The sequence below is a fragment of the Patella vulgata genome, chromosome 8, assembly GCF_932274485.2.
Source record: "Patella vulgata chromosome 8, xgPatVulg1.2, whole genome shotgun sequence".
Lineage (NCBI taxonomy): Eukaryota > Metazoa > Mollusca > Gastropoda > Patellidae > Patella > Patella vulgata.
This window is the reverse complement of record NC_065886.2, coordinates 34,429,153-34,531,192: the sequence shown is the minus strand read 5'-3', so window position 1 is coordinate 34,531,192 and position 102,040 is coordinate 34,429,153. Positions and strand designations below refer to the sequence as shown.

At 37.2% G+C, this 102,040-nt stretch overlaps 3 protein-coding genes across 5 annotated transcripts; all 3 read left to right on the top strand.

Annotated features, from left to right (window-relative positions):
• The first annotated feature begins 237 nt into the window (after nt 1-237).
• On the top strand, nt 238-10,689 carry LOC126830457 (proteoglycan 4). Its single transcript, XM_056102877.1, has 8 exons — nt 238-262; nt 1,042-1,161; nt 3,374-3,542; nt 4,843-4,946; nt 6,772-8,181; nt 8,793-9,043; nt 9,369-9,467; nt 10,465-10,689. Exons 1-8 carry the CDS (start codon nt 238-240, stop codon nt 10,687-10,689), a joined length of 2,403 nt encoding a protein of 800 aa, XP_055958852.1.
• A 24,906-nt stretch (nt 10,690-35,595) lies between these two features.
• Nucleotides 35,596-38,445, top strand: LOC126829366 (dextranase). Its single transcript, XM_050559180.2, has 2 exons — nt 35,596-36,558; nt 37,807-38,445. Exons 1-2 carry the CDS (start codon nt 35,641-35,643, stop codon nt 38,329-38,331), a joined length of 1,443 nt encoding a protein of 480 aa, XP_050415137.2. The 5' UTR covers nt 35,596-35,640; the 3' UTR covers nt 38,332-38,445.
• Nucleotides 38,446-40,769: 2,324 nt separating this feature from the next.
• LOC126829362 (alkaline phosphatase) lies at nt 40,770-65,892 on the top strand. Of its 3 annotated transcripts, XM_050559175.2 has the most exons (12): nt 42,135-42,269; nt 52,144-52,199; nt 53,941-54,024; nt 54,792-55,012; nt 58,573-58,747; nt 59,760-59,929; nt 60,421-60,498; nt 61,001-61,100; nt 62,117-62,260; nt 62,565-62,756; nt 63,525-63,668; nt 64,241-65,892. In XM_050559175.2, exons 3-12 carry the CDS (start codon nt 53,970-53,972, stop codon nt 64,522-64,524), a joined length of 1,563 nt encoding a protein of 520 aa, XP_050415132.1. In that variant the 5' UTR covers nt 42,135-42,269; nt 52,144-52,199; nt 53,941-53,969; the 3' UTR covers nt 64,525-65,892. The 3 variants fall into 3 exon arrangements, with proteins under 3 accessions (XP_050415133.1, XP_050415131.1, XP_050415132.1); XM_050559176.2 differs by lacking the exons at nt 42,135-42,269; nt 52,144-52,199 and adding an exon at nt 40,770-40,790; XM_050559174.2 differs by lacking the exon at nt 52,144-52,199 and having other exon boundaries at nt 42,115-42,269.
• The last annotated feature ends 36,148 nt before the right edge of the window (nt 65,893-102,040 follow it).

Here is a 102,040-nt window from a genome sequence, read left to right as displayed (position 1 = left end):
AGTATGGCGGTTGTATTTGAGATAACCGATACAATAATAATCCTAAGCTTTTTGTATCTACAGGACATCATCTATTCGGAAGCCATTCGGACGAGAAATCCAAAACGAAGGCAAAATCAAAAGCAAAGGGATCCAAAGGTGTCAAACTTGGTGTAAAGCTTGGAATTGGTTCTGATTTAAAAACTGGAGGTGTGAGTCGTGGATCTAAAGGAAAGGCGTCACTGGGTTTAAAATGGAATGGCAAAGGTAAATCTAAGGGAAAGTCAGCTACGAAATCGAAGGTTAAATCCAAGACAAAGGGATCCAAAGGTGTCAAGCGTGGAGGGAAAGTTGGAATTGACGCTGGTTTAGACATTGGTGGTGTAAGTCTTGGGGCCAAAGGAAAAGCTTCACTCGGTTTAAAATCGAAAACCAGGGGAAAATCTACAAAAGGGTCAAAGGATACATCTATAAAGTCACCCAAGGCTAAATCTAAAAAAGGGTCAAAGGGAAAGTCTAAAGAGGTATCCAAGGTTAAATCTAAGAAAAATAAATCTAGAAGACGAAAGCGGAAGAAGGCTGCTGAATCAACTCAGATTAAAGTTGAGGAAGGTCAAGTTGTTGTGGATCAAGTGAAGAAAGCTAACGAAGGTAGATTGATATTTTAACTCTTTTGTACTTTATGCTAGTATTTTTCACACCTCGATTGTTCACTAAATGAAATATAAAATTGTTTATAACATGCAATAATAAAACGGGTATCATTAACCTAAGAAATTAAGAATTAAGAGCAATGTAACAGAAACAGATTAGTGTACCAAACTGACTCATTGAGAACAAATTTCACCTTTTTCGCTAAATACCAGTGTAAGATACCACATATAAATGGCCATACTATATACACAAAGTTTGCACTCGAACCGGTGATATAGTAGGCCCACAAAAGTTCGACTTTGCGATATTTTTGAACCCACTTGCTACTTTGGTCTACTTAAATGTCTACTACCTACTTAACCCGAAAAAAACAGTTTAATTGGTTGAGATGTTTGGATAATTTTACAGATTTATGCCAATGTAAGGCCAATGGTGATCCACATTTCCACACATTTGATGGACAAAAGATCGATTTTATGGGTAAATGTCGATATACTCTGTCCAGATCATTGATAGCTGATGACGTGTGTTCCTTTGATGTAGAAGTCCAAAATGAAGTTCGATATAATAAACCCAAAGTATCCTGGGTTAGAAGTGTCTTCTTTAAAATATATGACGTCAAGGTGAAACTTCATCTCAGGAATAAACTGTTTGTAAGTTTAACCATAATCTTTTTGTAAGTCTATCCATAATCGTTTGGTAAGTCTATCCATAATCGTTTGGTAAGTCTATCCATAATCGTTTTGTAAGTCTAAACATAATCGTTTTGTAAGTCTAACCATAATCATATTGTAATCATAACCCTAATCTTTATGTACTTCTAACCATAACCCCTTTGAAAGTATAATTCTATTTGCAAAGAATGCCACGATCTTTGTGTAAGTTTGATTATATTTGCATAGAATACCATGATCTTTTTGTAAGTATTTGTACTTTGACTTGTGTAGATATACGATCATATAATCACAAAATAATTGCCAAGGAATGGCCGATTTCACATTGGTCACTTTGTAAAGGTTCCACACGTCAGCATGCTTTCATAAAGGCCATTTCGCGTAAATTTTTAACACGTGTATCATGCTCATATGGGAATATTTCAGTTAACGGGTAGCGGGCACAGGTGAAACCCGTCATGACTGCATCGTAGTTACAGTTTTCGATTGTTTCCGAGCTGTTTCTAAACCCCTTTTTTTTGCAAAATAAATGCCGGGTATTTTAATATTCCTCACAGTTCATTGGATCATAGATATTCATAGTATTGCAATCCTACCAAAATGTTCCCCAGAGAACATTTATTGGACAATAACGGTGATGAATATTTTATTTTATGATTTAGGCTCACAGGATTTGTTTCAGATATTTTAACTTGAATAATTGATTATTGTTATCTACAATTTATTATTTCAAGATGAAAATTACGCGAGATGTCAATGAATGTATATCAAACTATTATGTAGTTATTTCAAGAAAAAAAAATAATTACGATATTATACAAATTCAACAAAAAACGGGATAGCCTACGCATTAAATACTTCCGTAAAATTCGCTTTAAAGGAGGGACATCTACAAAACCAGAAAAGGCCAAAATTATATAACAGGAACCATCCACGGACACAAATACCGTATTCTCAATTACATAACCTTGATTGAAAAAATGAAATGAAGTGATGTTTAATGGCACGTTAGCATCAACCGGTCGATAATGCGCCAGACATATTTTTTATGGTCTTTGATTAATTAAGACGTGTCTATGTAATGATATTATATAAAAATAGCTTTACTTTTGTTGAAGGCTTCATGAGACATTAGGTTACATATACAATTAGTTTGATCATCACTCTAAACTCTAGGCAACGTCTTAAGCAAATGAATAACTATGCCTCCCGCTATGATTTTTGCATATTATCGACCAGTTATTATTGTGTACGCCTATGGGTCAGTTCAGAATAAATTTGTATGTAGTTTATCAAAACGTTACAGTCCTAGGGGCCAATTAAATATTCAAGTCAGTTGGATAAACATCTGTGGTCTTGGATCCCGTAAAAATAAAACTTATATTCTACGGAGTCGAAACAACCCCCTTAGGCCGAAACGACTCAAAGCCAAACCAGCGACCACGGCCCTCTTCGACTATTCCAGATAATTAGGTCAAACATAGCTGATGTTCAGTAGCGCGATGAAAACAAACCACGATTTTTCAAAAGAGAGAAGTTATATTTGATCTGAATTTGACCCCCCCGTGTATATAAGAAAGTAATAGGATGGCCATCCCAGGTATGTCACTAAGTTTTTACCGTTTCAATTAAAAATTGAAGAAATGACAAGCAATTCTCGTGTCGTAATTTCGTTGTATTTTCTAAACAATATTTATTCACAGAAACTGGATTGGAGAACAGGCAGAAGCCTATAGACCACCCCCTCCATTTAATTATATTCAGGTCATTCGGATGGTACGACAAACCATGGTCCTGTGCATGCATTGGCGTGCTCGTAAAAGAACTTTGACAGTTGGAATTCGACATTCCATCAGTCGGTGCAGTAAAGTAGGACGTTAAACCCCATTTCAATTCATTTCTTAGCCTAACCAAATTTGATTATATTCAGGTAAATGGTAAACGAGCTTATCCGCCTGTCAGTGTCGCTGGTGGACGACTAAACGTCATCCAGAGTGGCAAATCTTTAGAAGCAACCACTGATTGTGGTATCAGGGTTAAGTTTGATGGAAATCATCTGGTTAAAGTTAAAGTACCAAAGAAATACGCTGGTCGATTGACAGGTCTGTGTGGTGATTGTAACAAAGAAAAAGATGACTTCCGGTTAGCTAACGGAACTGACGTAACGGAAGTTAAAGAAAGATTTGCGTTGATAGGCAACAGCTATCTCATACCATCACAAAAAGCAAAACCCGAGTGAGTATTCAAATTATCTTTCCCTTTCTTTAAGTACTAGATTTAACTCCAATTAGGTAATATATTTATCGAAAACATTGCAAGGCGTTCTACGCCATGATAAAAAGATTACAATTTTGGTTTCAAAGATTTAGCGGAAGTCGATTTATTGACTAAGTTTAATATCATTTGGCTTACAAGTTCGAGATAAATATAACATTTGTTTTATAAGTGGACATATTATTAATTTATACATTCGCTTTTATTTCAACCAGGTGTGTCTCAGTTCAACCAACTTTAGAATGTAGTAAGAAAGTTTCAAAATTAGTTAGTACCGATGATTCATGTGGGATGATTAAGAACACAGATGGTCCCTTCGCCCAGTGTATCAAAGCACTTGGTGATGATGTCATGGACTATTTTGATGGTTGTACCTATGATGCTTGCTCGTATGAATACCAGCCTGCAGAACTGCAGTCATCTGTGTGCAAATCTTTAGAAGCATTTGCTGCTGATTGTGAGGATATTGGTATTATCGTTGTATGGAGAAGAGCTGGTTTATGCCGTGAGTACTCTGTTGTTTCTTGTTCATCGTGTAGATATTAAAGCACCGGTAGTGCACGGCTTTCGGAGATGAGTTGAATTCGCTGATTCGTTTTTAGAGTGTCGTATTTTTGGAGAATTCTCTAAAAAAAACATAATGGACGTTGTTGAAATGGAAAAAGTCAGCTGTAGACGATATTTTAAAATATAATTGTATTAAGGGCGAAATTGTTGCTTGAAGACCCGCGACAGGAATCCAATACGCATGTGCTATCTACAAGTACACCAGTATCAGAACACCCGTTCAATACCACACCGTCAACTTTCAAACGTCAGTTACATTTAAAAAAAAACCAACTTAAATCAGACCATATATTAAATAATTATACCAGTAGTTCAATACCCCTCCCAGCTCACAAACATCAGTCACATTTCACAAACACTTAGATCTAGTATTAGATTATTACGATGATCAATGGGAGATATTTACTTTGAATTCATCCATTAACACTCACCCCTCCTCTCTCCCCCCACTCGCTCACAAACTTCAGTTACATTTTTAAAAAAGGTTCAAATGACACTGCGTATTTTATTATTATTCAGAAGGCCATTAATTATACATTTTTACATCCTAATGTTTAAATATATCAGCCACGTGTGTTTTATATCTATAGAGGCTAATAACTCATCTTCGATTCTATTTTTCAGCTCTGACGTGTAGTGAGAACATGCACTATAGTCCATCTATATCAGGTTGTCAGGAGACATGTTCAGGTCTTCCACCTCTTGACCAATGTCCAGTAGATCTCAGTGAAGGATGTAAATGTGATGAAGGGTTTGTGTTAAGTGGTGAAACCTGTGTTGAAGTAGAACAATGTGGTTGTACAGATACTGAGGGCTTTTATTTCCCGGTAAATATTATTAGATAACGTACTTGATGTGTCAACTATGGGCGGAAACCAGAACACCAGGCGTTGTGCGGGGGATAATACTCCTTGACACATATAAAACAGGATAGAATTTTCCAATGGCAGGCCCTCGACTGTATAAAGTCAGGGTCGAGTCAATGTATATGTCTGTCTTGAAATGTTATCTTTTGAGATATAGAGTTACGATGGCTCTGTGAGTACAGCTATAACTGATTTAGCACGAGTTTCCGAGTTCGATCACAGTGTTGGCAGAGAAATTTCATCGGTGATGCAGGATAAACGGCCTGGCAAGTATGGATGGGACGAACACTGAAGCACAACAGTGTACTCGTTCGCATGCGCGTGATACAACCTGTGGCATTCGATGGCTTAGAACAATTGCACGCATAACACACTGCATGCTGTATGTCCGTCCGCCTTCATTAGCTCAGTTGATGCAGTAGCTTGGGCCGTTTTAATCACTTGATACGCCTTATTCATTTTATTTTTTATATGTCATAAAGATTGGAGCTGGGTATATATCTGATGACTGTTCAGTGACGTACACCTGTACCAACACGGAGACTGGGCCACAAATACAGTCTGTGTCCAGAGATGTCGACTGTGCTGATCATTCAACCTGTTCTCTAGACAATGGCGAACCTATTTGTACATGTAATGAAGGCTATACCAATCTTCCAAACGGGGGATGCTTCAAAGGTTAATTTCTAATACTTAATTCTATTAAAGGCACAACGAATCAGATCGTTCTCAAACGTCACTAATATATACTATATTATTTTGAAAACTAGTGAAAACTGTATACTTCAAATGGTCATACATTACGTTATACTTGATTGATTTGTTTTTGATTGTGTACATTTTATCTGAAACTTTTGTCTTTTTAGTTGTACCAATAAAAGAGAATATCGTAGAAATTCCTATCAAACAAGAACAACAAGTAATAGAGGAACCAGAACTTTTACCAATTTTTAAAAAACCAGAAGTGAAAGAAACACCAGAAATAGTGGAACCAACTGAAGAAAAACCTAAAGCTAAATTAACTAAAACTCGATCGATGATATTCAATCCAGTTCCACTTGTGCCGGAACCACAAGTCATTGCTGAACCAGCACCGGAACCAGATTTAGAACCACAAGTTCTTGTTGAACAGAAACCTGAACCTGAACCAGTCGAACAGAAGCCCGAACAAGAACTACCAGAACCCCCGATTGTTGTTGCACAGAAAGTGGAACCAAAGACACAGGTTGTTGCTGAACCGGAGCCACAAGTTGTTGCTGAACCAGAGCCACAACTTGTTCAAAACCCAATAGCTGTTGAACAGAAACCAGAACCGCTAGTTGAACAGAAATCCGAAGAGCCCGAGGAGCCGATCGTCGAAGGACAACAAATCTCAACTGTACCAACACTACCAGCTGTTACAGAGGAAGAAATTATTCAAGCACCACCAGTTGTTGTTGAACCAGCATCATCAGTGACTGCTAAACCAGAAACACCAGTGGTTGCTGAACCAGAAGCACCAATTGACGCTGGACCAGAAGCACCAGTGGTTGCTGAGCCAGAAGCACCAGTGGTTGCTGAGCCAGAAGCACCAGTGGTTGCTGAGCCAGAAGCACCAGTGGTTGCTGAACCAGAAACACCAGTGATTGCTGAACCAGAAATACCAGTTATTGCTGAGACAGAACCACCAGTGGCTGTTAAACCGGAAAAGCCAGTTGCTGCTGAACCAGAACCGCCAGTTGTTGCTGAACCAGAACCGCCAGTTGTTGCTGTACCAGCTACGTCCGTAGGTGTGGAACAGAAACCAGAACCGCCAGTGGTTGCTGAACCAGAATCCCCAGTAGAACAAAAACCAACAGAAGCACCAGTTGTTGCTGAACCAGAAAATCCCATAGCTGTCAAACAGAAACCCGAAGAACAAAAATCCGAAGAACCCGAAGAGCCGACCGTCGAAGGAGACCAAACCTCACCTGTACCTCCACTACCAACTGAACCAGAGGAAGAAATTATTCAAGCACCACCAGTTATTGATAAACCAGAGCCACCAGTCATTGCAGAACCTGAGCCCCCAGTCGTTGCTGAACCAGAACCCTCAGTGGTTGCTGCACCAGAACAAACAGTGGTTTCTGAGCCAGAGGTACCAGTGGTTGCTGTGCCAGAAGTACCAATGGTTGCTGAGCCAGAAGTACCAATGGTTGCTGAGCCAGAAACACCAGTCGTTGCTGAAACAGAACCACCAGTCGTTGTGGAACCGCCAGCTGAACCAGAACCACCAGTGGTCGCTGAACCAGAACCACCAATAGTCATTGAACCAGAACCACCAGTGATCGCTGAACCAGAAGCACCAGTGGTCGCTGAACCAGAGACACCGGTGGTTGCTGAACCAGAAGCACCAGTTGTTGCTGAACCAGAAAATCCGATAGCTGTTGAACAGAAACCAGAGTCCGTTGTAGATCAAAAACCCGAAGAGCCCGAAGAACCAACGGTCGAAGGAGAGCAAACCTCACCTGTACCTCCACTACCAACCGAACCAGAGGAAGAAATTACTCAGGCACCACCAGTTATTGATAAACCCGAGCCCCCAATCGTTGCTGAACCAGAACCCACAGTGGTTGCTGCACCAGAACAAACAGTGGTTGCTGAGCCAGAAGTACCAGTGGTTGCTGAGCCAGAAGTACCAATGGTTGCTGAGCCAGAAGTACCAATGGTTGCTGAGCCAGAAACACCAGTCGTTGCTGAACCAGAACCACCAGTCGTTGTGGAACCGCCAGCTGAACCAGAACCACCTGTGGTCGCTGAACCAGAACCACCAGTAGTCACTGAACCAGAAGCACCAGTGGTCGCTAAACCAGAAGCACCAGTGGTCGCTGAACCAGAAACACCAGTGATTGCTGCACCAGAAGTACCAGTTGTTGCTGAACCAGAAAATCCCATAGCTGTTGAACAGAAGCCAGAAGTACCAGTGGTTGCTGAGCCAGAAGTACCATTGGTTGCTGAACCAGAAACACCAGTCGTTGCTGAACCAGAACCGCCAGTTGAACCAGAACCACCAGTTGTCGCTGAACCAGAACCATCAGTAGTCACTGAACCAGAACCACCGGTGGTCGCTGAACCAGAACCATCAGTGATCGCTGAACCTGAACCACCAGTTGTTGAACAGAAGCTTGAAACAAAACCTATAAAATTTGGTAATTTTTTCTACAATATTAGATAATTCCACATCAGTGTCAAAGACTAGAATAGTGTTCGTTGGAGTAGCTAATTAGTTAATTAACCTTCTAATTTAATATGGCACGATCTTTTAGATCGAAGACAGTTGCTTGCTGTGAACCAGAATTACCAGTGGTTGCTGAGCCAACAGCACCAGTGGTTGCTGTGCCAAAAGCACCAGTGGCTGCTGTGCCAAACGCACCAGTGGTTGCGTTGCCAGAATCACCAGTGGTTGCTGTGCCAGAGGCATTAGTGGCTGTTGAGCTAGAGGAGGCACCAGTGATTTCTGTTCTGTGTCAGAAGCATTAAGGGTTGCTACCCAAATGCTAGTTCAATGGATACAGCCAATGGTGTGATATAATTGATTGTATTTTCATGTGACGAGACAGCAGCCAATGTTGAAACTAAAATCAACAACAGTCGACAATCGCTTAATCTACCAAAACAAAATTTTTTTGGACCTAATTCAAAGAGATTTAGTAAATTTTTAAGGTGAATACAAAACTGTTAGCATATCGAGTCCTTAAGATTTAGCAAGAATCAATCATGTTAATTGTTTGTCATCTATTTGAAAAAATCTTTCTTCTAGTACCGTGCGAATGTGAAGGAAGAGGGGATCCCCATTATACCACATACGATGAAGCTTTTCTAGAATTGTACGCCGACTGTAAGTACACAATGAGTAAAGGGGAGTTGAATGATGGAAAATGTGGATTTGATGTGGAAGTCAAGAACGAGAAACACCCGTCGACAGATCATCCTAACAGAGCCTTTACACAATTTGTTGATGTGAAAGTTAGCGGAGAGAAGATACGGCTGCTTCATGGTGGACGTGTTTTGGTACATGCTTTCATTAGTCTTTTTATTATTCATTTTATTACCCTGATTTGTTTCTTATGATTCGTGGTATGGTGGGACAGCTAGATCTACCAATCTAGATTATTCCTGATCTGCATATGGCGAAGCGGGCTTTCGGCAAGGTTACTAAACTTGAGTCGTTGTATACAACGTATATGGAGATTAACGCCAGCAGATATAGCTATACAAATGTATGTTGAATCGTTAGGGTAAGATCGCGTTGACAGTTAGTGGAGAACATGCCACTCCCACCCAACGCTTAACAAAACATGAACCACTATCATTTAAGTTTTATTTTTTGTTTCAGCTTAATGGTATCGTTACCTCACTACCGTTTATAACACCACAAGTCAATGTTACACAAGCTGGTAAATTTGTTAAATTAACTACACGATGTGGCGTTCAGGTTAGTTTAAAAGTTACTCGAGATTGTAAGTGAAAGTATGTCTAATATTCCGGGTTGGACGAAAAACCAAATGGTAATATTTGTAAAGCACCTCTTAACAGGGAGACATTTTTACCGGTTTGTTGTCAATTAAACATGCATTATGCAAGAGCTAAATATGCCTGTTGCAGGTCTTTCATTAGGCCTGAAATGCTATCTAAATTATTAATAAGACTTTAATTAACTTATCCAGACCCTAATCAACTCTCGATGTCATCGCTAGCCTGCGATATTTACTGGATTAGGATCCGATTTGCTGCTCAACTTTCATTCATGATTAAATCATGAAATGGATAATCGAGACTATGTTTTTTATCGTACCGACCTTAGTAATGATCATCGTTAAATTCAATCGTTAAATTCTCGGTTCAGAGTGGATCAATTTGACTGAAACTTTCAGCAAATTCCCTTTACATTATCTAGTTTTTAACTATTATAGTGAGAACTCCCAACTCTTTATCTAATCTCCCATAATGTATCATTAATAAATTGAAAAGTTATTATTAAGCGATAATAATTATGTTTCTGGCTTTGCAACTAGTTTTGATGGACGTGTGTTTACATACAATACATAAGAAGTGGTATCAGGTGGCATCACTAACCAGGATGTCCGATGTTCGATGCTGATGCTGACCGAGAATGATTACCTGTTTGGTTTCCCCTTACTATCAATGGCACAGGACGAGGGACTTCGTCTTGTCGTTTCGATAGGAACGAACATGGGATTAAACGTCCTTCTGTTCTGCCCCGACTGGGCTAGTGAAGACTGGTAGAGCAGCACAAACAAAGGAACCTCTGACAGTTGGAATTTGATAATGAGTAGGCGTATGCCCTTCTTCATTAACGCGGTTGTAGCAGAAAAGTAGGACTTTTCATTTCCTTCTTAACATATCATATTTTAGGTTTGTTTTGATAGTTGTATATACATTAAAATGATAAGTGGTATACTATATTTTAGGTGAGTTTTGATGGGCGCATGATTGTACGAGTAAAGACTCCTCCGGGTTATAGAAATAGATTAACTGGGTTATGTGGTAACTGTAACGATGACCGCCATGATGATATACAGGTTGATGGTAGAAGTGTCAACAGCTTCCCAACATTAACTCAAGGTTATCAAACTCTGGCGAACCAATATGTCGTTAAAGATGATTCTAATAAGCCAAGTACTAATCCAGTGTAAGTATATTTAACAAGTACGATACCATAGCGAGCATGATATCATAGTCGCCATCTTAAAATCCGTCAATCTATGCGCAACTGTCCACTGAACAAGCATGCCAAGTGCCGCTTACGACTGGCCCCAGATCCATTGACTTCATCTGATATATACGTGTACGGTTGTTGTTTATTGCTTGTAATGTTTTGTGTTTCAGTGTCCGCAGGTTTGGTTTTGTTTGCGACTAGTGTGGTCCTCCTGCTCTAACTATTAGAATCGATTTGCCGTCCTTTTAATCATGCTTGAATTATTCATTATCGCGTCTCATGTTCTAATGATTCAAACCTGGTTAAATAAACAGTAAACCCATTCTAAATCCAATATATAACGACTGTTATTATTATGAAATTAAGCACGTGTATTAAAGATACCTTCCCGCGTACAAACTGAGTGATTTGATGATGCATTTGGACTAAAAACATATTCAAACTAATTAATCTATCAAAAATCTGCTTCAAATCCCTCTCAAAATTTTGTATTCGCGCGAAGATACCCCAAGCTATAACAAAACCTAACTTGATTGAGGGAGGGCCCATTTTCAGAATGTATTTGTCAATACTTAATGTTCATTTACCATAAATATTAAGTAAATTCTTGAATTATTTTCTCCCAACTTCCTTTCCGCCATTTAATTCCAGAGTCTGGTATACGATTAAACCCCTCAATGTTTCCAATACCGCCTAACAATTCGATCAAGAAATAACAACCGCTCCCTAAGTCGGGTTGCCAGTATGTTTCTTGTCCGATTGGGCGTCTATACTTTACATATACCAAATTTACCATACTTTTATTGGAAATAACCACCAGACAATTACGTTCGTGAGAATGTATCTTTAAGAATGTGCTAACTTTTGCGAACAATATTGCAGATTTAGTATTACTTTATTTGTCTAAAATAGATAACGATTACGGTATGAAACCATTGTAAGCTTTAAATAGCCATGAACCGATTTGAATAAGTTGTGGAAGTTAAAGGGGTTCTGTAATATATATTATATTTTCAGATGTCAACTGCAGTGAAGTATGGAAGGAACTAACTGAAAGTAGAAAAAGCAATTCGTTAAAACATATGACAATATAATCAGAATAAATATATCATGCATTCATTACTTTAGTTCGTATCAACAAGACTGGGCGATATTTTCACAACAGAGAGAGAGAGAGAGAGAGAGAGAGATAACCCATAGAACCGTTTGTTGAATAATCATTTTGGTTATAACTACTACTCAGTATTTTTTAGAGGCGGTATAGTCAGTCCCGTTAGGGGTCGTTAGCAGTGGGATGATAACGGAGGATCCGGATGGGGAATGAGGGGTATGATGGTATAGGTTAGAGCAATTTTGTTGCATTTTTGTATTCGAACAACTCTCCAAGAAAACCCACACTACGCAGGTACATTCTCAGGATATTATTTAAGGAGGGGTGGGGGCTGGTCTGAGGTGGTCACGTGTAGTGGGTGGAGGGTGGTGGGAGTCCACGGTGTCAATGGTGAATTTTGAGGCATTCCTGGCCCTGTAAAAAATAACACTAATGCGGGCACAACTTTATGTGTACAACATAGTGTTTTAGGGGACATCATATCTCAGAGAGGCGGGGCAGCGCAGTAACACCCCGTCCCTCCCCGTCTGGTAACGTGTTTGGAAGCACAACCCGATCAGAAAAAACGCGTTGATTCTATTAATATTGAACAAGGTATGTTTAACTGTGTTTGTTGGTAACCATAACATTAGTATTATATGAAACTATAAACGGTATTGAAATACCAGGAAGTGTTGAACGTTACAAATTACTTTTAGTTTCTATACATTCAGGAAGAATTATAGTTATTGTAATACAATATACATGTAAGTTATACAAACAGTCTCTATATAGTTGTCACAATTACCATAATATATTCAGTTATTCTTATTTAAAGTGAGATTTCATACAGTTTGTATATTGTCGGTTCTCACACTCCCTTGAACTTTCTTCGCGTAGATGTAAAAACTATTTATAGTGTGGGGTGATAAATCGCTGTTCACTCCTAGTCACATTCGCGTGCGCATTAAGGAAACCTTGTCAGACGGATTCGAAGATGATTAGGCAGAAACACTGCTGTCCAAGCAAATTCTCCTAGCTCGCATTGCACAGGTAACCTAAGAAAAAAAAGAAAGCCACGCAAAGTATTGAATACGTCTACAATGTAGCTAAGTCTCAACATCACAATTTGATACGCAAAGGTGGGTAACTCTGTGATGGATGGCTGGGGAATACTGGATATCGATATGCTTTGTACTCTGATGACCAAATTCGAAAACACCTTTTAAAAATTACAGCAGTTATCGTATTTACAAGATTTCCTCAACGGAGTGTTACGGAACGCTGAATATCGATAGGGTTCGTCCTTTCGTGATCTCTATGCTTCACACCGTTTTCACAAAGTTTTCGGCACAGGGGGGATGACTCATAAAATAAGGTATGCAAAGCTGAATGTGGATAGGGCTCGTCCTCGCATGCATTACCCCGGTGTGTCACACTAAATTTAAAGATACAGTCTCTATTGCTTTCACACAGTAACTCTGTGTCCTCTTATGACCCCAATACTTCCAAACAAATTTGAAAAGGATGTAACAACAACTATAGCCTATCGCCTTCACAAGGTTTTCGGCAAATGGGTGGGGCCGTAACTCGGGAAGGGAAAGTCCTCATTTTTTCCTGCATTCAAAATGTTTTCTGCAAAAGTAGCGGAATGTTGAATATCGACAGGGTCTGTAGTCGCATGTCCACAATGACCGACATCAAATTTTAAAAATATCCGTCAAAAACTGTAGCATCTTTCGCGTTCACAAGCCAATTATTGACGGACGGACGAACAGTGTGACGACTATATATATATATATATATATATATATACGTATGGGCGTTTTAAAAATTACCATATTTAATTTATGTTTGTTTTGTGTTGACGAGACCTTGCGAACCATAGCATTTTGTTAACCAAAAGAGTCTATAAATAATTAGCTGAATAATGTGACTTTGTTTAACCTTGGTTGTGTTTATAAAATAACCGTAATCCTATCCCAGTGCAGTCTATCAACAGACATCAACAAACAGATATCTTTTGTCTTTTTATATCGCCTGTAAATAATAACTCTATTGATAAAAGTCAATGATCGATAGATCGATATATAAATCTATTGATTGGGATCAATTGAGAGATTATATAGCAATAGGTGAAAATGTTGCATATTAACAGGTATTAGGACAGGTGATAAAGGTAGTCTTCTTTTATTTATGCGACGAGCCGCGATAAAATCTACGAGGCTGGACATGCGATCCTACTCTCATACAAGCGTAGAATAGAAACGACGCCACTTGACACAATGTTAGAGCTTATAATTTTTAGACCATTCGGCCACCATGGAAACGCTTATAATTATATGATGAAATCCAATTTTGTCTTAAGTGGGGTGAGAGTGGGTGGGTTCCCCAATTGGTAACGCGTGTGCGTTGCTTCATAAGATCTGTCATTGAGTCGAGTGGCGTGGTTTCGATTCCCCGCTAGTATGTGACAAAGAGTAGGGTCGCCTGTCCAGCCTCTTGGGTTTTTTCCGGGACTTCCGGTTTCATCCCACTGCTAAAGACCTTACGCGCAAGAGAATTAATGAAATAAAATTGAACCATATGTTAGTCCCGAAATGATCTAGTTTGTGTCGAGTGGATATTAACCCCTCCCTCTCTCTCTATCTCTCTCTCTCTCTCTCTCTCTCCCCTCTCTCTCTCTCACACACACACACACTTTTTGATTTTGTTTGAAAGAATATGTCCCTTTAAATATAAACAGATATTGTTTATGACTTACCAGTTATAAACAAGTATATTGGCGCTGATTGATATCGATTATCTATTAATATACAATAATTATCGAGAAAAATAGTCGATGTTAGGAAAATCACAAAAGCCTATCCACCAGTTAAAATGATTTATTAATCGTGTAATATATAGCTTGGGATTATTAGTGTACAGAAGAAAATGTCAAAACGTGGAATATTGTTGTACAGTAAGCGGGGTGTCTGTAGAATTGTAAAGAAAGATTTATTGCGATCTATATGAACTAATCCGGGTTTGATATATATAGGACATCATACTGCATTATGTTATTTCTACGCTTACTCTACAGTAGATTGGGTATCGATTTAATTAAGTGTAATGCATAATAAGTGGTATCGGGTGTTCTAGATGTAGATAAAGCATTCGAACCCGTGTTCGTTACAGCAGACTGATTATTGATGTAGTTAAAACAACATACATGTGCAATGCGATCGGCTTTTCTTAATCTAGTTAAAGTACTCGGCGCCCTATTCGAAACATCAGATTGATTATCGGTGTAGTTGACACAACATACACGAGAAGTGTTATCTGGTGTTCTAGAGGTAGTTAAAATACTCAACTCTGTGTTTGGTTATTAATATAATTAAGCGTATACAGCGTACACGAGGAGTGATATTGGATGTTCTTGATGACAGTACCCAAACCCGTGTCCGATACAGTTGATTTATCATTGATTTAGTTAACACAAACGTACAGCCTAAATAGTTGAATATAAATATATGATAAGTGATACAGGGTGTTCTAGATGTAGTTAAAGTTTCTGACTCCGTGCACGACACAAATTACTGTGGACTTGGATTTGGGAAGATCTAGGGAGGCATTACTGCATAGAATAGCATACAATTCTTTAAAGTTAAAACTGACACACCAATGGCAAGGTATAGTATCGATAGACAATTTTTTTGATAATATACCGATTCAGAGGTTTGAGTGGCTGAATGGTTTAACGCGTGCGCTTTAAATCACAAGGTCTGTCCTTGAGTCGTAGCTTCAATTCTTAGCTTGTACGTGTCAACGATCAGGGCCTCATGCCTAATCCTAAATGTTCTCTAATAGTAATATACTGATTCTTCAATGATCAGATACCATCCTGATTTATGTCAAAATACGACATATCAATCTCTATCAATTATACCCAGATCGGTCAAGGGGCGTTTATAAAGATCAATATTATGATGAGAACCATCACTATTCACGGTCAAGATGGTATTATACTGCTGCAAGCTGATTATACAGAATGATAGCTTAAAGTACATCCTAGCCAATCATGAGATAGAATATTTGAACTAAATCAGCTTGTTTGAGATAGTTATTGACCTGAACAACACTCTAAGAACTGACAACATTGTGGTACAAAATATAACAACATATTATAATTATTAGCAGATCAACTTTCTGAGGGAAGCTATCGTGTGGAATAAACATTCTGAGGGGAACTATTTTGTGGAAAAGGCATAACTTTGAATCGTTAAGACTCAAGACGCATTCTGAGAAGAGTCATATTGTGGAAGAAACATATCTTTGCATCGTTAGGACCCAAGACGCATTCTGAAGGGAGCTGTATTGTGGGAGAAGGTATACTATTGGATCGTTATAAATCCATATCGCATTCTCGGAGACGCTGTATTGTGGAATAGGCATATCTTGAGATCGTTCAGACTCTGAGGGGAGTTGTATTGTGGAATAGACATATCGTGAGATCGTTATAAACCCAAGACGCATTCTGAGGGCGCTATATTGTGGAATAGCACATAGGTAGATCGTTAGAACCCAATAAGCATTCGTAAGTAATAAATGTTATCTTCATTGTATGTTCTAGTGGTTTGAATATTGACCCGGTTATCACTTGTCAGGGTTGGTACCCGCAGTAATGAATCGGGAAATATCTGCCTAGTCATTCAGATGGGACGCAAAAAATGTGATCCACCTGTGAAGATATCGGCGTGTACGTAAAGGGAGAAAGAGAGAGAAATGGGGTTTAACGTCCACTCGACACAAATTAGGTCATTTCGGGACTAACATAATCAATTTTATTTCCATAATTCGCTTGCGCATAGGGGTCTTTAGCAGTGGAAGGACACCTGGGGACCCGGAGAAAACCCACGACTCTACTCCTTGTCTCGTACAAGCGGGGACTCGAAACCGCGGAACTTTACTCCATGGCAGACCTTGTGGCTTTACGCGTATCGCACGCGTTAAATTTCTAGACCACCCACACATCAAACTCCCAAACAGAGTTGTCTTCCCTTGCAGTTCACACTGGAAAGCGAGACTTGTGTGGAGAATTCCCAACCCCCTGTACATAAAAGAACTGTTTGCAGTTGCAAATTGATGGAGAGCAGGTGGGCGCTGTTTTCTCCTTTGCATTGCCCAAGATCTGCTTACTCGGCATCTTCCTGTCTTACACGCTTTCCCGCTAACTTACATCATTCATTACTATTATTAAACTTAATTACCATAATAAACAGAGTTACCTCTCGTTAACCGTTAATATCACTAAAACAGTTCGGCTGCCGACTTCGCCCGGGGCCCAAGACCTTCCGCCCCGGTATCTTCCTGTCTTGCACGCTTTCCCGCTAGCTTACAACATCCGTTACTATTACTAAACTTAATTACGATAAGAAACAGGGTTACCTCTCGTTAACCGTTAATTGCAATAATTGATCCTGACCTTCATAAATCATGGCCCAAAACATTCATGGGGTGATGCTGGTTAATTTGAAACCACTGGGGGTGGATCGAGGCGACGAAGTGTAATGGGCGAACATACATACACACATCTTTGAGTTTATATATATATAGATACAACAATAGAAATGAAATTTTATCATACATTAGTCTCCAAATGACTCAATAACGTATGGAATAGGCATTAAACCCCATTCCATTCCATTCCATTCAAATTGAACGAACTCTGACCTGCATGATTTATATTTTATTTGAAGACGGTAGAAATTAATTGACCAACAGTAAGCCTCATATTTGTTAATTCGGTGTACAAATAAAAATCAACAGAACGGGAATTTGGGTGATTTACTCTGGTCTGGTCGAGTGTAACAGACTTCATACGTAATTACGGAAGTACGCTGTTAGTTTAATTTAGCAGAGGTGGTCAGTGAAGATAGCGCCTTCAATAATCTTTATACCTCATCGACAATGATCAGTGTAGTGTAGTATTGTCTTTACGATATATATATATCATAAATCATCAACTTGTTTATATTTATTTAAAAATATGATTTACGATGTATGTATTATGACTTTTATTATAGTGTTTACCAGCTCCTAAATGTCACGATAGGCCTACATCGTTTAAAATAATAGTCTAATTATGAGTGAAAACTTGTTTAGATATCGCTGAATTAAAGTCCCGATGGACCATTTTAAGTAAAATTTAATGATAGGTTGATGTAAATCCGACTTAATCCGAACCAGAACATTATCTAGCTTTAATATGTAAGCCGAATGAATACTTCTCAAAATTTTCGAAGTATACTTTGTGTTTTCGACTAAACTCGGTCCACTAGCTTAGTGTCTATTCTCCAACGGAGCTAACTGTAGACCGACAGCCCAAGTTTAGTATGATTAGTAACTGTTTGGACGATTTTAACTCTCAACTAATGAAATATCTGCATCATTAAAATATTTTGGTTTAAGTTTTCGTGAATAAGGCCCCTGGATCATATCACCCAATATGGGAGCGGACGTGAAACCCTACGAACGAACGATCGCCTGGATCGTATCTTTTAGATCTCGTCAATCAAAATGGACAGTTATTAATAATATATAGATTTAACACAGCTTATCTCTATAATTTATCAACTAAAACACGTGGAGAGATATAGATAGCTATATAGTTTAAATAATTAACACGGTAGTACATTAACGTTGTAGTTCATCGGTATTTTCTGGCGTGGTACCCGCTTGTCAGTGTTGTAGGACAGGAGGCTGGAAAGAGACAACGTATAGTCGTTTAGATGAGACGAAAACCCGAGGTTCCGTGTACACATTGGTCTGCGCATACAAGAATCCTTTACAGTTGGAGTTCGAAATAAGAGTATGGCATATGCCTGTCTTCATTAGCCCAGTCGGAGTAGAAAATAGGGACGTTAAACCCATTTTATGTCATTTTCACAATAAGCGAACTTATCATATTTATGCAGCACACTCGGTCCAAGTCAAATATAAACAAGTGGGGGAATTGAATAAAATTGAGAAATGTGGATCGTCGAAATAGAAAACAAATAATATTTGATAAATAATACCACATATTTCTACGAGAGTAAATAAAATAAAACCAAGTACGAATACAAACTATTAGACAAAATTCGAAATCCTAAAAAACGGTATCGGCAAGAGAGTAAATTAAATAAAACCAAGTACGAATCCAAACCATTAGACAAAATTCGAAATCATAAAAAACGGTATCGGCAAATAGTGTAATCAGCAAATGGACTGTTTACCATGTACATCATACATGATGAACAGTGGTAACAGGTGTCTGAAAGAATAAGCTTACCCTGCCTGACACCACACCCGCCATAACTGCATTCAAGCAATTAGAATCCCAGTAAAATAGTGTAATCAGCAAATGGACCGCCCATATGCATAATGCACGTGATGAAGAGTGTAACGGGTGTCGTAGACATAATCGGGAAAATAGTATAAGCGTCAATTATACTGTGTCGTGTAGGGCGTATCCCGTATCGTACAAGGCGTATTCTGTGTCGTGTATGGCGTTTATAGGGCGTATCTGTTGTCGTTTAGGATGTAGCCTGTGTCGTATAGGGGCGTATCCGATGTCGTGTAGGGGCGTATCCAGGGTGGGGGTTAGGTATCCGAATTCGTATATCGTATCGCGTTTGTTATAGAGCGTAGCATGTGTCGTATAGGGCGTATCCTATGTCGTGTAAGATGTATCATGTGTCGTGTAGATTGATCCTAATTGTCAGATTCATCGTCTGTGACTTAATTTGTATACCAATGATTAAATACAGTAGAGAACACGCAACCCATTATTATAAATCTAAGCTATAAATCAATTGCTACATAAAACTAATCTTTGTCCTAGTAAATCACAGTCACGGATCAACCACGTGCGTTTTATTTGAAACATGTACTAGTCGAGTCTCCGTGTTGGGTGTACACCTTCAAGTTTTAGATGCTGGATATACACTGTTGATCTTTTTTTTTGCTGGGTGCACACCGTTGTGTATTCGTGATGACTGCACACTGTCCAGTTTTATATGCTTGGTACAAACCGTTGTGTTTTCGTGCTGGATGCACACCGTTGCGTTTTGTATGATGGGTGCACACCATTGTATTTTCGTGCTGTTTGTACACCGTTGCGTTTTCTTGCTGGGTATACACCGTTGAGTTTTCGTGCTGGGTGTACACTGTTGAGTTTTCGTGCTGGGTGTCAAATTGATCCACTATGAACCGAGAATTAGGCGATTGAAATTTCGACCTAGCCTCTATCGTCATTACTAAAGTCGGTACGATAAAAAACATAGACTCGATTATCCATTTCATGATTAAATCATGAAGGAAAGTTGAGCAGCAAATCGGTTCAAAATCCAATAAATGTCGCAGGCTAGCGTTGACATCGGAGTTGATTATGGTCTGGATAAGTAATTAATAATTTAGATACCATATCAGGCCTAAAGATAGACCCGCAATAGGCAAATTTAGCTCTTGCATAATGTATGTTTAAATAAACGAACTGGTCGATGTACCTATCCACTGTGTCAATATCAATACAGTAACATAATGACTTCAGTGTAACGTATATTTTAGTGTAACATATATATATATATGTTTGTTTAGTTAAAGCCTTGTCATGAATAAACTATGAAATATGATCTGATTGACAGAAGTCAATGTTCCATACATGGAGTATTGTTAGATTAAGACGAGTAGGTGTGTTTGTGGGGGGCTGAACGGGGTTTAATAACATGTATATTTTAAGAGGGCGCTTGTTTAAAATTAAGTGCAGTGTAAACCCTACAGAATACAGGTAGTTATAATATACTAGTTTATATATCTATGGCGTAAGTCATGACGTTTGTACATGTATAATATTGAATGTGGGTATAACAAAGAAGTAGAATATTAATTGTCTATGGTCTATGGTAAGTTCACGTTTAGTATTAATAATAATAATAATAATAATAATAATAATAGTTTATTTTTATATAGCGTTCTACACAATTCGTTTCAGAAACGCTTTGACAAGAGTTAAAAGTTAAGTGATAGACATAATCACAAAAATCAGATAAAAATATAATGTATAAGATACCTATATAAATGATTAAAAAAAATGAGATATAAGTTAAAACATTAAATGAAAATGATGAGAGATAAAGTGAGATATTTAAGATAAAACATTAATTATTATAAAAGCCATACAATTATTATAAGTTACAAAGTAAAAATTTTAGGGTAAAAGCTTAAATGAAGCTGACGAAGATGTTGTGGGTGGTTATTCCATAGGTATGGCGCTATGATTGAAAAGGCTCGCCATCCGTAATTTTTATTGGTATGTTTAGTGTCTGTTCTTATGAGAGTGTAGTATTAAAGAACTCGTGTGTCTACTGAATGAAATGAATTGAACCTGGGTTTAACGCCCTACTGTTCAGCACCGACTGGGCTATTGAAGACCGGCGTACTGGAATCCGTTTCAGACAATATAAAAAAAGCCAGCGCCGTCTACAACTCAACCTATACAATACAATTCTTTGATTAGCCGTGTTTTAATCCGATTGAAATCACGACGGGGAGATTATCTACTTCAGATATTCTGTCTGTGATATCTTAATCAAATGATAATAATAAATTTTGAGAGGATATCTGACAATTAAAAAAAGTAATTAAATGTCATTAGATAAGAGAACACAGAAAAATAGAAATAGTCCGTGCATTCCCTTGTTTTTATTCAATCTATACTTAATAAAAACATGGTAATGCACGGAATTGTTCTATTTTTCTTTCGTGTTCTCTTATCTAGTGACAGTCAATTCTTTTTGTGAATTGTCATATATACTCTCGCAGACTTACTCAACAACTTTTGGTCTTCGAAAGAATTATTAGTGAGCAGAAATTCGCCCATGTATCTGTTATCACTCGCCACTTCAGTCAGTTATATAGAGGGATAACTCGTGTTTTCCTTTTGCGTTCGTCACTTCCGATTGTTAAAAAAACCTTCATTACGCATATATCGTAGCATTGATCACTGTGTAAAAATTGTATTTGGAGCGCGTTTAACCAATTCTATCACATATGTGATAATGACTGACACCAATACTATCCTTTAATGGTCAATTTCAATCAACATTGATGTTGAAAAGATAGGCTTCTGATATCCAATATTTAAGACAAAATGAAAATGTTAAAATTGGCACACGAATCGCCCGCCGGAATGATTTCGTGTGCCATTTGTAATAAAGTGACTCGATGAACAAGGCTACAGGAGAATAGTACTGGTGTTGACTGGGATGCCAAAGACTGACATTCAATTTGCACACTTCGCGTATTTGGCCGAACATAACATTATAAATTACAGTAAAAACAGAAACGATTGAATGTAAATCAGTTTATATACATCCATATTACATTATTATACGCGTTGCGACCCATTTGTGTCCATTTCTAGTTGCCAAATTATAGAGATTTAGCTCCTTTAATATATTTATTTAGCCTGTGTAATTTCACTTGTATCGGTGTTTAGAGCACTTTGCATGAGGTATATTCCATTAGCAAATATTTGTGTTACCATATATCACTTAAAATAAGTTATGTAAATGTATACTTTAATTTGTGTATTGTTCCCGACCACACATGCGTATAATACGACAGTTATAGTCTACATGCATTTATTACTTAAAGATTAACTGATAACTATATAGATCAACAAAAACGCTTTTATTCAAACTTATTACTATATATTGAAATAACCAGGATATTATTATATAGATATACAGGTCAATATATAAATATGTGTAAAGAATAGGTGTCGAGTGGTCTAACGTGTGCGCTATAGATTATCATCATCGAATCAAGAGGCGTGATTTCGTTCCCAAGCTTGTACGGGACACGGAGTAGGTTCGGTTGTCCAATCTCGTGGGTTTTCTCAACGCTGTTAAAACGTGCTTGGTCTAAGGCGTGCGCGCTAGATCATAAGGTCTATCATTGAGTCAAGTAGTGTGGTTTAGATTCCCCGCTTGTACGTGACAAGGAGCAGGGTCGCTTGTGGATTTTCTCCAGGTCCTCCGTTTTCCCACCACTACTTAAGACCCCTATAGTTACCCACAGGCGTAGTATTGAGATCAAATTGTACCATATGTTACAGTAGGACGTTAAACCCCATTTCATTTCATTTTTATTTCATTTCAACCCCAATTTGTTTTCATTTCGGTATTTTAAGATGTCCACTAGCTATTAGAAGAAAATATTTAATGAAGCTAAAATCAATGATCACCTACCATATTTCTCTAAAGTTGTTACAACAGGATATAAATGATTAAACATACATTATGCAAGATCTAAATCTGTCTATTGCAGGTCTTTCTTTAGGCCTGGAATGTTATCTAAATTATTAATTAGACATCAATTAACTTATCCAGACCATAATCAACTCTCGATGTCATTGCTAGCCTGCGATATTTACTGGATTAGAATTCTATCTGCTGCTCAACGCTCATTTATGATTAAATCAAAAATGGATAATCTAGACTACCGACTTTAGTAATGATGATCGATTCAACGGCCAAAATTCTCGGTTCAGAGTTTTTAACTATTATAGTGAAAACTGCCAGCTCTTTATCTAATCTCTCATAATGTATCTTTAACAAATGAGGTACATTTCGGACAATAAATGTATTTTGTAATACTATTTCGTTTATTGGATACTTTAAAACAAGGATGTAGCGACAAAATAGGCTACGTGAATCATAAAATTGTCGTAAATGTCTAATGTTTTTTTTTCAAATGCATATAATGTTTTGAGCGCTGTCTGTGCTTATGTCTCATTTCTGTCAACTGAATAGTTATAATATAAAACGCTTTCGTCAGTGTGCTGACATTGAAACGTCGCGTAAACACATAGACGATTTATGGCTGACATTCTAATGATGTAGACAGACAAGTAATTAATCTCTCTCAATCGTAAATCCACAAAGAGGGATTACTTTCATAGCTATTACTAGTCTTAAACGGGTCTTATCCAATGGTTGAAACACATTCTGGACTAAGACTAGTAATTATTTCCCTTTATAAATAGATTATAAATAGACAATTTTTCCCTTAATTTTTTTCTCCCCTCTTCCTGCATTTTTGGGTTGAGTTTTTGGTCTAGAATTTGAAGAAAAGGGATCAAATTTGCAATTTCATAGCAGTTTTGGGTAATACTGATGATATTACAGCGGAGGGATAGGGGGTGTAAAGTGTCTTTCTGCAGAGCAATCATTGTGTCGGAAGTGAGATTTTCACCCCAGTCAACTTCAAATCCGTGTAGCAAAAAATCTAAATGGTCAACCCCCTACAAAATTATGATGAGGAGATTGCCAAATGTTGTCCCCATTGTGCCTATAAAGATTGGAACCAACGGAATGATGAGAAAAAAGCTACAGCCTGTGATGTTACAGCCATTTAACATTGAAGTCAATGGGCAAATAATTGCTAGTCTGAGTCCTTCTCATTCTTGTGGATTGTCTTCCTTGCTATAGGGTTCGTTTTTATTTTGCGAGAAGCAACGCACCATTACATGCCCAGGAATAAACAACACGGTGGCCGCTTACGACTAGCCATCCCCCGTATCCATTCATTTGATTTTATATAATTTATGCGTTTGTTGTTTATTACTTACACTGTATGTGATCTGGTCGTCGGGTTTTTTTTTAGTTAATATTTGTTTATGAGTAGTTGGATTCTTCTGCACTTATTATTATTATTATTATATACAAGTATATTCAACGTTCACTCAACACAAATTAGTTCATTTCTGGACTAACATATGGTTCAATTTCAATAATTCCCTTGCGCGTAGGGGTCTTTAACAGTGGGAGGAAACCGGAGAAAACCCGCCAGGTTGGACAGTCGAGCTTACACCGTGTCACGTACAAGCTTGGGATAGAAACCACGCCACTTGACTCAATGACAGACCTAATGATCTAAAACACTCCTCTTAGACCATTCAGCCCCCCCCCCCCGCGCACTAACAAGAATAAGACATTTTGGTCACAATGTAAAGCCTGGACATATTTGATACGACACGTGAAATATAGACTATTTATACAATGTAAAGGACGAGTATCATATAATTCTTATTTGTCACATGGGACCTTTGCTCTCGCTAACTGGAGATCCCGTGTTTGATCACTGCGTTGGCCGAGAAAGTTGACCGATATTTTCCGGTGTGATTCCCTCTTGTCAGTGGTGTAGGACGGGGGACTCTGACAAGGGACAATGTATAGTCGCTCGGATGGGACGAAAAACCGAGGTCCCATGTACACATTGGCGTGCACGTAAACCCATCCTTGACATTAATCTTTAAGAGGCATTTAGTAACTGGATAGAGCAATAAACTATAACACATACTTATGGAAAAATAGCTACTTATTTATTTGAGAGACGTTATCAAGCTTGACTGTAATTGGAATTCGAAATAGAGAGAGAGAAATGGGGTTTAACGTCCACTCGACACAAACTAGGTCATTTCGGGACTAACACAATATGGTTTAATTTTATTTCAACAATTCGCTTGCGCATAGGGGTCTTTAGCAGTGGGAGGAAACCGGAGGACCCGGAGAAAACCCACGAGGTTGGACAGGCGACCCTACTCCTTGTCACGTACAACCGGGGATTCGAAACCACGCTAACCATTCAGCCATCCAACCCCCCGGAATTCGAAATAAGAGTAGGCCATAGCGCCGCTGTCCAAGCAAAATTTCTCTCGTAACACAGTGCATGGTGTTTGTCCGTCTTCATTATCCTAGTAGAAACAGAACAATAGGACGTTAAACCCCATTTCATTTCATTTCATTTTGTTTGTCACAGAATAGTAGATCTAAAAAACAATATAACTACAATAAAACTAAATTTCACAATTAGAAAATCATGGTCGGTATTTCAAACCAATAAGTGAGGATTTTGTTATCTATATTTGTTCAGATGTTAACATACTGTCCAGGGGAAAATACGGGTATGACACAGGCATTTTGCCTCTTCTCCGATCTCTTGGTCATATATAGTGAATAAAAACCTCTATAACAAATACTATTCTTGTATATTGTGTAAATATTATTTGTTACTGTAATGTTTATTTAATTGTACCTGTGTGTTTTACCACACAGGTCTTTGACCTCAATGAATAAAAATAACAAGGTGAACTTGACACGGTCAGATTACTTAGATTAAAGGACCGTTCTCGCTGACTTGACTATAGAATCAGTAATGAAATGGGGTTCAACGCCCTAATGTTCTTAAATTGGAAAAATGAAGTCGGACATACGTCATGCACTGTGGCATCGGGGACATTTTGCCCGGACAGCGGATTCGCCTACTCTTTATCGTCTTCATACTGTCAAGGTTCTTTTCAATACACGCCAAGATGTACACGTATTTTTCTTCCATCAGAAAGACTAGAACCTTTTCCGTGACAGCCCAAGAGCATTCGGCAAATCTCGCCAGATTCCGGTACCCTACACCTAACCTCGGCTGTATGACGGTAAGTGATGGGTAGCTACACCCATACAATTGTGATGCGGCTACCGGTTTACTTATTAGGAAAACTTACCGCGTCGTTGGAAGAGTGCGTAGAGTTTTCATTGCAAGGGTGTCCTTTGTTTAAAGAAAATCGGATAAACTTGAAAGAAAAACATCTTCAGATAAAACACTATTGACAGGCGTCTTCAAGGGTGCGGCCATTTTTAATTCGGGAACTTGAAAGTATTTCCAGTGGCGGAATTCATCTTACATCCGAGGTTAGATGTAGGGTACCGAAGTCTGCCGAATGCTGCCCAACAGATGCGATCCATGAATCGGGCTTGTCAGATACTACTACGCCAGGATACTGACCCGGGTCATTCTAGGCGAGAGTACAGTGCCCCTTTCACTCGACTGACGCGCGCCCACCCCACTCCCACTTTGCTTTCCAGATTAAGTACTAAACGACATTGAAAAAGGTTATGTTTTCTATTTTAAGGTACAGCAAACCCAGAGACCAATACCCTAGTGATTGTCGGAATCAGAGTCTTGCTAAGCTGTTTTATTAACTCTACATGCAGGCTAATGATAAATCAAATAACATGATTAAAATGAATGGAATACTTACATCAAAAAATTCTAAAAGTGTTAAAACAACAACTTTCTCAGATGTTCCCACAATCCACACATGCGAAGATATTTCAAAATACTTGAATAAAAAGGACTCAAAAGTTAAATTTTCTGAAGGACTGTCCCCTGAGGGGAAACTAGCGATGGAGATGGCTTTAGAGGAGACTAAAGAATCAAAAAGAAAAGTTGTGTTCAGTTTACCCGAGAAAGCTAAAGCTTCGGAACCATCTGAAAAACTCTCGCAGCTAGATCTGGATCCTCAACAAAATGTGACAAGACAAAAAAGCTTTAGTGATGCTTATGAGAAGTCGTCTTCTTTTCGCCTGGAGGATGATATCACCAGTGAGAATTATTTCTCGCGGATAAATAAACCGAAACGTGCTCTAGGAGGAGGGCGATTGTATAATGCTATGGAGACTGTTGAAATAGTGAAACATGGTGAACCACCAAGTGATACCAAGGATGCTGATGATGCCATGGAAGAAACGGCTAAAAGAAATTCGGTGGAGAAATGTCTAGTATGGATGGAAGTGACTGGATTAGCAGCTGATGGCCACGTTGATGATCCATGAAGTTAAACACGAATAAAAGAAAGGAACACCCAAAAGCGTGTGTAGGTCTATTAATTAATGCTAGTGACCATTGAATGGATCTTAAAAGTACTTGCATTGGTCCGTCGTAAATCGAGGAATATAATAACAAAAGAATATTAAAAAACAAGCGGAATATCGGCGAATATGTAAACAAAGCACCAAAAACTGTGTATTTTACTGTTGTGGTGTAGATTCGGGAGTTTCTGTTTCATTGCGTGTACGATTCGTGGCCTCCAATAGTTCGAAAGGACGAACATCAATATTTATTTATTTTAGGTCATGTTATCTATCAATGACAATAAACATATGCCTAAATTCCATTTTTATCTACGAATCTACTGGAATTCAAATTCAAAATACAATAAATTTTAATAGTACATACACACTAGCCCCAAACCTTTCATCAGTTTCTGACATAATAATAATAGTCAAACACATTGACACCTTTTACCACTGTTCATCATTGATGTTGTACATGGTGAACAGTTCATTTGCTGGTTACGTTTCCTTTTTTTAGGATTTCGAATTTTGTCTATTGGTTTGGATTGTTCGTGCTTAGTTTTATTTTTGTTCTAATATTAATACTATATGGAACACGCACAGTGTCAATCAACCCATTAATATGTTTCTTACATAATAATAATAATAATAATAACTAGAACTGCGATGCAGTAATGACGGGTTTCACCGGTGTCACATTACCCTTGAAATGTCACTTCCGGTGCCAGTTACCCAGCAATATTAATTTCATTTATACATTTGTTACCATGTGTTACATATGTCAAAAAAAGTGATCCTTACAAAATTTGTTACTAACTTACCGAGGGGGGTTGGATGGCCGAATGGTTAGCACGTGCGTGCTGCATCATAAGGCCTGTCATTGAGTCAACTGGCGTGGTTTCGAATCCACGGTTGTACGTGACAAGGAGTAGGGTCGCCTGTCCAATCTCGTGGGTTTTCTCCGGTTCCTCCCACTGCTAAAGACCCCTACGCGCAAGCGAAATGTTGAAATAAAATTAAACCATATGTTAGTCCCGAAATGACCTAGTTTGTGTCGAGTGGACGTTAAACCCCATTTCTCTCTCTCTCTCTCTCTCTCTCTCTCTCACTCACTAACTTACCGCTAAGTAAGCTGACTTTTTAATGGGAAATTTCTCGAATAGGGAAGATGCTAAAAGCAATTTTTGGACATCTATATGATCGTATTGATCCAATCTATATGTCTATTGGAATCAAATATCATAATGTTAAACGAATGATAAATATAACTCACTTCAAAACAATTTGAAGGCTAATAATACAGTTTTTGTCAAAATTACACTACTTCCGGTGATAATAAAAATTTTACATTAATTCTATGAAAATATAAATGGCATAAGGCCTCACATGGTGAAAATTTTATGATAATCGAATAATAATTGACATTTTTATAGACCAAAACCTATATCTCTGCAACCGAACAAATTAGAAACCATTTTGTGATATCTGTATGGTCATATGGGTTTTTGCCCAAATGTCGTCATTTTCAGTGACAGTGAAAATGTTAATTTGGATTGACCTAGTCAAAGGTGGCATGAGGCATCACATGGTAACAAAAATTGAAAATCGAACGATAATTGACTCTTTTACATGCAAAATAACGTGAAAAGTAACGCATGCAAAATTTCCTATTTCTCGGCAACTGCGCATATTACAATCTAATTTTGACATACATTGTCCTCGTATGGATTAATGCTACAAAATTATGAAAGTTGCGTAGAAATAATTTAAAATATGAAGACGATGAATGGGTTGTAAATAGCTGATTTTTACTCCTTTTTTCAACCTTAAATCCAAATGGCGCAAATACAAAACTGATATAAAAAAAAAAAATCTAAGCCCGACATATTTTGCGCCTGTAGTAGGAGCATTCATCTTCATTGATAAGATTGGTAGAAATTAAGTTTTTTCCTTAGGAAAAGACCTCCCGACCCGTCAAAATTTAAATTTTAGGCAAAATTACGTCACTTCCGGTGCCGACAGAAAACTTAATAGGTAGAAACAAGCTGAGAATTTGCACCAAGGAGTATATGAGCTTTTGTTTTATACAAATCAGGCAATAAATAATTAATTTAGAACCCATAAACTGTAATAAAAATGCGAAAAGTCTTAAAAAGTGATCCTAACGAAATTGGTTATTTCTTTGCAAGAGAAGATGCTAGAAGCTATTTTTTGACATATTTCTGATCGTATTGATCAAATCTATATTTCCATTGGAATAAAATATCATAATGGTAAACGAATACTAAATATAACTCACTTCAAAAAAATATTTGTTTTGAAGGCTAAAAATACAGTTTTTGCTAAAATGACATTACTTCCGGTGAGAAAGAAAATGTTAAATTAGTTTTATGAAATCAGAAATGGCATAAGGCAGCTCATGGTGAAAATTTTATGAAAATCGAATAATATTTGACACTGTTATAGACCAAAACCTTGAAAAGTGACTATAGTAGAAAATCGTCTATTTCTCTGAAACCTGAAAAGTTAGAACCCATTTTGTGGTATCTTTATGGTCGTATGGATTCATTCTATTTGTTGATTGAAATTAAATATCATACTTTTAAACAAATAACATATACGACTCATTTGAAAAAAAATATCGGTTTTGAAGGCTAAAATTCAGTTTTTGCCCAAATGACGTCACTTCCGGTGACAGTAAAGGTGTTAAAATGGTTTAATCTATTCAAACGTGGCATTCGGCATCAAATGGTGAAAGAAAATTGAAAATTGAATAATAATTGATTCTTGTACAGGCAAAATAGCACGAAATGTGACTCATGCAAAATTGCGTATTTCTCGACAACTGCTGATATGACAAACTAATTTTGACATTCATTCTCTTTGTATGGGTTATTGCTACGAGGTTATGAAAGTTACGATGAATATTATGAAATATGAAGACTGTGGATGGGTTGTAAATAGCTTAATTTTACACCTTTTTTCACATTTTAATCGAAATAGCCCGAAAACGAAATCGAAATTAAAAAAATTGAGTCCAATGATTTGTGCGCCTTTGCATGTCGTATACTTTTGGTAATATCAAATTTTGAAAAAATAATATTTGCTTTCAAAAAGTTGTACCGAACTGTCAAAATCTCTCAAAATTGTAGTTTTTGCTGATTTTACTTCACTTCCGGTGCCGACACGAATCTTTACCGGTAACAAAAAAAATGACATTTTGGACCACGCAGCATATTAACTTTCTTTTGTACAAATCGAATAATAAATAATTAATCTAGGACTGAAAAACTGAATTAGCCAATGGCGGCCAAGGAAAATTACGGACACAAAAAATGTTGACATTTTTAGTCAAATCGGATAACACTTCAACCCTGGTTAAAATGCCATTTAAAAAATTCATAAATAAAAAAGTTTTTTGTAAAATTTTAAATTTTCGAAATTTGGAGCTTAATATCTACGAAGATTCGTCGACAATCAAAAATCAAAAGTAGCACAGCTATGTGCCTGGTCTCTGGCTATGTTAAAATGCATATGTTAAAATTCGATGATTATTGTTAATACTACGTCATTTTTTTAAAAAAACGACAACTTCGGTGATTTCGGACATTTCGCATTATCACAGAATGCCCAAAATAGCTTTAATCTCTAAGTCACACCCACTTTCCCATTCAAACCGAAGAACTCGTATCGATCTGACATTTAGTTTCTGAGATACAATCAAATTGGAAAAAAAAAAAATAATAATAGGAATAATCTTAACAAAAACAATGGCTACGCAGTGTGAAACCCTAATAATCTTAACAAAAACAAACCTTAAATCAAACCTTCAAGCCGTGTCTCTCATAATAATAATAGAGAGGTTCAGATGCGTTCCGAAAACGAGAACGAGGAGAAGTCGTCGTCGTTCTGGGAAGACATGACGCACGGTTCAGAAAAAAATCCACATTCTTGACAAAACGCGATGGTCAGTTCAGTTGAACAGACCAAAAAGTGCACTGATTGAATATGTCGAATCGTTCTATCATTTCGCTTTTATTCGACCAATCAAACAGTGCCTAACAAAGGCTGGTATATTTGAAAGGATGTGTTTGGGTATGATTATGAAAAAGATTATTTAGACCACCACGGAGGTCACTTACGATTTCAGAGTGTCCAAGACGTTTTCACGAGCGAATTCCTCTGCCGCCATCGGAAAAGCAGTTAAAAGATGCTGGATTTCGTCGGTAATCTACTGTGTAGATACTATTATCATAGGTAGGGTGACCCATGACCCTACAGAAATACAGTCACCCGCTGATAGTTCGAGACTACCACTGAAGCGTGCACATTCGCCGTGTCGAGGCCAACTTTCTGACAGTATGATACTATAAATAGCCATGGCACGTGCAATTCTCTACAAATCTATCAACTATACTATTCAAAAAAAGTAGGGGATATTTGATTTTTAAGTGTTATTAAAGTCACCTAATGAAACTGACGAAGAAACAAATGACAAAATGAAATGAAGTTCACATTCATCGATTTATTCCAAATGATCGTTAGACTAAGTAAGGCACAGACTGACCATTATAAGGGTAAAATGATACCCGGGGTCAAACAGCAAAGTTACCACAGCATCACAACCAAGTCAGTAACGGGTAAATCCTCCTCTGTTTGCCAAACAAGCATTGATCCGACGTGGCATACTCCTAATGAGACGTCTAAGGTCATTTTGGTCCAGATTGTCCCATTCCTGTTGCAACGCAGCAGCAAGTTCTTGGACATTGGCAGGACGTTGTTGACGTTGACGTAACCTCTGTCCAAGCATGTCCCAGACATGCTCGATGGGGGAGAGGTCGGGACTCAGTGCTGGCCAAGGTAATGTGGTGATGTTCTGTTGTTGGAGGTAACCTGTAACGATCCTGGCCCTGTGACATCTTGCGTTGTCATCCTGGAAGATGAAACGGCGGCCATGACGTCGTGCCAACGGCACAACATGGACTGCCAAGATGTTGTCCCGGTAGTACTGGCCTGTAACACGCCCTGCAACAACATGTAAAGCCGTTCTTCCAGCAACAGTGATGCCTCCCCACACCATAACAGAACCACCCCCAAATCGATCATGTCTGATGACGTTAACGTCTTGGAAGCGCTCGTTTCGACGACGCCACACCCTCCTACGTCTGTCCAAAAAATCAACAGTGAACCTTGACTCATCTGAAAACATCACATTGCTCCAGCGTCGATTATCCCAGTGTTGACGATCCCTACACCAACGACGTCTTGCCTGAATGTGATGATCTCTCAAACAAGGGATCACGCGAGGACGTCGGGCGCGAAGGTGACCCCTATGCAGTCGATTCCGAATCGTCTGGCCACTCACTCTCACACCAGTGTCTGTTTGAAGACGAGCGCTGATCTGATTTGCTGTGATGACACGATTTCTCAAGGCCAAGGTACGGATAAATCGATCCTGGGCTTGAGTTGTCGCCCTTGGTCGACCTGAGCGTGGTCTGTCCTGTACAGATTGTGTATCACGGTATCTGGACCATAGCCTGCTTATGACAGACTGAGAAACATTCATCGTCCGCGCCACAACCGCCTGTGTTGTGCCGATCTGTAGCATGCCAAGGGCACGTAACCTTTCATTTTGGGTAAGCCGACGCATATCAAAATTTGTTTTCTGGTCACTAAAACAATTAAACTGATGTTTCCACCCTGGAATTCAATGCCACAATGACTGTAACATTCAAAGTCAGAGTCGTGCAAATCTTGGGTTGGACCCCCATGATGATCCCAAGCATCACCTGCATTCCATGCGGTAGCTATTGGTGCGTTTGGGCGTCACATGTAACTGGAAATGTTTCTTCTGTTAGGTTCTATAGTGACTTTTTTCGTAGTCATTTGCATATTTTAGTATTATGCCCCCAAAATCAAATATCCCCTACTTTTTTTGAATAGTATATTACAGCCGTAAAAAATTTATTGTTGACGATTTTGAATAGCAGTAAAATTAAGCTTCTTGGTTATTACAGCAGATTTAGAAATTACGTTCGTTTCATTTTTTAAATCGCTTTATCATTAACTGTACCGTTAAGAGCGGCATCTTTTGGTTTAGTACAAATAATATCTCTGAAACACTCGGGTTAGACAGGAACATGATACTAGCAGTAGTTTCATTTTACTTTTACAAGCTTCTTAAAACAATTGTTGAGCTAGCTAACGTGCTCATTTCTAAATTCAATTTCTTGTTCTAGCTTTCTGTTATGTTTCGTAAAAGAGTAGTCTTGATTATCCCGACCTGTCAATCAGCCCTAGAATGGTCGATAGACTGGTTAAGCCAGACTAATTTCAAAACAAGGGCACGTAACCTATCTTTTACTCAAAAGTGTCTGGATGTTAACAGAACACAGTTTTTATGGGATACAATCACTAGTCTGGATGTTATGGACGACACGTGGAACCAGTTTTCAGTCTATTATTTATAGATGATTAATGGTCATAGCTTATTAAGTACAACATGATCGTTTATTTAGTGACTATAATGGTGTGAAACTGATTTGAGGCTTGGCATATATATAAATATTGTGGCGAAATTGTCGAGATATATGGAGATATTTATTTATGGTGGGTCACCTAATCATAGGTGAGCCACAATAACGGCATGCTAGTCAGTTAGTTATTCATGGGTGCAGAACGTAGGTTTACAAACCTGCTCCACGTGTGTGCGGGATCTGGCCTATCCTTGCAACGTATTTACAAACTTGTGACATGTGGCCTATCCCTGCAACGTATTTACAAATTTGTGACACGTGTGTGCGGGATCTATATTAGGGACTTTTGGCAAAGGAAGTTTTTCACATCCGCATCATGTATCCGTATCGACGATGTTATACGAACCTTTTCCGTGTGAAAGTAATGTTGTTCAATACGTGCTGCCGTATCCGTGTGCCACACCACGTATGAGAAATACACACACATTGATGACGTCACACGCAAAGTCTATACGGATACGCGATACGGAGCAGGAATTTACGCTTGCCAAAAGTCTCTATTTACAAACCTGATACACGTGTGTGTGTGTGTGTGTGGGGGGGGGGGATCTTTCATCATTGTTGTACGTGTATAATAAATGTGTTTAATGTGTAGCTATGCGAGTGAGAATTTGTAATTAAAGGGATCTTCCCACTTTTCCCAATTGGATAACAATATGATATAAAAAAATCGATTCAGGAACGCCACTTCATTCATTACGCTCTCTATTTGTAGATGTTAATATCAAAGCCCTAATAACGATGCTTGTATGGAAACAGATGAACTTCATCAGCTTTTAGAGACTGACGGGCAATCTGACTTTTCGGGCAAATGGGTGAAGTGAAAATAAAAATTATTTCATCTAGTTGGCAACAAGAGTGTCCGAAATCTAATAAAACACTAATTGTACTTTTCTTCTAATTAAATACCACAAATTTGTACTGAATTCACTATGGATTAAAACATTTTGTCTGGAGCCACTCTTCTTTGAGCGACATTTTTCGGGCATCGATTATTATTTGTGAATGCAGCTGCATCAGACTGATTGGATGGTTGGAATTCAGGTCGGCATAGAGTTGGATTTCTATTGCTCAATTCACGGGCCAGGATAGCAGAAAAACTCATTTGCCCGTTCCTTCGCCTCTCGCAGAATTTTTTTTAGGGCATTTCAGGATCTGCCCCCCACCCCTCAACATTAATCGAGCTCGTACGCCTATGGTAAGAAGAGACGGTATGGGATCTAATTTTAATAAACCAGACCAAACTGTACTTTTATTTTAATAACCGAAACAAAATATATTAGAAACAAAACTTTAATTGTAAAAATAAACGATACAAAATAAAATGTGAACCAATTGCTAAACGGAGATTTTCAGTTGCAGTTGAGAGTATTATATTCTAGCTACCTAAAATTTGACCAGTCCACCTGTATGGCGATCTACTTATCCATACACTCACTATTGTGTTATCTATTTGCATGTTTGTTATGTAAAGTCAGTACATATGTTTGTCACATGATATTCTTCTTATCTGTATTCCGACCTTCAAGACAGCCGGGGTAGGTATTTAATTCTCAGGAAAACCTGAAGAAACTCATTTAATCAACATGGCACCAACAGCACCTTGTTTGGTTTTAATAATCTTGGTGCTAGCTTTTCAGCCCATTTACGGTAATGTTATTATTTATCCGTCACCCCAGGGTGTTAATCCATCGAACAAATTTCAAGTGTTCGTAAGCCAAGGCAATCACCGACAGGCAAGTGTCACGTACATAGCTACGTCCGATATTCGTGCTAAACAAGCACCTCATGTTACAGCCGGGCGATCTGTTTCGTGGACATCCTTTGCGTTTACTGGTGGACCAGTAACCGTTGAGATTCACGCACCAACTGATTTCAAGAACTGCATCGTAAGACCTAAAAGTTATGGATACGCTTGTAAAAGGATGGGACCTAAAAAGGCCCAAATTACCGTTAGTGAAACGAGTCGGATGATGTCCATAGAATTTGACAATGATTATGGAACGACAAATGATGATGATATTAAGGATAAACTTTTAGTGTTTGCCGACCCCCCAGAAACAAATGTACCCGATGAGCACGATAGTTCTGTGTTGTATTACAAAGCTGGTGTCCACAACTTGAATGGTCAGCTTCATCTTGATAGTAAGATTAAGACTGTTTACTTGGCTCCTGGTGCATGGGTAGAAGGTGGTTTTATAACCAGTGGACAACATCCTGTTACCATTCGAGGCCGCGGTATTTTATCCACGCAAACCTACAAATGGCACGATCATCGATTCGCCTACGGGATGGTGACCATGGATAAAGGCAATCATCACGTGCTAGAAGGTATAACAATGGTGGATCCCGAGGAGTTTTATTTTCAGGGCTTGGGTGATCACAACACTGTCCGTAACGTGAAGATGATCGCTCCCTGGGCGTTCAACTCTGATGGTGTTGGTATGGGGCATGATGGTGTTGTGTTAGATACGTTTATTTGGGCTAATGACGATGCCTTTAAGGTGATCTCTATTTAAACTTATATTTATAGTATTGTTAGGTTAGGTTTATATTTTCCCCCTTTTATGTTTCACCTTTTTTTTATGTTTTACCGGTTTTTTTATGTTTTTACCCTTTTTATGTTTTAACCTATTTATGTTTTACCCAGTTTTGATTTTACCCATTTTATATTTAACCCTTTTCATGTTTGACCGTTTTTATGTATCACCACTTTTATGTTTTAACCTGTTTATGTTTTACCTAGTTTAGATTTTACCCGTTTTATGTTTAACCCTTTTCATGTTTTACCCTTTTTATGTTTTACCCTGTTTATGCCTGCTTCATATGTAAATAATGTTAATTAAAATCCACCCGTCTATAGTAACACAAAAAAATGACTGGATGAAATGGTGTTTAAGGTCAATTGAAGACGAGCATGAATAATGTATTGCGCGTTAAACAACAAGGCGTGGTGTTGTACAATATACGCTATAATACGGGCACATGAAAACTTAATATATAGTCGTCCGCCTCATGTCTTGGATTTGATTTAGGGTAAGAATATTACGTTTGTCAGTGATGATGGCCAGTTTAAGGCGAGGTGCATTTATTTAAAGGATCCCCATTAACTATTTAAACACCACCACTTCTCCATAACGACCATTGTCGTCCGCCTTATGCGTTGAATTTAGGGTAAGACTATTACGTTTGTCAGTGATGATGGTCTATTTAAGGCGCGGTGCATTTATTTAATGAATCGCCATTAAATAAACACCACCCCCTCTCCACAACGACCATTGACGAATATATATCTATGAGATGCATTAAAAACCTGCATTATCAAAGAAACACAAGGGGGTCGTTTGATGGCAGCGTCTATTCTCGGAAAATGTTGCAGTGCTGTCAATATCAATGCTAACCTTATCGTATTACGCTTCTTTTCACCGATTTTAGAAGCAGCTTTTCCTTGTCTGGACGTCCTCCTTGCTACCCCACACTCGGGCCCAATACCGGAACCGTATCCCGGACCTCCTGGTTAGCGAGCCAGCACCTTTCTTAATGAGATACAGCGGTTCTCGACTGGATCTCTAAATTCCCCAAGTAGTTATTTCAGAGTCTAATAATAACAGTGTCTGGTAGATGTCACGACAAAAAGAATGCCACAGTATAACCCTTTACAGCCGTAAGAACGCATTAAATCTCAGGGGTTTATTAGACCATCGAATAAATGTAATAATCTGCATGAGTTTATTATAGTTGGTTTTATACAGGTATACACGAGTCGTATGGTGGTGGAACGGTGTGTGGTATGGTTGGCTCAAAATGGTGCTGTTTTCCAGATGGGCTGGACGCACACACGTGATGTGCATAACGTTTCGATCAAAAACGTTGACGTCATCCACGTGGATCTGTGTAACTTCCACGGTAGTAACTGTAAACTAGCTGCTAATGCCGCAGTTTTTAATATCGGCGGCCATGTTCGACAATTTAAAGTAAGTGACATCGTAATGTCGAACATCCGGGTTGAAGGTTCGTGTCCCAGGTTAATTTACTACACCATGAAGGATGACGTAACTGGAAGTGTTTCTAATATCCATTTTGACAACTGGACCGTCGATTCGCAACCGATGCATGATAGTCTTCATAATGAGATAAATGGGTCAGCGCATGGTGGCATGATGTCTAATTGGACCTTTACCAATCTAAAGGTCGGAGGTCATTGTATTACGGGCCCTAAACAAGCGGACTTCTTGGTCGGATCCCACACTAGTAATATTAAATTCATCTGTCATTAAATTCTGGATCGTTCTGATTATCATTTATTATTTACGTGGAGGAATGAAATGGGGTTTTATGTCCTATTGTTCTGCCCCGGCTGGGTTAATGAAGATGGGCATACACCATACACTGTGTTGTGATGGAAACGATGCCCGGGCAGCTGTATTCCGACCTACTCTTATTTCAAATTCCAATTTTCTTGCATATAAGTGCAGTTTCTAATTTTCCCCAATTTTGGCAGCCCTGTAGCCACGCGTTGCAGGATAGCCTGGTCGGGCGCTAGGTATTGGAATACGTCAGCACACTAACATATGATTCAATTTATTTTTCAATAATTCGCTTGCGCGTAGGGGTCTTTAGCAGTAGTAGGAAACCGGAGGACCGGGAGAAAACTCACTAAGTTGGAAGGCGACCCTACTATATTGTGAACACTTCAAAGCCTGATAAATTCGCCCAGAAACGAGATAATTTGAATGAACTCTACATTATATCCATTTTCATTATCTATTTTCGAACTATACCTATACCAAGACCGACCATCCCTATATCTGATCTTTAAATTCACACGACTCTCGTGAATGAAGTTATTCCTGATATAATGAGCTCAGGGCCCGGTTCCTAGAAAATTCTTAAAGTAAGCACAATGTCATGCTTCACTTTTTCTTACGTAAGAAACTTACAAAAATACCGTCCCTAGAAAATTCTCCAGACCATTCTTACGAAAGCACAAGTCAAGTATAAGTCTAAGCACATTGTGACTGGTAAAGTTTACCATAAACTGAGACTACGATGCTCTTTAACGTCATAAAAACAACTTTGGTATGCGAATTACGTCTTAAATTTGTCGTCTGCTTCATTGACGTCATATATATATATATATGGTTCATTTCGATGCATGTGCCACAAGATAAAAAAACGCAGACACATACAAACTAACTGAATAATTGTGAGAGCGCCTGATCTTAAAGTAGCCTGTGTATTTGTAGCCTATTGTTTACTAATTGCCAAGTCGCCTGTCCAACCTCGTGGGTTTTCTCCGGGTCCTCCGGTTTCCTCCCACTGCTAAAGACCCCTACGCGCAAGCGAATTATGTAAATAAAATTAAACCAAATGTTAGTCCCGAAATGACCTAGTTTGTGTCGAGTGGACGTTAAACCCCATTTCTCTCTCTCTCTCTCTCTCTCTCTCTCACACTCTCTCTCTCTCTCACTAATTGGCAAATAGGCCTAAATAAAATGGTTTCAGGGTAGGCCTAGAAGCGAAATTTTCTATAGCATTCTTAATTTGAAATTTCTTCTGGAGAAGGTTTTTCTCTGTCTTGTAATTGTCTCTTTGGTATAAAAAGGTGTCGGAAATGCCGTCGAATAACTCTACGGTCAGCCATCTTTTTGAAGCAGAAACAGACTTACGGTTGGTAAGCCAGCCGTATACCTTGCTTGGGACTTGTGCTTAGATTATCTATGTTTAAGAACGAAGTTGTGCTTAAGTTTTTTCTTGGAACGCATAATAGCGTTCTTGTGCTTACAATGAAGTCTACTTAAAATCTAAGCACAAGAACGTTCTTAAGAATTTTCTGGGAACACAAAATAAGGTAAGTTTACTTAAATGCAAAGTCTACTTAAATCTAAGCACAAGAACGTGCTTAAGAATTTTCTAGGAACCGGGCCCTGCAAACAGAATTGTTATTCCCTTCTCCATTTACACATAAACAACTAGAAGGCACGGTAGCTAGTGAGAAGGCGCTGGTTCGCTAGCCTGGAGGTCCCGGGATCAGTCCGGTGTTGGCCGAAAAAGTTCATCGATATTTTTCCAGCATTATTTCCCCCTGGCAGTGGTGCAGGAAGGAGGGCCTGACAAGGATAGCTGTCTAGTCGTTCGGATGGGACGAAAAACTGGGGTTCCTTGTACACATTAGCGTGCACGTAAAAGATCCCTTTGGGTCGGAATTCGATATAAGAGTAGTGCCAATGTCCGGGAAAAATTTCCCTCATATTGAACACTGTATGGCGTATACAGTCAGAGCAGAACAGTAGAGCGTTAAACCCCATTCCATTTCATTTCACTTCATAAACAACTAAAAAAACAACAGATCTGTTGTTTGGCTTTCAAGCGGACAAACATTACATATTTTACATAATATTCAATCCTTATCTAGCTCGCAATTTGTTTTGTTCATTAGTGTGATGTTTGATAGTATAGTCTAGTCATAAATGACATCTATTTCAAAAACATTATCTCTACAGTTGATGTTATATAGCCTAGTCATGCAATCTGATTGGCATAGAATTTAAAACACCCACTGTAAATGTGCAAATTCATATATATTCTGTCGAGATTGTTATATAAACATAGATATATTGAGCGTGATATCAACCTAATCACTACAATAACATATAAACATTCCTTCTTACTGTTAAACCTGTGTATTCCTGTGTCCAGTAACCAAACGACTACTATCTACTACAAGACGTTCTGGGTAAGATTAATTTGCTTTTACTTCAGAATTACCGGTAATGAAACCGGAGAGTCATGGTGTATCTGAAATGTGATATGACCGACACATGTTTTGGATTAGGCTGCATAGGGTGTTTATAGCACGTGTCTACTAGGAAAGATAAGGACTTGAATCCTATCATAGTTCTACTAAGAGAGCTAATATCATTTCATTGATATCGTAGTAAATCCTATCATAGTTATACTTAGAGAGCTAATATGTCATTGATATCCGAGTAATAGTTCAGCAGAAGTTCAGCAATCCAAAATCAGATGTTTTCATTGTTTAATACCGTGTTAAAAAGAGTTAATTGGAATAAATTCCCCATTGAGGTAAGTGTACGGGGCCCGTGGTAGCTCGGGAAGCCAGACGTTGGCTAACTAAACCCGAGGACGGCACCGTGTTCACAAAGCATTCTCAGACTTAAGTTAAGAATTTACTCAATTTTCAATCACTGTTTATGAGATATATATTTTATCCAGAAAGACAAAACTTTGCACATAGTTTCTTATTGATGTATTTGATACATTAAAACAACAACAGTTTTATAAAGGGCTATAGTTTAGTTAAAATAAGGCGAACAATTTTGAGTTAATTCTTAACCTAAGTCTTAGAATGCTTTGTGAACTCGGGGCTGTGGTCGAGAAAGTTCGTTTAGATTCACCAGTGTGGTTTCCCCTTTGCCAGTGGTAGAGGACGGAGTGACTGGCAAGAAACGCCGTCTAGTCGTTCAAATGGCGTGCACATGAAACAAACGTTGAAAATTGGAATTCGACGACAAGATCGTGGAAGCACCGCTGTCCTGACAAAATGTCTCTCCTACACATGGTGTATTCATTAGCCCAGTTGCTTGAGAAATGTAACCGTAAACCTTTATTCATTTCATAAACTCAAATACTTTGATTTTTGAATTCTTTGATTTTTTGTAATTCTGAAAAAAAAACTATGTTACGATCAAACAAGACACATTATATATATAGTCGTGAACAAAAACAAGAAAAGGGAAAGTTAAATCTTTAATTGGTATAACATAATACGAAATAGTAATAAAAATAAAAAAAAACGGATTAAAAATATATACGATCAAAAGACGTAGCCTACAGTAGATTAAAATTCTGGATGATATAACATAAAAAAATCAAAATAAGTGTGGTGAATCGCTAGGTGTGGTATAAAAATTTAAACGATGACAAGACAATAAGGTGTTTGATGTGATGTTGAATCTTGATATAAGATCCTGATGTTAAATTGTATATATTCTCACCTGTACATGCCTTGCGCAGGTACAAAAATAGGATTGATATATATACATCTCGGCGCATACACGAGACGCTCAGTTTATTGTATATATTCGGAAGTAGCAAGTTTATACACGATTAGCTGCACCATACACGAGGTACACACATAGTCTGACGAACCTATTATTTAATATACGCTACTAACTACTACGTGGATTCTCAGGTAAGATGCCAAATTATATTATAACTCTTCTTTCACAATCTATTACCTTTGAGGCGTGTGTAATGCATTGCGATTATCTGTGAGTTATTCATGAACCGTGCGTTCGACATTGCTTTATGGCATTTATATCATGTTTTTTGTACATTTCTGGTGTCAGTTTTTATGGAACATATTTTAATAACAATAACATTACAAAAGTATGTGTGGTCTCCCGTTTCGGGATTTATAAACATTGGTGATGTTGAATTGTTTATATGTAAATAATGTAATGTTCTTTTGGCAAACATTTCTGGTGTAGGTTTTTATGAGACATTTTTAATAACATTACAAACATTTATGCGGTCTCCTGTTGCAGCATTGATGATGTTGAACTGTGTAAAGTTTTTGGTTGTAATTAAAGCATCTGTAAAGCCCGTATAGTCCGTTTTTATAAAAAGCATTTATATATATACAGCAACTCGATTCATGTAATACGTGTTACGACAAGCGATACCTTATGCTTCTCAAGGCCACTCAAAGACTGCATTGTTATTTATATTTAGAAAGTTTATTATACAGTCTCCCATTTCTCGATTTTAAAAAAGAAACTATTGATGAAGCTATAGCTTCGTCTACACTAGGCTTGAAAAAGCCGGCTTTTTAAAAACCCGGTTTTTTCAAAACCCGGCTTTTTCAAGTGTAGCGTCTACACTGACTAAACGGAAAAAGACGATGAACACCGACCTTCTTTATTTGTGGAACTTCCGGTTTATTTATTACGCCATCGGCTTCAGTCAATTTTGCAGAGATAATAATATAATAATAATGATTACTAGAGAAGCCAGCTTCGGCTAATTCAGCGCATATAACCCTGTAAATTTTATTGTCTTTGACAGTTCCATCAAACAAAGCTTGAATGTTCCCCCGCCCCCAAATCTCAATTAGCAATAAGCACTCCTCGTTAACCCATTTTAGGTTAGGCATGTTGAAATTAAATAGGCTAGGCTATAGATGGATTTGAGATTTACCGCAATTTCTTAGAACCGGAGGCAATGCCAATGTTATGAATGTACGGAAGCTCGGGACGAATGACATCCGGGTACTTGATAAATCCCGGATTTACCGTCTACACACATAAAATTGCCGGTTTTTTGAAAAAGCCGGCTTTTTGATTTTGAAAAATCCCTCAATAATTTTAAAAAGCCGGCTTTTACGATTGAGAAATTGAAAAAGCCGGCTTTTAGGAAAAAACCGGGATTTAAAAGGCTAGTGTAGACGGTGAATGCTGCTAGTGTAGACGTAGCTTAAATGAAACCGCAATCGAAATTTATTCATTTATAGTTTCAAATCAAATATGATTTTGTGGTATTTGAGTGAATGGTACGAACGTCCAATCCTTCATCCGGTGACGGTATTGCGCTCTGAAAAATATTTACGTATATAAATTTTAGTGAATCCGGGTTGCCTTACTTGTAAATATCTAAGATACCCATAAACATACTTAGCTATTGAAATCTCTTCTAGCTCGTGTCTGTGCTTACAGATATATTTTAATTTTCTGAGTTCATGAAATATACGTTAGATATGAAATGGCGTGTTTAAGGTAACAACTCCGTTACTACTTTTGTGTGATAGTTTGGGCGTGGATTTTAGAAGTGTGACCGGTAACCTCTGGGTGATATCTCATACCAGCCATATGAAATCCATCAGGTAAACCGGTACGTATGGGTGCCGTACATATATATATAGAATATCCGCCACAGTCTTCTTTCTAGACCATCTGATGCCACTTTCATGAAACGTCCAAAGTACTGTTTTCACCTCATTTAATTGACCGAGAATTTTCCGCAGGTTTTTCTAGAGTCGCTTTCCCTTGGTGCAGAAACTATATTCTGACAATGCCTGTGATAGGGCGAACACTTGGAGACCTGGGTTTCAACGAACACTTCACAATTCGAATTTGACAAAGAGTAGACGGACACGTCGCTACCCAGGAAAAATTCCCGTCGTGACACATCCTACGAAAGTGGGAAACTAACATAACTGTTTGCAGACATGAAAACAACGATTACATAGTCACGAGTACGACCCACCCCCCTTGATAGATGCGGACGTTGAGCCCATGACCCAAGGAATTAACGAGCACGACAGAAATTCTTTTAATCTTTAATAAAATGAAATGAAATGGAGTTTAACGTCCAACTATTCTATACCGACTGGGCCTATGAAGACAGACTCGTGTACGACGTACCTTTCAAGAATTTGCGCCAAAAAGTAAAATATAGATATGTGAAGATAACAGTATAACATACATACTTGATGTTATATATAGGTTTTCTACAGGTATATATATACTTACCTGAGTGGTGTATATAGATAATGGGATGACAGGTGACGAGTTATATATTTTATTGTTTTATTATGTTTGTGAACTAAGGTTAAATTGTACTTGTTCCTACTGCTTCTCCTCGTTGCAAAACATTTACTCAAAACACGTATGTGCGCGTGCTGATCACTGAAATACCCATAAAGAATTTGCATTCAATATTTAAAGATGGCACTTGTTTGTTTATATCATTTATGTTGGGTGCCGAGTGTCGCGGAATGTTCAAGTCATCAGCTCAGAACGAATTACAACACTGTAGTCTGCAAGGTATTAACAATTCCCCAAACGATGATTAGGGATGACGTAATGTTTGGATTTTGAGTCATTGAGTCAGGTGGCGTGGTTTCGACTCCCCGCTTGCCCAACCTCCTAGGGTTTAACCCCCCCCCTCTCTCTCTCTCTCTCTCTGCCTCTCTCTCTCTCTCTCTGCAATATATTTTTTTTTTTTTTTTAATTATTTATTCACAGTATTTAAGGCCTCCAGCCCATAGTACATAAATTTTTACAACATATAAGAAGTGCGGTGAGTAAATGTGAGATAAATAACAGTAATAAATAATAATGGTAATAAAGACAATATGTATACATAATTTGTTGATATAATATAATAATAAATCAAAATAAGCATAACTATTTACAATTATCAATTTGTTTTCGGATAACATATGACTGATAAATAAACATAGCTAAATTTCGATAATTATTTTCGTCAGACATGACCCTAATAAAAATATCCCTATTTGTTTTATGTTGTCTCTCGTTCTCTATTTCTGGAAGTAATTTGGTTCTTAGATTATCATACAATTTACAATAAACAATAACATGTATTTCATCCTCTGTTTGTTTTAAATCATGCATTTCATCACAGTATTTACAGACTCTTTCAATTTTTGGTACATTCTTCCAGCGTCCTGTCTCTACAGCCAAATCATGGTTTGAACATCGAAAACGAGTTAAGGATTGTCGAAATTTAGTCACAGATGCCTTGGATAAATAAGGTTCATAGTTAACATTGTGTTTAATCAAGCTATAATTTTGTAGTCTGGACGTCTCTTTAATATCACATGATAATTGTTGACGTGAGCAATCAATTAGCCTTTGCTTAAATGATGATAAAAACCCATTTACATCAAAAACATCCTGCTCTTGCCAAACGTAACCAAATCCATATTCATATAAAATATGCTTAATATAATACCCCTTTATCTTCTTGCAACACTCTTGAACACTATACAACAAGGGTGCTTATCTTGTCAACCAACTGCCTAATATATACAATAATTCAATCACATATAAGAAGGAATAGATAAATAAATAAAATGGGATATATAATACAAACAAACCCCTAGCCAAAAGCTTTACATAATACCATATAATATATCTATAATATATTACAAAACAAACTTTACATAATACTGACGTCGTGAGGGGGGGGGGGGGGGTAATTCCTACACTATCGTATCGACGACGATAACTCTGGTAAATTGTATTTATAATAAATGAGTGTTCAAGACTGGCCAACGGTCGCAATAACAGGTCTAGCTAGGTCTAGCCGGTCACCAGACGTAAGTTACAATATATAATATAGAACATAATTATATACAAGCTTAGGATTAAGATAATTATATAATAATATTTGATAAATGCTCATAGGAAACAGATGTTTAAATACACAAAATGATATAGATATTGCAAGAACACGTGTTAATTACGTAATAAACTCAAACAGTTCAAAGTCTTCGGCCATTGGTCAATTGTTCATTTAACCCTAAGGAGGCATTAGGTAAGAATAGATAAAGAGCTGACAGTTCTCACTATAATACATAAGGAAATAACAATATGCTGAAAATTTCAGTCAAATTTCTTCACTCTGAACCTAGATAATCAGTCTCGATTATCCATTTTTACGATTATTTCATCCACCACAAAACGTATTTAAATCCACTAAATATCGCAGGCATCCGATGACATCGATAGTTGATTATGGTCTTGGTAAGTTAATTAATGTCTAATTAATAATTTAGATAACATCTAAGGCCTAAAGAAAGGTCTGCCATAGGCAGAAAATGAAGACGGGCATACGCCATACAGTGTGCCATGAGGGAAATTCTGCCAGGACAGCGGCACTGCGGCCTATTCTTATATCGAATTCCAACTGTCAAGGGATCTTTTACGTACACGCCAATGGGTACACGGGACCTCGGTATTCGTGCCATCCGAACGACTAGACAGCTGTCAGGCCCTCCGTCCCGCATCAATGACAAAGAAGGGGGAACCACGCCGGAAAATCTGGACGAACTTTCTCGGCCAATGCAGGGATCGAACACCCGACCTCCAGACTAGCGAGCCAGCGTCTTACCCACTTAGCCACCGTGACCCTCGGCCATAGATTTAAATAATAATAAAATGTATACAATGTACAGAGACACACTATATCAATATCATATGTTATTATATCTCCTTCGAGTGAATATAAAAAAAAACATTTGTAAATTATAAAAGGTATTGCTGTCGAAATGTCACACCGCCCTAGGTTTTTCCTATCCTGCTTTATGATCGTAAACATCAAAATAATAAAACACATTGCACCCAATACAATAGATCATTTTTGTGTTAAAAAATTGCCAAATGCACATTATTTAATGTAATAGGATCTAAAGTATGGGCTTGGTCATATGTGTTTTTCTAGTGAAATGCGTGATCTATATAAAGTTTATTTCGGCGGAGTATTATTGCTTTCTTTGAATGGGTAGTGTTTACGGTAAATAAGAATTGATAGCTAGAAAATAGAGCTATTTCCTTCAGTGAAGCGTGTGTGACGGTTTTTGGTGAGGGGCGGGGGAGGGGTCAAAAAGAGCTCTCTCGATCATAAGGTCTGTCATTTAGCCAAGTGGCGAGGTTTCGATTCCCAGCTTGTACGTGACAAGGAGTAGGGTAACCTGATTAAGCTCGTGGATTTTCTCCCACTGTTGTAGACCCTATTTATCCGTTAGCGAATTATTGAAATAAAAATGACCCATATGTTAGTCCCGAAATGATCTAGATTATGTTGAGGGGACGTCTGTCTGAAAGTGGTGCAAGACGGGGAGCCTGTTAAGGATAGTACATTCGGATGGGCTGAGAAGCTGAGGTCAAGTGTACACGTTGGCGTTCGCGTAAATAATATGTTAATTCGATATATAAGAGTAGGCCGTGGTGCCGCTGTTCGGGCAAAATGTCCCCCATAGCACATTGTATAACGCATGTCCGTCTTCATTAGTCCTGTCGGTGAAGAACAGTAGGACGTTAAACTCAATTTCGTTTCATCTAATTTCACATTCTGTCAAGCATGTGTTCATTTGAGGAAAACTTAAAACCAGTACAAAGGAAAAAAGGAAGAAAGTTAAATCCCATTTCAATTCCTTTTTCGCTACTTTTAAATAGCAACGTTATTTTTAGACGCCAGTTAAATTATACGTAAAAATACTGTGTTTAAAACTGGTTCCTTTTAAATATTTTTAGTGTTTGGTCAAAAAATAGCCTGTTGGAAAACGATAGAGATATAAATAAACGGTTATCTTTTATATTTTAATCATTCATAAAAACATTTTTAAAAAAAAAATATTAAAAGATCAACAATTATCATGAATTAAAATAGTAGATATATATACAAATTTACTTATTTTTTCTATTTATTAAACACGCATTTAAAAGTTAAAAAAATAAAAACATATAAAGAATTATTGATATACATGGGGGGTTAATAGGGATTATAACTTAATTTTCTCAGAAAGATTTTTATCACAAAGACAACCCGCTAGGATTCACAGTAGGTGTCGATAAATGACGTGACTCTGACTCTAGGTCTGTTTTATTAGTCGGATAAAACATAAAAAATATAACTGCACGTTGAAAACCCGCAGAGAAATAAACTGCGACAACTGAAATGAAATGGGGTTTAACGTCCTACTGTAAAACCACGATAATAGTTACGATTATAAAAAGAACATATTAAAGTATATTGTAGGTCTACTGGGCTAATGAAGACAAACAGGCGCCATGCAGTGTGCTATGGGGGACATTTTGTCCGGACAGCGGCGCTACGGTCGACTCGTATATGGAATTCCAACTGTCAAGGGTTCTTTTATGTGCACGCCAAAATGTACATGGGACCTCGGTTTTTGCGTCCCACCCGAACGACTATACTTTGTCCCACTGACCTCGCTGGAAACCTCGCCGAAAAATCCCGATGAACTTTCGCGGCCAACCCCAGGATCGAACCCGAGACCTCCCTGCTAGGTAGCCAACAGCTTACTCACTGAGCCACCGCGATTAGGATAAGTAATATAAACATATTAATGGTTAAATAATAATTGTACATGTTTAGATGTCGTTCATATTTTGACATGCAAATTTAACCGGTGAGCCCAGAGAATCAGAATAAAACAGTTTATATTGTTCATAATCAGTGTTCTGCCATTCTAACTAAATCACAACTCAAATATCAAGCACATAGTATATTATATACTAAACTGCACATATCTGTTAAATACTTTTATAGGTGGTATTCGTAGATCGTGATCATGCTTTAGCCAATCAATGGCTTGAATTCTATTACCGTATAAGGTCCCATTCCATAAGAAGTATTGTATACTACACAGATGTATTGAAGATTGTTAAATTTGGCGCGAAACTTTCATCAGTTCTTCCCTCGGTCTGAATAATTAACAAGCAAGACCCGATAATACACGCAGTCTGCGATGTCTCTTTTGACAGGTGATTTTTATTAAAATAGATTTTTATAAGGACGATAAACGATATTTAGACATTCTGAGCTTTCTTATCATGAATGTTTCGATTTCAGTATCTGTCGAATAAACAAAAGCGTAATTTATTCGGAAATATTACCCTATTGACATGAACTTACACCCGCAACGTAAATTAAATATGGAAATTATGGAGTAGCGGTGATCATAAAACTTTGAAAATGGACTCATAACCACATAGCATGGGGAATATACTCCGTTATAAAATATAGACAATTAAAATTATGAAATAAAGTGTGTTTGTTTATAAATGTTAGCCACAGGCATGTACAGTAAATGGGAATGGCATTTAAATGGGAATTTAAAATTATGCGGTGATGATGGTGTGAAAAGCATTATTATATTTACGAGTATCCGTGTAAACTGTGATATATTCAGACTGATAATCAATTGTTTGTAAGTTAATCTCCAATGTTATTGTCATCAGTTGATATTGTTGTTGCCCAAACTTAAACAATCGAAAAGATCGCGCGATCGACGTGTTTGTCAAACTTTGTCAACCTTAATCCCCCTTCAACATCTTACGATGGTTTCGTTCATCACGTGACATGTGCAATGTTTTGATGAACTCTATCGAAAATTCAAACAAAAACATTGACTTTTCAAGAGAGAACCTTTTTATTCGTCGGAATGTACACTGGATTTTATTTAACCGAAGATGATTTCAAACACATAGGCACGTTTTAAATAACCATTATTCAGTAGAAATCCGTTTAAAAATTACGACGGTGTAGACAGTAATTTAATATGGCCTGGCCTTTAGCATCTATTATGTAAAGAACCTAATCATCCAAATAGTAATGTAATACGGCACGGGCTATATTTTTCCCCGCTTTGGGTGCCACGATGGCTTAGTGAGTAAGACGCTGGCTCGCTAGCTGTCTAGCCTTTCGGATGGTGCGAAAAGCCGAGGTTCCGTGTACACATTGGCGTGCACGTAAAATATCCCTTGGTAGTTGGAATTCGATAGAAGAGTAGGCCGTAGCGCCAAATTTCCCTCATAGCACACTGTATGGTGTATGTCCGTCTTCATTAGCCCAGTCGAAGCAGAACAGTAGAACGTTAAACCCCATTTCATTTCATTTCATTTGCATACGCCATACGTCTTACAGTATGCTATGAAGAACATTTTGCACTACGGCCTACTCTTATATCGAATTCCAACTGTCAAGGATTCTTTTAAGTGCACGCCAATGTGTACACGGGAACTCGGTTTTTCGTCCCATCCAAACGAAGATACGTCGTCCTCTGCATCACTGACAAGGGGGAGCCACGCCGGGGAAATTCTGATGATCTTTCTCGGTCAACACAGGGATCGAACACGGGACCTCCGGTGTGGCGACCCAACGTCTTACTCACTGGGCCACCGCGTCTCCTGACTTAACCTACTGACTAAATTGAATAAAGCTATCTGTAGGTCTAACTGGTTTTGTATCAAATAAACACGTCACGACTGATATTTTATTGAGATTAATTATTCAATTCAAGTATTGTATAGTCAAATCTCTTCTCTCACTGCTGATAAACATCGTGCTTTCACATGTAGGGCATTATTTACCGTCACGGGTGAGAATTATAATATAAATGTAGAGCAAATAGTTGTAAAATAAAACTTAACCTAGATGTTCCAACATATACACCAATATACACAGTCATGTCCACAATGTCCATAATGTCCGCCCTTTGGTCCACTTGAAGAGGTATTGTGGTCAATATTAATGGTACGATTTCAATGATAAATCTAAAGGCTCTTCAAACATTGTGTGTGCGCATCATTAAAATTACTTCATAAAATCTGGACATTAGCGTGTGTGGCCGAGAGGTGTAATGCAGGAGCTTTAGATCATAAGATCTGTCATTGAGTCAGTTGCTCTCTCTCTCTCTCTCTCTCTCTCTCTCTCTCTCACACACACATGTCCTACTCTTCTGTTCCGACTGGGCTAATGAAGACGGGCACTGCTCAAAACCCTATGGGCACGTGAATTATTGAAATAAAATGTATAAGTTCTGAAATAATCTTGTTGTTATTGACTCTCATGCAACCGGAAATCTTGATAGTATTGGAAACGTCACCAGAAATATAAACCTTGTTGAACTTGGCGACAAATGCAAATGTTGACTTTCGTTTTAAAATCACCTTTTCACCTATTGCATGATGTTGTTTTTTTATTGATTATTAACTGACAAAATGATATAACATACAACACAATGTGTTGATGCAAGCTGTCTGAATCATTACATTAATCAATTTCATGAAAAATAAGTAACTGCGTAGGCTACCACACGGACCGGTAACCGAGGATGACGTCAACGCAGCCATCTTGGAATTGGCACTTATATTGCCCCTGTGAAAATATATAGCCCCCTATATACTTACAATGGTATTTGAGGATATATATAGGGCAATATACTCTTTGTTATATCTGAAGATAAATAGGTATGTCTTTCGTAAATTTATGGTCAAGTTGCAATGATATTAGTGGAGAACTAGTAAAAATTTGGATTTCGCCTTTAAAATAGCAGTAAAGGTGACGCACTATTGACGTGTATTATTACATTCATTCATAAGTAAATATAGATTAGGCTGATCACGTGCGGCGGACAAACATCTAGATTGTGTACTTTGAAGTGAAGAAAAAAGTCCTTATATCAAAATTCGTTCACATCTATTAATATTCAGAAACTGTTGTGAATTATTTCTCAGAAGGGATTCTTGTGGTTGAAATATTTATCTAAATGGTATTATTTAGTTTATTTTTGGTAAGTTAATTAGTGATTTGAAAATAGTCCTGAGTCTTAGAATTATATAAAATGTATTTTTAAGTTTTCTGAACGACCAAAATATTTAAGCTTTCTGATCAAAGACATAATGACATGGCGTTTAGCGTCCTACTTTTCTGCGCCGACCTGGCTTATGAAGTCGGGCAAATACTGTCAATGTGTACGAGGGACCTCTTTTCCGTCTATATCAACGTTTACACGGGGACTTGGCCCTGCACAACCGACAAGGGTAAACCACGTTGGTAAGTCCGGTGGAACTTTCTTCCCCAGCGTCAAGACGAACGCGCATGTACTATACAGGTTTCGTATTTCACATTTTGTATTTCACAATTGTATTTGGACAACTGATCTGAACACTTGACTGATGCACCAGTGTAATAATATTGGGGGATTTATTCTATCAATATGTATAATAAAGGTTGGTGTCTGTTCATTTAGCGCGTGTGTGTTGTATCATAAGATCTGTCATTGAGTCAACGGCACTGTTAGAAGGATTGGGTCGAATCGACCCAACAAATATGGGTGAAATCCGACCCAAGAGTATAGGGTACAGACATGACCGAACCAAAAAATAATAAATTCAGGTGGAAATCCAATAAATTTGGGTCGCAATGACTTAAAATTATTGGGTTAAAGGGACCCAAATTTCTTGGTTCGGTCATGTCTGTACCCTATACTCTTGGGTCGGATTTGACCCAGATTGGTCGCTCTTCGTAGGTGACATTTGCGTTTCCAGAAATGCAAAATGTGATGAGCGGCCTTGGGTTGAAGTTAAATCACAAGGCTGAAACAGAAAAAAGACAGAAAGATTTTTAATTTCAATATGTGAAAATATTATATAGGACACGGTATAGTTTCCTCTTAATAATGTGCTTTAGGTGGTCTAACTATATTGCGTGGTTTCTATTCGCCGGTTGTACGTGACAAGGGGTAGGCTCGTCTGTCCAACCTCGTGAGTTTTCTCCGGGTCCTCCGATTTCCTCAAAGACACCTACGCACAAGCGAATTATTGAAATAAAACTGAGCCATATCTTAATCCCAGAGTGGACGTTAAACCATGGACCGTGTATAGATAGCCAGGCAACGCCCACGAAGCCTTTAGAATTCTGTGCCGCGGCAAAAGAGAGACCTGACAATCGTGACTAAATTAAATTAGCTCCCCTCGCGCAAATACCTGTATTAAGTTTAAAAGCAAAGAAACAGAAATCAATTCATAATATTTTTATTAATCTTGCTACTCTTTTTTTTTGAAACCCATGTATAGATAGACTACTAACTGATGATTGGGGTGTAAATGTATCAACACATCGTTTTTGTTTACTTCGGACGCGCCTATGTGAATCCGAAAAAAAAACGTCGACTTTTTCTTACAAACAAATCTAGTAAAACACTCTTTTCATTTTTACTTACGCACAATTAATCATCATTCCGGACAATATTAAGGTGAAGTTAAAATCTCTCTCTCTCTCTCTCTCTCTCTCTCTCTCTCTCTCCTCTGTCCCCCCTCTCTCTCTCTCTCTCTCTCTCTGTTTATTTGAAACGCAATTAAATTGATTATATTACGAGAAAGACAGGATATTGGGGTCTGGAGTCAATCCGACGACCTGTATTGTTACACCAGACAGGGAGTGTATCTTTAATCTATCTAGAACATCCCATATTATTTATAGCTAAATCCCCTGATCTACGTTTGTATTAATTCGCCGTTCTCTATTTTCAGTGAATCAAGTTTTGGTAGAAAATCTGAAGATGTTAATTTTGTGTTATTGTATGAGTTTAATGTTGGCTATCGCTTCTACGGACGGTAAGTTTTCATCAGGGTTAATGTTTGCTCACGTGTATACAGACAGTATGATATTAATAGGGGTATACAGACATCAGGTTATTATCAGGAGTAATGTTAGCTCACGTGTATACAAACAGTATGATATTAATAGGGGTATGCAGACATCGGGTTATTATCAGGATTAATGTTTGCTTACGTGTATACAGACGTATGATATTAATAGGGGTATACAGACAGTATGATAATTTTTACCCGCGCGTTTTCTCGCTGGAGTAAACCCTTAAATGAAAACGAATCGCGAAAATGCGCGCAGAAACACGTACGTGGCTTGCACGTTAGGCGTTCAAAGCTGAAGGGAACCTTTATAAACTTACCATAAGGTGACATACGGAATTATAAATCAGACATCTGATTTGAAAAATTAAAATGGATTCATTTTTTTAAAATCCCGTAATGCATAAATTAAAGCTGTTGATGAGACAAATGCCCCGGTCCTCCTCGCACTGTTGGTGTGTGTGTGTGTGGGGGGGGGGGCACATCTTGAGTCGAGTACAAAATTTAAATTTTGGTTTTGGTTTTGTATAATCAATTTGATCACATTTAGACAGTGTCCGAAATATCTAAATTACGACCAGCGGCTTTAATATATAGCATATAAAACAAAATGCTACCAAGCTGCAAAACAGAACGAGTGCCCCCAACCCCTTCCCTCCTCAAAAGAGTGTCCTGACTTAGTGTATTTGTGTATCTATGGAGATCTGGAACCGTGACTATATTAATTTCAGATGGCAAAAAATGGAACGATCAAGCCCAGAAAGAATTGACAGATGCCTTAAATCTAAAACCGAATATTATGATAGCCAAGAACGTCATCCTGTTCCTAGGAGATGGTATGGGTGTATCCACAGTTTCGGCAGCCAGACTATATAAAGCTCAGAAATATAATATCACAGAAGGGATGTCTACTCTGGCTTTCGAACATTTTCCTCATGTTGCTCTATCTAAGGTATGTTATCATTTAAAGAGAACATCAAGAACATGAACTTTTTTTATTTCTGTGAACTACCCGATAAGAGAATTGGTTTTTAAACAACCTGTCGTCGTTGTGCTTTGATTCTAATGGCCACTTAACGTGATATCCGTTAATTTTAAAGGAGTCAGCGGGGCAATATTGGGTACAGCTGTTGGTCGAGAAGGTTCCTTGCAAGGCAAAGCGTATAGGGGTTGGAATGGGACGAACAACCGATCTACTCGTTGACGTACAAGAACCCTTGGTAGCTGGAATTGAGTACAGTTGTTGATCGAGAAGGTTCCTTGCAAGGCAAAGCGTATAGGGGTTGGAATGGGACGAACAACCGATCTACTCGTTGACGTACAAGAACCCTTGGTAGCTGGAATTGGGTACAGCTGTTGATCGAGAAGGTTCCTTGCAAGGCAAAGCGTATAGGGGTTGGAATGGGACGAACAACCGATCTACTCGTTGACGTACAAGAACCCTTGGTAGTCAAAAGTCCCCTCACAGCACAAGCGTATGTCCGTCATCCTGAACAACGTTGGCGCAAGGGAAAACAGACCATCCCCATTTTATGTTTTATCGTTATTCCTAAAAACATACAAACAATTGTGTACTGCTCAAAATATTGGCAACTACCGTAATATAGAGTATTCACAGATCATTTCGCTTTCAACCAAAATTATCAAAACTTCAATCGTCTATTCACACATCCTCGTTATCCCCATTGTTATATCTTTCCATTCTACTCTACTAGTGCTTTTTGTCAAATTTATCTAACATTCAATCACATCAATTTAAATTCCTGTCAGAAATTTACTGATTTAAAAAAAACAACAACAACAACAAAAAAAAACCAACAAAAAAAACAACCCAATAAAATACGCGCCATAAACCTCGTACTCAACTAATGATCTCTGTCTACAATTAGCTCCGCAAAAGAACAGACACAAAGCTTGATGACCGACATTTTAAAGGGGAAGACAGGCGCGGATCCAGAGAACCCCCCCCCCCCCTCAGCTACTTAAAAAAATTTGTAAAACAACCTTTTTATGAGAAAAGTGTCATAATTGTGCTTTATCCTTTATCGTCAGATGGTGCGAGATAATGATATAGACATGATATCACAATTAATGCTTTGCATCAATAAAATTGAATCACAATGTCATCGTATTAATTCATAATGAAACGAGGTGTTGGATTTATCTGTTTAAAAAAATCAATGTGTATGTATTTACGCCAAAATGACGATAGAGACCATGTATTTCTCCGATGGGGGAGGGATACATTTTCTCAGGCACCTGGCAAACCCCCTCCTGCAAAAATTCCTGGAAACCCTCCCCTGGAAGAACAACGATTTTCAACAAGATTTAATAACATATCAATATCCACAAGCCGCTAATATTGGTCTGTTTACGTTGAATAATGTAAAAAACAAAATACAAAGTCAGCTACTAAACAGCGATGCAGACATGTGCCAGCTATCACGTGATGTAATATATGTCACGTGCCAGCTATCACGTGATATAAAAAAATAACTTTATGGCTTAAATTGGGTCACAGTATCCAGTTTAGAAATTTAATTTACGCAAAGGCTTTGTGTATTAAACCTTTAAAAAGTTGCAAGTTCGTGTTTTTAATATCCTAATAAACATCTCTTTCATCAGATGTTCTGTCAAACGGCGAAACGATCAAACAACACAGGCTAAACTTACTCCAAATTTGTATGTTTACTATAAAGACCAGTAAGCCTGTTGAACTAACTACGCCACTTCCGGTTTTAATAAAAAGTAATTTCTTGCTTTCAAAAACATTTTTGCATATGTTACAGGGGGAAAACCTTGTTGAAAATCGTTGGTCTTCCCCTTTAAGTACTAAATCAACGGTATTAGTCGAAAACACTAACTATACTTAGTAAATTTTGAGAAGTATTTTTTTCACATAATTATAAAAATTGGAAAGGTTTATTTAGTCTTTGTGTATATGACAGATGTGAAAAGGAGTAGAGCCGCATTAGAAAATAGTATACCAATTTTTCGATATGGCGGCCATTCAGGGCAGAGATCTATTCTCGAAATAGGTAGTTCTCTGTGTGCGAATGCATAAACCTTGAACCCGGATTTTGAAACTAGTATCATCATAATTTTATTAACATAACCTGTATGTCTATTGAAAGGTAGACTATTAATAAAATTCAGAAGTGGTGTTTTAATTTTAGTGAAATCTATTTCTAGGCGCCTTATAAGGATTAGTATCATCATGTTTTATAAATAATATAGTATTATACAGTTCTACTTTATGTAAAAATAATAATACACAGTTGTATACTCTCAAATTGTACACATTTTGTTCAGGCCGAACTCGTCCTACTTTTCATATGACTTACAACATAGGCCAAACGTGTTTAAATTTATAATATGTTTCTACTGAAGAAATTTGCATTCGTAAAGATATTAATGCGCCATTAAACATACAAAGAAAGAGAAAGAAATGGGGTTTAACGTACACTCGACACAAACTAGGTCATTTCGGGACTAACATATGGTTTAATTTTATTTCAGTAATTCGCTTGCGCCTAGGGGTCTTTAGCTGTGGGAGGAAACCGGAGGACCCGGAGAAAACCCACGAGGTTGGACAGGCGACCCTACTCCTTGTCACGTACAACCGGGGAATCGAAACCCCGCCAGTTGACTCAATGACAGACCGTATGATACAGCGCACGCGTGCTAACCATTCGGCCATCCAACCCACCTTAAACATACAAATCACAGAATATAAAATAAGATGCGGTAGAATGACAGAAAACCATTCTTATGTAAAATAGTGGATGACGTCACAGTTGTTCTGGTTTGTTCACCGTGACACTATGGTCGTCGTCGAAAGAGGGGAAAAATGGGGTTTAACGCCCACTCAACACAAATTAGTTTATTTGGGGACTAATCGTATGGTTCAATTTTATTTCAATAAATCAATAATTCGCTTGCGCGTGGGGGCTTTTAGCTGTGGAAGGAAACCGGAGGAGCCGGAGAAAACCCAGCCCACGCGTTAAAAATGACAGAGGACATCCGGGTAAATTCCAATGAGACAATAACAGATCACAATCAAAATATCAAAAAGGTTTTTTCTGGAGGGGCGGGGCGAATGGTTAGCGCATGCGCGTTGCATCCTAAAGTCTGTCATGAGTCAGCTGGCGTGGTTTCGATTCACCGGTTATACATAACAAGGAGTAGAGTTGCCTGTCCTACCTCGTGGGCTTTCTCCGGGTCCTCCGGTTTCCTCCCACTGCTAAAGACCCCAGCGCACAAGCGAATTATTGAAATAAAATGAACCATGTTAGTCCCGAAATGACCTAGTTCGTGTCGAGTGGATGTTAGTCCCGAAATGACCTAGTTCGTGTCGAGTGGATGTTAACCCCTCTCTCTCTCGCTCTTTTTCTCTCTCTCTCTCTCTCTCTCTCTCTCTGTTTTCTGGAGTTTGAAAAATTGTGATTAGAAATTATCCTTTCAGATACATTTAAGTTGTTCTCTTTTAAAGCGTCCTTTTTATATTTTCAGACATATAACTTGGACGCACAAACACCCGATTCCGCCGGTACCGGAACAGCTTTTTTATGTGGCGTGAAAGCTAATGCAGGAACTCTAGGGGTTAACGGTAACGTGGCTAGAAAGAACTGTACATTAGAAAAAGGAAATGAAGTTATGTCTATTTTACATTGGTCCAAGGCCGAAGGTTTGTTTTTTATCCTTACTCGCGTAATTATTGTGATATTCATGTTTCCCATTTTGATACACCGTCGTCCACAATTTCTTGTGAACATTCTACAGACTATATTTATTGTGTGATTGTTTTGAAATTGATATAATGTTGTTTACATTTGTGAGACGAAGAAGCCCTTTTACTTTCAATAATTTCCGTTAAATTTTTCTGCTGTTATGGCCCTTGTTTTACTTTATTGCACCTTGTGAACGCACTAACGACAAAAATTATCGTCCGATCTGTATGAAATTTATAATTTATGTGCATCCTTTAAATTTGAAAAAACGAAGAAGTCTATTCAATTTCATCAATTTCCGTTAATATTTCTAGAGTTATGGCCCTTGTTTCACTTTGTCGAACCCAGTGCGCGATCTAACAACTAAAGTTATCATTCGATCCGTATGATATTTATAATGCATTATTTAAATAAGTGAAACGCAAAAGCCTATTGAATTTCAGAAATTTTCGTTAATTATGTCTGAGTCCAATAATTACTTCTCAAGTTTTGGGCCTTGTTTCATTTTGTTGATAAATGCGAACGCTGGAAGAATAAGTCATCATCCCGTCTTTATAAAAATTATATGCATTCTCTAACTTAGTAAGGCGACAAAGTTTGTCGAATTTGGGTAACAGATAGGGTTAAAAAAAACGGAGGCCCTGTGTACACAACACATCGGTGTGCAGATAAACATCCCGTGGTGGTTGGAATGCAAAACGCACACAAATGTTCTTTAAAGTGCACACCATGTATACATTTGTATGCTATGGTTTTTCGTCTCATCAGAACGACATGACAAAGCTAACGTCGAGAGGAAACCTGGTTTGAAACATCACGGGCTTTGATGCACATTAAATCGCGACTAATGTCATATATTGATATTAGTAGGACGTTAAACCCCATTTCATTTCATTTATATTGATATCCTCAGCTGTGTAATTTGCAGTGGTGTACAGAGAGTTATCGCCCTTTGTGTGTATTTTGTAGGTAAATCTGTTGGAGTAGTGACGACGTCGAGAATCACCCACGCAACACCAGCTGCAGCCTACGCTCATAGTGCTGAAAGAGACTGGGAAAACGATGCTAATCTAAATGACGTAGAAGGTAACTGTACCGATATTGCTAAACAACTGATAATGGACAACCCGGATATTGAGGTTAGTACTCGGATATTACTTGACTAGATCTATGTTACATGCACACCTGCAGATTTCCCCCAATGTCACGTCGATGATGGGTTAGGGTAAGGTTGAGGACTGTTACATGTATGTTTTTCACAAGATCCTAGCGCGTGAATACATCTCCGCCGAACCTTGGAGGTGTTTGAATGGAAGTAAAATATCGAAAATTCAGACTTGCTGGACTGTGAACAAAGCTTATTAGCCAGGAGGCCCGGAGATCAGTCCGTACTTTTCAGAGTAGTTTTACGGTGCAGGACGGGGGATCTGACAATTAAGAATGGGACGATAAACCGATGTCCTGTCTACACAATATTGTGTACGTAATAGAACCATTGGTAGTTAATATTGAAATATTAGAAATGTCACACTGCAGGCAAAATTTATCTCATTTCCTATAGTTATTTTATCTGCTATGCTTCGAGATATTTTGTCATGTGTCAAATCATCTATGTTTTGTTTTTATTCAGGTGATTTTGGGAGGTGGTAGAAGGAATTTCTTTACAATACCTGTTGGTCAGCGTAATGATAGTCTTAATCTTACACAGGTATGTAGGGGTCTTATTTCTATTTGGAATTTAGTTCCTGAGATATTTCTTTTTCTTGCCCAATACTAAATCCCATCGTAACCCTTCGCAAGATCATTCGGGAAACACCACTGCCCCTTCCGAACCATACTTCTCAACATTGATAGCAATACATTTTTGTTCAGAAATATGCTACACTAATGTAATATCTTACTGTACATCAAGATAACTGGGTGGTAATTCAAGGCCGTTAATCGTAAGCGCTCATGAGGGAGCCACTTTAATCGGATATGGTCATCATTCATTGGCGATAGACGATCACGTGACATCCAACATAGCCATCACAACATCTCTCGAATCGAGCTGCCCTGCATTACCACCCGTATATCTTGAAAAGTTAAATCCCATCTCTCTCTCTCTCTCTCTCTCTCTCTCTCTCTCTTTATACGCCCAGGAACATATTTTTTGACAGACACCGAGCGAAGTGGTGACATGATTTGTATTTGGTTATTTATATTTACAGATCTGGGAAACAGATAAAAGTACTAAGGGTAAAGGAAGTTACGTCACGACTAAAAGCGAACTTGATGCCGTCGATGTAACTAAAACGGATTTTTTACTGGGTAACAATATTTATAATGAAGTTTCAAGAGGAATTATCCCTTCGACCAAGACAAGAGAATATATGAAATAAAGTTTATGGTCGTTCGGGTGGGGCGAAAAACCGTTGCCGTGCATGTAAAAGAACTATTTGAAGTTGGAATTAGGTGGAAACGCCACTGTTCAGGCACAATTCCCCCCAAGGTTATGCCCAGTTGGTTCTGAAAAGTAGGAAGGTATTGGGAGTGTGTTCTGGAAAGTAGGACGCTAATTGGTAGTTGGTTCTGGAAACTAGGAAGTTATTGGCAGTTATTAGTCTTACACAATTCCTTTCAAGTCATATATCCGACTTCTGTAGCCCCGTGGGTTCTGGAACCGGGGACGTTAAACCCATTCCCAAATCACTCATATAGCCAAATCGAAATAATTTTTCACGACTTTCTTTAGATATATTGTTAGTGAGAAGTGAATTGGACTTAATGTCAGAACAGTACCTACCTCGAATTGAAATGGGTTTAACGTCCTACTGTTTTGAACCACAGCATGTCTGCTTTTGTTAGATGCCAAATTTAGAATATTTAATTTAAAAAATAATCAAGGATTTTCAATTAGTTTTTCATTGTTTTTTGAAGGTTTTTTTTCTTTTCATACTGTTACCTGTTTTGTCACAATTAATAATGATGTATATGAAATCCGAGAGAAACTCTAATCACGTGGTTGGTGGTTGTTTGTGGTTTATTATATTTTGAATTACCTATATATGGTTGCTCCAAAATCTTTTGAGTGCTTAGGGCCTATGTTGGTCTTAATTCGGTCATAGCTTAATCATTGAGCCACCGCTGCTTCCTAGTCATAACAATATCTACCTCGAATCGAACACATAACCATGTGTATTGCACATTACCCAATGTGTCTCTCAAAATAACCGAAGTATAGTAATTGATTACTGTCAAAGATGGTATTTTAGTATCTAGAATAGGTTTTGATATTTTAAAGCGATCATCTGTTTTACGTTTATTAAGTTTTGATATTTCTATAGGTTTATTTGCTGAATCACATATGGAATATGATCTAGATCGTGAATTGAACAATTCGCTCGATCAACCCTCGCTTCCTGAAATGACCAAAATCGCCATCGATATACTGAAGAAAAACGACAATGGTTTCTTTTTATTGGTTGAAGGTGAGTAAAGGATTTGAATAAAACAAAAGAACGGGTTCGGGCTGGGTGTTTATTTTCTGGTGAGCATTACACATTGTGACACACTGGCTTTGTTTAAAATGTCTCTATTAGAACATAGTTTATTCTGGTAATTCAACCAATTAATGTATGTAGTCAGACTAGTGACCCCCCCCCCCCACGATTGCATCGTTAAATCCACATCATTTCCACATTGTTAATACTCTCTCTCTCTCTCTCCCTCTCTCTCTCTCTCTCTCTCTCTCTCTCTCTCTAACTGTCTACGTCTTATATATTTCCTCTACAGGTGCTCGCATCGATCATGGTCATCATGCTAGCAAAGCTAGGAAAGCCTTACATGATACAATAGCGTTTGACGATGCTGTAAACGTTGCCATGAAAGAACTGGGTCCAGAAGAAACACTGCTAGTTGTCACGGCCGATCACTCTCATGTATTTAGTATGGCTGGTTATCCAGAGACCGGAAACGATATATTAGGTAAGAAACGTCTTTATCAAAAAACGCCTTTGGACAACTTCTACTGATAGATCGGCTTCTGTCGATATTATTGTTTATTGTAGAGACAGATATGGCAGTATTTGTAATTCGTTCATGCAACATCCCAACTAAAATAGGAAGGCACGGTGGCTCAGTGACTAAGGTGTGGACTCAGTAACCAGTAGACCCCTGGTTTTATCCACTAATCCTACTATCACGATTCGTACTACGATTGAAATCGTGGAGAAATCGTGGTGTTCCTATCAGGTCTTATCTTAGCCTATATTGAGGTCAGTCGTAGCAATCGTTTTCTTCGTATCAAATGGATCTGCACGTACCAGATCGTGGACTCAATTAGGACAATTCTAGATCGTAACGCATCGCACGACAGTGGGAACCTAGTATTATTAGTAAAAACGACTAATGCTTTAAATGATTCGCACCAAATGTAATAATATATGTACGATATTGTCACGATATCGTCACGATATGTTTACGATATTATCACGATCATGTCGATAGATGTGAAACTTTTGTTTTCTACTAATTTGTTTATACACAGCTTTTATTGTGTGTGTGTGGCACATTGAATTGTATATCTCTACTCGTATTTTGACTATTGTGCTAGGTTTGTATACTTGTATTTTGACTATTGTGTTAAGTTTATGTATACTTGTATTATGACTATTAGTATTATGCTATTATGCTTGATACTCTAATAGGCTTATATTTTGAATTTAAAGCTAAGTTTTTATTTTTACCTTTTAGGTTTGGTGCACCCTGTAGCTGATGGTGAACCTAAAGATAATGTCCCTTATACTTCATTGATCTATGGTAACGGTCCTGGTGGTGCCTTGGTTAACGGAACAGATGGCCATCCTGGTCGACAGAATTTAACTGGTGTTGATACAAGTACGTTATTGTTTTCAAACTAACAGGCCAATATTCGTATTTAATTCAATAGGCTGTTTGGGAGTCGAGGTGGCTCTGTTAGTAAGAGGTTGGCACGCTTTTCAGGAAGGTCTCGGGTTCGCTCATGGAGTTAACTGAAAGAGTTCCTCGGGATTTTCCGGTGTGGTGCAGGACAAGGCACGATGTCTAGTCGTTCGGATAGGACAAGAAGTTCCCGTGTACACGTTTGGAATTCGATACAGAAGTAGATCGTAGTGCCGCTGTATGGGCACAAACTGCGCTCATAGCACACTGCATGGCGTATGTCCATCTTCATTAGCCCAGGTGGTGCAGAGAAGTAGGATGTTAAACAAAGTAACCTACATGCCAGACAGGATGATATACATACATATAACTTTATAACGCCCCAACTGGGACCTGGTTTGATGTTAATGACCTGGCTTCAGACATATGCTAATGGCCTGGCGTGAGATGTATGCTAATAACCTGGCTTGAAATAGATCTCGATCCCATTTGATGTAACTTTTAAGTGTTATGTTTATTTATTTATTTATTTATTTATTTTTTGACAGCCGACCCAGAATATGTGTTTCAGGCAGCTGTACATATGAGTTCTGAAACTCATTCAGCAGAAGATGTCGGGATATTCGCTATTGGTCCTATGTCACATCTATTCCATGGTGTCCACGATCAGAATTATATAGCCCACGTCATGGCCTACGCTTCCTGTGTTGGACCGAATAAGAAACATTGTGACAAATCTAAAGAGGATCCTGTAGGCAGCGGCGTCAGTCATACACTTGCTCAATCTTTAATCATAATTTTCATATTACATCACGTAAATAAATATTTGTAATAGTTATACACGCCCTCTATTACATCATGTGCAAAATGTCCATTTTTGTAATAATTATAAACGCCCCTTATTACATTACCTCAGTAATATCTTGACTTTATTTACGGTTGCTGATCGCCATTTGCATTTTTCGGACAATATTCAATATTCCACGACTTGATCCAAATTAAAATGATCTCTGATTGGCAATTTAACATTTATCTCATAAGAAAATCAACGAGGGATAATTTGATGGATTTTATTCAATCTCTTTTCAAAAGTCTTATCAATAGATATTAACCAATACATATAGGTGGCGCTGTATAGTATATGTCGGTCACATAATATTTGTAAAAACATGTATGGAAATGAACTTTTTTTGAACTGATTTTAAAAACAAAACCAACAATCAGGATATCTGAATTGGATAGTCGAACATGCTGAGGTCTATTTTCCATGTACGCGTTTTCATTAGCAAACAAGTTCGTCTAATGCAACTGTAATGAGACCGTTTCGATGTAACAGGCGAAAACGGCTGTGGAAACGCGTACATGGAACACGAAGGAAGTATATATTAGATCATTTATCAATGACACCCAAGATTTTGTGTATAACCATTTGTGTTTGAAATCCATATCAAATAATATGAATAATTCATTGTATAAAATTTAACTGTTAACCTATTGTTTTTATACTTGGAATACTTTATTTATATATTTCTATATGTTGCCATGGATATATATCTGTGTATTCGTTTGTTGCCATGGATATATATGTGTAATGTGTATCATTTTGTTGCCATGGATATATATATATACTCTTTTGTTGGAATGGATAGAAATATTTGTACTATTTTTTTACCAGGGAGACATATCTTTGTTTTCTTTTGTTGTCATAGAAATAAATGTTTCTATTTTGTTTAACCGTGAGAATTGGGTGACGAAAGATTGTTATGTTTTATGTAATATAACAACATTTTATTCAATTATAAATATATTTTCTAATATGCACTATTACTTCTTTATATGTATGAATTTTATAAACACGAGACAATTTTTATCGAATATTTTATAATGGCATGATCGAGTGGCGGGGAGGGGGGGGGGGAATAACTCGTACAACGGTTATGGATTAAGACTAGAAATTCTCCAATCATTGATTTCAGCGCTGAATCCATGGCAGTTCTTCGGTGAACTTAATCTGTAGAACCACAACGGTCCCAGCGTTAACAAAGATTAAATTTAAAATGGATTTAGACTTAATTTCGATTCAACGAAACACACTCTTAAATATATAATTTAAAATCTCGCGCCTTAAGTTTCCGTCATTTTTATTAGACAAGAAACGCCAACCTACGTGAATAAACCATTTGACTATATCACAACTAGATATATCTGATTGTTTGTTTTTATTTAATATATACATGTCTGATTTGCTGTTGTTTTTATATAATGCAGGACGGGGGGCCTGACAAGGACAGCTGTCTAGTCCTTCGGATGATACGAAAAACCTAGGTCCCGTGTACACATTGGAATGCACGTAAAAGATCCCTTGGCAGTTGGAATTCGATATAAGAGTAGGCGATAGTGCCGTTGCCCGGGCAAAATTTCCCTCATAGCACACTGTATGGCGTATGCCCGTCTTCATTAGCCCAGTATAGGAGCAGAACAGCAGGACGTTAAACCCCATTTCATTTCATTGTTTTTTTATATAAGTATACATATATATGATGGGCATACTGGTATATGTAGCTCAGTTAGTAAAGCAAGGACTGTCGTGTCCGAACGCCTAGACAATGTTCCTGCTGGGCGGGGAGGGGGCTATATAAGAGTAGTCGTAGTGCCGCTGTTCGGACAAACCTTCCTTCATAGCACACTATGACGTATGTCCGTCCTCATTAGCCCAGTCAGTGCAGACATGTGGGAAGTTAAACCCCATTTCATTTCCTAACAGTTTGAAGAGGTGTATAAGTGATGTGTAAATACGACGCGTTCTGTACATGGCAGGCAATATAAACAATACTAATGGGACCAGTCATCTAACACAATATCATCTATAATATTCAAAATTTAAAACACGAATTAGAGTTGATCCATTTCAATCAATATTGATGTTGTTACCTCACTGTGAAAATATGGGGTCTTAATATCCAATATTAAAGGCACAATGGACATTTTAAAATAAGTACAATACTCTATGGTTCCGAACGCCATTTGTAATTTACAAAGCAAAACATATCCAGTAATTAAAAATGGTTGATTCACAAACTACAACATAATTTTAAAAAGATCTGCAGAATGCACTAAACAAGCGCAAACGAGTGTCGTCACAATTTGGACTATTCACGTAAATATTGATTACAAATTTCAAATTACAAAAAGAAGAATGTAAATCACTTTATATATATTCATTTACACAAATGACCCGATGTCGTTTTTTTAAGGTTCCAAAGAACAGTTTTATACGACACGGTCTTTAAAACATGTTGAATTGATTTCCGCCCGAAACCGGAAGCAGATTTAAGACAAAAGATAAAAGTATTTGTCAGCTACTCTGTGGATATTGAATCCGAAAGAAAAACCGATTAAAATACGAATGATTTAAGATTTATTCAAATAATCTTTGTTACGATTCGATGGATGTTTGACGTCTATTAACTTGGCATTATTAAAGGAGCTAAATCTCTAATATTTGGATATGGCGATAAGATATGGCGTCACTGTTTGACATGAGTTGTAAAAATATGTCAGGTCTCGTTCTTTCTTGTCCCTTGTTACAAATGATGCTGAAACGCAGTATGGTACACAGATCCAATGGTAAAATGTTTATTTTGTCTTAACAACGCCGGATTAACCACGGGGCACCATGGGGCCCAGGCTCCAGGGCCCCCCACAAAAATCTCAGTTGCGCGCCTCGAGCATGGTCGGCGCGAAGACTCCATTTGCCGGTGACCTAGTGACGGGGCCCCAGGGACTTCCGATGCTCCGAGGGCCCTCCATCGGAAGTCCCTGGAATCCGCCTCAATCCATGGTGTGTCGCGAGAATTCGGTGTAATCCGGTGATGCCGCCTCATATTTTCGAAGTTCGTCAAAAATCGAGTCCGGCTTGGTCGTAACGTTACGATCTCCATTCATCAAATCATCGTGGGGGATATAATACGATTCTGAATCAAGTGACCCCGTTATTTATCACTGAGCGACTTCAAAATTAGGTTTGATGTTGCTCTGCTCACTTACAGTGGCGGATTTAACGGGCTCAATGGGCTCCAGCCCCCTCTTCTAGAAATGCCATCATTTCATAGCACTCGCATGGATTGGTCCACTGAAATAACGCCAGAATGCGCTAATTTTGTGGCACTTCTAAATGGCTCCGACACAAGTGCCTGAAATGCCTCCAATTTCTGAAAATTTCATGGGGGAAAAATCCCCCCAGACCACCCTTGCGGGGCTTCGCGCCGTCAGTGCTCGAGGTAACCGGCACAGCTCCTCGGTCGGTGATAAGCCCCCCCCCCCCCACATATTCCAGGCCCCAGGGCCCCCACCATGGTTAATCCGGCGTTGATTTTGGTCTTGTTGTTTAAATAAAGATCTAATTTATAATTTCTATAACATCTGAAGCCTAAATTAAGACTTGCAATAATCAGATTTAGCTCTTGCATAATGCATGTTTAAATATATATATATATATATATATGTGTGCGTATATATTATTTTAAATTAAAGGTACTAAATCTCTTTGATTTAGCCAGAATGGGGCTTTAAAAGTTCAGTGAAGTGTTGGGGTGACTAGAAAAAAACGACTAGAATACTGCTTTACCGTCAGTCAGTGGTTGCGACTTGCCTACGCGTAAGGATCTTTTAGCCGTGGCGGGAAACCGGAGAAAATTCACGATATGGGCACGTTGGTCGTTGGTTTCGTATATTGCATCGAATGGAAAGGTCGGGGCGGCGTCCTGGGAGGGGGGGGGGCACCTGCCCCGCTTGCCCCCCCCTCCGCTAGCTACGGGCCTGGAAACCACGCCACTTGACTTAATGACGACTTTATAATCAACCAACCTACCTGCCTTGTATTAACAGATAGCCAATGAAAAGACTAAAATCATTGTGAAAAACAAATTTGTACGATTTTTCAATTGCTTGTTAATGTACCGAATATTTGTTCAGTTACCTATAGATAATTGGACATCTGATTTTCACGCCATAATCTTTTTGTTCTGGTTCATCCTGATAGTAACACGTATGTTAGTAAAGTATCTAGAAATATAATGGCGGATAATAAAACAAAATGGAATGTCTTCAGGTTTTCATGTTTTATTGGGTTAATAAACAATGTAGAAGGTATGTATATTTTTTTAATTAGTAGTAATTTGAGGGGCGTTGGGTGCAACTTCGGCCGTAGGACTTCTTGTCTATGCAAATTTGAGGCGGTTGGTTGGGTGGCCACGCGGTCTATCGTGTGAGACGCGGATCACAATGCTTGTTATCTAAGTAAATCATGGGTTTATAATAACTAACACTTAATGGGGCTGGGTGGCCAAGCGGTCTATCATGTATGGCTTAGATCATTGGACACCTTATCTATGTAATTCATGCGTTTTTTTTTACCATTAACGATTTGGAATGGCTGGGTGGTCATGCGGTCTACCGTGTGTGACTTAGATCATTAGGCGTGTTATCTACGCAAACTCTGGTTAACATGTGAGACGCATATCACACTGCTATCTCTGCAAACCATGGGATCGATCTCGAGTGTGTAAGTGACAACACGTATCGTCGCCTGCCTAAACACGCCAGTTTTCTGCTTGTACTGCGGTTACTCCTGCACAGAAGCGAATTACTGAAACAAGTGAACGCTAAACCTGAATTCATTCCCGTTAACAAATAGCTTTAATTTATTCTCTTAATTATATTAATTTTGTTAGATACGCGCACAGCCTCGCATTTTCTTTGCGCCATTCGTTTTCGCAAGCCTGAATTTTGCTTGTCATGATATTAGGACATGTACGTGACACAGACACAGAGAAGGGTCGACGTCATCTGACCTTGTGAGTTTTCTGCGGGTCATCCGATTTCCCTTCATCGCTAAAGATGCTTAAGCGCACACCATTTTTATAAAAATATATATGTGGGTGTATGTGTATTTTTCGCAATCTGTAGGATTTTTTGTGACGTATTATTTCATTCCTAGGCTGTTGTCATCATTTATACAACAACGAAACCGGTAGTTGTTACAAACCATTTGATAATACCACAGATTGGTTGGCAGCCAAACACATCTGCCAATCTCTAGGTGCTGACTTGGCTATAATACGTACAGAATCTGACAGACAGTTCCTTAAATCACAAAGGTAATATGAAGCATTTGTTTAGCTAATTATCATCATCGTCATCACCATCATGGTTGTCGTCGTCTTCATCATCACAACAACCACCATTAGTAGCACAACCCCAATCATCATCATCATCAGCAACACCATTAACATTAACATCCACAACAGCATCCAGCCCTCGTCTTCCCGCTCCTCATTCCCCTCCCCCTCCTCATCTTTATCACCAACATCATCATCATCCATAATATAACACGTTGCTTGTATCATATAGTATTGAAGGATGGATAGGAGTCAATGATCGTACAGTTGAAGGAAGTTACAGAGATAACGATGGGATCGGCATGCTATCAACTGAAATGAACTGGAAGAATTCGGAACCTAATATGCATAGCTCCAACAAAGAAGATTGTGTACGGGTTGATCAAGATAATTACTTGTCAGACGAAGATTGTGGCCTGCCATTTAAATTTATCTGTGAATGGTCAGTAAGAACTGGTAGGTATAATTATAAATCGTTTTGTGGTGTTTTTTTTATATTTTTTCAAATTAATCGCAAAATATTAAAATTAATTGAATTTGTTAATTCATCACGTCCATGGCAACCTCGGTTCCATGAACCGAATTTATAACTCATTTTCGAAACGGCCCGAAACTCCTACTGCACGACCTCATCCAGCTGCCCGAGTCACGGAACTTATATGTCCTCAAATAGTTCACAGCGTTTCATATGACGTGAGCTGTTCGAGGCACCAAAGATGACAGTACTTTCGGATGATCCAAGTAATATAAGCTTAATAACCTAGCTAGGTCTTGTCATTTTTTATTTAGTTAAAGATGCGTTATGTAAAAGCTAAATCGGCCTCTTTATGTTGGCCTCAAATATTATTATCCAGACATTTATATATATGACAAATCTATTATCAACTTGAAAATGGATTAAAGCACCCGCGAGATTTTGAAATTTAACGATAAAATGGAAAATCAAGATTTAGCCTCGATTATTATCGTTTCTACGATAATAGACAATCTACGCTACATCTTCAAACAGACATAACTTCGCTCAATATAAAGTATTGCGAATGAAATTTTCATCATATTTATTTTTCGTTATTTATTTTTGAAATGTTATAGCAATATCGGTTAGCTCTTTATCTAAATCTTACATAATGCATCTTAAATAATATTTTGTGGTTATATAGGAAAATGCCAAAGAATTTTACTATCATCTAGTCACCCCACTACACAATGAACGATTTCAGTGTATTCCCTGTCCCCCAAAAAACATATGGTTAGACACCAAAATTACCATCCTAGATTAAATACTATGGGAGATATAGAGGATTATTTGAAATGGCGGCTGGCGGAGACGCCATCTTGAATTTCTCAAAAGGCTCAAGGGTGACCGACGTTCACCCGGCAGATTCTGAAAGAGGACAGACACCTTAGGCTACTAAAATCAATCATAAAAAAACAACTTTATATACAATTTCCAGGTTCACTCGAAATATTAGGTTTGGCGACCGGACTATAGGTCGTAGCGCTACAGTCCACGCACAATTTCCCTCATAACACACTGCGTGGCGTGTGCTCGTCTTCATTAGCCAAGACGGAGAAAAATGTTAAACGTCATTTCAATTCAATTTCATTTCGCTTAATTTGGTCACTGTTCACATTAAAGCATTTCTTATACTTAATACCAAATGCTCTGATAATTAAATTTTGAGATTTCTGAAAAAAGGTTTTTGTGATTAGTAGCCAAAATCCCCCTAATTCTATGTGTACAACTTACTAGTAGCAACTTATTGTCATCACGGAACTATTGAATTATTATCACCACATAACTATCAAAGTATTATCACCACAAAACTAGTGTAATATTACCACCACACCATGTACGTCATTTCCGGTGTATATAAAATGACTTACCTTCTATTCTGTTGTCTTGGTTGAGTATTTCAATGAACAATGTCTCAGTATACATCTAATTCAACCCGATGTCATCTTTCTAGTATTTGGGTTTATTTAGTTGTGAATTTTCCCCGTCTTCATTATCCCGTTTGGTGCAGAAAAGTAGGACGTTAAACCCTATATCATTCATTAATTCTTATGAATACTTTCCTATTTATATTGTTTCAGAGCATGATGGGAATCAAATAGATCTACAAGTATTAAATGATGATGTTATGTGTGACGACCATATACTGAAATCAATCCAGGTCGACAGTTATCTCCAATGTGCTGTACACTGCTTACACGAGAAACGTTGCTTGGCCATCTCATTTTTCACACCCAACTGTTTACACGGGAAACGTTGCTTGTCCATTACATTTTCCACATCAAATTGTCTATTATATGAACATTACTTAGGATCAAATGAAGGGATGGCAAAGTCATTCCCCATGTTCCGTGTTAAATAGAACCATCTGTGAGTTCATATTGCATATTTGTGGGGGTTTTCAGAAAAATGTCTGATTTTATGTAAATTCGCGTTATTTTTGTCAGGGGTGTTGGCGGCGGGCAATATTCACATTTCCTTATTGAATGGTTGCAGTGACCATTCGCGAACACACTAGGGCGGGTCTGGAAGGCCTACCACCTAAAATGTGGAAAAATGGAACGCTGTTGATGCCAATTCCGACCATTTCGGGTCCAAAATTGAACCTTTACACTCTCACTCGTGCACCCGCGCCTGTGAATATCTCAATATTACAAAATGTAAGATAGATCCAGTATCTAGAGATACAATGTTGATTGTTAGTACTTTGTTCATTAGCTATTATTATCTGTGATGTCCTTGTCTTTCTTCGATTGTGTAGTCCGGGTACTCCCCCGGAGACCGATAATAAAGGCCTAGCCTGTTCCTCGATCTTTTTCTGAGAATTTAAACAATTGTTTATAAAATAAAAACAATAAGATCACGTGTCCATGCTTTGAAAATCTTATAACCATTGAAAGATTTACCCCTCAAAATAGAGTAAACATTAAACAATCGAAATCAAATATTAGTTGCACTTCTTTTTTGATTCAAAGAACTTTGTACTACGTTTGATTCCATCTCACACAAGTTAATTTAATGCAGATTATTCTTGTCCGTTTTATACATTGGGGTATGTAGTTAGTTTGTTTGTAATAAGGTATATACATCAGGTAATACAGCCAGTTTTCCAAACTAATCGGGTCCCAACCCCAGATCCGTGACCATTTCTCGGGGAACAAGATTTGTTAATGGTTTCTGATCGAAGGGACCCTTTACAGTAAGCACAATACTAGATCTTTGTACGATCTGAGAAATATCTTTCTCTATAGGGTTAGGGTTTATAAATTACATGTCAAACGTACAAATTGAAGCTGTAACAACGGTGGATTGTGGCTAAAACTATTCTGAAGGGTTAGGGTTAGAATTGTGGTTATAAACATCGAAAGATATTTTCCAGATCGGTCAAGATCCAGTATCGTGCCCCCAGTAAAGATATTTGTACTTTGCTACCTCTGAAATGTACGGGCTAACTCCAGGAGAGCCGAAAACCTAAGATGGCAGCCAAAAATTGTCTGAAATTTATCATGCCATGACAAACATTGTTGGTGCATGGAACAGTGTCATATTCGTTCGTATCTTACGAAAAACCAAGGTCCCGTGCACGTAAAATAGATATTGCCAGTTGGAATTCGAAATAAGAGATGGTCATAGTGCTGCGCTCCGGGCAAATTTCCGTAAGAGAACACTTACCAGTTAGAATTCGAAATAAGAGTACGCAGAAGCACCACTGTCCAGGCAAAACTTCCCCCATAGTACACTGTATGGCGTATGCCTGTCTTCATTAACCCAATCAGAGCAGAACAGTCGGACGTTAAACCCAATTTCATTTGATTTCATTTCATTTTCTCTGGATACATTTTGAATTATTTCCACATAACATGCCTTGTGTTAAACGAATTCGTGGTCCTATGGTCGATGTAGCCCCCCCCCCCCCTTTCCATTTGTCCATTTTGCACAACTGTCTTTCGAACATGGCGGCTTCTATTTTCTCATTAAACCCGTTCCCACTATTTAAATTTAGTATAATGGGTTTATTTTTCTGGAATACTTCAGACCCATCCGGATATGATGAAAGAGGAATTAATTCTGTTGAACTGTTTTTCAGGTTCGACCAAACAAATTCATAATTTGACTATGTATTATCTATTATTGCTGTGGGACAAGAGTTTACCACTCCATCCAGTCTGTATTTAATTATATGCCCGGGACGTATTATAACGGTATCCAGGTAGCAAGGACGAATTATAACAAATTATGAGCGAGATTTTATAATATCTACAATTTCCATTGTTTAAAGTTCGATTATGTATACATCACTTTCAACTTAAAGCCGAGTTTACACTGTCCACTTTTTTAAATAAAAAAATGATCTAATTTTTCGATTTTATCTGGTTAGAATATTATAACACTTCAACTTCAGTCTGGTGGTTGATTTTTGTTTTAAAATTGTGTTCATTAACGATCAGTCAAGAATAATAGAAGCTAATCGCTTTTTATGACCATTTTTATTCAGTGTTGTGGGGAGAATCCAGCTATAATCGACTGTAAATAATTGTAAATAATCCGACTTGCAATGGCTTTGTGGAAATGGAAACTCAAAAACACATGAGAGCAAGCACATGGACACAATAACGGTCACGCTCAAATCAACAGATTAATCAATTTGCAATAATGGTGCAAAAGGTGTCACCATCAACCTATACGGAGTTGTTTAATGAAAAATATAGGAAAATATTAAAAATCGTATAAATTTTAAATTTATGATAAAAATCCTCTTTAAAACAATTCGTAGAAAGCCCGACCCTTGCCTTTAATAAGATTTTCTCTTTTATTTCGCCAACAATATACATCAGGTGGAATGCCGAGCGGTCTAACGCGTATTAAAGTATTTAACCATTTTAAATTACATGATATACTAAAGTAGCTATGTCCCTAACTCAGTACCATCCAAAGTGTTCGACATTGAAAACACGATTTATTTGTCAATTTAAATCAACAAATCACAGGTCATACGAGCGACTTTTGACCCTCTGACGTCAGACATTTGATTAACCAATCAGCATTGATGTTACTAATGGATTACCCATAGTTCCATGTAAAACACGCCTAAAGCTCGCCGTAACAGACCCTTTTTATTGGCCAATAGCTCACATCATTCAGAACACGTCAATGATAACAACTTTTCCAGATCGTAGTGTAGTAAAGACAAGTAAAACGAAATTTTGAACTATAAAAACGAAACGAAATGGGATCTGTGTTTTAATCAGATTGCGGGAAACGATGGGCTTCTCATATCCAATATTTAAGACAAAATAAACATGGTACACGAATTGTTTCAGCGCCATTTATTACAAGGGACTCGAAGAACGAGGCTGGACATATTCCACAAGTCGTGTCAAACGGTAACGCCATATTCTTATCTGGAGAGCATGCGCAATAAATACTGTCGGTGGGGACTGGAATAACCAAAAACTAGAGATTGCCATTTGATTTAGACTTCTGGCGTATTTTGCCGAGCATAACTGATTTGAAATTTGAGTAAAAACGGAAACGATTGAATGTAAATCCGTTTATATACATTCATATTATATGTTTGTTGCGGCCCATTTGTGTTAATGTGTAGGTCACAAATATTAGCGATTTAGCTCCCTTAACTTATATATACGTAATAAAGAATGTTTAATCGCCCTAAAAATATTATTAATATTACAACATATTTATAGTGCGCCCTTTCATAAAACATGTTCAGGGGCACTTTACAAAGTGACAATGTAATCATAAATAAACAACAAGATCACGGACATGTTAGCGATTGTATACACAGTCAGTTAAAAGCCTGATTAAATAAATGTGTTTTAAGTTGTTTTTAAAAGAATATAGAGATGTACAACATCTTAAACTAAATGGTAAATTATTCCAGAAAACAGGTGCTTGATATAAGAGACTAGTTAAATAATTATAGCTTAAAATATCCGTACTAAAATACATAACAGTTTTTATTTACGTGATATATATTAGATTATATATATGTAATAAAAATATTTAATGTAATACGTGTATTAGCTTTTATATATACATGTATTTGCAGTAAAAATGCATAATTATAGCTTAAAATATCCGTACTAAAAAAATTTAATACTCGCTCTTGTCCAAATGTCATGGCTGTTGTTCCATGGTTCATAAAGTTGTAGTGTGACAACAACATAGACAAAAAATGAAAATATAAATTTACATGACATTGTCTTCGCTTGATATTTAAAAACTAAATAATTCTTAAACATACGAATATGTACAGAACAATAGTTCACTTATATGATAAAATAAGTCAGAATAAAATTGGCAGAAAATACTGTAACGGGTAAAACAATATTGTCAGTACAATATTGTTCGAATAAACATTAAATACAGTTTGAATAAATTGTAAATACCGAAAATTAATTAATTATTTTGATAAAATGTTACAATAAATTTTGTGAAGAATACTGTTTTAAAAAATTATAAATAACGAAATATAATTCATAATTGTCACCATAAAATTTGTGAAGAATACTGTTCCGGTAGATGTTCAATAAAATTTGAATAACGAACAATAATTCATGATTTTGAAAAAGAAATAATTAAATATTTTGATAAAATATCACAATAAACTTTGTGAGAAATACTGTTAGGGTAAATGTTCAGTAGATTATAAATAACGAACAATAACTCATTATTTTGATAAAAAGTCACAATAAATTTTGTTAGAAATACTGTTCGGGTAATATATTATAAATAACGTAGACTGTGTTCTAATCATCTGTAGTATTACCTTGGGGGGTTCCAGGTAAACTTGCTAAAAATGGCCGTCTTCTCACTCCTAAACTCTCCCATTTTACCCACGACAACCTCGCTGTTAAATCTGAAACGAGACAAACACAAAAATATAATTTAATTATTCTGTCGGCTTAGAATACGAAATTACAAAAAACAAATTTCGTTTAAATCTTTAGAATACAACAAACATTTATTAGCTATCTGAAATCTTCAAACGAGGCGCGGTATCAGGGGTTAAAAGAACACTCATATCCAGTCCCGTGTCTTAGTTACAATTAAGTCTTCTACATACACTGCCACGGTCGTTTTGTTTAACAATATCCAATTTTAACGTTTGATCATTTGAGATTTCTCCAAATGTGAAATGCGACACTAAGGTGATTAAAATAAAATATATTTTAAACATATTAAAAATATTATAGATGTTTAAAAGTTCTTCAAATATTAACAACATTTGGAATGCTTCAAATATCTTGAAAAATATCAGTTATTTAAATAATGTTTCGTGAGATAGAGAATGGATCAAATTACTTCAAATACAAAATATCTAAACATTGTCTGAATTACATTGTTTCAAATATAAAACGAATTGTAATATCTAAATTGAGCATTGAATGTTTTTCACGTGACAAACATTGCAACACATGAAATATGCAGTATATAGAAAAATAATATACATGCACAAGGCAACTCATATTTTATATAAAAAAAGAAATTAATTTATATATCGAAATAATAAGAAATGGAAACATTGTAACCGGAAATTGACAGTAAATTTTTATGAATTGGAATTCCAGTGTCTTGTATTTATAATATATAATGAAAATATGACAATAAATATAGAGAACAGAATATTAATTTCTTGACAATTATAAACTGTTAGGCTACGAAATTTCTTAATCTATTTTCAGAAATATTGCTCCTCAAAACTACAAAATTGGAATATCATAATTCGGACACTCGATATATTCGTTAAGTTTAATTAATATATATACAGTAAATACTATTGAATTTCTTAATACTAATGAAATGAAATAGAATGGGGTTTAACTTCTCGTTTTTCTGGCCCAACAGGGCTCGTGAAGACAAGAAATAGATGAAAATAGTCAAAAAGAAATAATACCATATTCGATCATATTTAAATAGAGGTGATAACAAGGTGTCATTTAGAGAGGAAATTGGGATGATAAACTGGAATATTAAAATGAAAAGCTGCACAATTTTTATTATACCACGTATGACTGTGCTAAACGGAAAATCAGACTAAAACAGTCATGATGGTAATGTGTAATTTTTAAGGACGAAAATTCTAAGCTAATCAAATCAGTAAAACCAGACTAAAACAGAAAAGAGAAGGTCTGTTTAAAAAATGTTTTAATAATTGTATAACCTACCGCTAGTATTCAGAAATGATAATACTGTGTATTTTTTAGAGGAGAAAATGAAGAAAAAGGTAAATCTGAATAATGAAAATCGTAAAACCCATTAATTTACCACGTGCAACTGTACGTACTAGTCTAGTGGGCAAAATTAGACTGATACAGATAATTGAAAACAGATAAACGAAACCGCAGTAACACAATTTATGCATGAAATATTTTCATCAAATTTTGTATATCAGTTACTTCTCAATTCTTTATAGATGAATATGTCGTGGGATTATCCAAAACAAAATAATTAAAATAATATTGATAATATTGTGTAATTTTTAGAAGAAAATGAAATGATGAAGTGAAATCTGAGTAACGAAAATCTAGAAACTCATTTTACCACTCGCAAATGCGCTTTAACAGCAAAATCAGACTACAACATAGAACAGACTTTATTTTAAAAATAAATAGTCATGATAATAATAATGTTTAATTTTTTTAAGACAAAAACTATGATAATCAGCAAAACCAGGCTAAAACAGAAAGCAGGATCTCTTTTAAAGTATTGTTTCTAATAAATATAACCTACCGCTAGTATTCCAATCTGCTTTATTTGATCCATCGCTCCCCTCTGTTAATGAAGTTTCTATATATTCTAAAGGATCGTTACCACTCATTAAAATATCCCTTAATAACGAAATATAGGCAATAGCTAATCTCAGTGTGTCTATTTTAGATAATCTCTTCTCATAGGGAAATGTTGGAACATGACATCGCAGTTCTTCAAAGGCAGAATTAATACTCAACATACGTTTTCTCTCCCTTACATTCGCTGTGCATCTTTCTCCCGTAAATGAAAAATTATGAAATTGTGTGGAATCCATTCCATTAATCTGAAAACAGTTTTCGTCTACGGTTCCTTCGGCACTATTATTATTAGTATATTTCGCATAAACACATGACGGATATTCCTTTTCTTGCATTTGGCATGACGGATAAGTCGTATCGTCTATTTGATATCGCAGTGTTGGTCCGGTGTCCATTTCGTAATTCTCCTGTTCGTCCACGAAGAAATCGCTTAATTCGGAATAATTTGTCAAAGACATGACAATACTTATATAGAAGGTGATTTTGTCGGGAACTTCTAGCATCCAAGTAGATCTATCGGGCGTTCCAAATATTTAACTATCATGAAAGTTGGTCATCGACGATATTGTCATCTTATTTTTTCCGGACTAGACCAATTATATTACGTAGACCTATTCATCTAAACGAACTTTTTAAATACATGATCCACTGCTGGGAACAACTTAACAAGGACAGAACTGTCGTCCTATCCTTGTCGTCAGAGTCAGAAAAAAATGCGAATCCCGGAACGTCTGAAGAAAATTGTGAGATTGTATTAGATTCGTTGGCTGTCAGGAACAGATTGTTGAAGTTGTAACCGATTTGAATATTATGACAAGGTTTTAATTGATCTGTGTATTAGAGAAGGGATGTTTATATACCAGAAAATCCTCTACCCAGAATACAACATGTCAGCCACACTTGTGTCATGTAATTAACGTGCCGTGAGGGTAATAGGTACTTGAAGTCTCGTGAAGAGTAGAAGAAAGGCCGCCATCACTTCTCCCCGAGGAGTCTATCGCCATCTCCAATAAGGGAAATAATTCTCCAACAGCGATACCGTTAAACTCTTCTTACAACAGACAGTAGAGAAGCTCGACCCCATCAGGTCAACTTTATCCTCTCTACCATAGATGACTAAAACTTTGTCACAGTTGTCACTTGACGACACGCGCGTGCTTACATGACTGCACATGCGATTCCCCCCCCCCCCCCACGACACGAGTTTATGACATCTCTCACTTGTTACAGTTATATTTTAAATGAAGATAGGAAGTGAGCAACAATTAAAGTATAATAATATCATATTTGATCAGATTACTGTAGGAAAAATAAGGCTGTTCGATTCTAATAGGACACACCCACAGGGTATATTTTTATAATCTAACGTTGCCACACAAGCATACATCCTGAAAAAAATCGAGAGGTACTGGAGGCAGTACGGCCTTCTCTTAATTTATTCTACTAAAAAAGAATGAAAATCAATATAAAGATATTAAAGGTGATTAATAAATGCCGCACGCATGTAAAATTCATATACAAAATACTTTAAAATCGTTATCTATTATTAGGTCTAAACCATCGCTGTATTAAACCTTTGGTAAGGGTTGTCTTACCAGAACACATGGTGACACTCCTCAATTATATTTTTGCAATGATCATTCTGTTTTTTGGGTGTTTTTTTTTTTTTTGTTTTTTTTTTTTGTAACATATTTATTCAATTTAAAAGTCTTGTAACAATTGTATAAAGAGTAGTATAGTATTAGTAACAATTTAACAGTTGATGTACATTATTTCCATTCATTTTAGTTAATATACTGTGTGGATAAACATGTGAATATACTAAACTGTATTTATAACAGTGATCCCTTAAATGTTATATTACTATCTTCGTTATAGGTGAAGTATTGTTATTCTTTATACATTATTAAAGATACTCATAGAATGTGTTTTAATATATTTAAGCTGGTGCTTAACTAAGGATTTAAACATTTTTACAACATTTATGATAATTCCAGAGTCTATTGGTTTGATGACGGAAACGTATTGATTAGGGAGTTCACCAGGGTTCCCACTCAAAGGCCTTTCTGTTCTTATTAGCTATAAACAGACTTAGAAAAAACTGTGACAAACTTGAATATTATATTTGTAGACTGCTAGTAGGAACAAATTTGACAAAAATCGGACTTGCTATGTTTTGGAAGCGCCGAGACGATGAATTTATAAACGAATATTTTTTAAAAAAAAAAAAACCCACGAAAATAACCGTAAAAGACAAGAACATTTGTTATTTATTTCACTATATTGCGTAGTGTCAAATATACACAGACGATCTTAAAGCCTTATGTTTTCTAAAAATCGATCGTATGAAATAATTCGACAAAATCTCGTATTGTTGACACGTGGATTACTATTATCGCCAGAAACTAATTTCTGAGGCGATTAAAGATTAGTTGGGGCAGAAGAATATGCCTTGTGGGTGTCGGGTGTCACCTTTTTTTCCAGTAGTAAATTGATCAAATATAATATTATCATCTTTTAATTGTTACTCACTTCCTATCATCATTTAAAATTAGACTAGCGATGCCATAAACTCGTGTCGTGGCGGAGAATCGCACGTGTCGCCTTGTAAGCCCGCGCGTGTCGTCAAGTGACAAGTGTGACTTAGTTTTAGTCGTCCGTAGTAAAGAGGATAAAGTTGATCTGATGGGGTCGAGCTCCCCCACTGTTTGTTGAAAAACGAATTTAACGGTGATAGATTCCTCGGGGAGAAGTTATGGTGGCCTTTCTTTTATTTGTCCACGGGACTTCAAGTGCTTACCCTCACGGCCCTATAATGTCAGCACAAGAGAGTTAGTGTACGATGAAGGATCGGGTCTGAGGAAACAATCGACTGAATGATAGAGGAGCTTTAAGATCTTTCATCCAGTCGCATCGCGGTTTGTATAGTTTGTTTATGATTAATAAGAACAGAAAGGTCTATAAAATGAAATGAAATGAAATGGGGGTTAACGTCCTACTGTTCTGCTCCTAACCTGGGCTAATGAAGACGGGCATACGCCATACAGTGTGCTATGAGGGGAATTTTGCCCGGGCAGCGGCACTATCGCCTACTCTTATATCGAATTCCAACTGCCAAGGGATCTTTTACGTGCATTCCAATGTATACACAGGACCTCGGTTTTTCGTCTCATCCGAAAGACTAGACAGCTGTCCTTGTCAGGCCCTCCGTTCTGCACCACTGACAAGGGGAAACCACGTCGGGAAATCCAGATGAACTTTCTCGGTCAATGCAGGGATCGAACACCCGACCTCCAGGCTAGTGAGCCAGCGGCTTAACCATCTAGCCACCGTGGCTCCAGAAAGGTCTATAAATGGGAACCCTGGTGAAGTCCTTGAACATTAACTTTCCATTTCCCACTGTAATACTAACAGTATCCGACGTGTGACACCCAGCATTACTAAAAGCTTTGTCAAAGATCGAAGATATCGGTGTACACGATGCCGTTTTAAAGTATTTGCTTTATACTCAGCTTGGGGGATTCGATGGCTGAATGGTTAGCACGCACGCGCTGTATCATAAAGTCTGTCATTGAGTCAACTGGCGTGGTTTCGAATCCCCGGTTGTACGTGACAAGGAGTAGGGTCGCCTGTCCAACCTCGTGGGTTTTCTCCGGGTCCTCCGGTTTCCTCCCACTGCTAAAGACCCCTACGCGCAAGCGAATTATTGAAATAAAATTAAACCGTATGTTAGTCCCGAAATGACCTAGTTTGTGTCGAGTGGACGTTAAACCCCATTTCTCTCTCTTTCTCTTTTATACTCAGCTTAGTTTTACTATGTTGATGCGCTTAGGGCATGGAGTTCAATTTCTGTGACTTTGCTGTCGACAGGTACGCATACAAATAATAACATGACTCCATTAACGATGCCAATCTTCATTTGAGGGATTTTTTGAAAGTTGAATCTCTGGGAGATAACTCGACCCAAAAGTGATTAAAATCAGTTATGCAATAATTAACAATTACAGATATCGCGAGTAAGGATTAGTATAGAGGGTAAAATACAATTAGAAAAGTTCCATGAAGAGTAAGTATATACTGCCTCATACCTGACAATCGCCAATAGCTAAATAGTAAGATAGTTTGGATAATATACTTCACCACTAATATTTCTTTCTTTGTTTTTTTATTTTTGAAATAAAGCCCTTTTGTTTTCCATTTACTGTTTTCACATGAATATATTATATTCATCAAATAACCACTTTAGCCTACATGTATCATATTTTACATACCCACGGTGCTACGAATTTTACACATTCACAAAAACTGTATACCAATTTTAGAAATAAAGTTATGTGAAATAAATTAGTCATCTGTATCTTTTATTTCATTCTTGTATTATTTGAATAAATCAAGAGAAAGCCACACTGCCTGTAGAATTCCCCGTTTTCTTCAGGATGTATGCCTGTCTTCAAACTGTATAGCTTATCTTCCACACCACAGAAACCATTTTCTAAGACGATTAACGATTAGGTGACACAGAAGAATAATCCTTGTGGGTATCGCATGCCATCTAATTTTTACACAGTAAATTGGTCAAATATAATATTAGTATTTTTTTAACAGACTGTAGCAAGCAAGAGATGTCATAAACTCGTCTCGTGGCGGGAAATCTCGTGTGTCGTCACGTAAGCACGCACGTGTCAAGTGACAAGTGTGAAGTAGTTTTAGTCGTCTATCGTAAAGAGGATAAAATTGACCCGATGGGGTCGAGCTCCCCTACTGTTTGTTGAAAGAAGAATTTAACGGTATCGCTGTTGGAGAATTATTTCCCTTATTGGAGATGGCGATAGACTCCTCGGGGAGAAGTGATGGCGGCCTTTCTTCTACTCTTCACGAGACTTCAAGTACCTATTACCCTCACGGCAAGTTAATTACATGATACAAGTGTGGTTGACATGCTGTATTCTGGGTAGAGGATTTTCTGGTATATAAACATCCCTTCTCTAATACACAGATCAATTAAAACCTTGTCATAATATTCAAATCGGTTACAACTTCAACAATCTGTTCCTGACAGCCAACGAATCTAATACAATCTCACAATTTTCTTCAGACGTTCCGGGATTCGCATTTTTTTCTGACTCTGACGACAAGGAAAGGACGACAGTTCCGTCCTTGTTAAGTTGTTCCCAACAGTGGATCATGTATTTAAAAAGTACGTTTAGATGAATAGGTCTACGTAATATAATTGGTCTAGTCCGGAAAAAATAAGATGACAATATCGTCGATGACCAACTCTCATGATAGTTAAATATTTGGAACGCCCGATAGATCTACTTGGATTCTAGAAGTTCCCGACAAAATCACCTTCTGTATAAGTATTGTCATGTCTTTGACAAATTATTCCGAATTAAGCGATTTCTTCGTGGACGAACAGGAGAATTACGAAATGGACACCGGACCAACACTGCGATATCAAATGGACGATACGACTTATCCGTCATGCCAGATGCAAGAAAAGGAATATCCGTCATGTGTTTATGCGAAATATACTAATAATAATAGTGCCGAAGGAACCGTAGACGAAAACTGTTTTCAGATTAATGGAATGGATTCCACACAATTTCATAATTTTTCATTTACGGGAGAAAGATGCACAGCGAATGTAAGGGAGAGAAAACGTATGTTGAGTATTAATTCTGCCTTTGAAGAACTGCGATGTCATGTTCCAACATTTCCTTATGAGAAGAGACTATCTAAAATAGACACACTGAGATTAGCTATTGCCTATATTTCGTTATTAAGGGATATTTTAATGAGTGGTAACGATCCTTTAGAATATATAGAAACTTCATTAACAGAGGGGAGCGATGGATCAAATAAAGCAGATTGGAATACTAGCGGTAGGTTATATTTATTAGAAACAATACTTTAAAAGAGATCCTGCTTTCTGTTTTAGCCTGGTTTTACTGATTATCATAGTTTTTGTCTTAAAAAAATTAAACATTATTATTATCATGACTATTTATTTTGAAAATAAAGTCTGTTCTATGCTGTAGTCTGATTTTGCTGTTAAAGCGCATTTGCGAGTGGTAAAATGAGTTTCTAGATTTTCGTTATTCAGATTTCACTTCATCATTCCATTTTCTTCTAAAAATTACACAATATTATCAATATTATTTTAATTATTTTGTTTTGGATAATCCCACGACATATTCATCTATAAAGAATTGAGAAGTAACTGATATACAAAACTTGATGAAGATATTTACTGCATAAATTGTGTTACTGCGGTTTCGTAGTTTTGGGAGCAAGACTTCGCTATAAACAGTTAAACATACATTATGCAAAAGCTAAATCTGCCTATCACAGGTCTTTCTTTAGGCCTGAAATGTTTTCTAAATTTTTAATTAGACATTAATTAACTTATCCAGGCCATAATCAACTCTCGATGGCATCGGATTTCTCGGATATTTAATAGATTAGAACCGTTCAGCCATATGTTGATTTAAGCTAAAAATAGAGGCGCAAGACTTAGCTTCGAACAACAAGTACGGTGGTTGAAATTATTGCACACGTCTTGTCAAACCTTCTAAGGCTAATATCTTCGCTCGCAATAGAGTAATTTGAATGCAATTTTCAAATTATTCATTTTACATTATCTATTTTCGAACTATTATAGCAAGAATGACTAGCTTTTTATCTAAATTTTACATAATGTATCTTTAATAATTTTCAAGAAATTAATCAATTGGAATTTTTTTTATTCTACTTTATATATTTACTCTGATTTTTTCACTCTATAATTATACAAATACAAGACCCTCTTGTTGGTATCATTTCATTTGATTTCCAATTCATAAAAATTATATTTGATTTCAAGTGCTTAAAAAAACTTATCAAAATTTAAATATTTGAATTCCCATTGACACGGTGCATGTGTTGTGTTTTAAACAGTTGAATTTCCTCTACAATATTCTTCTTTTTTTTTTACGTAATTGCTATTTTTTTTATCGCTACATAAATTTCAATAAACTATAATAAATTTTATTAATTTCTTTGTACATTTATTCAATTTTAAATAGTCGAACTCGATTTGAATGATCCTTTTATATAGTGTAATAAATCCTACGTTTAAATATTTTCTATATGAAATAATGTAATTCATTCTTTGTTTAAATATTTTATTTTTGAAACAATATAGTTAATTATTTTCTATATGAAACAATATAATTCATTATATGTGTATATATTTTCTATTTGAAATAATATAGTTTATTATCTTTTATATGAAACAATATAATTCATTATAATATGTGTATAGCTTTTCTATTTGACACAATATAATTCATTATATGTGTATATAGTTTCTATATGAAACAATGTACTTCATCATAATATAAATATGTGTATATATTTTATATTTGAAGCAATTTAATTTTAGATAATATTTTAAGCATTGTAGAATATCGTAAATATTTCGATAAATTTTGAATATTTTTTATACTTTCATTATTGTGAATATAATTCCAATATTTCAGTGTACATTAAATATTAGAAATGTTTTCAATATCAATTAGATATTACAATAACTTCTTTTAATCACTTTAATGTCGCATTTCACATTTTTGAAAAAGTTACAATTGATTGTTAAGCGTCCGTTAGAGGTTATCATACGATCGCGTCAAGAAGCAGTAATTAGTCCATGAGGTAGGATATACGTACTCTTTCTGACATTTGCTATCCCTTTTTGTTTGAAAATTTCATATGACAAATAGATTCCTTTTGTAATCTATGATTGATCGGAGGTTATCGTACATTCGCGCCAATTAGCTGTAACTAATACGTTTGGAGATTTTGCATAGGTAGCAAATGTTTGCTTGGTATTAGATTATTTATACTATAATTTTGTCTTGTTTCAGATTTAACAGCGAGGTTATCTTGGGTAAAATGGGAGAGTTTAGGAGTGAGACGACGGCCATTTTTAGCAAGTTTACCTGGAACCACCCACAGTAATACAACAGATGATTAGAACGCAGTCTACATTATTTATAATTTATTAAACATTTACCCGAACAGTATTTCTCACAAAATTTATTGTGACTTTTTATCACAATAATGAATTATTGTTCGCTATTTATAATTTATTGAACATTTACCGGAACAGTATTTCTAACAAATTTTATTGTGATATTGTATCCAAATAATGAGTATGTTGAAAGATTATTCTTCACAAATTGTTGTGACATTTTCAATCTGATTAAAACACAGAACCAATTTCGTTTCGTTTTTTTTTATAGTTCAAAATTTCATTTTACTTAAGTCTTTACTACACTAGGATCTGGAAGAGTTGTTATCATTGTTCTGGATGATGTGACGGATTAGCCAATAAACCGGTCTGTTATGGCGAGCTTTTGGCGTGAGGGGCACGGAACTGTGGGTAAGCCACTAGAAACATCAATGCTGATTGGTTAATCAAATGTCTGATGCCATAGGGTCAAAAGCTGCTCGAATGACCTCTGACACGACCTCCCAAAAGAACTGGTCAGATCTTCTCACAATAAAACGAAACGAAATATAGATCTGTATTTTAATCAGATTAAGACATTTTATCAAAATAATGAATTATTTTTCATTATTTATAATTTATTGAACGTTTACCCGAAAATTATTTCTCTCAAAGTTTATTGTGATATTGTATCCAAATAATGAGTTTGTAGAAACAGTATTCTTCACAAATTGTATTGTGACATTTTATCAAAATAATGGATCATTCTTCATTAATTATGTATGGTTTAATGGTCGAGAACGAGACATTAAGTAATATTTCAAAAATGTTATTGTGATATTTTATCAAAATAACAAATTATTATTCGTTATTTAATGTTTATTGATTGAATCGGTATTTTACGCCAAATTTATTGCGACCTATTTTATCACACTACTGGAATATTTTTCTGTAAATATTCTTATTATTTGAGAATTGTTTAGTTTTAAATATCAAACGAAGAGTAAGACGATACGTGTAAATGATTTATTTCAATTGATATTGTTATTTCGTTTCGCCTTTTGTTTATGTTGTCCCACTTTAACTGTAATTTATTGTGTATGGAACAAGAAAAACTTTTAATCAGACGAAAATGCAATAAGATGGCTTAATTGTAAGTATATCTAAAGTATTATTATGTATTTTTATTCAGTTAATCTGATTATTAAGTATGCTTCAAGCTATTAGAGACTTTTGGCAAGCGGAATTTTTCCCATCCGTATCACGTATCCGTGCAGTATACGTGATACGTTACGCCAATGCAGTTTTGAGTTTTGGCAGATTTTCGCGTCGCCTGCGTAGGCATAGCTGAGCTGAGCTTAGATCTATTACAGCATGATGGATGGCAGCTATCTACCAAGATCTCCATCAGTACTGGTCAAGTGCCTTCAATTTCCCGTTGGGAGCGAAGTCGCTCGACAGTCGCTAAAAATGTTTTATGTCGAATCTTATTAAAAATCTTCGACTTCGACTCGACAGCAATTTTTGGTTTCACTAATGTATCATTTCAGAATGTTTACATTTGCAAGGTCCCACCTCCTTAAATTTAGCAAGTAGATCAACCACCATGCAGACAGACAGGAAAAGTATGAAAATCCCGAGAAAACCCCATCAAAAATTATGATTAAATCCCAGTTTTTAAAATGGTTAAAACCTACAAAATATACACCTTCGTGTGTAGATTCATACAAACGCCTTGATACAAAATTTCAGCGTCTAAAAATAGCAAAAAATACGGTAAAAAGACGACAATGCTATACGGACCTTTTCCGTATGGAAGCTGTTCGATACGTGCTGCCGTATCTGTGTGCCGTATCACGTATGAGAAATACACACACGATGACGTCACACACAAAATCCATACGGATACGCGATATGGACCAAGAATTTACACTTGCCAAAAGTCTCTATTATTATGTATTTTAAGTACGTATACATGTTTTACGCTAATATTAAATCAAATCAGTTTATACAGACTGTTATTAAAAATTATTAAAATGGAATTGGTTGTTTTGTGAATTTTTATTTCGATAATAATTTAGTGGTCATCCTATTCCAGCGGTAATATACTGGTATTTTGACTAGTATGTCGGGTTAGAATCCCCATGTCAGTCGAAAATATCTAGGCCGGTTCACACTTGCCAGACAAAGAGAAAGTGCCTAATTGTTAGATATTTTCTGTGATGAGGCGCGTTGGTTACCAGGGAAAATTTATGAATTAGATTTATGATGGTCGCGGCGTTCCATAAATTTATTCTAAAATCAAAGTAACATTGACGTGTACACAAGAAGTAGTGGGCTTCGTCCTCTAGTGTTACAAATTTACATTTCGGTTCAATGATTAAAGGTTGGCCCTGAGATGTGAAGTGGACCTGATTGTGTTGATTAGTCATATGCGTGGCAGGTTGGATTTGTGCAGTGAGTGGAAAATATTCTATTGAATGATAGAAGAGGAAAATGGTGTAACTTGTCTAATTTGAATTAACAAATAATATGTCCATGTGTTTTTATGTTATTGTGGTTTATTAAAATCACTGGTTTATCTTTAATGTATTATGAAGGCTTCAAACATCTAATACGTCAAGGTCAAGGTATTTTTATGAATTTGGGGAATAAATGAAAGTGGTATACAAATGAATGTACAATAACATCCAATGTGTGTAGAATTATTCAAGTTTACAGTTTTCTCAGCCTAATACACGCCGCTAAAATATAGTCAGATTGATTATTTAACAGTTAATTAAAGATGAGTTATGTGTGAGCTAAATCTGCATTTTGTAGGTCTTTCTTTTAACTTCAACTGGTAGCAAGTGAGACATTGCTACGTGTATATTACTTACTGCATATGAATGTTATCACGAAACGAATTATAGTAATTATTTAACATGGAATGAAATACATAACACGAATAATGTATAATGGTCATTTGGAGGTGGAATGGAAATGACCACGTGGTGAATGTTTTCAGTCCAGTAATATTTGTTAATATTTTGTTTTCTTCATTTACAGTCGTTAATATTGTTGTTCCCAAAACAATTAGTTATAATTTCGCTATTAGTATCCCCGAAAATTTCATTTATAGAATAAAAGATTGGATTACAACTGTAGAAGCACTATTTGCTATTTTGCTACGGAGGGCCTGAGTGACAAGGACAGCTGTTTAGTCGTTCGAATGAGACGAAAAACCGATCCCTTGAAAGTTGGAATTCGATATAAGAGTAGGCCGTAGTTCTACTGTCCGTGCAAAATTTCCCTCATAGCACACTGTATGGCGTATGCCCGTCTTCAGTAGCCCAGTTCGGAGCAGAACAGTAGGACGTTAAACCCCATTTCATTTCATTTATTTCCCCGTGTGCTTATCCTTCTTATATTTTATTCAGCCTGCGTGACCAAAATAAATTCCACTTTATAAGCAACTCTTAGTCGATCCACCTTACCCCCCCCCCCCCCCCACACACACACACACACACCCATGCGCTTGTAATTGTAACTATGTCTGTTTTGTGGCATATTACAATGAAGAAAAGTATAGGACGTTAAACCCCATTTTATTTCTGTTCTATGTTTCATGTTTTACAGTGCATATCCAATATGGTGATAACCTTGTAATGTTATCACTTATTCTATGGTTTCTATAATCAATTGTTCTGATAAATTTTATATGATGTGTAAATATGGCCAGAGCTATTTTCATAAGAATTAAATCAATGTCAAACTTGGCAATGATTACCTTTTTTGTGACCAGCTTTTAAAGGAAGAAGCTAATGCTACAATCGGGTAATTCGCCAATATTGGCGTTCTAGACATAGACGTCGATTGTTGCTTTAAAGGTGCAGTTTGCAAGAGCTAAATCTGCCTATTGCATGCTTTTGTCTATCTTCAAATGTTATATAAATTAATTGTTAATTATAAATTGTTAATTGTTTAGGGTTGATATTACCATGGGCTCTCTTACAACTGCACAACAAAACCCAGAACACAAAGAACAATCAGAAATACTATGGCAAAGGAAATATGCATGCGTCAAAATGTTAATAAATTAAATTTAACAAACCAAACGCCCCCACCCCCACCTCCCCTCCCCATACTCCCGCAAAAGTCTAAAACCACGACACGTCACGAATAGTATGACGAAACGTGATAATTTATTGGTCGGTAATTCGACGTCCTAGTTGAATCCAAATCGATGGCTTAGTGCAGCCGTGTAGATCATTCAAAATACTACGAAGAATAACAGGAGGGTCTTTTTCTCCTCACTTTTTGATACAGTTCAAAACTTTATCCATTTGTATTCCAGTGTGGTTTATAAAGTTTGAAGTTTGCTGGAACTATTTCTGATTGTCCCAGTGCATATTTATATAGAATACAGTTGCCATTTTCTCCAGCCGTGATCGCCGTGTGTTTCTTAAAGGCGAACAGTAGACAAAATAAATCCGTTGTGCACAACTTGGCACACCTCAATAAACCACCAACTGAACTCCTCATCAGTTCCTTATAGTCACATAAATTACTGTCTGGTATTGTCTTAAACCTACACTCTAGACCATCATGTACTGAAATATAGATAAACTTACATCATGTTCTGAAACATAACCAATAATGCATTAATAACACTAAAATTTATTTCATCTATTGAATAAAGAGAGAGAGAAATGGGGTTTAACGTCCACTCGACACAAACTAGGTCATTTCGGGACTAACATATGGTTTAATTTTATTTCAATAATTCGCTTGCGCGTAGGGGTCTTTAGCAGTGGGAGGAAACCGGAGGGCCCGGAGAAAACCCACGAGGTTGGACAGGCGACCCTACTCCTTGTCACGTACAACCGGGGATTCGAAACCACGCCAGTCGACTCAATGACAGACTTTATGATACAGCGCGCGCACGCTAACCATTCAGCCATCTAACCCCATCTATTGAATAAGGGGCGACGTTGACTCAATGAGTATGACGTTGACCCGCTAAAAAATGATCCGGTTTCGATCCCGGAATTGGCCAAGAACGTTCATCTGGGTTTTTTCATCCCTGATTTCCCTTATCAGAGATACAGGACGTAGGACCTGACAAGGGATAGTTTCTAGTTGCTCGGATTCCCAATATGAAACAGATCCATTAAAAACTATATAGCCCTTATGGTCGTATGCTTTCATGAAAGGAATTATGCCGAAGGTACGGTAAAATTGCCACTGACGACCGAAAGTGCCGTATTTAGCAGACACGTTTGAATACCACCACGCGCTGTGCCTGTCACATTGTGATTAATACTGACCTGTAACGAAAGGCCATTCACAGACCGGATTATGATTTTCATTACATGCTTTATCTTCCCATTTCTTCAGCAAATCCAATATAACACAATCCTGGTCCTTGGACATTTTATAATCATTGGGTTGGCCGTCTTTCCATAAGAATGTAGTTACATTATAACCAAAGGCGTCCACAAATAACCCTTCTTCATTGATATCATTAACACCAGTCCACCCCGTCACCACACTACAATTACACAAACATATCATTGATATCATTAACTCCCGTCCATCCCGTTATCACATATTACACACACATATGATTAATATTAACACCCGTCCACCCCGTCACCATACTACTATTACATAAAACATATCATTGATATCAACACCCGTCCACCCCGTCACTATACTACAGTTACACAAACATATCATTGATATCAACACCTGTCCACTCCGTCACCACACTACAATTACACAAACATATCATTGATATCAACACCCGTCCACCCCCTCACCATATCACAATTACATAAAACATATCACTGATATTAACACCCGACGGCCTCGTTACATTTAGGAATTCTAGTAAGAGTAAGATAAGTCTACTCTGACACATGCATGACACGTGTCACTTCTTACAGTTTAACTAACATAAACCTTGATTTCAGAAATTTAAAGACTGCTGCGTAGAAGATAACAACATTATATCGATATCACGGTTCAATATGAAATTATTTTCATGGTTGTAATTCAGATAAACAAGGAAAATAGAACCGTCATTGGGCTAAATGGCGTCGTTTCGATTCACCGCATGCACATGACAAGGAGTACGTTGCCTGTCCAACCTTGTGTTTTTTCTCCGAGTCCTCCGGCTTCCGTCTACAGGCAAAGACCCCACGCGCAAGCGGATTATTGAGAAAAAAGTGAACCATATGTTCGAAATGGCCAAGTTTGAGTCAAGCGGGCGTTAAACCCCATTTCTCCCTCTCTCTCGGTGTTCACAACTCTCTTTTCACTTTCCTGCGGTTAGATTCAAATACGGCCAGGCGTTACGACCAATCGCGGATTTAATGGGTGAGGGGCAACAGATTGTATAAATGTTTTATACAATTGATACGCAGATTTTGAGATTCTGACCCATTGACTCCCATTTCTGGTCCTCTCGTTCACAAGGATTTTCTTCCAGCGATGACCTCAAATGCCAGGTTATTGACTCAATTTTTTTTAAAATGTTCTCTGGGGGAGACCTCCTCCCTCTATTCAGGTTGCTCAGTGTTATAGCAACTGCCCCTAATGTTCATAAATAAAAAAAACTTAATAACAATCATAATATAACATGAACTTTATCTCAACTTGAATAAAACTGCTTTCCGGAGAGATAAAGATCGGCGAACAACTATAAAGGCAATACGATCTATGTTCTACCAGGACGCTCAGTGTTATAGCCAGTATTTTCTTGACATACATTGTGGGTTGGATTGTGGATGACGCCCTAGATTTGGACTCCTTACCTCTATTCTCAGCATCTAGATCCACTACTGAATACACGGTCAACGTATACTGTACGTACCCGTTATTATGTAAGAAATCCGCGTCATCTTCTGTATCTGGTGTTGCTAGTTCTGCTGATAATACATTACATCTATCTACAGCAGTAAACCAATCACTTTTACCAGATAATTTCTTAAAACATTTCCCAGTGACTGAATTGTATAGTGCTCCTACAGCTAGAGCATTCTGGGGACAACATGCTGTAATAAATTATATTATAATTTGGTGAAATGAAATGAAATGAAATGGGTTTTAACGTCACACTGTAAGGGCCGAGATCTGTATGAAAATTATCAAAAACATCCCTGGGCCATTTCGGGTCTGGAGGGGTTGGATAACCCAATGATTAGCACGTGCGCGCTGTATCATAGGGTCTGTCATTGAGTCAACTGGCGTGGTTTCAATTCCCCGATTGTATGTGACAAGGAGTAAGGTCGCCTGTCCAATCTGGTGGGTTTTCTCCGGGTTTTCCGGTTTCCTCCTACTGCACAAGACCCCTTATTATTGAAATTAAATTGAACAATGTGTTAGTTACGAAATGACCTAGTTTGTGTCAAGTGGACGTTAAACTCTCTCTCTCTCTCTCTCTCTCTCTCTCATTTCGGGACTAACTTATGATACAATGCGTAAGGCTTATTTAGCAGTGGGTGGAAACCGGTGGGCCCGAAGAAAGATCACGAGATTAGGCAGTAACTTTGTCACGCATAATGTACAGGTGCGGGATCGACACTATGAGACTTGGCGCAATGGCGACCTCTATAATCAAAAGCGCACGCGTTAAACTTCACAGGTCGCCTTTAAAAATAAAGACTTACCAGAACACAAGTGTGTGAAAGAGACGACAACCATAAAAACGCCAACAAATTCTTCCTTCATTGCCAACAATCGTAGTACCAACTTCAAATATTAGAATAAGTGGTTAATAAATATATAGCTTGATCTCCCAGTATATATTATCCTTGATACGTAAAAAAAACATAAAAAAAAATACATTGAACAATTGGAACGGTATCTCTCAGTCCGTCAGCAAATATCCATCCAGGAACTGGTTATGATGCAACCAATAACTTTGAAGACCTCTAATATCCCTATATATCTAGGCTTAAAAAAACAACCAGATTTAACATTTTCAAACGACTAACTTTAATACAATGTAAGATTTGGTTATTAATAAAAAATTCATCACAAATTACATGAAATATCATTAAGTAGAATTTATCTCTCGAATGCAGTGTAAGATTCGGAAATGAAACCTACTACTTTAATGAAACATCATCAATGTAAAAAAAGAAGAATTGGTCTCTCGAATGGAGCGTAAAATTGTTAAAGCCTAAATATTACTAATTTCTGAAATATAAATATTATGTAAAGAAATAGAATTCATCTCCCGAATGCAACGTAAATTCTTTAAAGCCTGAACATTACTAATCTATGAAATACATGTTCAGAAAACTAGAATTTATATCTCGAATGCTACGTAAGATTCGGCAATTGAAGTTTGAAACCCGGTTGAATATACTCGTATTTGTAAAAGAAAGTTTTTACAAGCCTATACATTGCTAAACTAATTTTCATTTATCGTTAAACGTATTACCTTTAACGGTCGTTAAGTTGAATTTATCGTTTGAATAAGTGTCACTCCAGTCTCTACATACACCGGTTCACGTTAACTGCCCTTGATATTGGATAAGATCACTTCATGATCGATTCCGAATTTCTTAATGGGATCAGGTACAAGACCACTAAAGACAGAACGGACCAATATACACATTTAAAATTTACTGTGAAATTAACATGAACAAAGTGACGACAGTTCACAGTATTATTAAGAGGCGAGGGTACCAGAAAGGTGAGATCTGGTACGAGACCATCAAGGAAGCAAGAACCATTATATACATTTAAAATTTACTGTGAAATTAATATTAGGTGTCATGTCTTGGGTTAGATCCCGAAAGACAATTGTGAGTCTTCTGGATTATTGGGAAGTGTTGCCTGATTGTTCATATTGGACGAAAACCCCGAGGTTCTGGAACAAATTAGGGGACTTCGCGTGCTACATTTATTTGGGATATTTCGACAGGACAGTCCCCGTGAAACAAAGATCACAGTAAAACAGGGCCCTTATTCACGAAAACTTAAACTGAGATACAATCGAAATTTTAAGAAAAACTGCAATTCGATTGGCTGACCAGTAAAATCAATTTGCATATATCCAATGAAGTTGCAGTATTTCTTAAAATTTCGGTTGTAACTTAGTTTAAGTTTTGTGAATAAGGGCCCTGTGCTATAAAATAAATTTCAATAATATTTTGTCAAATATGTACAAATTGAAATAACTGTATCACAAAAAGGGGGTCGAGGAAATCGCGGGATAAGAAACTACCCTGCCGACCACTACGAAGGGTGTAGTATGGGACAGTGTCTAGTTGTCCGGGTCGGATGAAAAATCGTATACAGTATTTGGAGCACTTATCGCCGCTTTCCAGAAAAACATTCACTATTTGATGCCCGGTTTCAGTAGCCCGGTATCTTCAGAGAAGTAAGACGTTAAACCCCATTTCGTTTCATTTTATAAGAAACAAGCATGTCCGAAATTTTGAAGCGAAATTTTTTTAACAAAATATTATTTTACAGTATGTATACAGTCGTATTAATTTTATATTAATATCATATTAAGTCAGTCACTCTTTACGTTATTCACTGAATGACTTTATGATCTGTCGCTAATCCTCTATTGCGGTTTACCTTATAAATAGTCCAAGACCAGTTACATCAAAATACTTTTAGTTGATCACGTCTACTGAATATAGAATTAACGATGTTTGTCTTTCACTGGTTTAGACATATTGATTGTTAAATATTCCGCGGAAAACAGTTTTGTTACTAATCGCATTATTTAGTTCATCATCATCATTTATTTATGGTTGAACGATTATAAATATTTAGGAAAACTGGTTTTATTGTATTTATCGTTAGATTAACAGAGATCGTTTCAGACTATCACCTTAATCAGTTAATTAACATAAATATGTGGTCAGTAAAGTTTATTAGAAATGGCATGAAATGGAGTTTAACGACTTAAGTTTCTGCACCACCAACCCAAATGAAATGAAATGTGTTTTATCGTCCTACTGTTCTGCTCCGACTGGGCTAATGAAGACGGGCATGCGCCATACAGTGTTCTATGAGAAAAATTTGCCCGGATAGCGGCGCTAAGGTCTACTCTTATATCGAATTCCTTCTGCCAAGGGATCTTTTACGCGCACGCCAATGTGTACATGGGACCTCGGATTTTCGTCCCATCCGAACGACTATACGTTGTCCCTTGTCAGGCCCTCGGACCTGCACCACCGACAAGGAGGAACCACGCCGGAAAGTCCCGATGAACTTATCCGGTCCACGCAGGGGTCGAACACGGGACCGCCAGGTTAGCGAGCCAACTCTTACTCACTGAGCCACCGTGGCTCCCCACCGCCAATATACGAATGTTCACGTAACTGCTATAAGATGAACGTCGGGGTGTGGTGAGACGTTCTGGACTGAAGCCACGGGACATGGATATTTACGGGTCCCCAAATTAGATAAAGATGTATTATGTAAAATTTAGATAAAGAGCTGGGCCTTCTTGTTATAATAGTTCAAAAATAGATAATGCAAAATGATTTTTTTTTTTAAATTTGATTCAAATTACTTAATTTTGAGCTAAGTTGTCACTGTTTGAGTTTTGACAAGATATGGATTGGTTGTTTATTAAATATTATCGTAACAACGGTACTTGTTATTCGAGACTTAAGAAGCCTCGCTTCTTCTTTTTTAAATTAAATGGTCGAGGCGTTCCAGTCTACTTCAACTCGGGCTTGTCATGTTAATATATCTCTAAATAATAGTTTATATAACATTCTAAGCCAAAACAGAGCAGATTTAGCTCTTACATGCATAATGCATCTTTAACAAGAAAAACTAACCTGGATGTCCCGGGTTCATTTTTATTTTCCGGTGTAGTCTCCCCTTGTCAGTGGCGCAGGACAGAGGGTCTGACAAGGCACATCGTATAGTCAGTCATTCGGTCGGGATGAATAACTGAGGTCCCCTGTACATATTCGCGTGCATTTAAAAGATCCTTTGGAATTTGAACTCGATATTAGAGTAGGTCGTATCGCCGCTGTCCGGGCAAGTTTCCCTCATATCACACTGTATGGCATCGTCTTCATTAGCCTAGTCAGAGTGGAACAGTTGGACGTTAACCCCCATTTAATTCTATTCCATTTGAACTCATTAAAATAGTTCAAATTAACGACGTTCGTTTATGTCTGTTTATTCCATTCTACTCTTTTTTTTTCTTAATTATTATTTTGTCATTTGTGAATCAGTTTTTTAAATTTCTTTCCGCGTTGTCTCCTGACATGTTTTTCATTGTTCCTTAGAAATTGCGCTCGAAACCATTATGTCGATAGCGTGGACGACGTCGTGTTCTGATTTTAAAATGTTGAATATGCCTGTCGTGGCCGTGACGAAATCTGCAGGTAGCTTTAATATTTAGATCTTACCTTTAAATATTGGATCTTAGCATCCAACATTTTCACGGTAAGATAACAACACCGATATTGATTAAAATGGACCAATATTGGATTCTAATTCGTATTTTTAATTTCTACTATTCTGGAGAATATATATATTGATAAATTAGTGGTTTAACTTATACTTATTAAACTATTGCAATATCAATCCATATTACACGTCAAGCTTTTAATCTCGTATCACGTGACAGATGATTGGCAGGTGACAGATTAATGCTCGAACTTATATAATTACTTATTATTGCTGTAATATATTTTATGTTGTCATAATAATGATCTTTAATTGTTGCTAGCAACAGCGCCATGTCCAATTTAATATAATTTGTCGACATGTATACCCTAGGTGGAAGCGGACGTTAAGCTCCGCTGACTGACTGGCCACTCATCAGTGTGTCTGCAATTGTAAGGTACAGAGTAGTGTTTATTGATTTTCTGGGTATATTCAAACTGTGCATAAATTTGTCGATCCGTTATACTTTATACATTTTCATTATATCCGAAAAGTCGTCAAGTAAGTCCGAATCGTCGTAAAACTGAGTCCGAGTCGTCGTTACTTTTGAGTCCAAAAGGCGCGAGACCGAAATATCGTACTACCATTTTTCCTTTAGTACTATGAGAGTCAGGATGTTCTGGTCTACAAACGTAAGTGAAACGAAATCCAGTAATTCGATTGGCTAAAGTTATACAAACGGAAACACGAATGCTGAAGTCTTATTAACATTTCTCTGTCATTTGTTCCCACGTCAGGTAATTTATCATGATCGTTATAACATAAATTGTACTTCAATTTGAAGCTCAGGTAGCCAGGAAAACAATGATCGTTCCATTTGACAATTATCTTAGTCTCATTTATGTTTATATTTGATGTTTCCTCGATGTAATACACTAATAAATCGTAGGCTACCGCTCAGTCATTGTCAATAAGTCAGATCGACCACTCACTTTGTTGATATATTCGTAGGCTGGTGAGTGTTCATTTTCCATTTCATAGTAATAATTCTTTATAAACCCGTTAGATATATAAGATTGCCATGAACTACACGTGTAACTTAATAGGTCGGCCAGTCTGTCATAATTACTATGATGTGAGTTGAGTGTAGCTCACTAGCTGTAAGATTTGAGTTGCTATAAACAAAAGGGACGTAACTCCGTAATAATAGGCCTATTTATTTAGGAAAACACACAACTTTGTAGAATGAATCAAAATGGTTTTCACATTAGAACATAGGACTAGGAGTAAGATGTATTCTGTAATAACCATAGCCCGCCAGTATTAGGCAAATTAACATTGTACTGGTATTTAATTGTATTTTGTTGTATTTTGTATTTTACATGCTTGAAAACGGAAGCATAGTGAAAATTAAGTTCACCCCCATGCTCTGAAAATAAATACTGTATTATTATTAACCTTTCTCTGTCCTTTGTTCCCACTTCAGGTCCAGTCCAGTGCTACACAATATTATTCTGGTTAGAAGTGGACGTTAAGCACGAGGAACCAACCATCATTCACCATAACAGATTGTATACGTAGGACACACTGCAGCTCGCGTTATGGAGCCTAATGATACAGGAGACGATCAAAAACTTGGTGCACTGAGCATCGAACAGCAAACAAAACTAAATAACTTTAAGATTCAAACACGATTAGGAAACGAGAAGTATCTGTGTGATCATCCAGAAGTTGAATGTCTGCTTGGCGGATTCTTAGCAGATGTGTTGACTAGCAGACCCGTAAATATACAGGAGTTTGCCGCTGATTATTTCACCCAACCGAGTCTCAATACCATAGTGGAAAAACAGATGGAGGACAGGCAAGCTCGAATAAAACAAAATAAAGTTCTACAGAAAATTTGATTCTATATTATTAGTTATGTAATAAATTATTTGACAATTATATTGTTGTGCAGGAATGTAATAAATATTAGACAAATATATTGTTGTGCAGGGAGGAATGTATACCCTGAATCAATGGTTCTTAACCTTTTTATTTGCTCGTACCCTTTGAGCTTTTGTAATATTTCCCCGTACCCCCATGTCTAAAATGACAACGTATGAAACACGTTAGGTCTTACACCGTAAACTTGTATAGGAAGCCAACAGTCCACAAATCTAATTACATGTGTGCAATGCTCATGTGAAAATCGGTTTGATGATTCCATTGGAACAGGAAGTGATGTCAGTCCAAGGGTAATATACATGTAGCACCAGTGAAATGCATTCTAGTTCATTATTTTTAGTACAATTTAAGTACTAGTAGGCCTATACAGTATTGAATTTGATATCATATCTCGTACAGCCTGTTTTGATGCTTTTTATCCCTGGTGAAGAACGACTGCCCTAATACATGTGAAACCCATAGTATATTGTTGTGTAAGATTGTATAATAGAACGATATCTATTGATGTACTATCATTTTTGTGTGACCTTAACATGCTTAAATAACAAAGGGTGGGTTTTATTTTTCGGAACATATCAATAAAGAAAACAAAATCAAAATATCAACACAGATATCCAACCGGCTTGGATTCAGTTGGATCTAAAACATTCCAATCAATTTGATTCACTGCAAATAAAGATGGAGGATGTTCTGTTACTTAGGGAGCAATTTTGGACTGACATTCTCATTAGAGACAGAACCTTCACATACACATACAGTTGTAAAGCAAATGGTGGCCACTCATTGTTAATGAAGCTCCATAATACAGGCTGTAAATAAAAAATACTATGTAGGAGGTAAACAATGGGCCATGCCCCACCCCCCGGCCCACATGTTATCAAACATTGTTGTATTTGTTACCATTCTTTTTAAAAATGTCATTTTCAGCATATCATCTGTGTAGGGCAGGTTGGATCTTTAAGAAACCCTTAAGGTTGTAGCACTGCTGTGCGGGCAAAATTTCTTTCATATCACACTCATATTGCCCGTCTCCATTAGCCGAGCCAAAGCCAGAGCGGAGCAGCAGGACGTTGGTCCGAATTTCAGTTCATTTGTATCTTTAAGCCAAAGAGCACCAACTATGAGAATGAATCAACAGCATATAAACATATTAATATTAATAATTGCTGACTCAGACTGGTTAATTCTGTCTATGATATATAATTTCTATATTAATTATGATTGATACAACTGAATAATAAACTATTTTAACTGTTCCATATTGTACTCTTCTGTAATTGACTACATACAGTACTATATGTCTTGGTCACTACTCACTTCATTAATAAGCTACATGCCTAGACATTATTGTCTTTATAATTGTCTAGAGAGAGAGAGCGAGAAGGTTAACGCCCACTTGGCATGAACTAGGTAATTGCGGGACTAACACATAGTCTTTAGCAGTGGGAGGAAACTGGAGGAGAGAACCATAAGGCTGGACAGATGACCATATTCCGTGACAGTATATATATAAAAGGGGAATAGAAACCACTTTACTTTACTCAATGACATACCTAATGATCTGGTTTCACTTAGCCAGCACACTATAGGTCATTGTGTTTTCTGGGTCAGACAATAGATTATTGGAGTACCATAATTATTCTAGTTCATGTGTATTAAGCTTCCCTGTCAATGTTTAAATAAGGTTAAAATGATACACAGCATGGTAATTGATTTAATGTAGATTATTTATCTTATATCTAATAAATAGATGAAACGGCTGACCTCGTGAAACAGAGCAAAGAAAGAAATATTGAAAAACTTCCTGTTATTTGGTTTACAAGTGGTATTTATTCTTTGGCTCTTAAGGACATTAAACTGAGATAAGTTGGGCTTAAAGATGCTTTCCTGCCTACAAACTGTGTGATTTGATGATATATTTATTCAAATTAAAATTGAACCATATATTTGTCCCGACATAACGGACGAATTCCGAGAAACTTCATCGGCCAACAACAGGATCGATCCCAGGAAGTTATGCTTTGTGACTCTCTGAA

Bases quoted from the DNA above. Each gene is read 5' to 3' on its own strand.
- LOC126829362 (XM_050559176.2), top strand. From the start codon at position 53,970: ATGTTAATTTTGTGTTATTGTATGAGTTTAATGTTGGCTATCGCTTCT. The intron at 55,013-58,572 runs GTATGTTATCAT...TTATATTTTCAG, and splicing joins CTCATGTTGCTCTATCTAAG to ACATATAACTTGGACGCACA. The intron at 63,669-64,240 runs GTACGTTATTGT...ATTTTTTGACAG, and splicing joins TTTAACTGGTGTTGATACAA to CCGACCCAGAATATGTGTTT.
- LOC126830457 (XM_056102877.1), top strand. From the start codon at position 238: ATGGCAAAGGTAAATCTAAGGGAAA. The intron at 4,947-6,771 runs GTACAGATACTG...TTGCTGTACCAG, and splicing joins TGAAGTAGAACAATGTGGTT to CTACGTCCGTAGGTGTGGAA. The intron at 9,468-10,464 runs GTTAGTTTAAAA...ACTATATTTTAG, and splicing joins CTACACGATGTGGCGTTCAG to GTGAGTTTTGATGGGCGCAT.
- LOC126829366 (XM_050559180.2), top strand. From the start codon at position 35,641: ATGGCACCAACAGCACCTTGTTTGGTTTTAATAATCTTGGTGCTAGCT. The intron at 36,559-37,806 runs GTGATCTCTATT...GGTTTTATACAG, and splicing joins CTAATGACGATGCCTTTAAG to GTATACACGAGTCGTATGGT.